The 144,179-nt window shown below is 41.9% G+C and overlaps 2 protein-coding genes across 6 annotated transcripts in view; one reads left to right on the plus strand and one right to left on the minus strand.

Moving 5' to 3' along the window:
- Positions 1–649, plus strand: part of SHISA3 (shisa family member 3) — a gene marked incomplete at its 5' end in the record, with an annotated part of 6,090 nt that extends 5,441 nt beyond the window's left edge. Inside the window, one exon of the mRNA XM_082238297.1 lies at positions 359–649. The remainder of the gene's footprint in view (positions 1–358) is intronic.
- An 8,595-nt stretch (positions 650–9,244) lies between these two features.
- ATP8A1 (ATPase phospholipid transporting 8A1) lies at positions 9,245–92,333 on the minus strand. 5 transcript variants are annotated; one of them, XM_082238067.1, is made up of 37 exons: positions 91,705–92,333; positions 77,453–77,567; positions 73,895–73,994; positions 71,492–71,590; positions 70,388–70,433; positions 69,501–69,541; positions 65,422–65,495; positions 63,346–63,415; positions 60,688–60,815; positions 58,823–58,934; positions 57,898–58,063; positions 57,123–57,250; positions 54,987–55,064; positions 53,163–53,251; positions 50,765–50,809; positions 49,365–49,437; positions 48,075–48,180; positions 46,819–46,901; positions 46,645–46,694; positions 40,157–40,226; positions 37,945–38,029; positions 36,485–36,624; positions 35,282–35,420; positions 32,684–32,748; positions 30,915–31,087; positions 30,041–30,224; positions 29,834–29,944; positions 25,969–26,043; positions 25,755–25,877; positions 23,107–23,185; positions 20,410–20,471; positions 19,738–19,794; positions 19,236–19,343; positions 16,818–16,906; positions 16,089–16,181; positions 15,402–15,493; positions 9,245–13,948 (listed from the first exon to the last, which is right to left on the minus strand). In XM_082238067.1, exons 1-37 carry the CDS (start codon positions 91,751–91,753, stop codon positions 13,851–13,853), a joined length of 3,495 nt encoding a protein of 1,164 aa, XP_082094193.1. In that variant the 5' UTR covers positions 91,754–92,333; the 3' UTR covers positions 9,245–13,850. The 5 variants fall into 5 exon arrangements, with proteins under 5 accessions (XP_082094193.1, XP_082094194.1, XP_082094195.1 ...); XM_082238068.1 differs by lacking the exon at positions 65,422–65,495 and adding an exon at positions 68,006–68,075 and having other exon boundaries at positions 69,497–69,541; XM_082238069.1 differs by lacking the exon at positions 50,765–50,809.
- Between the last annotated feature and the right edge of the window lie 51,846 nt (positions 92,334–144,179).

Genomic DNA, 144,179 nt, shown 5'->3' on the forward strand with positions numbered 1-144,179 from the left:
AATTCCCAAAAGCCTTTCACCTTTTTACATGTCCACCATAAATGATATAGGTCACCCTCCACCTCGCCATATTTCCAGCATCTCTTATCTTTTAATCTATACATTTTGGCCAATTTCACAGGAGTGTGGTACCATCTATATAGCATTTTCCAGATGTTTTCTCTCAATGCCATACATGCTGTGAACTTTATGTTACAATTCCAAACTTCTATCCACCTTTCAAAATCAATATTATAACCAAAGTCAATTGCCCATTTAATCATTGCCTCCTTCACCTCCTCATCTTTTGTGTACCACTCTAGTAATATATCATAAATTCTAGACAGGGTTTTATTATTGCCTTCTATTACTTCTATATTAAGAAGCACAATGGACTCCTGTGTTACGTGGTTTTCATTGTGGTGTTCTCTGCTTACGGAACTGAAAATAACATGAATGGGTGAGTTACCCTTTAGAAAAAGTGTCAATTGTTGCAGGAATTTTCGTTTGGTACTAGGACTTGCTGATCAGAAGGTCGGCGGTTCGAATCCCCGCGACAGGGTGAGCTCCCGTTGCTCAGTCCCTGCTCCTGCCAACCTAGCAGTTCGAAAGCATGTCAAAGTGCAAGTAGATAAATAGGTACTGCTCTGGCGGGAAGGTAAACGGCGTTTCCGTGCGCTGCTCTGGTTCGCCAGAAGCAGCTTAGTCATGGTGGCCGGCTCCCTCAGCCAATAAAGCGAGATGAGCACCACAACCCCAGAGTCGGCCATGACTGGTCCTAATGGTCAGGGGTCCCTTTACCTTTACTGGTCTAAAACATGTTGGACTTGTTGGAATAAAATGCACATTCTCAACTGATGTCAATTTGGAGCATATCTGCATTCAGAAAGTGTCACCTGAGCAATGTGTGTCATTGTGTGAGTAAAGCTGCACATTCCTGCCATGCAAGGTGGTGGATTAGATGATCCTCAAGGTCCCTTCCAACTCTACAATTCTATGATTTTGGTGATCTAATATGAGCAGAGTTCTGGCAGATACAAGGAAAACAAGACATTAAACAACCACATTGTTTGGATAATTTATTTAGGCAATGGGTAGCATTAGTGATGGTTTCGATATAAACTTTAAACATATCAGTTCCAGATAGTGGGATATCTGACTGGATCATACCCTGCATTTTGTGTGTGTTTTAAATATAGGCTTACCTTAAAAAAAATAAATCACCAGAATTAGTTTCACTTATTATAAAGGGAATAGTTTTATTCATAGATATTGGAAGATCATGTCACTAAAAGAACAATAATAAAATGAAAGAAAATTAATGGTTATAAGCCCCATTTTTTATTTTATTTTTAAAAAGGGTATCTTAACACTGAATTAAAGACACTAACCAATGCCAACATTTGTTGGGCCAGGAAAAAAGTGATGCACTGTTTTGAATGTGTGATAGCATAGACCGTTGTGCTAGGACAGTTTTACATGTGACAAGATTGCTGGGTATTTCACTAATAAGCACACTTTAACTAAGAGTTTGTACAAAATTTCTCACAGTCAGGAGAATAAGTTGTAATAACATCTAAAAGCTATACAGTAATTTCACAGATGTGCAGTGTATAAAACATTAAAATGCCGAAGTAGCCTTGTGTATTTATTGAGTTTTTGTCCTGTGACTTGGAAGACAAAGCTGGGTACATAAAAGTTTTATTTTGTAAAATCCGCACTATCTAAAATAATGTTTAAGAACTGTAACTTAAAATGTATTGACAAGCTTGACAGTGTTTTGTAGTCAGTTTTTCTCCCAATAAAACGCTCCACGACTGAAACAATATTTTGGTTGTCCAATATGTTTATGTTTTGAATTAATGGAAACATGGGGTGGAATTCAGAGTCTCACTAGGGAGATGCTTCCTCTGATGGAGCAATGTCCCCTCTCCTCCCCTTGTGACCTGTTTTGGGGGTTCTCCTGACCCCCACAGAGCTGTTTAGGGAGCTTGTGGGGAGGAGGGAAACCCCCATTGCGCTAGTGGCTCCCACTAGCATAACTAGTTTACTTTCCTACAATTGCTTATATTTCTGAATTGGCAAAATGGCCTGTAAGACTGCTGAATTTATTGGCCTGCTGAGAGTACATGAAAACTTTTGCATAACTTAAAATGGTCAAAATTAACAGGTGTGTAAACTATTTACACTGGGGGTGGCTGACCTTTGCATCCCCAAAGTTCCTAGACTGCAGCTCCCATCATCCCTGACCACTGGCCAGGCCGGCTGGGGCTTATGGGACTTGGAGTTGAACAACAGCTGGAGAACGGCAGGTTTCCCATCTCTTGTGCTGCATCTTAATTTTAAGAAATTGTTATTTTAAAATTTTCTATCCTGCCTTTTCTTCCCAAAGGAGCCCAGGTAAAGCAGTGTGTTTTTAATTTAAGAATATATGTAGAAGCAAGCTCCGTTATAACAAATGTGACGGAGTTTTGGCCAACTGCAGTTGTGTTCTGTTGTGTTTTTGAATACACCTCTGAATCTGTTGAGTAGCCAATTAAAGCAACAATTTCCAGTTTTTAATGACAACAACAACAACAACAATTTATTTATACCCTGCCCATGTGACTAGGTTTCCCCAGCCACTCTGGGCGGTTCCCAACAGAATATGAAAAACACAATAAAACACCAGACATTAAAAACTTCCCTAAACAGGCTTGCCTTCAGATGTCTTCTAAAAGTCAGATAGTTGTTTATTTCCTTGACATCTGGTGAGAGGGCGTTCCACAGGGCGGGTGCCACTACCGAGAAGGCCCTCTGCCTGATTCCCTGTAACCTCACTTCTTGCAGTAAGGGAACCGCCAGAAGGCCCTCAGTGCTGGACCTCAGTGTCCTGGCTGAACGATGGGGGTGGAGACACAGAAATATAGGGTGGTTTTCCTCAAAGTAGACCCATTGAAATAAATGAACATGACTAAGCTAGGCCTGTTAATCTCCGTAGGTCTGCTGTGAGTAAAGCATAGTTGAATACCTCTCATAACAAGGAAATGGGTGAAACATACCCACATTTCTGCACTGATAACGATTTTTCAATTTTTTTTATTCTAGCTACTTAAATTCAGTGTGCCTGAAGTAGTTTGGCATTTCCATTTCCCCGTGTGTAAATATAGGGCTGAGCATGACCTGGATGTGGGGTTATCCATGTTGTTTGTGCAGTTGGTTTTTTCTCCCCTTTGGGAAACGTGCTATGATGCAGACCCCTGCAGCCAGCAGGATTGAACCCATTGCTCATCAGCTAGTGATGAGAGGACTCAATCCTGCTGGGTGCTGCTTCGAAGGGAATGCACTGTCAAAGCAGACCCTCCCCACCCCACCCTCAGGTTAAGTTTGATAGATGGGCAGGACCTTCCATTTAACAGCCACCTCATATCATCATGACACCAGGTGATGGAAAAGTATCAGAGCTGGCCTGTGGGTTTTGGAGGGATTTAAAGGTGAGGCCTTCTGGGCCAAGAAACTTCCCCATCCCTGGCTTAACCAACCAACCAACCAACCAACCAACCAACCAACCAACCAACCAACCAACCAATATGTCTCATTACCTTTATCCCTCAGTCTGATCAAGAATAAATACACACCACTGTAGATCTGGGGAACCCAGTGCCCCAAGTGGATTTCTACAGCCTTTCCTTCCTCCGGCAGTTCCTGATATCACCTGCAAAGTTGTCCCCGAGTGTCAGGTGACCCTTCAAAGCGACATGTCAAGAGGTGAAGGTAGATGCTGCTGTTTGGGGGGCTGGAACAGAAGCTGGAGAACATCCTTCAGAAGTGTCTTGCATGCTTCTTCCACAAGGTTCCTCTGGATTTTTACTTGCATTTCCGATAAGCTTCTGTGTCTGACATGCAAAGGAAGAGCTTTAGTTTGACCCAGGATTCAGCTCTAGATCTTTTTCAATACCAGTTTTGGAAGGTAAACACCTGTGAACAAAGGGAAATGCCATCAGCACTGATCAAGCACGGTTCTTCTTGCACAGATGGCATTAGCAACAGGACTTTCCACTCAAGAATCTGGATTTGAGCACTGACACTTCTCTCCCCCCATTTTTATTTATTTTTATTTATTTATTTATTATTATTATTATTATTATTATTATTATTATTATTATTATTATATTGATTTTCAACAAATATAAACACAACAAAGAAGTGCCCCTTCTGCCTTCTTCCCGGAAGAGGTGATCAATTTATAAAGTCCCGCCCAAACCTTGTTTGTAAACTCATTGGATGCCAGTCCATGGATGGATGTTCATTAGATAATTTCAGAAAGGTATAGTGAATTGCAACGAAGTCCTCCACATCACATTTGCTGTTCAGAGCATGCCACCGCTAAAAAAAAAAGGTTCCTTGTATCGTAAATTGAGCTGGTCTTCTTTGAATATTGTCTATAAACACAGATTTGGATTACACTGGAAATGTTGGTTTGTAATATTGCTTGCTTCTGCAGATACTCTGTCCCAGAATGACCGCGCATGTTCACATAACCACATGTGGAATGTTCTGCCAACTGTGTTACACCCTCTCCAACACATTGGCGAGGATGTTTTGTTAATGTACCTGTATCTTAACAGTGTTAAATGCCATCTATATATTAACTTATAAGAATTCTCCCTTATACGGGTAGACACTGATCTTAGAGCTTTGACACTTCTCTGAGAAACTAATCTCAACTACCCAGTCCTATACCAGAACTGGACAAATAGTTGTTACAACAGGGTGAACTTAATGCTATACCACTGAATCCTCACAAGCCGTGTCTTAATAGTTTAGGATTGCAGTTGCTGAGTGACAATCATTAAACAAATCCTGAAGTTCTCAATGAGTTGTTCACCTGTGGACTTGGCCATAGAAGATGCTTGAGAGCCATAGAAGATACCTGAGAGGATTTTCTTTTTACTTTTGAGTAAAAGCAAATAAAAAACCAAGCTGTTGTTATTTGAGAGCATTTTGCTGCTGCTATATAACTAGTTGCATGTCTAGACCCCGCAACCACCCCTCGTTGAGGAATAAAACACACCAGGACACAGATATTAGGTTAATGTTATTGGGCAAATTTTGGCCACAACTTTATTGATTACAGAATGTGAGCAGTATTGGCTTAGGCATTGAATGGACCTGACTATATCTGACTCCTGCCCGTTGCGCAGGGAGTCTGGTAAGGGTAAACCACCAGAAGGGGGAGCCCCGTCGATGAAGACCAACTCGAGCTCCCCCAGGTGTTCCCACAATGGGGTTGTGTCATGGTCCTAGCCCCGCCCTGGACTTCGGACAAGATCCACATCCCCAGATTCCTTTAATGGAATACCCTTAAGCTTGGAGGGGCAGGTGATGGCCACACCTCACCTCCCCCATCATAAGGTCAAACAACGCCTAACCGCAAAACCTTACAAAGTTGTGACGATTGCTATGAGGTAGGCAAAAACCAACTGGCTCGTGCCAATTTGCCAAGTGAAAAAATTCCTACCAGGCCCCTTAACGGCGACCAACCAAGGTCCATAGCAAGGCCAAAGAAGAAAAAACCTGTAAAATAAGGAGGGAGGGAGGGAGATTGAAGACGCGAACCAGGAGGAAGCCCTCCGGCTCGCGCCTCCGATTAAATGGTCCCGGCCACGCCCCCACCAGCCAGCGGATTGGCTGGCTGATTGTTGATGTGGCCGTGATCCCCCGGGCAACGCGGCACTTCATCTCCTGTCCCTGGGGGAGAGTGGGTGGCCAGGTGGTCCACCGCAACTCCTCCCCAATAGGAAGTGGAACGGACCTTTGGATTTTAGCAGATTTAGACTAAAGCAATGCTCAGTTGATGACATTCCCAATATTGGGTGACAGATGTCAGATAACAGATGGACAAAGAGAGCAGTTTTATAACCTGGCAGCCATCTCCTCTCCATATCTGGCTCAAATTCAGACTCGGAGGCCTGTGCAGACCCACCTTTTTTGCTTCTTCGTTTCTGCCTGAAGGAGAGAGAGGTTTTGGGCCCTGTGCCATTGGGACTGGCCTGAGGGACCACAGATGCCAACCTGAATAAAATATGCAGGGGGGGGGAGGTAAGCCTTGCCCCACATAACTGATCACATGACACAGCACACACACACCATTTGAATGGCAATGACCATCAACTTGGGGAGAGGGGCTCAAATCTTTTATTGGGGGGCTGAAGGGACCTTGGCCCTTAGGAGTTGGCTCCTATGTGGGGGCAATGGACCTACTTCGCTCATGCCCAGGGTCCTTGAGGTTCTTCCTGGCTCTGTGGGAATATTTGTTGTTTAGTCATGTCCGACTCTTCGTGACCCCATGGACCAGAGCACGCCAGGCACTCCTGTCTTTCACTGCCTCCTGCAGCTTGGTCAAACTCATGCTGGTAGCTTTGAGAACACTGTCCAACCATCTTGTCCTCTGTTGTCCCCTTCTCCTTGTGCCCTCCATCTTTCCCAACATCAGGGTCTTTTACAGGGAGTCTTCTCTTCTCATGAGGTGGCCAAAGTATTGGAGCCTCAGCTTCACGATCTGTCCTTCCAGTGAGCACTCAGGGCTGATTTCCTTCAGAATGGAGAGGTTTGATCTTCTTGCAGTCCATGGGACTCTCAAGAGTCTCCTCCAGCACCATAATTCAAAAGCATCAATTCTTCGGCGTTCAGCCTTCTTTATGGTCCAGCTCTCACTTCCATACATCACTACTGGGAAAACCATAGCTTTAACTAGACGGACCTTTGTTGGCAAGGTGATGTCTCTGCTTTTTAAGAAGCTGTCCATCATGTGGCTTCATCATGGCCTGCACTTCCTCCCAGGGCTCCTCAGAGGAGTGGCTGGGATGAGGGGGTGATGAAGACGAAGATGAGCTGAACCACCCCACCCACTTTATCCCTGATTGGAGCGGCAGGTTAGATCCCTAACTACCTCCTCATTCAGCTGCTTAAGGAACTTGGGGTAAGGCTGCTCATCTCCAGAGAAACCAGGCAGGGCATTTCAGAGCTGGGCATGATGTAGGTGCTCTCCTCAGCAGATCTCTTGAGACAAATCAAAGATGGCAGCCAGAGAGGCCTCCAGGGCGGGTTCCACTCATGAACTCCCTTCCTTTCCCTCAGTGAGGGATACAATACAGACGCTGGGCCAGGAGATCTTCCACCTTCCATGTGCCCCAAGGTAAAAGACTTCTGGGAAAGGATTTATAATGAATTGAAAAAAGTGTTGAAAAACACATTTACTAAAAAACCAGAAGCCTTTTTACTTGGTATAGTGTGTGTGTGTGTGTGTGTGTGTGTGTGTGTGAAATCCCCAAAAAGGATGTTCCTTTTTTTCTATATGCCACAACAGCTGCGAGAATATTGTTAGCGAAGAATTGGAAGAAACAAGCTTTACCAACTATCGAAGAATGGCAGATGAAGATGATGGACTATATGGAACTTGCCAAACTGACTGGGAGACTCCGAGACCAGAGAGAAGAGATGGTGGAAGAAGACTGGAAGAAGTTTAAGGAATAGTTGAAAAAATATGTTAATATTTAAACCTTAGAATAGCTCTGGAAGTGGATATAGGCTGTAGGGTTAGAAGTAGAAGATAGGGTATTTTAAAATAGTATTATTTGTAAGTGATAAAATGTGAAGTTATTTTAAGTATAATTAAAAAAAATGATGGCTAGAAATTATGATACAGTGGTACCTCGGGTTACATACGCTTCAGGTTACATATGCTTCAGGTTACAGACCCTGCTAACCCAGAAATAGTGCTCCAGGTTAAGAACTTTGCTTCAGGATAAGAATAGAAATCGTGCTCCGGCGGCAGCAGGAGGCCCCATTACCTAAAGTGGTGCTTCAGGTTAAGGACAGTTTCAGGTTATGAACGGACCTCCGGAACAAATTAAGTACTTAACCTGAGGTACCACTGAATATGTAAACTGCTAAAGATGAAGTAAAATGAAAATCAGATAGGTGGGCCTTGGGGAAACCAACTTAACAATGGTTAGAAAAATAAGGATATGACAAGAATTTGTTCGTATTGTTTGTCCTTTCTGTCTGTTTTTTATTTGTGTTATAAAAATAATAATTTTTTTTTTGGAAAAAAAGGAGACTTACCACATTCCTTCCGACCAGGAAGTTGATGTTTAATTTGTTCCTTGTTGGACAGCCAAACAACTGTTGCGTTCTCTGCTCATTTCAGCAGCCACACTCTTTTAAAATAGCTGTGGTACCCAGAGCACAGCATGAAGTGGGCAAATGGAGAATTCCCTGCGAGCCCAGATAATAGGGCTCGGCTTCCAAGAGCAATGACTTGGGGTGGAGCGGGCTTGGGACACTGGCCAAACATTGCAATTCTTTAAGCACATGTGAATAATAATAAAACAAATCTCAACAGAACCCCAGCTAAATCACTTGTAACTTCCAGGGTGCGTTAGACCTGTCAGGCAAAAGCAAGTTGCGGTTACCAGTCAATTGTAGTAAGTGGTTTGCGGTTTCCAGTGGGGCTTGTACTGCATACTGGTAGAATTTGGAATTAGTACTTTGATGATCAGCTTATTCAAGAATGCAGGAAAGCCAGGAATGGCTCCGACGGATAATTTTGTTCAAACTTGGTACCTGTTTATCTGTTGTGCAGCTCCAGTAATAACTTTCTTTCTGGAGGGGCACTTTCATTGTCAGGATAAGCTCCAGTGTTTACATTGTATTGCACAAATGTAGGACTGTGGAGACATTGTAGTTCATTTTTTTTTTTTTTTGCTTACATTTTCTTCATTGCCTAAAGGAAATCCTTAAGGAATATGCATACTATTTTTATTTAGAAGATATATCCATTTGTATTTTACTTTTATAGCAGGCACTGACTTTTTAATGCTGTAGCTTGTTTTCTTCTTGTTGGTTTCTGATTGTTTTACACTGGTATGTTCATGTTGCATGCTTTTAAAAGTCTACATATTCTTAGGCAAATAGTGTTCCTGTGTAATAAATCATCCTTTGGCTATCAAGCTGTGTTATATTTTAAAATTTTGTCTTCATTATACCGACTTACACTCTTCTATGAATGCCTTCACTGAATAATGTTTTTGATAAAGCATTCTTACTGCCCATGCTATCTCAGGTTTCTAATTATTTAGTAAAAATTGCACAATATCACGTTAGTTAACTAGAGACATCAAAACTAAGCTTTTATCGAGAGGATTTTAATTCCTCAAAATCAGACTAATAGAGTGTGCTTCTGGGAGAGGGTTGCGTTTAAGATGCGGACAACGCTTCAGAGTTTATTTAATGGCAAGGTTTATTTTTTAACAATTAGAAGACAAAACATTTAAAATTTGCAGTTCAAAACATGCACATTCACAAAAGGCCAATGACATGTAACACTGCATAGAACTGAATATATTACTAAAATTTAATAACGTTATAAAACAGTGCATTTGACATCCATTTAAAACGAAACCTGAGAAAAACTACCATAAACACGGAGTCAAAATCTCTTCACTCATGCAGCTTCACAAATTCCACAGCAGTTTCAGCAGTAATGGTTCAGTGGAGCTGGCAAGTCGTACTTTGCTTTGAATGCAGTCTTTTGATACAGTGCCTTTCAAGACAGCATGAAAATCAAGTTGCAGTAGAAAACTAATATTCATGTATTATGGCTTCGATTGTAGAACAAGAAAAAACACGGAAACATGATTTTGCTTTTACACATTCGGGCCACAGTTTCGTAGTTACAAAATATTTGAAGGGATGCAAAAGTCTGTGTTGGAACAACCTATAAAACGCAAAGTGACTCGATTGCCTCTTTTTACTGTTCTCTTACTGTTTGAGTAGTCCAATTAGTTCAGTGGGCTGTGCACAAATTTTGGAATGCGACCCTTGGTCAACTTGTGTATGATTTTCCGAGTTCACATTCAGTACTAATAGAGAGAAGTTGTTAATTCAGTTGTTGATCCAACACTTGCTTTTGCTTACCAATACACACGTGGTCTGATGCATGTTTGAACCGAAGGAAAAAGAAATCATGAGCTTTACAGCACAGACATGCACCAGCTCAGATTCACACTGTGACGTTTTAACTCATGCAGACAGATTGATAAAACTTACTAGAACGACACCTGCTTTTTGCACAATACATAAATGGGCAGAAAAAGAGGGGAGCTAAATACATGGTCCAAGACTCTAAGCAAACAATTCATAATTAATTAATTGATGAAAACAGATGTTTTCCCATGTGAGACAGTGCAATCTTTCACCATTGCATTTGTTTAAATATTTCCTCTATTTTTATACAACTAGAAAGTTGCTTATAAATTTGTCAAAATTCTCTGCAAAAATAAATCTAATACTAAGAAAAAACAAGTCCACTTATGGCTTCTCAAAGTGATTCCAATTAGCTGATGTTCTGGTTACTACATTCTCACAAGTAATTAAAATAATACCTATATGTAGGCGTTGATCTCTGAATGGCACCTTTTCATTCAATTAATGATTTTTTTTAAAAAAATTAGCGTGAAATTGTTGCACAATACACCTAATACATACAAAACATACAACTTCCTTTCTGGATTTAATTAAGAGAAATGTAAAAGTTTAGAATTTCAAAACAAGTACATTATAGGAAAGTACTGTAACTTGAGTAGAGTAATTGTTTACTAAACCATTTTGCTTACCAACCAGTAGTCCCAAATATATATATATTATAATATATTCCTATATTATAATGTAATAAACCACTTATATAGCCTTTTGTTATGAAATGTGTTTGTTTGCAAAAAACATATGCATTATATGTCCTGACTTTTGTTTAAATTGGGTGTTATGCTCTTTAGGAATTCCAAGTTTTTATTTAGATTTTAATATCGGGGGGGGGGGGAGCAAACTATTAAAGACAGAACAAACACACAATCTTCGGGTATTGTGATAATGACTGCCATTAGAAAAATGACATCCAGTGTGTGAGAAATAGTATTTTTTAAAAGTTAAATGACATCAGAACAAAGATTAATTCAGAAGGGCAAAAATGAAAAATTAAGATGTGGAGCACTTATTCAGAATAGCCAAGATAAGCTGAATAAGCCTACATCTTCTTTAGAAAATTAAACATTTTTTTTTAAAAAAATAATAGATGTAACATAATCACGGAGAGTTTAAAATCCCATGATGAAGAAAATGTGCTAAGAACAGTCTACTTTTAGGCAGCAATGACAGCCAAAATGAGTACCTATTGTGTCTATTGTTTTGCAAATAAGGGTGGTAATAGAGTTTCCTGACCTATCGCTAATGTGATACCTATGCCTTCACCTTGATCCAGCAAGGGAGATCTGTTTGAGGTAACTGGATTGCGTGTGTGTTGAAATAGGTATCTGCATGCAGATCATTCTCCTGCGTCATTTGCATGCAAACTGCCATTTCATGCTTCAGGGAGGAGGAAGGGGACACACCTGCATCCAGCGTCCGCGACTTACATGGTGCATGTCAATTCTGGCTGCTTAGCTGGGGTGTGGGAAATGAATGGAGAAGACACTCTTTTCTGATTACTGCTTTCAGATGCCCTAAGAGGCTGCATGGGGCTAGAAGCAAAGAACAGGTTATATGAATGAGCACATCGTTTCTGCTGAATCATGACGGATCGACTTCATTCATTGATTCTAAAAGGAAATATGCACTGCTTAGAATTGTACTTAAGTATTCTAAAAAGATTATCATTTTCAATCGTTCACTTGGGAAATCTGTTGAAGGAGACGTCTCACTGAGAAAGGACAAGCCCCAAATTTTTGTGTGTGCTCCAGGTCAAGTGATTTGGCCCTCCTTGCCGATTCATTCATTATCTATGCCTGAAGTAGCTTTTCTGAAGGCAATTTTGGGCTGCAAGATGGGAAGCAAGGCTGTTTTCAGCAAGGGTTTTTCTCTTTTGGACTCCTTTTTTCTTCAGTTTTATTTTCTGTTTAAATGTCACTTGTGAAAAAGAACAGTGTCCTTGCCATTATGAATGAGTGCAACTGTGTATCACAAGTATATAAAATGTTCTACGTCATTTAAGAAATACAATGTTCCTATTAAACTTTGCTTTTCAAAAGTTGGACCATCGCATACAAATATTTCATTTATAAGAATATTTATATTTGTCTTTCTACAGGTAGAACAGTTGTACAGTGCACTCAAATCAGAGGTGAAACCTACTATATAAAATATGTATTTTAAATTAGACATACTGAAACGGCTTTTAAATGGCTTCACAGCAGAGCATATATTAATTTGCAGTATTGTATCAGATTCTGTTTCTCATCCTGATTAGATGAACTTATTTAAAAATACTGAATTACAATATTTTGGGGGGTGAGAAGTTGAAATCTCACATTCCTGATTAGAGTATGAAACCTTTTTTGTTAGTTTACTTTCCTTGCTTTCATTAGCAGTTTTAAATCTTATGCCTTTCAAGATCTACACCTAAAAGAAGAAATATTGGTTAAAATCCTCAAACTTCAGCATAGTCTACTTTAAATCAAATTTGGGACTGTACACATATATTTGACAGCAAGACTAAATAACTGTCTTGTAGTGCAAACAGAAAGCAGTGCAATGCTGATGACTCTGGTTCCTCGTTCTTGTGAAACCCACCGAAATAAATCACTTTGTTTGTAGCAAGTTGCTCTGGCAACTTAAGTATGAATTAAAACCAGCACTTTCAAGTACACTACCGCTCCAATAAAGTAAGAGCAAGCATTTGCATGTGTGCATGATACAACATTTTGATTTGGGTCCTATAAACACAAAAGAAGCTTGGGAAGAAAACTCACATGGGATTCATACATGGTGCTCCGGCACTAGGTGTGAACAATGAGCAACATGGCTGGTTCTTTCCTATCTGTTTGTCAGAAAGGAAACTGCAGTCAAGTCACCACCTTTTCCTTTCTGTCTGGCCTTACAGGTAACCAGTGCCATTAAAATGAAAGTGTGCTATGTTGGGGATGGTGGCAAAGAAACACAACACTTTTGCAAACAGCCCGTTTCTGTGTACAGGTTTCCCTGGATCAGGTCCTTAGGAAGGGATATAAGGCAGACCAGCATTTGTCTATAATTCAAAGACACATGCCCCTTACATAGAAAATGGCTGCTGTGTTAAATGTACACATTTCTGTTAAATAAACATGAATGAAAGGCTTGTATAAGGCCAAAGGTGAAAGTGACCGCAGATCTGAAAAATCAATGCAATACAAAGCAAACAGTATCAAGTTCACATTATTGTAAAACTTTTCAAGTACAGAGTTTCAAGCATGCAATTCTTATATCACACTTGATGTTGCCACCCTTTAAAATTTCTCCGCAAATGATTACTAAGATGAGAAATATGGAAATTCTTTGGCAAACTTTTTAGGCTAGTTTGACACGTGTACCTTTAAATGTCTTGCTTTGAAATCTTACTTCAACACATAAATGAATATTTAAAAATTGTTATTTAGCACTTGTTGAAATCAAAGGCTAGGTACTTTAAATAATTCACCGCTCGCAAACCTTTGCAAAGGCGATGGTTGTCAATGTATGCTATGTCGAGTAATCTGGCTGTTCATTATGTCCTGGATATACATATAGGAACGTTACGTATTCAGCATCACTGTAAATAAGTAGATGGCAAAGGCTGAAAGCTATTTTCAATCTCTGCTTACAAAATCCAAGTAACACTTGTTGAAAAATTTGGAGATGGTGTATTACAGTATAGTTGCACAGTGCTTATATCTACTCAGTATGTGAACTCAAACTTCAGGGAATAAGAGTAACAACACACATCTTCCTCTAATCTGTTGCTGGACCTTGCTAGCAGACCCAGGAAATATATATTACTTTGCCATACTATGGCAAGTATTAGGGCTCAGTGTCATAGTCCTTCACCACTCATCAGGTCTTTGCTTTGTAGTATCGTAGGCTCTTATTACTTCCGATTGTGATACAATCCCATTTTCGTCTTGAGAGAAGGCATAACCATCTGCAATTATAAAGGCAAACAGGAATGAGGAACAAGGACTACAGTTCTAGCTCGGCTGAAATATTTTCAAAAAGAATCACTCAGTTTAAATGCTAACGTGCTAAGAAGCCTATTGCTAAGCACAGCCCTGACATATTACAGAGAAGCCCTGTTCTGGGTTTGTCAATTGTGAGGGAGCTTTTTAGCATGTTCATTCATTCTTAGAAGCCCCCTTCAGATTCTTCAGGAAAGTTTGGGAAAGGAACAAGCTTGGATGCTGTGCGCAGGGATGTTGGAAGAGGGAACCAGCAGTTCCTGCTCTACTGACTGAGCTGATAAATTTAAGCCTTCTTGCATTTGGCTGAACACCAAGAGGGCTACAGTCATTGATGGATATGATTAATGGTATAGCCAGTGCTTTCCCCGCCTAGAAATAGAGGTGGAGGAATTCTTCTTCTAGGGGTGAGCCAAGGTTCTTGAGGTTTTTTTGGGTGGAGACTGTACCACAACCTCTGACACAAAGCCACAAGCAACATGCAGCCCCCACACAGCTCTGGGCTGTTGGAATGCTACAAAGAGGAGCTGGAACGCACCGAAGAGGTGGTGGAACTCAGTTCTGGCTGAAAAAAAGCCCTGTGTATATAACATTGGTGTTGTTTTTATTTGGCTTTTAATTTATTTTACTTGTTTACATTTTAGCTTGTTAAGTTGCTTCGAGACTTTTTTTTTACATAAAACAACTAAATACACAATAAAGAAATAAAACAAAAACAAAATTAATAGAACTATTGGTGCAATACTATACATATCTATTAAAATTCATCAGAGTGCAACAGTGCTTATTTTTGGGAAGGTTGGTATACGATTGCAACCTAAAATAACTGATATATGTTCTCTATTCTAAAGCAATGTTGCAAGAATGAATTCAAATCCTATTACTCATTTAAAATTATCAGTTGGAGCCACATGGGACTCTCTGAATGGGGTGTGGGGCATTTAGTGGGAGGGGAGAAATGGGACAATTCAGAGCAGCTACCTTGTGCTAGGAGACCTGCCTTTCCACTGTGCAAGGCATTTTTGGATTCAACCTTATGGTTCCAGTTATGGTCCTCTCTTGCTTTCCTATTTACTCTCTTTCATGTGATGAAATCTTGAGCAAGGGGAGCCAAGCACGCAGGATCTATTATTAATAGCCTTCTAAAACCCATCTTGGCATATTTTTTTGGAAACACTTGTATCCCTCTTTTTCATTTTGAAGTCTTCAAAGCATCTCACAGTAAGAACCAATAAGATAACAATAATAAGCCAACGTTAAAAATCATGGTGCGTGTGACTAAAGCTATGCAATAAGAAATGTAATTTAACGGGGCCAAACATAAATATGAAAGCAGAACCAAGTGTATTCATGCTCTGTGATTCTGCTATTTCTGTCTTTTGGATTTGTACTTATTTCTGTCAAATCTTGAATACTTACGAAGCAAGTTTTGTTGCAGAGACTCAGAGCGGTACAAGTTGACATGGTTTTTCTTGAAGACATTTTTCAGTAGCTGAGCTGTTTCAGTTAAGCTAAAAAATAAAATAAAATGTCAACCCACTAATATCTGAAATAATGACCCAGTGCTGTGAAACAATATTCAGTGTTCAGCAGGGGCTATCAAGCAGGGTATGAAAAGTTAACTAAAAGCACAGTGAGTTCACTGAATCCTACTCTGAGATTAGTGGATATAACCACTTTTGTCTAGGGTTGCAGCCCTATACCTACTTTCCTGGGAGTAAGTCTCACAGAGCTCAGTGGGACTTTCTTCTGAATATGCATGAATATGCCTGCACTGTAAAATAGATTATTTATTGGCAATTGCAATTCTTCATCATAAACTCTTTAAATTCTTACTCATGGGAGAACCTAAGGCACAGCAATGAATGCAGAGAACCATCAGACATGCCAGTAACCTCTGCTTTTCGAATGGGATCTCCACAGTGACATTTATGACTTGAATGCTTCACAATTAAGAAAGAGGAGAGTATCTTAAAGGAAACAATGAAAGTCAAGATTTTGCTGGCAAGTGTGGATCAGCCCTAAGGTATTGCAATGCTTCATAACAACATTACAATGGGGTTCTACTTCTGCAATGATGTGGATTATTTACAGGTATTATAGTACCTTTTCCCATGAACAACTGCTCCTGGATCTTGAGATTTTGCTTCCAACTCCTGAACTTCATCTACCAGTGTTTTAAATGCTGCTCTTTTCACTCTGCAATGAAAAATGCTTTTGGGTAACTCATACCGAAGCTGAAATTTGAGAGAAACTAAAACAGAAATCTTCAGTATAAAAATCTATTTTATACACCAATATAAAGTTAAGCTTCAAAGTAATGCTACATAAGAATGCACATACATGTTACACTTCAGTAGCTTACACAGAGTACAGACTGTAAATAAATTTTTAGAATTAACGGTTGGAGAGAGATTATAAAAATAAGCATTCAGTTCACAGGTGTATACTTCAGAAACCACGTCTGCTCTGTTTTAGCATTTTATATTAACTATCAGATTATAATTTATATGAAAAACAATTATTTTACAGAATTAACATCTGCACAAATTTGCATTAATGGGTCTATAAGCCTTCTATAAAGGTGAATCATAATTTAGTAGGAAAAGGCTGCAATCCTATACCCATTTACATGGGAATGAAGACACTGATGTTAATGGGTCTTACTTCTGAGTAGACATGTACAGCATTGTGCTGTCGGGCTACAACCCTATCCGCACTTACTTGACTGTAAGCCCCATGTACAGGATAGCATTCTAAATACAACTTTGGGTTATTAAGACATGGATGCGTTAATTTCTTTTAAAAAACATATATAAAGAGTTTTATACTTACACTTTATATGCTACATCGAAGATCAAAGCTGTCAGCGGAATGCTTAGTAAGCCCATCCAGAAAACACCAGAACTGAACATCATAACTGCCTACATGGATTTAAACAACGGCGTTATTTATAGAAAAGAAATACAAAACTTTTCAGATGAAGCTAGGTAATATGGTGAAAAAAATAGTAACCTATTGAAAAATTCAGCCACTGGGAATGTGTTCAGTAAGGGGTGTCAATGAGGGAATGTTGGTATTCCTTATAGACTTATGTAGAAAAAGCATTGCCAGCAGCTGTCTATCACTATTCATCCCCCAATGCACACGAGAGCAGGAGAAACTGGTTTGAGATTTTTCCTTACAATCAAACCGCATGTAAATTTTACGAAATAAGCAAATAATAAATAAAGGCACTACCGGTTTTGGATTGACTGGCACTTATCAATTTAAATTTCACAATTCCCTCTTCACCTTCAGCTGTAGGAAAAGGCCAATTAAAGAGCGATGTCCTCATTTCAAGGGAGATGTTTTACAAAAATCTCCTCCCCAGAAACTTTGAGAATTCAAGGGGTCTTGGGGCCAGTGATCAGAACTGCTAACCCTATTAATTGTGACTAGGGCGGAAAACAGGTACCTGTAGTCACTTGCAATTTGGCTGCGTTTGAAACAGATATATAAATCGCTTAACCTACAGTTCCAAACACAGGAGAATGACAATCAAGAGATGTGCATAAGAAATTCATATTAAACTCTTTTGCAGGCAATAGCAGAAGCATCTTCCATGCACTAAGCATTTGGATCTAAATCAATGTTTATTAGTGTGTATCTGAAGAAGTGTGCATGCACACGAAAGCTCATACCAAGAACTAACTTAGTTGGTCTTTAAGGTGCTACTGGAAAGAATTTTTTTATTTTATCTATTAGACTTATTGCTCAGAGCCTTGTTCCTAGCGCTCAGGGAAAATACCAATATGCTGATTATTCTACTCAAATGCCATCTGATATAAAGAGCAGCTTATGATTCTTTCAGGAGGGAGGTTATTAGGCAATTAACCCCCACCCTCCGCCAAAAAAAGGCCAAGTTTGTATGTAATGCTTTAACAAGCACCTGTGTGCAAGGAAGATCGCAGCATTAAGACAATAATATATAAAAGTAAAGCAGGATTAATTTAATGTCACAAGCGCTAAAGTGAAAATTTAAATAAAGCAATTTCAAAAACTGTTTCAATACTAAAAATCAGTTTTAAGGAAAAGTGGATTTACAAGCAAGATAAAGAACATAATTTAACTTATAAACAATGTTATAATGGAAAATGTGACTTTTGTCATGTTAGACAACATAGCCAATTCTTAAAGCCACCACTCCCAAGCAAACACTGTGAGGTAAAGTTTTATAGATTGCAATAAACAGAAAGTCCTGAATAAGAAAACAGGAGGCAAAAATGGATCTAGATGCGATTTAAACAACATACTTTTATTTTTAAATTAATGACTTTTTAAGATTAGGGTAACAGAGCAAAGAGCTATCGTTCTGTAAGCCACCCGCTATTAAACGTTCCTTGGTGAAACAGCAGAAGTGATAATGTAGGTCTTAGGATGTTAATTCTTACCATTGTAATGCTAACTATGAAAGAAGGAACAAACTGGCGCCTACCATTCAGTCAATCCAGCCTTTGGCTTTACAAACGAAGAACATGAATTGAAGGGGGAAAAAGTTTTTCTGCGTCATATTTGAAAGCCTGTCACATTTTTTTCTTTTGCAGAGTTAATCCAAAACTAAAAGATTTAAAGCCGACATTCGCATTAAAGACAGAAGGCCTCTTTGTATATTTGGATGAAGAGGGAGAAAAAATAAAATCCCACCGAGGTATTTCCTTCCTTTCTGTACAAGAAAGCTCCCTCCTTGATCAGTAGACGCATTTTTGTCTCAAACTTTTCACATCTCTCTGCACATAGGCAGGTCAGCTGGGAAATGGCAAACTGATCCATTTTAGACAATGGCGCTAACAGGGGCAGCCTGTTCTGAGGACGGATTCTGTTTTCTTCAGTTGGTGGTTTACAAATTTATACTAATGTATGAGAGTCGTGGTTTATGCCAAGTCTCTTCTGGTTATAACCCTTCCCTTTTGGTCTTATGAAACCAAATGGAATCTGATGCAAACTTGGCTCCCGGGGATATATAGCCAACAATTTTAAATGCAAATTACAATTAACTGGTGTTATTGGTCACACACAAAAAAACAAAAGACTTGTCAATGCTTTTAGAACTTGTGAAAACCAGATACCTCAAAGCCAAAATGTCCAAAGTCTGCTTGTTCTGAAGAGATAATAGGCTGCACGTCATTAATCTCAGACCAATCAATTCTCAAACAAAAATAAAAGTATGGTTTTACATAGAGATTCAGAAATTAGTTAAAAGGCGAACATTACCTCCCCAGACATATCAGGGGCCATGGGAATTAGAGGCCACAAGGAAGAGTAGATTCCGAAAAATACTACCCACAGTGCAATGCTGCCCCATATTGCTATGTGGCTGAACTGGAAAAGAAAGAATAAAAATCACACAGTCAAACCTGCAAAATAGGTCAATAGGAGAAAATATGTTTCCTTTACGGTTAGAGCCAGGCTAAGGCTGCATTCTATTTAAGCCCCACTGAAATCAATAGGAATTACTTCTGGGTAGACAGGATTATAGTTCTATCCCATTCCCTCTTTTCCTTGGTTTATTGCTATCAGAATTTGCAGATTAACATGCCTATTTTGTCTATTAATATTGCCGATTTCTATGCAACTATTCTTTGAATAAACCCAACCCAGTTAACCCCTCGGCAACCTATATAGGTCAGTACTCTGTTACATAAATTACAGTAAATTTACACTTATCGCTTTACTATATATTGTAACATGAGCTATTTTAAAAATAATTTCTTACCAAAGTCCAATATGAAGTCTCTAATCCAGCTTTTAAACACACAGTTATTACTACAAACTAGAGAGAGAGAGAGAGAGAGAGAGAGAGAGAGAAATTAGCTACTTTCCCTTAACCAATATAACAGTGCTTCAACTCCAAGTGAAGTATGACATTTCAAAATTTGCTTTTGGAATGGCATGCAAAAGGTGAACAGGTTAAATCTGTCTTAAGAGGTATGGATGACTCTCCATTTGGAGAGGAATGGGTTGGCCAGGATGTAGCACATTGAACCTGATGGGTTGCTGAAGGGAGGCTACACAGGCTTCTTATGAGAAGTTGTTTTACACCCTGCTCTGATTGCCCAGGGTGCACAAATTTAAGTTTTCTGATTTTATAGTTTTATAGATTTTAATTAACTTTATGTATTGTATTGGAGTGGTTTTTTTGTTTTGTTAACCTTATTGTACACTGCTTAGAGACTGTGCTTATACCTTGTTAAATGGTATATAAATTGGTTAAATCAATCCATCATTCAACCAACCAACCAACCAACCAACCAACCAACCAACCAACCAACCAACCCACAGGCTAAAATAATAATATTAAGATTGGAATAAAGAATCTCCCAGTATCAAATTTCTAGCATGCTCTTCTGCCTAGGACACAAGTTACATGCACATTAGCAATACTTACGGTATATACTGTGTTTCCCAAAAGCAAATAGTCTGAAGTTTTACCACTGGCAAATACAGTATCTGTAAGATAACAACATCGGAAATATTAAAATGGGGGTTATTTATGGAAATGATTCTATAATATAAATTTCTGCTTAAATTGCCAAAGAACTGTTTCCCTTGAGTTTCTTTCCATGGACAAAACAATTTTAATTTGAGGCAGAATATGGACGGTTTGTTGTCCCCATCAAAGAAGACCTAAGTAACTACTGACCGGTCAGCTTGGCATCAATACTATGTAAGGTCCTAGATCAGATAATTAAATGGTTGGTCTATGAGCACTTAGAAAAGGATGCTGTGGGTTTCTCAAAAACAAGTCATGCCTGATGAATCTCATTTCTGTTTTTGTTTTTACTACAAGCTGAGTAAATAAGGGGAATCCTGTGGACTTAGTGTATCTTGATTTCAGTAAGGCTTTTGTATGATATTCTTGCAGAGAAGCTGGTAAAATGTGCGCTGGATGAGGTAACTGTTAGGTGGTTTGACTGACTGAACCCAAAGAGTTCCCATCATCCTGGAAAAAAAGCGGTAGGTCAGATGCCACAAGGTTCTTTCCTGAGTCTGTTGTCGTTCAACATCTTTATAAATGACTTGGACAATGGAATTGAGGCTATGCTCATCCAATTTGCAGATGACACCAAACTCAAGAGGGGTAGCCAATGCCACAGAAGACAGAATCTGGATTTAAGATGACCTTAATGGATTGGAGAACTGGGCTCAAACAACCAAAAGCATTTAAGTAGGGACAAATATAAGGTTCTGCACTTATGCAGGAAGAAAAACTGCACAAATGTAAGAGGGGGACGCCTTGTTTGCCAGTAGCACATGTGAAAAGGTTCTAGGGGTGTTTGTTTGAATACAAGCTTAACCCAAGTCAGTAGTGTGATGCAGCAATAAAAAAAGCTAATGTTATTCTAGGCCGCATCAATGGAAGTATAGCGTCCAGATAAAAGGAAGTAATAGTACTGCTCTTTTCTGCCTTGGTCAAACCACACTTGGAGTACTGTGTCCAGTTCTGGGTGCCACCATTTAAGAAGGATATTGACAAGTTGAAGGAGGGCAGCCAAGATGATCAAGGGTCTGGAAACCAAGCCTTATGCAGAATGATTTAAGGAGCTGGGTATGTTTAGCTCTGAGACCGGCTTCGGCTGGGGAGGGCGGGATATAAATAAAATTTTATTATTATTATTAAAAGAGGAGACTGAGAGGAAATATTACAGCCATCCTCAAATATCTAAAGGGCTATCATGCGGAAGACAGAGCAAGCTTGTTTTTTCCCCTGCTCCGGAGGCTAGGACCCGAACCAATGGTTTCAAGTTACAAGAAAGGAGATTTTGACAAAGTATCAGGAAAAACTTTCTGATGGTGAGAGTAGTTCCAACAGTGGAACAGGCTCCCTCAGAAGGTGCTGGACTCTTATTCATTGGAGGTTTTTAAGCAGAGGTTGAATGGTTATCTGTCATGTATGATCTAGCTGAGTTCCCAGAATCGCAGGGGACTAGACTATATTACCCTTGGGGTATCTTTCAACTCTAGAATCTGATGATTCTATGAAGTGCCTTGTACAAATGGTGAAGTTCATTGGGCAAAAATGTGTTGGTCACTGCACTTCTCCTGTTAGACTCTATGGCTGTGTTTGGTGGTAATAATCAAATATGGTTTATCGTTATTGGAATAAGTCTTAGGTGGCTGTGCAGATGATATTGAAAGCTTTCACTTCCATTTTTTAACTAACTGCAGATTAGTGTTATTTCCAAACCAGAACAAACGGTGGTTAACCTTAACTATGTTTTCCAGGGAATAAAACATTCAAACCATAGTGTATGGTTTGTTTCAATAAGTTTATAGCTTGTTTCAACACACCACAGTTAAGATTAACCACAGTTTAGGATTCAACATTAAACTGTAGCAAAATCTTCCTATCTCCTCCTTGAAGCTGTGCTAGAGAACAGAGGAGAGGGGAGCATGTGAACCCAAGGCTCATTCCTGTAACAATAAACCAGTTTATTGTTATTTCCAAAGACATCTTATGGCTTAGATCCAAGAGTTCTTTTCCTCTGACAGGAGACCATTACTGCTGGAAGAAGTTAATTCCATTCACTGAAGAAAACAATTGCATCAAACTCAATGGTTTTTATTCTGCCAGAATAATTTCTTTTAATTTACCAACCACTAGTCTGATATAAAGCTGAGGTTTTTGGTTTATAACTTATTGATCTACTTAGTTTATCTCCTTTGGCTTATAACTAATTTAAACTTGGGAAGATACATACTTGTATTTGGAAACACACTTCCAAATTAACCTATACAAGTTGAATAAACTCCCAGTTCTCCAGCAACACAGTTTGGAAAAAGACCCTCTATGCAGCTTGAAAGAAGACAGATCCGAAAAGAACTTCTATCGATATGTATTAAAATAAGACTAGTGCAACATTGTTGCATTATTACATAACAATTATACCTCAAATCACATGACACTAGCAATTTAAAAAGATGTTTTAGCTCCCCAAACTGAAAAAGGGACAATACTGTATAATGATCAACTGTTAGAAGACCACATTTAAGATCACATTACAGAATTTGCTTTAGTGTAACCCTAGATATTGCCATTTTAAATGCATACAGTATTTTCAAATTCTGTATTTCATTTACTTACCATACTGGATGGCTTTTAGTGGAAACCAAAACAGAATTACTGAGTGGAAGAGGCCATTTAAACAATGAACCCAGAAAACCTAAGGGAAAACAAACATTCCTGAGAACCATTTGAGGTAAAACTAATTGTGTGAACTCTGACCTTCTTTTTATCTTTTAGTTAGATTCAGAAAATGTGTTTTTCAAACTGCTAAGAACCACCACTAAGAACTAATATAACTGATGCATTTTCTGCCTCACAGCCCTTCATGGGTCATTTATTTATGTTTATGTTTCTCGAAAGATGTTCACTATCTTTCACTTTTAATTTTTTAGTTTTTAAAGAAATGAATGCCTTCTATAGAAAAACCAAAGCCAAATTGTAAAACCATCTTTGTTCTACTAACTTATTATGCACTAAATTAGCATTAAGCATTAAGTGTTTGTGGTTTCATTCTATATCCTATCAGTATAACATGAGGACAGATGATAAAACAACAATTTCAAAATATAGAGTGAAAAGAAAAAAGAGAGAAACGAATTAGTTGTTGGTACACACAAACACGCAGACGTTTTCTTCATTACACAATTGTTTCTATAATTGTTTCTTTTTACTATATGCATGTTAGAAACACCTGCTAAAATGTGGCAAGTCTAGTCAAACACAGGAACCCAGCATTTTGTACATTATAGAAAAACGAAGTAAGAAGAGCGCTTATGGTAAATTCTTTCATATAATAGATACCCATGTTTTATAATTAGATATACTTTCCCAAAACATAATCTTTATTGTGTTTAACAGAAGGGCATTAATAGTTTTAAGTTGCTCAAACAACAGAAATTGAGTTGCCTGCCGCAAAAAATGTTCCACCATGTCTCCAACCTCTTTGTTACTTTCCCCAAGTAGGTAAGGTTCTATGATCCAATTTACGCCACAATACTTTAGCACATTTGAACTTGTGTTGTTCATTAACCTTTCTCTCTCCTCCTTGCTATGCCATTGCCACAAGTTTTATTTGACAGAAGGCACAGGTGGATGCCAGAAAATTAGGCCTACTTTTCCATTTTCCTGACCAGTACTTATTGTTACATGCTAATCCTTTAACCTCAGTCGTGGCTCCACAAACTCTGACCCTTTTTAACATAACAAACCCACGCAACAAATGATTCCAGATCCTCTGCACATCAAGCCTGAATCAACCATTCTGTCTCCGCAGGTAGCTTGTAAGTGTTTATTCAGAAAACTTACTCAAAATAAACCCAGCAAAATCAAAAGCTTTCTAAAACTAACAAAGAATTAAAACCATCACAACGGAGAGACTTGCACAACTAAAAAGAATCTTTAAATATTCTGCAAAAACACTGATTATCATATGAATATGAGAACCTAATCCGAATTTGCTAAAAGTTTGGAAAAGTTTATTTAGCTTTCACATTATTTGTTGCACTACTTGGGGCATGTTTAGTCTATATGGTTATTCTCCCATCATAAATACTAACCAAGACTGACTATGAGCAACTGACTATTGACCCACAACAAAATAAATGCAAAGAACAAAAACATACTCTATGAATAAAAAACCAAGTTTGCCTTTTTTGTTTTTGTTTTATGCTCTGTACTGATTGTGTAAGTCACTTCCACATACTTTGTAAAAAGCAATTTTAAAAAGCTTTAAAATATGGAAGTTTAGGCTGCCCGGATACTGTTAACCCAAAGGTGGAAAGAGGAAGCAGTCCTGACCAAAGAAGACTGGCAAACCAAATCAATGGACTACGCTGAAATGGCGAAATTAACTGGAAAGCTCAGAAATGAAGATGACAAGAAATTGAAAAAAGAATGGGAAATGTTTATTATGTACTTACAAAAGTATTGTAAACAGGCTAATACATTGGCAGGATTTTAAGAACACTTGTAATTTTAGAAATAATGTAAGAAATTTGAGGTAGAATTTGGAGTAGAAATGATATACAGTTGAAAAAGAAAATTAAGGAACCGGGAGGGCGAGTTTCAGAGAATCCCATTTTATGGATTGGATATTGCTTCTCTCTATATTAAAAATATTTAAAATAAAATATGGAAGTTTAAAATTCAAACATTTAAAATCCAAAATACCATAGAATAAATGGGAATAAAACACAAAAAAGATTAAAATATGGTATCAAACATTTTAAAGAAAAAAATCCAATACCACGAATGACAAATATGAAAACGTGTCATTTTCATTCTAAATATGGTATTCAATACTGTCCTTCCCACTGACAGACAGAATCCATCCGGCAGCAAAAGAAAGGAATTTGAAGTCTACTTCACCCAGTCTTGTGGTCAAGCTGCAGGTTTACCTGGCCTCCAGGACACTGCATAGTCTAGTGTCCTTGTGGCTGCAATCAGCCCTGGCACAAAATTCATGTATGCTACCAGGTCCAGAGTTAAGGCGTGTTTGAGGCTTGCTGGGTCTCTACTATTTATGCAGTCGTTAAGATGGAGGGAAAAATTAGTGCGGAATAGCAATTTGTGGATTGCATTTTTGTGAATTTGATTCAATTATTTTACAGCCTGGTGGTGATGTAAAATATATTTATCATATATTTAATCCTTTTTAATCATGCAGAACTGAAATAGGATGTACATTCATATGATGCTATTCTAAAGATAACTAAACTATTTTCTACCTTAGAGTTGAAATCCAGGGCATTTTGAGAAGTCTTGTATAATTCGGGGTATTTTAGCATATTTTCTTTTCGACAGGATCTCTCAAATATTCCAAGAGTCAGTGGGGGCATGGCTGTAAACATCTAACATATAAACAAAACACACCATGGGATCAATTTGTTAAGAAATCAGTGTATTTTAACAGTAATTCAAATGTCAGAATAAATATCTTACCACATTGTAAAGTCCTATGCACCATCTTTCAAACAGTATTTGTCCAGAAAATCCATTAACAAATGCAAACCATATCTGAGGAAGAGAATTTTGAAGCTAGTTAGTCTTATTTTGACACATTGGGTGTTGTTTGATCTGAGCAAAGTTTCAATTTCAGCAAGAAAAACAGGGTGGGGGAATAACAGTTTAGTATTTAATTAGACCATACAATAAAACACAATTGAGGAGTCAATTCTACATCCATTTAAACTAAATTTTTAATGTGTAACAAATCACACTCACTTTAAGTGAAAAAAGCACTAAAATCCTTATAAATTTAAAATATAACAATAGTAATGGCTCACAAAGAGACAACTCCACTCAGATGTATACCTTACCATTGTCCATTTTCTCTCTCATTTGAATACAAAATATATTATATTGATTTAAAATATTTCACAGTACAAATATTGATATATGTTTAAAAAGAGCAAGTTAGTAAAATGAAATTAGCAATCAGTGTGACACAGACTTAGTCAGGGTCCACGTTTTGTTTAACGTCACAGCTGTATGAATTGTTATAAATTCTCTGTTTATAAGGATGTGACTGGTTTTTGTGAACAATTTAGTCTTTTAACAGACAATATTTTGGGGGGCCCACAAGGCTACCTGGTTCAAATTTTATTTTTAAAATAGTACATTTCTAATCCTCATGGACGCTGAACAGACACGTAGGAATTCAAATTGCTAAAGAATTGACAGAATGTAAGGATTACTTGATTTAAATAGGCAAGGGCCTATTAAAGCTTTTCATATACGGCGGTACCTTGGAAGTCGAACGGAATCGGTTCCAGAAGTCTGTTTGACTTCCAAAACGTTCAGAAACCAAGGCGTGGCTTCCGATTGGAAGCCCCATCGGACATTTGGGTTCCAAAGAACGTTTGCAAACCGAACACTCACTTCTGGGTTTGCAGCATTTGGGAGCCAAAACGTTCGACTCACAAGGCATTTGGGATCCAAGGTACATCTGTGGATGACACCTTGCTCAGAGTAGTGGGATGGAAGGAGACAAAGAAGGTCTCAGTGAGACGGTGTGGTTTGGTTCTAACTATGCTCTTTTTAAAGGCATGTCAACTGATAGCCAGGCCTTTTCCATGAGGTAGGTCAGGCATAGGCAAACTTTGCCCTCCAGATGTTTTGGGACTACAACTCCCATCATCCCTAGCTAACTGGACCAGTGGTCAGGGATGATGGGAGTCGTAGTCCCAAAACATCTGGAGGGCAAAGTTTGCCTATGCCTGAGGTAGGTGGACAGAATGAAGGCACCACAATTCCCATATTGATCCCACATTTGTGAAAAATGTGTCCTGCTGGAGATGAAAATTAACTGATTTCCTGCTCAAGTGGCTCATGATCTTTAGAAGATGAAGCACAGTGTGTATATATTTATTTTTATTCATTTTAATTATGTTATTATGATGTGCCTTAGACACAACGTACCACAAAACAAATATGTAAACATGTGTGCTGCTTTCATATTAGCAACCAGTAATTAGTATTTCTATTTTGAACTGGGTTTTACATATCAAAATAGAATATATATATATATATATATATATGCAGGTTTTGGTGTCTTCGGGTGTCTTCCCGTGTAAGAGTCGGGGTGTCTGTGCGACGTTTCGACGAGGTCTCACTCGTCATCTTCAGGCTGGTGCTTTCGGCTTCTTGTTACTGGAACAACACGTACTTCATCCACAATGGACAAAGATACAAACAGATAGAAGGAGCACCTATGGGATCACCCCTCTCACCGGTCATCGCAAATTTGTACATGGAACACTTTGAAACCAATGCTTTAGACAAGTCAGAACACAAACCCAAACTTTGGCTCAGATATGTTGACGACACCTTTGTAATTTGGCCACACGGGAAAGAAAAACTAGATAGCTTCCTCACACATCTCAACAGCCTACACCCCAAAATACAATTCACTATGGAAATAGAAGACAACAACCAACTCCCCTTTCTTGACGTCCTAATCTACAAAAAACCTGATGGCTCCCTAGGACACACTATCTACCGGAAAAAAACACACACCAACCGCTACTTACATGCACAATCACACCACCACCCTGCACAAATAAACTCCGTAGCCAAGACTCTCATCTCCAGAACCAAACGCCTGGCTGACAAAGACCACTTGACAACTGAGTTACAGAATCTCTCAAATGTGTTAATCGCCAATGGATACCAGAAAAACAGGGTTACGAAGCTAATCCAAAAAGAAACACCCCCCAAAAACCAAGACACAGAAGAAAACAATGGCATGGCCCTCCTTCCTTATATCAAGGGCACTACAGACAAAATCAGCAAAATCCTCCATAAACACAATATCAAAACAGCCTTCTGCACCAACCAAAAAATAGCCAATATCCTCAGAAACCCAAAAGACAAAATCCAGCTGGAAAACCAAGGGGTCTATGAAATACCCTGCAAAGTCTGCCCAGCCACGTACATTGGACAAACAAACAGACGAATAAATGCACGTATCGCAGAACACAAGAATGCCGTCAAAAAAGAAGAAAAAACTTCCTCTCTTTTCCAACACATGAAAGAAACAGGACACGAAATTAATTTTGCAGATTCCAAATTGCTCTTTAACATGGAACATCACCACAAGAGAATAATCATGGAAGCCATCGAGATAGAGAAACACCCTCACAACATGAACAAGCGTGACGACACGTCCCGCCTGCCAGACATCTGGAAATTAGCCCTCCCCACAAAAACCGACACCAGAACCAGAGGCACACAGAACGCCGTCACCAATCAACCACACCAGACCCAAACCCAGACCCTCTCCACAGACATATTACAGACTCCATCCAGTAGCCAAACTATAGTGGCACCTCCGGATGCTGCACCCCCCTGCAATCCCTACACAGATCTGGCTGGCACAAGGCACAAACCCACAGCTCGCCCCTATACACGAAGCCAAGCCAGAGCACAACTAAATGCAGCACAGCCATCTTCTCAGAAAAACTCTTCACAAGCTCAAGAGGTCAAGACACGAAAGCTTTAGCAACTAATCTACACTTAATGACCCACCCAGTGGTATTCAGAATATCACTCATGAAATCACCCAAGATATCCCTCAAGTAATTAAGGAACAAAAGAAGAAAAGGCACACTAATCTAGGAACTTCCTCTCTGCCCAGAACGTTGGAGGCTATACACCACACCCCTCAACAGTATTTATAGGAACTCAAACACCAGACTCTGCTCTGTTCCAGTAACAAGAAGCCGAAAGCACCAGCCTGAAGATGACGAGTGAGACCTCGTCGAAACGTCGCACAGACACCCCGACTCTTACACGGGAAGACACCCGAAGACACCAAAACCTGCATTCCTGTACCCGTGAAAATCTACGAAAGCAAATATATATATATATATATATATGCTTTCGTATATATATATATGGGTTGCCAATCTTCACGGACCAGTCAGTACATGTAGAATTTTGAGAAAGTGCCGTGGGCAGCAGTCATAAAATGGCTGCCATGGGGTGTGGCATAACATAAGATGGCTGCTATGGGGGCATGTAGGAGAGGCTAAGTCAGTGCAAACAGGAGCAGAGCAGGAAGAGCAAGCAGCCTCACGCATTGTGGATTTTTGAGCAGATTTACTGAGACTATTCACAGTTGGCTAGGTATGGCAAGAGGAAATACTTGTGAGCACAGTGAGTACATTGGAGCCTGCAAACACTGTAAGATGCACAAAAATAAATGCACACAGAATAATTCTACACTTCATAGATGGGTTTTTTAAAAGTTCACAGATTGCTCCAATTTGAAAAGAAACATTCTGGCATAGGATGCCATAATTACCTCAATAATATAAAGGACAATATTCTTGTAGAAGCAGTACAGGATGCATTTAGCAATTCTGCTATAATTCCAGGCACCATGGACCAATAGTAAGTTCTTCAAGTACTTGAACTATAAATGATAATGGAAATAAGTTTAGGTATATGCACACAGCATCTATCACTTGAAACAACTGTCTTTTAAAAGTTAACTTATCAGTGGATTTACCTGAGCTATTGAATAATCTGAAGAATTAGCTGCTTGTAGCCCTTCATTGCCACTAATGCCAACACCAACATGTGCTGTTTGTATCATGCTAACATCATTTGCTCCATCTCCAATTGCCAGTGTTACCACTTTTACCTGCTTTTTGACCATTTCTACAACTTCAGATTTCTGAAGAGGTGAAACTCTATAAAAGAAATGTGTTGAGAAATTCCGTTTTACCATTTTATTTTTCTAAATGTAAGGCAGCAAAGAAAATCACAATTGCTAATGCATGCTTTTTATGTAACTTCTATGATTTCACATTACACTGGAAGCCATTGTTTTTTCATGTAGATTTTTATTTTTTTTAAGATTCACAAACTGAAAAAGAAATGGAGGAAACTGATTGGAAAACGGAGAAGCCAAGAGAAACCAAAATCAGTAAATTATGGTAGTCTGGCACCAGCGTGAACTGAGGCCATTCTCCAAATTAGTTGGCAGGCTTTAGGAAATTTAGGAAATATGGTATTGCTAAGAAATTATGATTGTCGATCATATCACGTGCAATACAAAAGAACAAATGTTTCATATAACTATATTTTTAAGTGTAGGGTTGCCATATTTTGAAAACCAAAATGGCCATTAAAAGCAAATAAATGCAGTTTGTCCCAAATTTTACCCTGAAAAAGAGGTCGTGTCCTGAAAAAAGAGGACACAAGGCATTGTAGCAGACTGTTAAAATTATGCCTCCCCCCCATATTGTACTTTTAAAAAAAATTCCACTCCAAAAACTACTTAATAACCTAAATTATTCGAAAGATAGAAAACACTTTTTGAGGAGCTATACATCTCAAAATTGTATGAATGCTTTGTTTTCAAGAAGAAAAAGTTTTACCTGCAACAAATAACAGCTTTACACGACAGAGCCAAATCGAGGAAATATTGCCTTACACCAAATGTCAATGCATACTTCAGTGTTTTACCATCAATAATAAGAGCAAAATCATTTTCTTTCCTCAAAGCATCACCAAGAGTGCTGCAATGATTGCTTAATGTCTCTCTTGTTGCCTGTAAAAAAAATCACCACCAAAAATATGAATCACTTCAATTCTGTTGAACAGTTTTATACTTTTGATATACATTTATCAATTAACTATGAAACTATTATATTCTGCCTTGATGTAACTAATACATCAGTAGCTTTTAAAACAACAAAGATGAATAAGGACCACATCAGTATTGCCACAGGGAAAATAGCCAGGGAAAATAAAAATCCCACTGTAAAATCCAGGAGACCCTCTTGGGGTGATATTTAGTGGATGACTTTTTTACTACGTACACAGGTATACTGCTATCAAGTTCACTGGGATTACATTGATGTAATCTGTTGCCTTTTATTACAGATTAATTAGCTAGGAGTATTATTACCAGTGCCTACTGACCTAGAAAGCCTCGTGACCACTGACCTACAGAAATGTAAATTCCATGATTTATAACATTTGTAGTTCTTTCATTTCCCCCCTCAGCTGAATGGCATTTACTATTTTTGCCATGAACCGTATGGCTGCAAACTATCTTAAAATCAGATTCTCAACATTCATTGGTGCTCTCTGTTTTCAGGAACTGATCAAATTATGCCATTTCAGTATAATGGGACCCACAGCAAGGAATTCAGTTATTAAGCACATCCTACTACTAAGAAGAATAATGTTATGGAAATCCACAGAATTCCCAAGCATTAACTTACTTCTTCTTTTTTGCATTTTCACATTATTGTACAACATTAACATTTTGCAATTTTTGGAGAGCATTTCAAGCTTTCAAAGCATGTCACTTAAAACATCTTCAACACCCATGTAAGGTAAGCTATTAATATTATCCCTATATTGCAGATGGGATTAAAGAGATGAAGCTAATAGAGTAATAGCTTGCCTAAGGCCACCTATAAAGTTTATTATGGAGGTGAGATTTGAATGGATGCATAGCTCTTACTCTTAGCCAATATACTGTATCAGTACTTCAATTTGTATCACTTATCACTTGCTATTTTTACATATTGTCATTGTCTTACTGTTCTTTTTGCATGTCATTTAAGTTCAGTAACTCAATACCACCCTCTGGTGGCATATAAAGAGTCAGCTACATTGACTCTCAAATTAGGAAGCATCTGAAGTAAGAAGAGACGAGTCAGGGATTGGCTCGACTTTACAAGGATGCATCGCTGTCACTGATCCATATTTCTCTCTCTGATAAAAGCTAGTAAAATAAACACGTGACACACCATCATTGCCTTCAGTGTTATCCTGCCCCCTCCAAGCAGAAGAACAAGAACTGGAGCAGCAGCAAGAAAAAGCTGAATTCTTTTATTAGATGCTACCAGGGGATGTGTCAGCCACATACATGCTTTCCTGCACATTGTATATTTTTAGTAATTTATATATATATAAATTTTTATTAGTTTTTTAACGTATCATTTTCAACAGTAATTAAACATACTTTTACATCATATTCAATTTTTTTTTTTACTTCCATCAGTCCTGTCTGAATTTTTTTTTTTGGTAATTTGATCCAAACACGTACTGATGGTTTAAAGGTTTTCCAGAGACCCATGCATTGTAAATGGTAGCACATAGGCATTAGCACGCTTTTTTCAATTATACCTACATCGAGAGAGCCTTCGTTTATGACAAGTAGCCCCATGTTCTTTCTCAAGAGTTTACAAGAGTGCCCTATTAGAAAGAAATACAATATTTTATTAAGAGAAATTAGAGCTGGTGTTTGACTTTTATGCCTGGATTTATGGGATTATCTGCCCTCTGACCTATCCCTGCCAGCAGTGCCAGCCACCTGCACCATTGGATCTTCAATGATATTCATTTGTGCAAGCTTGATAAGAATATGGGGAGTTCCCACTGCAGGGGGAGGGGAAAAGCATCTGTTTGTGAGGCTCTGGGTGAGGGAGACAGTACAGTCCAATCTCTCTCTTTCTGTCATGCTGTAATGTGGTGAGTCAGCAGGGAGAACAGCTATATGCTTTGCAGACCAAAAAAGGCACAAAACTGACAGAGCCATGCTCCTCTCTGAGCTAGAATCAGAGAACGCACCTCTCCAATCCCTGTCACAAATGTGATCCTGTATTCCAGAGAAGAAGAAGAAGAGGAGTTTGGATTTGATATCCCGCCTTATCACTACCCTAAGGAGTCTCAAAGCGGCTAACATTCTCCTTTCCCTTCCTCCCCCACAACAAACACTCTGTGAGGTGAGTGAGGCTGAGAGACTTCAAAGAAGTGTGACTAGCCCAAGGTCACCCAGCAGCTGCATGTGGAGGAGCGGAGACATGAACCCGGTTCTCCAGATTATGAGACTACCACTCTTAACCACTACACCACAAGTACAGGAATTGTGAAAAACGTGTCTCTTAATACAGACTTGCCCTGTATTGCAAGTATCGCAGCGTAAGCTGAGCATATCTCTGGTCTGATCACAGTTCTGGCCCCAAAGGGCACAAGGCGAACCCCACTGACCAAACCTACCCCATAAAGTAACCAGCAACCTGATCTCCCAAACCCACAGAAGCAAAAGGGGAGAGGGAAACAGTGACAAAAGGGGAAAAAAACCCACAGACACACCAGATGGAGTGGGCAAGCAAGGAGAGAGAAATACAGTGGTGCCCCGCAAGACGAATGCCTCGCAAGACGGAAAACTCGCTAGACGAAAGGGTTTTCTGTTTTTTGAGCTGCTTCGCAAGTCGAATTTCCCAATGGGCTTGCATCGCAAGACGAAAAACGAAAACGTCTTGCAAGTTTGTTTCCTTTTTCTTAACACCGTTAATACAGTTGCGACTTGACTTCGAGGTGTGGTAGCCTTTTTTGAGGTTTTTGGTGATTTTTGAAGCTTTTCCAAAACTTCTTTTAAACTTTTAAAACTTTTTGGGGTTTTTTTTGGATTTTGGGTTGGGGTGTTTGTAATTCAAGGACTTGGTGTTGGGGAGGGGTTTGCAAGAATCTGGAAGCTTGTGTGGTTTTTTTCTGCATTTTTATGATTTTCTGTGACCATTGGGCCACTCTGCTGTTTTTTTTTAAAAAAATCTGGATTTGAATTTCTGTGTGGTGGGTGGCTGGGGGAACAGTTGAGGAGGGGTTTGCAAGAATCTGGGAGCTTGTGTGGGTTTTTTTTTTGAATTTTTATGATTTTCTGTGACCATTGGGCCATTTTTTTTTAAAAAAAAGCTTTTCTGTCATGTTTAGAAACTTAATTTATTGTTCCTTCAATTTTTGAAATGCTCTTTACAGTATGTGTGACTTTAAAGAGCACTTAATAAACTCTTGTTGTACCAAATTTGGCTTTGTTTGCACTTTTTTTGATCATAGGAACGCATTAATTGAATTTCAATGCATTCCTATGGGATTTTGTGCTTCGCAAGACGAAAAATTCGCTAGACGAAAAAACTCGCGGAACGAATTAATTTCGTCTTGCGAGGCACCACTGTAGGTAAAGGAAGGGATCTGAAACAAATGTGCATACCCACCTAACATAAGAACCAACAACAAGAGGAGAGGACAGAGGGAGATGAAACTCATGAAAAGGGCAGAGGAAAACATAGGGCACCTGAGGACCTGAAAGACCCCAACTATCTTTGACCATGGGGAGGGTCACACTGGGGGGCGGAGCAACTCCTTCTCCTGGGGAGGAGAAGAAAGGCATTCTGAACCTGGACCCTGTGAATGAATGTCCACCGCTACCAACAGGCAAAAGATGGTTTGATACTTGTAGTCAGGCTCTCTGGATCATGCCTTCCCCAGGCAGGGGAGAGAGGGAGGGGCAGTGTGAATAGTGTCTTGCTTGCTCCTCTTTATGGTGAAGTGGCAAGAGAAAAAGCCACTTTGGGGTTTAGTTTGTGCCTTAGCAATGAGTCTACCTCAGTGGGGGGGGGGGAGTGTAAGGGGGAGAGGAGAGGCAGCACGGTGAATGGTATTATTTCTTCTTTCTCAAGCCAGAAATATCCTGTTGCCTTCTAGCTTGGCAAGGGCACTCTGTCTCTCATCTTTGCGTCCTAGCCTGTAGCTAAGAGGAAGCGCTTTCTCATAAGTGACACCTGCATCTCTGGGCACCTTTAGGGTAAATGCAGGTCTAGGTCAGAAAGAGCAGAATTCACTTGTTTCCAGTACACAAATGCCTATTTCTTTCCATTATTATTATTTTACTATTATTTAAAGACGTAAAAGAACAATGTAGCATGAAGACTGAAGTCTTACACATTACCAATGTTAATAGCAGTCTCTTGCTTATCTCCAGTAAGGATCCAAATTTTAATATCTGCTTTCATTAGAGTTTCTATTGTTTCAGGCACTTGGTCTTGTAACTTATCTTCTATGGCTGTAGCTCCAAGTAGCTGAAGATTCTTTGAAAAGAGCATATCAGAGAGATTTTTAAACAACAACCACCACAAATACAGTTTTGAATGTAAAAAAAATTAAATACAGAATCAGGGACTCTGGGCAAATAAGCATGATCTAAAGAAGCATTTACTTTGAAATATTTCAGTGACACTTATTTTCAATGTTTGCTTAGAATTGGGCTGAATGCCTTAATGTAAATTTGCAACTCTTTGCTTTTCATGTCTATTTTGATTTGTTCTTATATTCATTCTTTCTGGGAACAGCAATAGCAGCAGGAGGAAATCATCTGGATCTTTCTGGCCTCCTTACCATTTTTTAGAAGTGATCATTCATTTTGAGACAATTCATTCTCTTTCCTGCTACTCTGGAAAGCCATGGGACATTAGGCATTTTATCAGTAGTAGTATTTTTGAGGACATGGGCAAGACATTTGGGAAGGGATGGCCTTAGCGGGGGAAAGCTTTCTTGTATATAACTGGCTAGGCCAAAGTACATAGGTCCAGTAACCCAAGGCATAAAAAGCTTTATTTGATGAAGCTTAACAAATTAAATTAAAAAGGCTTTGTTTCAAATCGGTATGTTGGCCATATTTTGGGTTTTCCAAAATAGACTTATGGCACAATTCAAACCACTTCCACTCCCTTCCCTGCATCTTTAGTAGAAGGTGGAGAGGCTGGATCTGGACTGATCTCTGCGCCAGCTCAAGGCTAGCACAGTATGTCCAAATCAGGTCTGATTCGCAAGATCCAGACTGGCTCAGTTCTGCTGCCTTCCCACCCATGGAACACCCTATTTGGGGGCTTTATGCTGGCTACCGATGACGGGCAACTCACTGATCAAACTCCTGATCATTTGTTCCCCAGCCTCAACCAAGAGAGCTGGACTCAGGGATGCCTCCACATAATTCACCACCTGTCAGCTCAGTATAAGGGGGCTTTGGACTCCTTTTTAAATTGTTTGAGCAAACTGAAATGCAATAAAATTCTAAACATGATCAGCATTAGCTTCAAAAGATGCAAGATATGCCAGATACAAGTAACATATTCAGGCAACACACAACACCTACTTTTTCAATTAGTTCATAACTCTCTTCAAGTTTCAGCGCTCTATTTTGTACAGCAGTTGCAGCTCTTTGATAGATGTTTAGCCACTCTCGGTAGTCATTTTCTGAAATCTCAGCAACGGCAAAACAAAGTGTTCTCAAGCCTAAGGAAATAAAATGGTCATACAAGGTTCAATAATTATTCATTTCTTTATCATTTGACAATATTGGTTTCATATGGTACCTCGCATCACAAATATCCTTTATCATCTAAGTTTGTAGTAGAGTTTAGTATCTGGAAACAAAAAAATGCTTCCTGAATATATAAAATAGCCACAGAAGTCACAGAACCAATTTTATCTTACACTGATATCCAGACAGAAGCAACATCTACACCTCATAGGATGCACTCCCTACTTCTTCTAAAAAACAGCATATCATAACTCCAGATTCTTCCAGTATATAGTAGCTTCACGTTAGTGTTACAATCAAAATGTTCACAGGTATTCAGGTACACCAGAAACAATGGGAACTACCATAACTTTCAAACCACCCCACCTATACAATATTGCAACTCAAGTCAAGGAAAGATGTTCAGAACACCAAAGCACAAACTATTATTCTGAAAACAAAAATAAATATTTAGGAAAGCAGACTAAGACATAAAAGTAAATCATACAAAATAAACACAAAAGTATTGCGCTAATTTGATTAATACACCAACATATGGAAATGAGAAATGATGTTGCGTCTGGATAATTAGTTATAATGAATCCAAAAGAATGTGACCACTCCATTACATAGATAGTATTCCTCTCAGAGGACAGCCAGCTTGTATGTGAGCATCTGACAACATAATTGCAAACATTTGCCACCAATCTGCTACTCTTCCATGAAAAATCACCACCTCCTTTATAAGAGAAGTGCTCCTGGTTTGGGGTATAGGTAATTTCTAAATGTATCAGATGTTTTTGAACCAATCAAAATTTTAAATTTCAAGATGGGTAATTGCTAAATGTATCAGATGCTTTTGATCCAATCAAAAACTTAAATTTCAAGATGAACTAAAATTTTGTATTTGTTTGCACAAGCTCTTTTTCCTTTGATAACTGTTGCATCGTATTGCTACTTACATGTGTGAACGGACCAATATGAGCATAATACCCTCAGACAGACCTTTCACATTCCCTCATATTATCTCAAACACTGTGCTTCTCAATGAGATCATTTCACACATTCATCTACCAAACTAATGTACGTAATCAAAGGCAGAGAAATCAACGGAAGAGGAATCAAGTTATGTACAGGTGTAAAGGCATCTCTCAGTCATGATGAAAAAGGAAGAACCACTACACTACATTGCACTAACTTTAATGAACAAAGTGAGGGCTCTTTTACAATAACCACCAATTGTTACAAAATCATAGTACTGTTATTACATTAATGGTTTTATACATAACCAACTAATATGCAAATAATAATACCTTCTGTAGCAAACAGCTCTAAATGTTTCAGGGTAATTTCCTTGTATCTTGAATTTTCAGCCAGGCGATCATAAATTACTGTGTCCTATAATGGCACAAAACAAATCGAAGCAAGATTTCTTTTACAAAGCAATGGGAAAAAAAAATAAAAGAGGAAATGCATTTCCATACTAACTACAGTCCGACTGTTAGTCATCATACTGTTATTAATTTATTTATTTATCCAGAATATTTCTATAATGCTTTTCAACAAAAAGTCACACAGAAATGTTTTTTAAGGTTATGACTGAATAGCAGATTTTTGATCCCTGTTACTCAACAAATTCTGTAGCAGTTTTATTTGCACCAGTGCAATACACACAATATACAGACAATATTCACAGCCTTTTCTGTAGTATGTGGGTCAGTTGCACATTTGATATGTAACTGATTTATGGGATCTGTACTGCAAATGTTTGCTGCTTATGTCACTGCTGGATTGTCCAAGGCTATATTAAATAGGTACAGTCTACAGGACTCTTTAACCCACAGTAGTGCCCCTAATTGACATACACCCTAAACCTGCCATTTAGCTGTCATTTATGCCATTTGCCTTCCATTTATACCTTTTCTTCTCATATATTTGATGATTTATGCAACTGGTCTGATATTTCACCAGTACACAATATTGCATTTCTTTTTAAAGTGGTGGTTGACAGACAAGCAAATCCTAGCCGTAACTTAGTGCAGGATAGGCAAAAGAACCAAACCAAACCAAACCAAACTAAAAAGCTTAAGATTCCAGAAAAGGGAAAGGACCATACCATGCAAAGCACATGTGTAATTCAACCTTAGCATACAAACATAACCTGAGCATCCTGCAAAACACAGATAATACACACTTATCCCCATTATGGTAGCATGGATGGGGAACCTTTGGTCCTCAATATATTGTGGGACTACAACTCCCATCAGCCCCAGTTAGAGCATGGCCAAAGGCTGGGAATGATTGGAGTTGTGGTCCAATAGGCCAAAAGTTTCCCAGTCCTGCTTTAGGTGTTTATGTGTGCTCACTGCTGCTGCAGTCTACAGCTCGGAGCACATAGGAAACTAGGAAACAGGATGAAGACTTAGAAGGGCTTGGGCCAAGGTAGACAGACAGATGGAGAGATCAAGGAATAGGGAGGCAACAATATACTATTTTTAAAAAGCCTTTAAAAACACAGGCTCTACAAAATGGGGAATGTACTAGAATAAGAAAAATACAGTAGAAGGATGCTGAGGTTGGTTAACACCAGGACCAAGAGCGAGGGAACTCACATGGAGGAGAAACATTTAAACCACAGTCACCAAGACAGGACCAAAGGAAAACAGAGACAATGACGAATGCCACAAAATAACAGAAAATTGAAACAATAAAACATAATTACGCACACTACACTACAGTGGTACCTCGGGTTACATTCGCTTCAGGTTACATATGCTTCAGGTTACAGACTCCGCTAACCCAGAAATAGTACCTCCGGTTAAGAACTTTGCTTCAGGATGAGAACAGAAATCGTGCTCCGGCGGCACGGCAGCAGCAGGAGACCCCATTAGCTAAAGTGGTGCTTCAGGTTAAGAACAGTTTCAGGTTACTGTTACACTGTTAAGAACAGACCTCCAGAACGAATTAAGTACTTAACCTGAGGTACCACTGTATTCAGGCCTGAGCTACAGAAGACAAGACTGAGAGTGTACCCAGCACCTGCTTCATGCAAAGACAGGAATGAATGAATGATTCAGAACCTCTCTCGGTGTTCCTGCCTCCATCCACGAGGGGAAGCTCATTCCAACTGAGAACATCTTACATGCATGGGAGTATGGGACTGACTTTCTGTGATTCAGATTTCAGTGAGAAATCAAGTTCAGAGTGCTGATTGAAATGTAGGCCCCACGGACCACCATCTCAGTGTTGCTGGAATGCACTAGGGGTGCTGGAATGTAGTCTCTAAAACTGTATTATGAGAATCTGTAGTTCAAAGGAATTCTCTTCCCCACTTAATGTCACCTGCCATGTATTAATAATACAAATAACCACCACTGTAAATGTGGGGACGTCTTTCCACTCCATAAAACGGTAATCTCTATTGGGCCTACGTCTAACATAACGCTTCACAGCCAATCCTTGATAGCAAATAGTGCAAAGAAATGGAAAATGAAAACAACAACAATAACAACGCCAACAACTTACAGCCCCTTTGCAGTAAAGTCTTAATTTTCCTGTAGGTGTGCGGACAATCACAGACATTCTTTTCCTAGAACTGAATGAAAGGCATGTTCCATTTCAAACAGGTTTTAAGCAACTTAGTAGGGTGTGATAGACTTATACAATAAACATATATAAGATGGAGCATAAGCATTGATTCCACATATCTTGAAATGAGAAAATGTTTACCGGAGAGAAAAAATAAATATCCTCTAAAATATAAGGCCTACCCCCTCCCCGCTGTCAGGGAACGGACATCAGAGGGAAAGGAGGTGATAGGGCTCCCAGAGACTGGGAGAGACTCAACAGCCAAAGCAGGGACCAGCAGGGGGAGCGCGGGGTCTCTGGAGGAGGATCTCAGGGATACTGAGAGAGATGCAGCAGCGCAGGCAGGAAGCAGGGGGGAGAAAGGGGTGAGAGACACGTCCAGTGAAAATAGTGGGGAGGTGTCAGAAGCAATTGCAGGGAGACCCATGCTTCGTCGGAAGCTGTCACGTCGTGAGTCCAGGAGACGTGTTTCCGTTAAGGAACTTCTTTGTTGGAGGCGTTTCCGCAAACAGCCACTGTCGGACTCTAACAGTGACTAGAGCAGACATGTCTGAGGAGCTCTGTCACACACAGAGGTTTGTGGGGCCGCACAAACTCTGAAGGGGCACCATTTTAAGCACAAGCAGCTAATCATCCCCTAATAGCAGTCCGACAGTCTCTGTACGCTGCCTGTGCAGGAGAAAGCATCATGAGCGACCCAGCCGGAGCCGGAGGAGCAGGGGGAGGAGCTGATCCAAGCTTGGAAGAAAGATGCCGAGCATTGGAGGTCCAACTGGCGCTGCAGACGGCGAGGCTCGAGGAGAGGAGGGCTCAAGATGCAGACAAGAAGGGGAGAACCACTCAGTTCCCCAGAAAGGTACCAGGATTGGTGCAGAAGTTTGGGGGGGACCCCAAGGATTACCATGCCTTTAGGACTGAAATGCAATATGCCCTGAATGTCCAGTTTGATGAGTTCCCTGATGAGGAATCTCGAGTTGCTTTTGTAATTGGGCATCTTGAGAAGGGCGCGCGAGACTGGGTTCGACCCCTGATGGCAACGCACAACGATATCCTAAAGGACACTATGAAATTTTTTCGTGCAATGGATATCATGTTTTCCAGCGACATTGAGGAAGGGGTGGTGCGCAGACAGTTAATGGCTTGCAAGCAGGGAAGCAGATCTGTCCGTGAGTACTGGACTGAATTTACCATGCTGATTCACAGATTGGGGTGGGATTTATCGGCAGCACCCATTCAGATGCTATTTGAAGAAGGTCTTTCTTCAGCTGTGAAAGACGAGCTGGCCAGGAGCCCCAGGGCGGTGTCTATGGATCAGCTGACCAAATCTGCGCTGACCATTGGAGCGCGCCAGGAGGCAAGAGCCTTGGAGAGGCGGGAAGGGAGAGGGGAACGTTGGAAGGAGTTACGCATTCCAGACATTCCTGAGCCAGCTTTCCCGCCGGCAGAGCCGATGGAAATCGGAACAGCCCGCGCGCGCGCAGTTTCAAAGCCCAGTGAGGGGACGAAGAAGGAGGGAAAGGGAGCCCGGAAATGCTATCTCTGCCAACAGCCAGGCCACTTTGCCAGAGTCTGCCCCCAGAGGAAGGAATGGCAAGGAATGGTGGGGGCTGTTGAGGGGGAAGAGCAGGGAGAAACGGAGCAGGTAAAAGCCAACGCCTGGTTGCCATCAGGGCACTGCAGCCAGGCCAAAGAGCAGTGAAAGTGCCCCTTCCCCAAGTGCCAGTGCCAGAAGCTCCTCGACCGGCTCTAGTGATTGAAGTGTCGCTAGAGCTGCAAAATGGACACCCCCTAAAAATAAAGGCACTGTTGGACTCAGGCAGCTCCTGCAATTTTATGAGCAAGGAGTTTGCTGCTGAACACCAGATACAGACTATCCCTTTAAGCAACCCCCTGCAGGTGACCACGATCGATGGCAGGGAACTGTTGGGAGGAGGAGTCAGCTTGCAGACCATCCCAATGATAATGAGGGTGGCAAGGCACACAGAACTGATAGCGTTTAATGTGGCCACCTTGGGAGGTGCTCCCATTATTTTGGGAATGAGCTGGCTAGCCCTACATGATCCGCTGGTGGGCTGGCATCAAAGAGTGGTTTCCTTCGGTTCCGCACATTGCTTAGAACACTGCAGGGGGGAAAAGGGGTCAGCAGGGGCCCAAGCCACCCTGGCAGGGACTGAAGTAGTGGAGAAGGGGAAGGTGCCACCACAGTATGCTGATCTCAGCGACGTGTTCAGCGAGAAGGAAGCTGACCAACTACCTCCGCATAGACCCTTTGATTGCCAGATCAATTTACTCCCTGGAGCACAGCTTCCTGTAGGCAAGTTGTATGCCATGTCAGACAGGGAAATGCAGGAGTTGCGAGCGTTCATTGACAAGAACCTGAAGAGGGGCTTCATCAGAGAGTCCAAGGCAGCGGGGGGTAGCCCAGTGTTTTTTGTGGACAAAAAAAACACGGACAAGCCGAGGCTGGTATGTGACTTTCGGGCCTTAAATGCAGTGACAGAGCCGGCGGCTTTTCCTATGCCCAGGATTGATGATATTTTGACCAGGGTGCGGAAGGGAAAGATTTTTACAAAGCTGGACCTAAGGGGGGCGTACAACCTGATACGTATAAGGAAAGGGGATGAATGGAAGACCACCATGTTCACCCCTTTGGGGGCATTTGAATACTTAGTTATGCCTTTTGGATTACAAACAGGCTCCGCGTGTTTTCAAGCTTTCATGAACCACGTACTGGGGCCTTTGCTCTACAAGAATTGCGTGGCCTTCTTAGATGACGTGTTGGTGTATTCGGAGAATGAGGAGCAACATGTGAGAGACGTCAGAGAAGTGTTGAGCAGGCTGCAAGCCAACCGACTGTGGGTGAAACTGGAGAAGTGTCAGTTTCATACCAAGGAGGTGGAATTCCTGGGGTACCGCTTGTCAGACAAAGGGTTGGCCATGGACCCCGGCAAGGTTCAAGCGGTGCTGGAATGGAAAACACCCAAGACCAAGAAGGATGTGCAGAGGTTCCTAGGGTTTGGAAACTTTTATCGTAAGTTCATCCGCAACTTCGCCCACCTGACGGCGCCCATCACGGACTGTCTCAGCAGCAAAAAGAAGTTTGTTTGGACGGGGGAGGCGGAGCGAGCGTTTGAGGAACTGAAAAGGGCCTTCGCCTCTGACGAACAACTTCTACATGTGGATTTACAAAAAAAGCTGAGGGTCGAAACAGACGCGTCGGACAGAGCCATAGGGGCGGTGCTTCTTCTGCAGCCGGGGAAGGAGGGGTCTGAGTGGCGACCGTGTGCCTTCTTTTCGCGGAAGCTGAACAAGTCTGAGAGGAACTACACGGTGTACGACCGGGAACTTCTTGCAATTTATGAGGCCTTCCGGAGATGGAGGCACCTACTAATTGGTGCACAACAGAAGGTGCAAGTGTGCACGGACCATAAGAATCTAGAGTATTGGAGAACTGCGCGAGTGCTCAACCAACGGCAGTTGAGATGGGCCCAGGAGTTCTCCAAATTTAACTTTGAGATTTGTTACGTACCAGGCCCGGAGAACGTTAGGGCGGACGCTCTCTCACGCAAACCTGAATATTTGGAGGGAGAGGGTGTACCCGAAGAGACCCATGTCATTCCCGAGGACCGCTGGGTGTGTGGGGCGGCATTGGTGGGGCAAAGGGAACTGGTAGAGGGAACGGGGCAGGATGTATACGCCCAGGACAAACTCAGGAGTCTTAGGAGGGAGGGAGACAAACCCGGGGGTTTTGAGGAGAGAAATGGGGCGTTGTACTACAAGGGAGCGTTATACATACCTGAAGGGGAATTGAGGGAAAAGGTACTCAAGCAACTGCACGATAACCCCACAGCAGGGCATTTTGGGCAACACAAAACCATGTGGCTGGTTACCAGGGAATTCTGGTGGCCCAAGGTCAGGGAAGATGTGCGTGAATATGTGAGAGGGTGTGACCGATGCCAACGAGCCAAGGGGGAGAGGCGGGCACCGGCAGGTTTATTAGAACCACTACCCACGCCGGAAAGACCGTGGGAGGCAGTGGCAATAGATTTTATGACTGATCTGCCCAGGTCCAAAGGGAAAACAGCCATTATGGTGGTGGTAGATCTGTTAACCAAGATGGCCCACTTTATAGCCTGCTCACATGCGGTCACAGCAGAAGAAACCGCCAAATTGTTTGTGGAAAATGTGTTTAGGTTGCATGGCGCCCCCTTGAGGGTGGTTTCGGACCGAGGGAAACAATTTACTTCCAGGTTCTGGAGGAAGCTCATGAGCTTACTGCATGTAGAGGTTAATTTCTCTACTGCCCGTCATCCAGAAACCAACGGGCAGGCGGAAAGAGCTAATGGTGTCCTCCAGCAATATTTGAGGTGTTATGTTAATGACAGAGAGAATGATTGGGTGGAGAAGCTGGCGTTGGCAGAATTTGCTTACAACAATGCAGAGAACGTGTCCACGGGGATGAGCCCTTTTTTGGCCAATCACGGGTGTCATCCCCGAGCCTTCCCAGGGGGGGAGGGGGAGAACTGGAGCGTTCCAGCAGCAGAACAGTTCGTTGAAGAAATGGAAGCGATCCATCGCCAACTCCAACTTAATTTAAACCGGGCGAAGGAGGAATATAAGAGGCAGGCAGACAAAACCAGAAGGGAAGGGGAAAGCATTAGGGTGGGAGACCAGGTGTGGCTGTCCACCCAAGGGTTACCATTTAAAGGAGGTTGTAAGAAGTTAAGACCCAAAAGACTGGGCCCATTTGAAGTCACGCAACAGGTCAACCCAGTGGCTTTCAGACTCCGGTTACCGAACCACATGAAGTTGCACCCAGTGTTCCACAGATCGTTGCTGTCACCGTATATAGGGGACAGAGAGGGGAGGGTCAATAGGGGACCAGCGATGGAGGAAAAAGAACACAGCTACCATGCAGCGGAGATCCTAGATTCCAGGTGGAAAGGAGAGCAAGTAGAGTATTTGGTAATGTGGGAAGGGGAACCGGAGTCGGAAAACACCTGGGTCAGGGCAGAGGATGTAGATGACGAGGTTCTAATTGAAACTTTTCATCAGAGATTCCCTCGAAAACCCCAGCCAGTGGCGAGGTTCCGGAGGGAATACTTCGCCACCACAGACGAAGAAGAGGAGTTGGAGGGGTTCTCTGATTCCGAGGTGGAGGAGGATTCAGCGAGTCGGAACAAAGACCGATGGAGGGAGATGTTCGAGACGTCGGAAGATGAAGAGGATTCGTTTCGGGGTTTCAGCTCCTCACCGCCCAGAGGAGAGGGAGGGGGCGGGGGGGAAGGGGGCCCTGGAGGGGAGGTGGATGTCAGGGAACGGACATCAGAGGGAAAGGAGGTGATAGGGCTCCCAGAGACTGGGAGAGACTCAACAGCCAAAGCAGGGACCAGCAGGGGGAGCGCGGGGTCTCTGGAGGAGGATCTCAGGGATACTGAGAGAGATGCAGCAGCGCAGGCAGGAAGCAGGGGGGAGAAAGGGGTGAGAGACACGTCCAGTGAAAATAGTGGGGAGGTGTCAGAAGCAATTGCAGGGAGACCCATGCTTCGTCGGAAGCTGTCACGTCGTGAGTCCAGGAGACGTGTTTCCGTTAAGGAACTTCTTTGTTGGAGGCGTTTCCGCAAACAGCCACTGTCGGACTCTAACAGTGACTAGAGCAGACATGTCTGAGGAGCTCTGTCACACACAGAGGTTTGTGGGGCCGCACAAACTCTGAAGGGGCACCATTTTAAGCACAAGCAGCTAATCATCCCCTAATACCCGCCCTACAAATGTTTGCAAAATATTCCATCTATGAAACAATGTAAGTTTTGATAAAATAAGAGTGGTCTTTTCACACATAGGTTTTCTGTTTTAAAAAATGAGGGGCAGAACTCCCCCCCCCAACATTAAAAGACCTGGGGGAAATGGTATATGACAATAGAATTATAATTTATTTGTAAATTATGTACTATAAGAAACACTGGGAAGGGTGAGTAACTAAAAAGATTCAATATAATGCTGTTTTAAATTTATGTTGTTGCAATGAGAAAATTAGTAGTATGAGGTGTTAAGGGTTATTTAATAATTAATAAATGATAAATAGGATGGACTTTACAGCTGTACTATTTCTGTGGACAATGAATTGCATATTTTCATGTTTTTGTTCTTTTAATTTCTTTGTGCTTTCATCAGTCTCTTTAAAAATCTTATTTTGTACTTTATCGCTATATTACACTCTTTCTCTCTCACACAATGTCCTACTCTAGTTTTCTAGCTTATTTTGTTGTGCTTAAAAGCCCAAATATAGGATGGCTCATGAATTAAATTACGCTTTGAATGTCCATTTTCTCAAACTTTTCCTTTTCAAAAAGAGACTTCCTTTATCTAAGAAAAAACTGTTTCTTAAATACTAAACAAGAAATAAATCACAGGTGTTTAATTACCTTGTAAATTCTAGCACATTTAGCATTTCATATCTTTCTTCCTGTCCAAGCTAGGGGGAAAAAATGAAATCATGATTAATTCAGTCTTTTAAAAACGTTTTCCAAAAGTTTTTTCTGTACTAATAAAACTATTAGCAACAACAGTTAAATCTTTGCTATTTTAGATGTACTTACAGATTCTATAATCACAGAGTCTGGTGTTCTTCCAGTGAAAACAAAATGGAGGTGCTTGGCCGCTCTAACCAATGCTCCTTCATCTGTAACAAACCATTCCCTGTTATTTGACTAGCAAATTGATAAAAGTGAAAACACTGACATCTCAATTTTTATATACTCTGCAGTTCATGTCTTAAATATTGGGAAGAAAAATGACACATTTAAAGTTTCCTGGTGTATTTACTCTTTAATGCGTGTGATTAATGTTCCTGGTAAAGCCTTTCAGCTTCTTCCTACCTCTGTTACTCAGTTTCCCCTTTGTCTTCTGTATGTGAAAGAAATTCCTTATCTGGCATATCTAAACTAGGATATTTCAGTTCTAAACTGAAAGTGAGTCAATGGCTTTTAAATCAAAGGCTGTTCCAGCAAGTAAGGGTGTTTCCTGCACATGAAGCACTGCTTAGGAAGTGATCCATACTTTTAACCCCGCTTCCACATCCCCCACAAGAACGGAGAATACATAGGGTGAAAGGCTGTTAACACGTGTTTTGTAAACTTGCTGTTGGTGGCATAGAGTGGGTTGCCAGGGTCCAGGGTAAAGAAAGCATTGCACTCCCTAACAGGTGCCTCCAGGTGGCAGTGCTGCTGTGGGACGGAGCTGTGGAGCAGTGGTGTGACATTTGTGTGTGGCACCTCGGGCTGGGGTGCCACCACTGCCGCTGGTTGTGCTGTCTGCTCGCTTCCCCTGTTGGCGGGGGATGCCGTACGGCTGAGAGATGCAAGGACCCGTCCTCCCCCAGCTACTGCATGGCGGGCTGCTCAGGTGAGGCAGGCGGGCAGCGCCTGCAGGCAGAGCAGCACAAAAACTATTTTTTTTTGTGCTCAGGGTGATAGCCCTGGCAGCCCCCCCTTACACTATGCTTCTGCTTGCAGTTGTGCTAACTTGACGCAATCTAGTTGTAATTAGCAGTGCTTCTTTTCTGGGGGTATTCAAGGGTAAGCAGTACTGGCACCTTTTCCTAGAAGAAAAGCACTGGTAATAAGTACCTAAGAAAATCCTTTAGTCTAGTGATTTACCAGGTGAGTCACCACTATGATCTTATGTGTTTACAACAGAGATGCATTATGATCAATAGAGGAGCGTAACCTGCTCATTAATAATATGCTGACTTTATGTCACTTTAAAAAAAAAATAACTTTTTTTGGGGGGGAATCAACTTAGTCAATCCGCTCAACAAGGGTATAACGTTCTTCACAGGTTTCAATGACCTTACCTGGAGATGCTGCTTGATAAATGATCTTATCATCCTCTCTTTCTGGAACTGCTGTATGACACACTGCCATCATAGTTAGAAACTCACAAATTATAGGTGCAGTTGGCTAAAACAGACACACATAAAACAATACAAATTAATTATGCCTCATTTCAAAATTTAAAGCTATAAGCATATAAGAATAGTTCAAACTGTAGCTGTGGAGAGTATATTATTTTTTTATCAGACTCAAGGCTTGCTTTATTTTCAGTCAACTACAAGGAGACATGGGAAGGTATTAGTGGGACACAGACTTGTCTTAAACAGTATATTGTCTTAAACAGTATATTCTCAGGGCATGTATTTCTGCTATTCAAGGAAAACAGAGAGTCAAGCAAGCTAATACAGGGGACTAGTGCTCCCAAGATGCACCAGTTAAAGGATTCCTACTGGAATAATTATAATAGATTGAATGCGAACATAAATTGGATTAAACATAATAAACCCCTAAGCAGGCTTAAATCTAAGAAAGACAAGGAACAGGAAAGGGACACAAACGAAAGGAAAGGAAAAAAGATAAGGGAAGTTCAGGTTTTAAGAAATTGAGAAAAGACATACTTTAAAACACCATTTAAATATTTGCAAGGGAAGATGTCTGGATGTGCAAGGAGTTAAATAAAAGTGGACAGCAGGAGAGAAAGGATCAAGGTAATAAAACAGAAGGGTCAAAATACATTTTATGTTGGTGACATGTTTTGTCTTTAAGTTCAAGACACTTTTTCACAAAGAGCCAGTGTAATGGAGCCCCTGAACCTGCTACATGTGTGTGTGTAAAGGTAAAGGGACCCCTGACAATTAGGTCTAGTCGTGACCGACTCTGGGGTTGCGGCGCTCATCTGGGTGGGGGGAAATATCCTGCTGGAGTGAAGGGAAGGAGAACTTTCCTCCATGAAAATAACAGGCAGGCATTGGAGCCTAATCCAGATTGTATGGGTAGATGGGCACCTAAAGTCGTGAAGGGAATAGGGTTTTGTAGTAGAAAAGGCTACCCCTCTGGTCACTGGTTCTTTGCTCCAAACCACATCCTCCTCTTACAAAAGTGGCCACCAGCGTTTTACACACATTTACTTGGAACTTTTAGTTAGACCTTTATGAAAGTAAATCTTATTTAAATTGATGTGGGTTTAATGAAAGTACATGTATAGATGACTGGAATACGAATTAAGTTTCCTGTTTATGATAGGCTCCTTTTGCTTTGCTGAATTTCCGTTTTTTCTTCATATAAACGTAGTATTTATTTCTATATCTTACATGTTTGTTTTGGAGGTTTTCCAGTAGTGATGAATCGCTAAACATTTTTTCATCTCCAGGTTGTGAGCTCTGCCTAAAAGAAATAAAAGAAAAATGAAAGCATACAAACATTTAATTTATCTCTTAATAATACACATCCTAGGACCACAGGCTATAGAGCAGACACAGGGCTTGATTACACTGTGTTAGTATTAACTAATATAGTATTAACTAATATGGGAATGCAATCTGTATTTATTAAGGAATCCTGAAATTTTAATTACTCTTCGTTTGAGTGATTGTTTGCGTAGTTCAGCTAACTTCAACAAAAGAAATCATAGAATCATAGAATCATAGAATCATAGAGTTGGAAGAGACCACAAGGGCCATCGAGTCCAACCCCCTGCCAAGCAGGAAACACCATCAGAGCACTCCTGACATATGGTTGTCAAGCCTCTGCTTAAAGACCTCCAAAGTAGGAGACTCCACCACACTCCTAGGCAGCAAATTCCACTGTCGAACAGCTCTTACTGTCAGGAAGTTCTTCCTAATGTTTAGGTGGAATCTTCTTTCTTGTAGTTTGGATCCATTGCTCCGTGTCCGCTTCTCCGGAGCAGCAGAAAACAACCTTTCTCCCTCCTCTATGTGACATCCTTTTATATATTTGAACATGGCTATCATATCACCCCTTAACCTCCTCTTCTCCAGGCTAAACATGCCCAGCTCCCTTAGCCGTTCCTCATAAGGCATCGTTTCCAGGCCTTTGACCATTTTGGTTGCCCTCCTCTGGACACGTTCCAGTTTGTCAGTGTCCTTCTTAAATTGTGGTGCCCAGAACTGGACACAGTACTCCAGGTGTGGTCTGACCAGAGCAGAAATGCCCATATGCGGGTTCCAGATAGGATCTTGATATACAAAGACACATAATAAACAAATTACAACTTTGCTAGTTTACCCATGCATATTAATAACTTGACAACTACAACATCAAATCATGACTTGCATGTGTAAGTTGCAAAGCAACTTCTGCTATTACCAGGTTTTCTATCAGGCAAGAATTTCACTTTGTTGGACTCTGGCATTTATGAATGTTTTGCTAACAAGGGAACTCTAAGCTCAGGATATTTATGTGTTTAGAAATTTAACAGGTTTAGAGAAAAATACACATTTTACTGTGTAACCAATACCTGCGTGACCAGTAAAGCTTCCAATGCCTATATCCTCAACAGGGAGATACCTCTGGCTACCTGTGGTATTCAAACTTTGACATTGCATTTAGAGGTACTCTCCTTCCGAGTCAGGAGCTGTGCCACTGATGTACACTATCAATTTCTCTATGTGGCTGGGGGAGTCACAAAATACTGACATTCTGCATTCGCCCAAGCAAAAACAACCAATGCTAGAAGGAGGTTAGTGCTTACCACTCATCTGTAGCATAGCCATATTCCTCTGATTCAGGAGAATGGCTGTGTGGAAAGAAAGGAGGTAAAGAAATAGGAAATAGCTCTGAAAGGCGTCAAGTTCAGGTAGCACATAAAGGAGAATTTAATGAAAAGGAAATGAAAATAAAATGAATACAGAAAACAAAAAGGATTGTGATATGAAACACACTGTGGAAGTCTGCAGAGAGCTAGTTAGTTCCGTGAACAAAGTTTAAAATGCCAGGTAAGGTATGATGTCTTAAGGTGTGAAGACGCTGTAGGGCAGGGTGGGGATATGCAGGCCTGCAGACCAAATGAGGACCCTCCAGGCTTCTCTATGTGGCCCTCAGAATTTCCAGGCTGTACCCCTCACTGGCCAAACTTCATATTCTGAACGTCTTTTCTGGGTTGAAATGTATCCTGGAACTCTGATAATGCCTCTTGCTTGCTGGCATGGAGGACAGAGATGTGTGCATGTGTAGAAATCAGCCTATGCATGACACCAGAAATAAATTTACATTGACTGTTCCACTTAGTGTTGCCCCTGAGCCTGCCCACTGCTGGCATGTGGCCCTCGGATGGCTGCCCAGAATAAAAAGTGGTCCTTCACCTGGAAATGATTCCCAACCCTTGCTGTAGGGAGTGTGGAGGATGAGAGAATTCTTTCAATCAACCTGTCCACCCTTTCCCCTGTAGGCCTAAAAGCATTTGCTTAGCCAAAATATATAGCTAATTAAAATAACTTAGCTCCAATAGCGTTTTTCATTTCACTCAGTTATTCAGTAATCAGTTGCAATTATATACAGTGGTACCTTGGTTTTCCAACAGCTTAGTTCATGAACAACTTGGAACCTGAAGGCTGCAAAACTGGAAGCAGGTGTTCCGGTTTTCAACCTTTTTTTTCGGAAGCTGAATGTGCTCTGTTTTGAGTCCCCCCGTGTTTCCTCTTGCACTGCTAATTTGCATCCCCCCATTGTAATTCAAGCCTTCTGTTTCTGATTGAAGTGTTCGGAGGTGATATTTTGGAGCTTATATTTGGTGCTTTTGTTTTTGCTATTTATTTTGCGTTTTTTGTTTTGAGGCTTTTTCAGTTCATTTGTTTTTGTGACTGTATGGAACCCAGTGCAGCCACTGATTGATAGACTGATTGCGTGACTGCGGAAATGGATAAAAGCCCCCCATCCAAACAATGACTATCATCAGTGCAGGTAAGTAAAAGTTTTAATTTTAATTTTTATCTACAATAGTGTTTTATTTATTTTATAGTACAGTACATTGTTTATTTTCATTTTATGGATTAATTGTCTCGTAAGATAGTAAAACTGATGTTAAATTGCTATTTTAGGGGTTATTTCTAAAGTCTGCAATGGATTAATCTGTTTTGCATTACTTTTTATGGGAAAGTGCGCCTAGGTTTTGGAATGCTTTGGTTTTGAAACAGACTTCTGGAACGGATTACGTTTGAGAACCAAATTACCACTGTACTCAACTCATCAAGACAGAAATATCTGTGTATTCCAGCTATAGCAGTGATTGGAGATGGAGTGGCTTGTCCTATGCCATCTAACTCTCCAACTTTGTATCCTTATGTAACCAAAATGGTTTGGAAAACAACAACAAAGAAATATTTAGGGAAGAAAAGAAACTCCTGAGGGACACAAACACATGAAATAGTTCAATGAGGAAGGATCATGTTCAGGAGACACGGATGAGGGGAGAGAGCAGAATAAATAGAGGACAAGGGGCCGATGAGAAGAAATGGAAGAAAATATATTGGAAGAGAGCATCGCTTGCGGGCTGGCTTGAACCCGAAATAAGAGCATTCAACATTGCAACATTTCACTGCAGATCTCAATGGCCAGGTTTCCTAAATTGAAAATATTCCACTTTGCTTGAAAAGCCTAAAGGTACTTTCACAAGAAGCATCAAGGACTTACACAGTCCTCAATTATGCAACAACAATTCATTTTAGCAGTTAAATAGGAAATATTTTAAAATCAAAAGACCCTTTTTATTTTACTTTTCTGAACTAGGACTTCTAAAGATACTTATTAGTCTTATGGTTACTATGAGGTGTCTTAACCCGACTGCTCAAAGCCTCAATTATAATTTCTGCATAGGTATAATATGTATATATGAAACATCCAGATGTCTGTTCATGTGCTATAAAGTGAAGGTATTATTAAATTGCTTAAGAATCAGTAAAATATTGCTGAAATCATAATAATTCATAGGTTTCTGGCCTTTTTAATTGCATTTTGCTTTTAACTGCTAAAGATATATTCCAATTTGAATTGATGTTTTAAATTCTGACTTGACTGAAACCCCAAATAATAAAAACTATTTTCACTAAAGCAGCAAAGGGTACAAATGCAACTATATTTATGGAAAAACTTACCCATAAGCGATTCCTGCAATAGTACACTTCTTAAACTGCATTACGTTGCATGTCAGCGTGCCAGTTTTGTCAGAAAATATGTATTTGACCTAAACAAATGATAAGGCTGATTAAGACTTCTCATTAAGCCTACATTCCTATTATTGATGTCTCAACTGTTAAAAACTCTTCATGTTTTAACATGCTGTATAAATAATAAATGTTGAAAATGCTAAACAACCTTAGCAAAAAGAAGTATTACTGGCTGGTTTGGATGGAATGTTTGTCATTTGTTCCTCTAATCACTGTGTCCCCTCAGAACTCCTGTTTCACCTCCAATGCTACCAGTTGTTCAGTATGGATGTAACTTTCTGCAGCAGCCTAAATGCCTACAAGCTCAGACTACCCAATGGATTTCCAATCATATGTGATAGAAAACACATAACTCTCCTTTTAATCCAGCTCTGTTCTACCATAAAGACAAGAGTTAATGTTTTTAAACAAGTGACATGCCCCCCCCCCCCATGCTCAGACGGAGGTCTTTCCAGAGCTTTTATCACCATATTTAAACTGCATGTAGGAAGATTCAGAAGGGATACAGCATGGGTAGGCAAACTAAGGCCCGGGGGCCAGATCCAGCCCAATCACCTTCTCAATCTGGCCCACGGACGGTCCGGGAATCAGTGTGTTTTTACATGAGTAGAATGTGTCCTTTTATTTAAAATGCATCTCTGGGTTACTTGTGGGGTCTGCCTGGTGTTTTTACATGAGTAGAATGTGTCCTTTTATTTAAAATGCATCTCTGGGTTATTTGTGGGGCATAGGAATTCATTCACCCCCCCCCAAAAAAAATAGTCCGGCTCCCCCACAAGGTCTGAGGGACAGTGGACAGGCCTCCTGCTGAAAAAGTTTGCTGATCCCTGGGATAGAGTTCTCTGCATCCTAGTCTAGGAGTGAAGTAGCTCCCAATCCTTTTTTCCCAGCTAAAAAGAGCTTGTTTTGTTTTTCTTGTTCTTTCATGCCCTCTAGTGGATACCACTGGATTGCTGCAATTCCAAGCCCTTTTATAGCAGAGAGCGAGGCTTCTTACTGTTGGGGATTATGTAGCCCTTGCCTGCCCTCACAAAAAAATGGGAGACCGAATGTTTATTTTTTGTCTTGCTCATTGTTGATGTCTCTTCATGAGATGTGAAGAAAGGCCTGCATCCAGCTGATAAACAGGGCGTCTCCCCTTCTCAGCCATGCCACAACAGATTGCTGGGTTTTCGTGTGGAATTTGCACTTCACTAAATATCTATTGACATAAGTGTTGGAAAAGCCCTACCCTCTATCAAAAGAGTTCTCCATTCTCTTAGGAGGGCATAGAGATGTCTAATCAGGACAGGGATGGGGTGAAGTGTCTCTTTTGGGCCACGCCTTCAGATGAAGTGTCTCTAATCTTTAGGACCAGGGCAAATATTGGTACTGCTTTACCAACACATGCAGTGGTGGTGGGGAGACACAGCTCTTTACCCTGGTTTTTGCCATGTGATATGTTTATTTTTAGGACCCACCTTATGTTTGTAATTGTAAGTAGTTTTAAACTGTTTTTAACGTTGTGTTTTAATGGTTGTAACCTGCCCTGGGACTTTAAGAGTGAAAGGTGGGTAATCATTATTATTAATAATAAATATAGGCGATGTAAGAAACCAGAGGAATGTTTCAGGGTGTTTCGAAGCAAAATAGAGCAAAAAATTTCTAAGGAAAAATATTGAAATCTAGGAACCTATTAATTTTTCATGGAAACTTTTAATAACCAATTTCCATGAATTTCAAAACCATTAAGTGTTAGGAGGGACAACATACCTGCCCAAGTTCTTCATTGAGATTGGATGTGCGAGCCATGGCAGAAGTGTCTGTAGGTTCATAGTGCATGTCAATATCCTATCAAAAGGAAAAGGCAACATTTAAAAAGCTGATAACCCACCATTTCATGTTGTTATATGAAAATAATGTTTCTTGTTGTCAGTGTGGCGTATTTCATGTAGATACAGTTATCCAGAATTCCGTATGTATGCTGATCTCAGCAAAAAAAATCTACTGGACATGCATAAGAAATAGAGTAGCCAACAGTTGCAGGGGGGGGGGGGAGTCAGGCTGGCTAAAGCTCAGAATGAGCTCAGGCTTGCAAGAGAGGTTAATAATAATAATGAAAGTTTCTTCAGCTATGTCCTAAGTAAGAGAAAGAACAAGCAAGTGGTAGGTCCTCTGCATGGGGAACATGGAGAAATGCTATTGGGTGACCAAGAAAAGGCGGAACTACTCAACACCTACTTTGTCTCTGTCATCACACAAAAGGAAAGCGATGTCCACCCTGATAACAGAATGATGTAAGGAGGGAGCTGCAGCCCAAGATAGGAAAAGAGGTAGTAAGGGAACACTTTAAATGAATTCAAATCTCCAGGGCCTGATGAGCTGCATCCCAGGGTACTAAAGGAGCTTGAGGATGTAATTTCAGAGCCTTTCTCTATTATCTTTAAGAATTCTTGGAGGACAGGTGAGGTCCCGACAGACTGGAGGAGGGCAAATGTCCCCATCTTCAAAAAGGGGGGAAAGGAAGACCCAGGTAACTACCGACTAGTGAGCTTGACGTCGAAACCAGGGAAGATCCTAGAACATATAATTCAACAGTTGGTCTGTAAGCATTTAGAAAAGTATGCTTTGATTACTAAGAACCAGCATGGGTTTCTCAAAAATAAGTCACAAAATGAATTTCAACAGGTACAAATGTAAGGTTCTGCACTTAGGCAGGAAGAACCAGATGCACAAATATAGGGTGGGGGCCCCTGATTTGCCAGTAGCACATGTGAAAAGGACATGTGGTAGACCACAAGTTTAACATGGAACTGGCTATGTTAAGCCCAGAGAAGAGGAGAATGAGAGGAGATATGATAACCACCTTCAAATATCTTAAGGAGGAGGGAACATGCTTGTTTTCTCCTGCCCTGGAGGGTAGGACTCGAACCAACGGCTTCAAGTTGCAAGAAAAGAGTCCCTGAGTGTCAAAGCTAGCTCTCTGGATCCCTTGTTAATTCCCCCCCTTCAAGTGACATAATGTCTTGCTCAATTAGAAACTGCTTTGAACCTCCATTCTGTTTAGAAAGGCAAATCCAAACACCCTTGGGCATGTGAAAGTAGATGCCTGTTTATTTGGATCTAAGTCTTATTGTAGATGCAGTATACTGCATAGTGTTACTCACTTATCAGCTGTGCTCAGCATGTAAGGGCTGTTCTCAAGTCTCCTGCCCATCTCCCACACTGCATATAGCAAATGAAGGAGGAAGTGGAACTGCCCCTGCTGGTCCCGCCTCTGACATCATCTGCCCCTGACATCATCATGTTCCCAGGTAGGCCACCAAACCTTGTGGGTTTAGTTGAATGCTGGCATATAGCTCTTATCAACATACCACTCAATGAACTAATGTTGGGGCCAGGGACGAGTTAAGGGCAGGAGGAGGGCACAGTTTTCCTTCCACGCGTTCAGTATATGTGTAGAGGAATTATCTGAATGCCATTACTATTGCACTTGTTTCTGAAGTTTCTATGGGCAAAATAAAATCTCACAGGTGGACCCTGGGGCAGCATGTGCTTCCTTTGCACAAAATGCACAATCTGGCCTCAGATTCCATATTAGTATGGTGTATCAGGTGGTACTAGGACTATGCAAGTTCCTTTAGGCTGCAAACTCAGAAAACTGATTCACAATGCTGGGTTGAAAGGGATTTCAACAATCCATAGAATTTAAAGCCTATGAAATTATATATGAAAAGGTGCATGATGTTGCAAACTTTAAATTTTATAAAAAACATTTAATCTTGTAATTAAGTTTGCATTACTTTAATAAAGCCTCCCTTTCATAGCAAAGGGAAGACATATGTAACATTTATTATTGAAAGCACTTATCAAAGCTCTGCAAATAGCACAAAAATTGCTTGTATTTACCCAGTTTATGAAATATGCTTGAATAAATTTAACCACTTCTAGTGTAACTAACAGGCTAATTGGAATGAGATTGTTGAAAAGAATGATAAAGGTCAGGAAATTCAGTCCAAAATTATTAGCGCCACCATCTGTTTAAAAAGAAAGAAAGAAAGATAATAAGAATATGTTTATACTTTAGGAAATTAACAGCAGTAATGCCAAAAGTTCATTTCTTAGGTGGCATTTTGAAAGTTTAAGGTTTGAAAAGAAAAAAACGATAAACCAAGTTCAACCTGTGGTATCTATAGTCCCAACAAAATCATCCCTGTTATATTCTCTGGGAGGAAATCAGCTCAGGGGTAAAGGGGAAGAGACAAACTGCCTCAGGCACCCCACATGGCTGCCAAGCAATAGTCCCTAAGGTTAGTGTGACAAACAAGGTTGCACCTGGAAGTATTCTCTGAGTCTTCCCTCCAACAGCAAATAGCTTGGGGACACACCTTTCACAAGGACCATGGCATGAGTGTAAAGGAATAAAGCTTCTCCTCCATGCCTGCTGCTTTTTAACCCCAAAGAAAACAGATACATGAAATGTAATCAGACATTTCCCGTATCATAATTTGGTCCTGAACAAAACTTTTCTCTTGTTAATTTCTAGCAGTGAGTGCAAGTATATTTTATATACACATTTTGATGTAAAAACCCTTATTCGATATGAACAAAACTGTACCTTAACGATATAACACATTTATCTCATTTTATGAACACAAGCTAATTTAACTATCACTGTACTCACAGTTTAAATTGATATACCAGTCCCTCTCCTCATGCTTTTTATTCCATATAGCTGAACCAATGGAACAAACCAAAGACATTGCAATGAGAATGCAGAACAGAAACAGAATTTGAATATTTGTAATTCTTTCAACATTGGATAGTTTAAGAGGAGGGCTTGTTGAGTTCTGTGGATGGAATAAAAAGAGTTCATAAATAAGAGAAGACGTATGCATGTGATTTCCCCCCACTAGATAGTATTGGAAATCAAAGACAATCATATGTGTTGCCCATCCCATAAGTGTGATTACCAGTTTTTACACCATGAAACAACATTTTGCCTAGGCCCTATACAGTACTTTCTAATGAAGGCATACAAGAACAGAAAAGCAGATTTTTTTGCTATGACACACATGAAGTACATTTAACCATTAATTTATAACTAGCAAATAAAGAACTCCTTTCACATGTTTTAATTAATGCAATTACCGCATTTTTCCGTCTATGAGATGCCCCCATGTATAAGATGCCCCCTATTTTTGGGGACTCCAATTTAAGAAAATGGGGGGAGGAGATCTATCCGCGTATAAGACGCACCCAAATTTTGGACATTATTTTTAAAGGAAAAAAACCTAGTCTTATACACAGAAAAATACGGTGTATTTGCCAAATAGGATTGGTGACCAACACTATAAAGTCTACAACATTAGCTTGTACCACAGTTCTACATATACAACTCCTGTGATTTGTGATGGATTGGTCTTTAGTTTACTGAGCTTCAACAGCACTGCACTATAGGCAGTAATTACATTTTAGGTATAACCCTATGCTACAGGACCATGGTTTAGCTTTCTCATAAATGTACAGTTTGAAATTGGTACAGGTAGTACCCATGAATTAGAATATCCAAACCAAAAATAAATATTATTCATAATTATAAGACAAACCTGCATGAGTTTGGTATCGTGCCCTGTATAGACAACTATACCATGAACCCATTGTGTATTTCTTAGCTGAGCTCCACGCAGAAGAATTTGATCAGGACCCAGTGGAACAGTGCTAAAAATAATAAAATAAACATTGACTTAGGTTGAGTTTTAAATAAAATACCCACTTGGGGAAATACCAACTAATGTCTATTTTATTTCAATTTCTGACATTATCAACCTGAGACATCACAATATAGTAATGGAAAAATAAGGAGTTAGAAAGAAATTATATGTTCCCTCTCCATAGGTTTGAAAAAGCATTCTACGCTGGAGAACGCTTAGATGAAAAGTGTAAAAAGAAAAAGACAACACACTTCAAGGAATCCACATCTAAGTAACATGCAATTTTATACTGGGTTTCCTTCTATTATTGGATCATCTTGATTTGAACAATCTATATTTAATGGGGTGGGGAAGGGTGGCTGCTAGTTGGATGAAGAGAACATTGTGCGGATGACACACACACACACACACACACACACACACACACACACAAACACAACACACACGAGGCACAAGCAGCTTCATAGCCACACTAAACTCTTAGGAGCACAAAGTTGCAGTCTAACTTCCACTGCAAGGTAAAACCATCTTCCAGTTCTCCAAAAAACCTACACAACGCAAACCTCTCCAAGCAGAGATCTGCTGCGCTGCTGGAAGATGCTAAGTAAATAACTCTAATCAACATAAGGCAGCCTGCTAGCCAAGAAAAAGATCACAAGGAAAGGCATTGAGTACTCTACGGGTACTAGCTTGGACCATTTTATCCAACATTCCCTCTCGCGGCAACTTTCATATCCTAGTTTTTCTAAATGGTTTAGAGGTTTTATTATGATCAAGCAGCATATAAATGCTGTGAAATAGAAAAGAGCTGATAAGGTAAAAGAAGATGCTCTTCACAGGTGAGACAAGGAAAAGAAGCTGGAAAAGGAATCTGCCTAGCATACAGTTTCTCAGAATGTGTCTCAGACTCTCCTAGAATCACTTATTATTATTTTTTAAAAGTTTGAAACAAAGCACTGAGTTCTGCAGAAAACATCCCTCTCTGTCTCAGGTAGGAAGATAATCTGCAAGGCTGGTAGGTAGCTTATAGCCAGCAGGAAGTAACGTTTTCAGCCCTGCTTTCCCAGCCCTGAAGTTGGAGCCTAAATGATTTAAGAGAGATCCTTTGGCTAAAGTTTATAAAGGGGAACCAGAATATTTATTTTACTTCAAAGGGTTTGCAATTCACCTGCATATGGTAAGCAGCTTGTTCTCCATGAAAGCGCAAAGCCTTGTGAAGACTCATACCTCTTCTATGTATTCATAAGGTATATATAACTTAACACTTGATGTTTGCTTATTATCTGTACAAAATTCACTAATAATAGTAATAATAATAATAATAATTTATTATTTATACCCCCGCCCATCTGGCTGAGTTTCCCCAGCCACTCTGGGCGGCTCCCAATCGAGTGTTAAAAACAATACAGTATTAAATATTAAAAACTTCCCTAAACAGGGCTGCCTTCAGATGTCTTTTAGAAATAGGATAGCTGCTTATTTCCTTGACATCTGATGAGAGGGCGTTCCACAGGGCGGGTGCCACTACCGAGAAGGCCCTCTGCCTGGTTCCCTGTAACCTCACTTCTCGCAATGAGGGAACCGCCAGAAGGCCCTCGGCGCTGGATCTCAGTGGCTGGTCTGAATGATGGGGGTGGTATATCATTTATATTCTTATATCATTTATATTCTCATATCATTTATACATTTATACTTATATCATTTATATCCTCTACAGGTTTTTAATGGCATGATGAAAAGATACTTAGATGGTTACATACCCATGCTCATCTAATCTGATATTTCCCACAAAGTCATAAAGATGTCTGTTAGGACTTTCACATTCAATTCTTCCTGAAAGTCTCATCAAGCTGTCAATGTCCTTGATATCCGATGTCAATGGCAAACCCTGAATCAACAAATTTTTATGGAACACTATAACCAAATCAATACAGGAAACATTCAACACAGCAATATTTGCTTTCTCAGTCTGGGACAACTTCCTATATCAACACAGAACAACCTTACTGCCCCACTCACTTATTTTAGTAGCATGACTAGAGAATGCATGAAGAGCTATATTTGCTGTTATAGCTAACCAAGAAAAACAATGGCTTGTCTTTGTTCCTCCAAACCAGGATTACAAATCAGATTCAAAATACTGTTTGCAAACCAGAGTTTACAATCTCTGATATAACAAGAACCTATGCTTTGCTGCAAACAAAGAAAGGAAGTTACTGTGGATGCACAGAGTTCATTCCTATAGCATTAATCCACCATTTGCCAGAACAGATGGCTTCCAATCTTATTTTTATTGTTGAAGTGCTCTTGAAATATTAAAATTTAAGTTGCCAGCTATAAAAGTTGTGGCTAAATTGTGCCCAAATAATTTGAACATTGTTACCTTGAACATTTCTTACAGTTTTCAGTAATTTGGCTCAAATGAAACTGTTTTTGGTTTAACAGCAAGTTCTTTAGAGAGCATACAGAGTTAAATTCTATTAATACAATCTATTAATGTATTCAGTAATATGATATGTTACTGAACCAGAGTTGCTCACACCACTATGTTTTCCTACTTGCATTCTGAAAAAAGCTGTCACAAGTGCCTCTCTAAATATTCACAAATGGGACTATTTAGATACAAGCCTGAGACAATAAGATTTCTTGGGTGAACACCAAAACATTCCTAAATTAAACAGTGACAGCAACTATGGTAGCTTTCTGGCAACCTTTCTTCATGCTTTTTGAAAAACATGTCATCAGCATCAGGTTCCCCAGAAATGCTAACCTCAATCTGGAGATGTAACAAGTTACTTATTTCTCAGAGTACAGTGGTACCTCGGGTTACATATGCTTCAGGTTACATACGCTTCAGGTTACAGACTCCGCTAACCCAGAAATAGTGTTCCAGGTTAAGAACTTTGCTTCAGGATGAGAACAGAAATCGTGCTCCGGCGGCGAAACATCAGCAGGAGGCCCCATTAGCTAAAGTGGTGCTTCAGGTTAAGAACAGTTTCAGATTAAGTATGGACCTCCGGAACGAATTAAGTACTTAACCCGAGGTACCACTGTATGTGTGTATGCGTGTGTGCCCTGGAGTTACAATTGCTGGTTTGTGTGACTGTTACTCCTTCTCACACTGATTACTGTATTTTTCGTCCCATAGGACGCACCTAGGTTTTTTGGGGGGAAATAAAGGAAATTTCCCCCCTTTATTTCCCCCCCCCAAACCAGGTCGGGGAAACCGAACCAGGTCGAGGAACAGCAGGATGGCGGCGCTGCGCCTCCCTGCTGCCCCCCGAGCTTGTGGGGCTGGCCAATGTCTGCCCGGCGCGAGGGGCGCTCTGCTTCAGGGTGCCCCTCACGCCGGGCGGCAGGCTGCTATCCACAGGGTGGGGAGCCCTGTGGGGAACTCCTGCAGGGCCCCCACGCTGCGGATGTCTTCCTGGCGCGAGGGGCGCTCTGCCTCAGGGCGTCCCTTGCGCCGGGCGGCAGGCTGCTATCCGCAGTGTGGGGAGCCCTGCGGGGAACTACCGCAGGGCTGCCTAGGCTGCAGATGTGTTCCCGAAGCGCCGGGCGCTCTGCTTTCAGCGCACCCGGCGCTCCGGGAAGCAAGCTGCTATCCGCAGCCTAGACAGCCCTGCGGGAACTCCCGCAGGGCTGCCCAGGCTGCAGATGTCTTCCTGAAGCCTGGAGAGCGAGAGGGGTCGGTGCACACCGACCCCTCTTGCTCTCCAAGCTTCAGCGAAAGCCTGCATTCACCCCATAGGACGCACCCAGATTTCCCCTTCATTTTTGGAGGGGAAAAAGTGCGTCCTATAGGGCGAAAAATACGGTACTAACAGTGAGTGACACAAATATTGCCGTAAAAGACTTCTGTTTGCAGGTGTGCTGCTCACCTGCAAAAGCACCCGGGCAGCTGGGAAGAGCTCACACCCCAAAGCTTCCAAAGACGCAAACTTTATATTGAAACCCAACTTCTGCTTAACACACATTTATGTGTTAACCTTTCATTACTAAAATATGAACAAGTTACAACCCAACTTGCAAAGGAGTGGCATGGTTTAAAATATGGGATTGAAAGTGACAATCCTTTACCACACTGTCAACAACTGGTGGATAAACTATAAGTGCCTTATAGCTGGGGGTACATGTGCTGTTCCACAATACAATTTTCCCAGTCCCAGTTTTTGTGGCGTAGATAATTGGAGGGTGCCACTGAAATCTGCCCCCCTATTTTGCTCAAATGGAGACAACAAGAACCCTTGATACCCAATCATTTGGCATTATGCAGTCCAGAAGAATTGTATGCACACCTCTGGTCCTGAATGGCAGTTTGTTCATATATCTTATCTCCCATTCATTATCCATTAGTGACAACAGAAGCAACACTTTATGGCAACCTAAACATTTTTAATTGATAGGCAGCAACTTACCTGTCGTATTTTTAGATTGGTTTCGCCATCTAAATTTGATGTTTCAATGTAGCACATAGCTTGTGGTTCACTTAGAGGGGGGGAAAAGATTCATTTTTGTGAGTTGATCACTTTAAAAGTTAGATCCATTCTTTAGTATGTTATTTTCAAAAATAAATTATATTTATAATCAGCCATTCACATTTGTAGAACATGATTATCCAAATATGACCTTTGATGCTAGTCCATATAGTAAGCCACACAAAGTTGATCAGTTGATCATACTGCCTTATACTTTAAGTAGAGAAAATATTCCAGATCTTAAGAGATTCTCAGAAAAATATTAAGCAAAGAATGCTAGCCAAATAAACATATTTGACAACATGCTAACACTACAATCTGCAGAATCACATACCACAAAACAATAAAGCACTCTGCAGAGATAGCCAAACTTTTGCACTTTGAATTTATGCAACATGAAGTACATATGGAAAAGAACTGACAGAAGCAGAACCATTATTCCAGATGCACTGCCTATTCTATGCTTTCAATGTATGCTGAAGACCTTCAGTTCCCCAAAGCATTTCCTGACTATAGGGTGTATATTGCTGGTAACTGTGGAAATTGTATTTTATTTTGTTTCCAATTTACTATTATATTTACTATTATTGTATAAATTTACTATATAGCACACCACTTTGTAATTCCTAAATGTTAAGCGGTTTAGAAGTCTTTTAAAATCAACCAGTTAATAAAGAAATATTCTTATTAATCTGATTCTGAAAGACTTAAGCTTCAAACGGCTTGGGGCCCAATTACTTGAATGAACCTATACTAGCCTGGCCATATCTTAAGCTGCTCCAATGGGGCTCTTCTCTATGCCTCATCATTAAAGGAAGTGAATTATATGGTGACACCGAAGAGGGTCTTTTGTGGAATATCCTCTTTAGCAGTGTGATTGGTGCCAACCTTTAGTTGAATTACAAAATGTTTCCACGCCACATTTCTCAATTTGATATTGAGCTATCTTCTGACCTTCTTTTCTTTAAGTGTAAATGACTGAATACTGATTAGAATTTAGACTATTTCACTATACTAATTAGTTGATACATATTTACATTCAGTCGTACTTCATGTATTTTTATAAATACAAAGTAAGGCTGTAATCCTAATCACAGAGTAAGTCCCATGGATGTCAGTGGGCTTACTTCTGAGTTAACATGCATAACATGGGGCTGCATATTTTGTATGGACTTTGAAAATAAACAAGGCAGCACAAACATTAAAAAGAAAGGACACATGCTCCACTAGAGACATCAGATTGGATTTTGATTAGTGAAATCAAAATATGCAATCACAGCACAAAGACTGAAGTATATCTGAAGTATACCAAGTATCGTGCAATATTTCTGCAAAGAAAAATATGACTATTTGCTAACTGCATGCAGTACAAAAATGTGCAACATTTACGTTTGTATTGAGGGTCCACTATAAAAGCTCAAGTACAATAATTGCTAATTTTTGAGTGTTATATAAAGTTACTGAAAGCAGGTTCTTTAGAATACAAATATGGACATTAGTTAAAACTTTAAATAGAATATATTTAATAATGTAAAGATTTAACTAATTTCAATACAGGCAGCTGCACATCTACGCCAGCCTGCTGCACATTGAACCATTTCAAAGAAACAGTTTCTTTTATAATATAGCATTATTAAGTATGGTGTAATTACATACGTAACAGGAAGGCAAGAAAAGCAAATTCTGGATGTTCAAATATGCTTGCATTTGTGTTTGTTACTGAAATCCTATGCATGTTAACTCAGAAGTATGTCCCATTTATTTAAATGGGGTATATACCACAGTAAACATGGAAAGGATTGCAGTCTTAATAGTCTTTAAGAACTCAAGGTGAAATAGTCCTATTACTTAAGCCCAGGTAAACCTCTCTTGCTCTCCTATTTTATACGAATGCTGCATTATTTCTAGAATTCAATTTCTGTACACAATTAATATGTAAATGGTTGATGGCAGAAACACTGCTTTGGCCTAAGAGGACCCACATACACATTTGTTCTGAAACTGGTTCATTCTAACCTTGAAGACAGACTGATGAGATCAGCTGGGAGGTGTTCCCCATTGGTCACTTTCACTATTTCCCCTACTGCAACCTACATGTCCCAATTTAAAATTTTTAAAATGATTATAACACAACAAGTAAAGGGCAGGAAATCAAACGGACAAAAGACAAAAAGAGACAAAAAGTTGGAAATTACTATACAAAGTATGTTAATAAATGCTTGATGGCTTTTTTTCAAAATCTATTTTAATAGGATCCAGGAAAATATGGTAATGATATAGACATATCAGAATTAAAATATTATTTAATAAATACATATATTTAGGTACAAACTCCTAAGGGAAAAACAACAACCCTTAGAATAGTTAAAATGTAAGCACCTGGTTATTTAAGATATGCAGTGGCAAAGTCATGATACTGTAGCAATTAGAATTATATTGAGTTATGGGGAAAGGCTATGGATGCTTCTGGAGTCACTTCTGGAGGATTCCTTCCTAGATAAAGAATTCCAGTACAGTGGATCCATTAACAGCACATAACCATTACTACTGCAATCCATGTTTCTCCAAGGTTCCCAGAAAAGTATTCCCATATTTTCTCAAGAAATTAAAATGAACACTAAATGTAAAAATAACAACCCCCGCTTGATGTCTCCTAAGAATTGATTTTATTTTGAAATTAACACCTTATTTTAGCAATGGAATAGGACATGAGGAGAATAATAATAATAATAATAATAATAATAATAAGAAGAAGAAAAAGAAGAAGAAGAAGAAGAATGTTGTCAAAATTCTGGACATCGGCTTTTTAAAACTGAGCAGGATTCATGTTCAATTAAAGCAAACATGCTTCCAGTTTAGAATGGTCCCTGAAGTAGTTATTTCCTCTCCAGCTTTTTTCTTTAAAAATATCCATTCTGCTGGACTATGAATGGAAGGGTAAAGGAACAAAACAAAACATAAAGCAATTCTTCTATTGCATGAGATGTGGGATGTGTACCAGAAGAACCTCTTCTCTATTTATTGGGCTAGTTGGCAAGGCCAATCAATAAAAGCTATCTCCTAACACCAGCATCAAATAGAACAATGGTGGAACAATGACTGTCCACTTACTAAAGGATAGTAAATCCAAAATTGGTTGTCTGGTAGGCACAGTCCGGCCCCAGAATTGATTAAAAAATAATAATTAAAAACAACAATAAATTGAAACCAGATTAAAACACATGACAGCTTCTATATGTCTGGATAGGCTTGGCTAAACAAAAGTGTTTTTAGCGTATAATACAGTGAAGCTAAGGGACGTGGGTGGCGCTGTGGGTTAAACCACAGAGCCCAGGACTTGCCAATCAGAAGGTCAGCGGTTCGAATCCCCGGGACAGGGTGAGCTCCCGTTGCTCTGTCCCTGCTCCTGCCAACCTAACAGTTCGAAAGCACGTCAAAGTGTAAGTAGATAAATAGATACCACTGCGGCAGGAAGGTAAACGGCGTTTCTGTGTGCTGCTCTGATTCACCACAAGCGGCTTAGTCATGCTGGCCACATGACCCGCCGGCTCCCTCGGCCAATAAAGCGAGATGAGCGCTGCAACCTCAGAGTCGGCCATGACTGGACCTAATGGTCAGGGGTCCCTTTATCTTTACCTTTTACAGTGAAGCTGCCTGCCTGATGCCAGTAGCCAGGGAGTTACAAAGTAAGGGTGGCTGTCTGAGTCTAGACTTTTCTCTTCACTTTCCCTCATTCTAGAATTACTGGGAGAGGAAAAAATCCAGCAAATGGACGTTCTCACTTCCATCCTGCCAGTGAGAACACAGCAGGGCTCTGGATGAGGCCTTTGATTCCTTTGCCCCGCACCTTAGAACTGCAGCCCCCAAACCCTGAGACTTGGATTGAAAAGAGAATGCCCATTAAGACAGTAAGCCAAGCAAATATGGTAATATATATATTGGCCTTACAAGCCAATTCATACTGCGAAGTATAAATAATAGATGCTTCATTTTAACAAAAACAACATTTTAGCAAACAACAAGTAAACATTATGACAAATTGTTCACTTAACATCTTCAAAAATCTTCTTTTAAGGTTATTAAAAGTCCATATAATGATATGGTCTAATAGATTTTGAAAAAAGTGCATCCTCTAAATATTTGGTCTGGACTTGTAAATAAAGTTGTGCAAGGAAATAAAGATAAACAACCTCCATGATTAAATCTTTCAAATATTAAATGTAATATTTGGCATGCTGACGTTATGAAGAAACTGGATGTTTTTTCATGTGTGAAAACAGTCGCCTCAGAATACCCCCAATGGCATGCTTTCTAGTCTTCTAAATAACTTTAAGTATTAAAATACTTTTTGTGTAAACAGCATCAGACAGATTGGAAGCCTCTGTCCTATAAGGCCTTTATCCAGACATAGTAAGTTAATTTTGTTTAGCTTGTAAATTAATAATTTCAGTAATGCAGTATTTCAGTACTTTGAGCCAAACTGGGAATAGAGGTAAAAGGTGCTTCTGTTTATTCTTTATTTCCTTGAAGCATTTATAAAGGCATTGCAAGGGTAGAGAAACCAGCCTCTACACCAGAAGCGTTGATGGGTATTCTCTACCTTGATGAGAGTAGTACAGTATCAGCAGGTATATATTCTGTGCCTTTAATTAAAACTATATCTCCAACATCTACCTGAAAGAAAACTAGGATTTGGTTAATAATCTGAGACTAACAAACAGCTCTTAATCTTTTTCCTATATTTAAATATGTGTTGCCTAATAAAACTGGCAAACTACTTAAACTGGAACTTGCAAAGGTGTTCCAAAAATACCAGAGTTCCACTGCAATAAATTGGAAGTGAAATCTCATCTGTCTATATTCTTTCTCTACTTAACAGATTGGTTTTCCTCTGCATGGCACAGGGAGGAGCAAAATGATTACACCTTTGGTCTGTTTAGACTAGTATTGTCTACTTCAACTAGCATTTGTTCTACAAAGCCTCAAACAGATATTATTTCCCAGCAGTAATACTTCGGATCATATTAATGATAGGATTGAATCTGAGACCTTCTGCATGCAAACCATGTGATCTACAATCACTGAGCTATGGGCTCTTCCAAGCAAAATTACTGTATTGGAGTCCCAGCAGGATAATTATGATAATGGTTAGGAAGATCTTTCCTGGTCAAAGCATATAATGGAGAAAGCCCAGCTGAAACTTCTGAAGGAGAGATCAATCACTCTTGTGATTATGTAAACTTGATTAAATCATATTTAGTGAAATTAAAAAATACGTAACCCTTTTTAATTTTATTCCAGCATTCCATTTCTTAGTCTTCCCTAAATATATCTTGCAGTCAGGTTACATGACTCATTTAATGGACAACAGAATTGGCTTGTACCAGAATAGTTAAGCAAGTGAGGCAATAAATTCATTATTGTGGTGTTTCATTAGCACAAAGTTGCATTGACACTAAGGGGAGGAGGCCACTTTGACCAACTTTGGAATGAGACAAGGAACCGTTGGAAAACCATTACCTCCCTCAACGACCTTTGGTGGCAGAGCAACATTGCAGTAGGGTTTCTTTGAATGCTCACAGTGTTAATTACTACTGCTGTTCCAACACAGGGAATAGGTCCAACTCACAGCACCATGAAAGGCACAAGTTATCTTTTTAAAGAGGCACTGGGATGCATTTGTGTCAGATTCAGTACTAAACTGCCTCTATGTGGAAATGCATGAAAATCTACATATTTCACATATTAAGCCATACAGAAATGGTCTTAAATAAAGAAATAAAATTCACATTTAAAAGTAGCTTTTCTTTTCTAATTTACTTTATTTCTATTGTTGGTGCCTTTCTTTGTGCAGAAGTTGTATTCTGCATGTATCAGAGTTGTTGCACAAGAAGACTGAAATGAAATCCTAAGATGTTCTTCCCTTTGCACAAAAGCTTGTGTAAGCTCCTGCATAAGACTAGAACTTCAAACAACCTCCCTAGTACTATGCCTAAACTGGTAGAACAGCACCATCAGGTATTTTCCATCTCTTCTATTTTTGGATCAAATCCAGTATTTACACTTTTATGCTGAACACTAAAGAGATCACCTACCTTTTCCCAGTGCACAATTTCCCAAGCTCCATTTCTCAGTACTAAAAAAATTAAAAACCAGTGAAAACACAAATGTTGATATTAAATAAAACCAAACTATAGGCACGGTTTAACAAAACAATTTATAAATAACTACAAAAATGCATCACATTATCAATAAAAGCAGTCCTATACTTAACATGTGTCAACATAGAGACCATGCTTATTGACTAGAAAATGTTTGTGGTTCACCTATTTTTATTTTATTTTCGCACAAAATTCTCTCTTTCAAGAATGGAGCAAAGAGCAATCCTAAATCACAGGTTGGCTGGAGGGGGTTAGGGTTTTATGGAATTGTCCTGCTGTCAGCAGTGAAAATGCTCCCTGGTGGGTGGGTGATCACGTTCGCTGTAGAGGCCTACATTATGCCCAAGAAAAGCCCCGCAGACATAGATCTATCATCAGTGGTGTTCCTGCTGGCAATAGCCAGGGTTAGGTCTTTCTAGGAATGGAATGGGGACCCTTCATTAGACAATGAGGCCCCAGGAGCAGGCTGCCCATCTACACCAGCCTGAAGGTGGTGTAACCAATTGTCCAATGGATTCGGGGGTGGGGTGGGGACACTTCCTGACCTGGCTGGTAGATTTCCCATCATTTCATTCCCTCTCCTTCCCCCTTAGGACTGCACTCTTCTCAACAACACAGATGCTTTTATCCACAACCACATTTGAGAGATGAGAAATGAGGCTTAAAGTAGCCAACTTTCTAGGTAGAGCACAGTTCATATTATTCCTGTATCTATACCTGCTTTTCAAAGTAGTCATAGTAACAATGGAAGCCAAATTAATTCATATGACTTCAATTTTCTTCACTGTACATTTTTAAAAATTGCTGTGGCATGTCTTTACCTTGAATTTTCTTCTTGTTCACAGCATTATCAGCTTTATGCCTTTTCTGAAACAAAATTGGACAATGTTAGAAGCTACTGTACTGAAATACCAGAATGCTGCGCTATTTTGGGGGGTGGGGATGGGTAGAAACTAAAAGTGAAAGCCGTTTGTTTAGGAATCTGTGTCTGGGAGTGGGGGATTGGGGTTCTTGTCACACAATGGTTCATTTGCAGCACTGCCACTAGATTCTTGCCCTAAGCCAAGATGGGGAGCAAAAATATAAGCTCTGCAATCACTCTCCACTGCCTAGACAAAGGGCCAAATGCATCCTTCCAGGACAGTAGAGAATGATTGCAAAGCTTATATTTCTGCTGCCCATCCTGTCCAGCTGGGAATAAGGTACTCATTCTGGAAGAGGTTACCCACCACTGGCTTTCCTTGATTCCCAACTAACAATCCAATGCAACAATGAAAACCTGATGGTGCAACTTCACATCAAACTACATCTTGTCATCCTCTCCTAGTTGACTGCATAGGAACAAATATACCCAGATCCATCGTATTCACACACACACACATACCACAAACAAGGCAGTCAATGGATCCATAATTCTAACAACCTTTTTGTTTTTTCAATAGCAGCTTTTGACCCTAGGATGGGGACACCCACAAAAGTCCCACTTACTTCCAAGTAAATATGTACTGTAGCTTGTCACGCTTAAGATCAATTTAATCTAATTGGTCTTAGCACATACAATATTATATCTAGGATTGCAGCTTTAAGAATTGATAGCATTTATTAACACCTTCGTTTCTAGAAATTTTATCAATATCAATATAAAAACAAAGCAGCATCCCAGGCATAAAAGAGTTACAGGTCTTTTCAAGTGAAAAAAAAATTTTTAATATATCAGAAAAGAAAGGATATTAGAAGGGCATGAGAAATGTATTTTGAAACAGCTATTACAAGATGGCGGCATCATTTTTAAAAACTTGTAGGTTGGATCCAAATATAACCTTCTGCACAAGGGTACCTTTGGATTCTACTCAACGTAATTTACAGAATATACATTATTTAAAGATAAATACAAGGATTTAATGTTACTTGGAAAAAATACTTACAATATCTTCTATTATTTCTTTTACAGCTGCTACAATTAAAATAAATAAGAGCGGAACCAATGTTGTATAACGTCCAGTTGGAGAAACATCGGGAATTTGCTAAAGAAAAAGAGAGGATGGAAATGTAGACTTCATTGAGAAAAATATTATTTAGTTGTTATAAGCAGAAATAAATAACAATACAAAACCTACAGTTTAATACAAAAACCCACTTTTAAATGTAAAATGAAAATTCTCAAATACATGTTGAAAGTTTGAATGAAGCAACAGGCATTTCACTTTTAAATGGGAAACCCTGGGATAATGTTGCTATTGTTCCTAACTGCTCAATACTCAGCTTTTTCCACTTGCTACTATATTGGCCCGAATATAAGCTGCACCCGAATATAAGCCGCACCTTTAAAATTGGAGGGGCGGGGAATAAAAAAATTAAAAATACCCGAATATAAGCCCATCCATTCCTCACTGCTCCTGGCTGCATACCGGGGGGGGGGGGGCCTGCGCTGCATTGCCATTGGCCTTTCCCCTTCCTCATTCCTCACCACAAGCGGCTTAGTCATGCTGGCCACATGACCCAGAAGCTGTATGCCGGCTCCCTCAGCCAATAAAGTGAGATGAGCGCTGCAACCCCAGAGTCGGCCACAACTGGACCTAATGGTCAGGAGTCCCTTTACCTTTACCAGTGAAGCTGCCTGCCTGATGCCAGTAGCCAGGGAGTTACAAAGTAAGGGTGGCTGTCTGAGTCTAGACTTTTCTCTTCACTTTCCCTCATTCTAGAATTACTGGGAGAGGATAAAATCCAGCAAATGGACGTTCTCACTTCCATCCTGCCAGTGAGAACACAGCAGGGCTCTGGATGAGGCCTTTGGTTCCTTTGCCCCGAACCTTAGAACTGCAGCCCCCAAACCCTGAGACTTGTATTGAAAAGAGAACGCCTATTAAGACAGTAAGCCGAGCAAATATGGTAATATATATATTGGGCTTACAAGCCACTTCATACTGCAAAGTATAAATAATAGATGCTTCATTTTAACAAAAACAACAACAAAAAACCAAGCAAACATTATGACAAATTGTTCACTTAACATCTTCAAAAATCTTCTTCCAAATACTGCTTCCAAATACTCCTGTCACCCTACTCTTCTGCTCTCCCAATAACCCATATCTGAGGAGCAGTTTGCCAGCCTACTTTCCCAGACACAGGGGCGGAGGAAGGGTGGTGCGGTGGGGACGGTCCGCCCCAGGTGTCACCACTGAAGGGGGACACACAAACTGCTAGGCGGCACTCACAGCGTGGCCTGCAGAGTGCCCGAGCCACACATCTCTCCAGGGAGTGAAACGGTGGCTTGCGCACCCGCAGGCTCTGTGCTACCCCAAACGGTCCGCCCACTGCCTCCTCCTTAGCTGTAGGGTGGCTGAGTGGGAGGAGGCAGGCAGACTCCTTGGGGCCCCCCGCAGAGTGTCCTGCGCCAGCTTGCTCCACCCTGTGGGACGGTTGGCTCCACTCCCAGATACAGGGGACAAGCGCCACTCCAGATGCCTGATCGGCTTGCTCCGCAGCTGCCCAGACACTGTCTTATTCCCCTCTGTCCCCAGGTACCCAATTATTTTAGTGCAACTCCTTGCAAAAGAAGCAACTGCAGTGAGAAGCGGTTTGTAGAAAAAAAGAATTCTAGGTACTATGGCAAAGTCCTTAAACAGTGTGATGAATAGACACACAAATTTCCTTTTCTGTTAGTAATTCTTAATTTTGGGTCAAGTGTGAAAAATACAACTGTTAAAGTGAGTGTACAGTAAGCTTCTATTACAACAACGTGACTGCATCAGTAAGAACATTAAACCGTGGTTTAGTCTTATGTAGATAAGCTGCAGTGAGCCAAAGCAAAGAGTTGGGCTTGTATGCTCCCCGCTCCCCTTTCCTCTTCCCATGTGGCAGAAAAAGGACTTTGGCAAAGATCAGTTTCACTTTCAGAGAGTGTCAGCTTGTTCTGTCATATGCACCAGGTTTTAAAACATAACAGTTTGTTGTGAGCCAGGATTCCATGATCATATGACACAACAAGCCAACATTCTTTGGAAGTGACAGTAAATTTGTGGGAGGGGAGTGGGAGAGCACATGAGCCCAATGCTATACTTAAGTCTTCTGCAGCTCACCTATATAGTTGGCTCAGCATTACATGTGAACACAGACATTATGCATTTGTAAAAGCATCACAGTTTATAAACACGACAATTCTCCAGTGTTAAAACAATGCATTTCAAAGACATTTCCCATGAAGTAGTACCACACCACACAAATCGAATGGATGAGGACCTGGCATTTCAGGGACATTCAAAGCAATTTTATTTTTGACATAGAACAATTGAATATTATTAAATATATATTTACCTCGTCTAGCTTACCTGAAGCAATGCAATGAAAAGAAAAAAGGCATTAGCAGCTCTTCTGAACTGGGAATAGAGGAACCTCGGCAGGAATGTGATTAAGTTGTATTTTGCAGTGCTAAGAAACAGAGATTAAAACTGTATGTAGTTAAGAGATAAAGATAAAAATCACACAGCACCCTGTATTCAGAATGCACTAATCCATAAGATACCTTTCAGTACTGTGGAGACAGTATTATGGAACAGTCACTGCTCACAATGTATAAATATTTATTTTTCCTTTTTGTGGTCTGCTTAAAACTATTTTGCAGTTTCTCACAGTGGTTCAAATTGTATCCAAGAAAACTCAAAATGAGCCCCAGAATACAGCCATTTTCAGTGCCATATACATGCATAAGTTTTGCCCCTGCTCACTCTACTCACCAACCACACCATCATTCCTCCACTTTAAGCTCCTAGAGTTTGCCCTTCTCACCCCATATAACTACCAAGTTCACTTTTCAACTTCCCAACCCCATTTTTGAAGCCACTTCTCCCTGCTATTCTGCAGACCTACCTTATTTTTTGCCCCATAGGAAACACCTAGTTTTTTTGGGGGGGGGAATAAAGGAAAAAAAATACCCCCCCCCGGTGCGGGGCTGGGGCGGGGGAAGCCCGAGCTGAAAAGGCTGCTATCCGTTAGCGGCTCTCCCACGGCTGAGCTCAGCGCACCCCAAGCTTCTGGGTGCAGGCAAGCTCTCCGCTAGCCGTGGGAGAGCTGCGTCTCCCACAGCTAGCGGATAGCTTCCTGAAGCCTGCATTCACCCCATAAGACGCACACACATTTCCCCTTCATTTTTGGAGGGGAAAAAGTGCGTCCTATAGGGCGAAAAATACGGTACTTTGCAACATATTCCCACCTCCTTATTGCCCTCCTGTTGTTCTACCCCCTTTTGCACACAGACCACTCCCATGGTAATCTCCTGCATCCTTCTGCACATAGTACTCTTTTCACCTTCTGCCCAATTATGAAGCCACAATCCCCTCCTATTTGTCAGACCCTTTCATGCCTCTGCTTTTGTCTTCAACCAGTTCCCATGCCTCCTACTCCCTGCTTTTTTGCAACCACTTTTGCACATTCATTCCCTTCTCCCCCACTCCACTTTCCTCCTCTCTTTTCTCAACTCTCCCTTACGCGCACACACCACCTCCATTTCCATGACTCCTCCTCTCTCCTATTCTGCAGCCACAAGTTTTAGCAAGGATATGTACCCAGGGGAGGTCTGTCCCATTCCACTGCTTGGGGCAAAGTGGGAAGGTGCTCCTGCTGCAAAGCCTTGGTTACTGGGGTTGTGTGGCTATGGAGGCTTTCGATGAGATTTTGCAAAACTTTGAGGAACTCTCGCACTGCCTTGTAGGATCCTGCCACCATAGGTGGCTGCTTCAGCCCCCTTCATGTGCAGGCTGGCCCTTGTTGTACCCATTTCTGCTATAACAAACAAGCTAACACCAAAAGGCCTTTCAACAGGGCCTTTCCTAACTCCCTTCTCATTTTACTCAAACTTATATTTTAAACTGCCACCCCATGCTTGCTGTATCCAAATTTCTGCCTCCTCCATTCCTCAGTTGCTTCATGTGAGAGAGATCAAGGATGCAGAGCCATCAAATATTCCAAAGTATTCTACGCAAATCTCTGCAGTAATTTAAAACCACTGTTTTCCTCGCAGTTTCCTCCATCCCTAATCAAGCTGTTGTGTTGTTTTAAACCAGCACTTTCTCCCTCTCAGTGCTTCTCCCTTCTCACTCCTATTGCCATGTTTGTGCAATCTACCTTCTCTTCTGTTTCCCTCCCATGCCCTGACTTCATGCAAATCCAGGATCATGATGCAGCAAATCAAATCCTTCCATGGGAACTGTGTGATGACAGCCTTATGCTTTTATGTATATATGGAGGAAGAAATCCAGAATGTATTTCAAAATAAACTACACACAGTTGTTTAATCATGTGATATAATGTCATAACAACTTGTGCACATGTAATTCAAATTGTTCTATGTGTTTATACTGAGGCCTCAAGGTGTTGTTGCTTCAGATAATGCTACTCTGCAATGTCCCAAGCTCTCATCTGAAGTAATTTTGCATAAGTAAGTCTATTGTACTTTCTCTCCATGGCTCTTCATCAAATGTTTGTTCTTAAATCTTTCATTCTATTTCCTTCAATATCCAGTAGATGGCGTTAGCATATTAGACACTACACTTTTGTTGGATGAAAAAAATGGAATATTGTCCTCTCTCCTTTGAGCAGGTGTCCACAATATAACTTGCCAGCATGCCAGGAGCAAGTGTCCCAGCAGCCTTTCCTTCCCTTTTCCAAAGCGCATCTTTCTTCCAAGTCCTCTGCGCTTACCAAAGAACTCGACACAGTCTCGTCTCTTATGTGGATATGTGAAGTACATGTGAAATAGTGGGCGAATCCCCTGCTGTTTCTAACCTTCTCCAAACTGCTGCATAAGTGAGACAGGTCTTTGCTTCTTCCAGTTGCATGCCTAATGATACGAAGCTGGCACCCCCTACAATAAGTTTTAAGTACCAACTTAAGCCTTGGTTATTTCAGCAAGCCTTCCTAGGAAAATGATTTATTTTTATAACCTTCTTGTTGAATGAATGAATAAATGATCTGACCAGTTTCACTAATACACCGCTGACTTTGGAAGCAGCTGCAATTAGAAAAAGCAGCACACCATTTCCTTCTACAACAGAGTTCTGCCCATCTCCATTGCATTTGTAGCTACTGTATAAAGCTACTGTTAGGGTTTGATCTATCCCACCTGAGGCCCAGGGAGCATGCACTCTCAATATCCTCCCATTGAGGATATTCCCCACTAGGGAAGCTATTAATAAATTAGCTGCACAAAATGCTCATCCCTCCCGCCCCAAAGCTACAATGAATGTTTGTGTTTTGAGAACAAGAAAGAGATGAAGGCATATCCAACAACAGGTCGGATCCGAAGCTTTGGCAATTTGAGCTCCATTTGCACAATATGCCTCTGATTTGGAGATATTCTCCTACCCCATTGCATCTCCCTGAGCTAACACATTCTTCAGGTTCCTCTGATCCTCCAGAGAAACTTGGGAGAGGACATGGAGGTTGCAGGGAGGAACAGAGAATAGGAAAGATTCTTATAGGAATGGCTTTCTGGATCCCATACAATATTTTTAAAATGAATAATAACCGTTTCAGTTTAGCACTGGTGCCTGGGTACTAAAAACAAAAAATAGCAACATCAATCTCAAACACTCTAGAATTTATTGTAGCTTTGTTTGGAAAACATTAGGAATGTTCTTCTTTCAGGCATCAATTATTATTAACTTCCAGTTAACTGATTTAACTGCTAACATGAATCTCTTTTTACAAGTCCTCATTCAGAGTGAATTAACTTTTTCTAAGAGTAGGTAACATGTCCTGCCAGATTTTTCTTAACACTCCCATTTCTTTAAAACTGTACATAAATCGTGACAATATAAAATTGTAACTTAATAAAAACAAAATTAACAACTGCAAATTATAAAGAGGTTATAAGAGTTAGTTATAAATACCTGACGTGATTGTTACAAAATTTAGAGAATTGTGGTTGATTGATAAATATAGTTCTCACTTCTTCCTGATCAGCTAGTGAGGTCTTCTCTGAAACATCATCTGTCTTCTCATAGCCTGTAAAATATTAGCCACTTAATATACAATTAAACATATTTATAGCACAATGACCTACATAAAAACCACTGGGAGAACTAATCCAGAGGTTTGGGTTGCACCACCATTTATTTACATGCAAATGACATGCAGCTCTGCCTTATATCCCAGGAAGCTTTGGATTTAATGAACTGGTATCTGAAGGTAGTTTTGTTCTGGGTGAGAGAAAATAAGCTTATGATAATCCAGACAAGCCGATAGCACTATGGGCAAGAATCCTGATGTATCTGGATGAATGTGTGCTACCAGTCTTGGCACTATCTGTGAAAGCATTACCGAGGAGTGCATTTTACCATATTGCAACCCTATCTAGAGAAGGAAGATCTAAACTGGGGGCTCATCCACATTTCCATTTGTCACATACTTTCAACTCACGGGTTGAGAGGTGGTGGGGTGTTTTTTTTGTCCTGTTGCAAAGCCACTGCTGAATCTGAACAAACATCAATCAGGGTGTATGCAGATTAATGTCTGCTCAGATTCAGCAGTAAACAATGGGTTTTCCTAGGAAAAGTGGCAGGACAAAAGAACCTCTTGGACCCATGTCTTGAAATCATGAGACAAACGGAAGTGTGGCTATGCCCTTGGTTACCCATGCACTAGTGACATCCAGACTAGACTACTGTAATGTGTTTTATTAGACTAATGTGATCTGCATTTTAAAAGGGTCCAGAAATGTTAACTGGAACAAAATGTGGCTGCTCAGATGTTGGTGGAGCAGGGCAGTCACAGCATGTGATGTGGCTCTTACATAAATAGCACTAGTTGACAGTATGCTTTTGAAGTGTGATACAACTTTAAAACAGGGTTGGCAACCCTTTTTAAATGTTGAGAGCCACATGTTCTCAATCAATTGTTAAGTAACCTGAATTTCTCCCGCCCCCCCATCCTAACCCAGCCCACCTCTGGTTTCAGCTTCACCCAGATTCTTGCCTTGCCATTTCCAAGACATTACCCAAAGACTCCCCTAATTTTTATTTGGGATATCTCAATGATTTCCCCTCCCACATTCCAGATTACTGCATCATTTATACTTAATCATTAAAAGCTCACAAATCAAGTTCTGAGAGCATTATTTAAGCTTTCACTCCCTACTTGTCAGCATCCAGAGGCATCTGGCTGGCAATGGTTGGAAAAAGAATGAAGGAGATTTGATCAAATGGAGAAATTCTGGTATTTATATCCCTTCTTATGGCCTGCCTCATTCTTTAACTTTTAAAATGCTACCAGACTACAACTTCCACTATTATCAATGGGAAACACATTCCGTTATTTTCAATGGAAAATACAAACACTCACCAAGATGGATCCATAGATCAGATTTGGTATAGGAAAACCAGTTACATAAGTGAGTCACCCTCACATAACCTCAATGATGCCAATGATATCACATAACCTCAATGATGCCATCAGGCACATATCGAACAGTACTTTCTTTTCCCCTAGGAAAAAGGTTGCTGGTACTCATCATGATCCTCTTCCCACTCTTTTCTCTCTCTCACACACACTTTCTCCTGTTCCCCCTCAATTAATTAAAGCCCCACTTTGCACACCCCTTCCCCTTCCTCTCCAACTTGACCCATCTGCTCTTCAAACCCACCCAGCATCCCGCCCTCCCTTCTCCTTCCTTCCACTCCTCCCAGCCACCAGCCACACCATTTGTGCTCTCTCCTATGACTTGCCTATGACAGCATGGAGGACAGCAAGCTAGCAACAGAGGCTGCTGCCTCCTCCCCTTTCTTTCTTTCTTTCTTTCTTTCTTTCTTTCTTTCCCTCCCCTCCCTCCCTCTTGCAGTCATGGAAAGAGCAGAGACAAAAGGCAAGCAGACCGTGTGCTCACCCAGCCACTTGTGGCGCAGTGAGGCAGCAGCATAGCAGCACCTTCAGGGGGAGAGCATGCATTGTGGGGCAGCCGAGGAGGAACGGTGCAACCTGTTGACTGAGAGTGTCAACTGCAGCACCGAACAAGGGCATCCTTTTCCTCACTGCTGCCTCAGCCTCCTGATTTTCACAATCTCCCTCTTAGCCACAGTTGCTTGCATGTTCTCTCCACCGTCCAATTATCTTATTGCAAGATTTGCTGGGGGGTGGGGAATTGTGCTGGTACTGTGATACCATTGAGTATCACTAGAAAAAAGCACTGAACACACAGAGGTTTCTGAGAGTGCTTCACGGTCCATTCCTACTGCCCCCACCATCCTACGGTCATTTATGGGGTTTGGAGGACATCTTCCACACCAGCATAGAGGCAACAGGTACACAGACCTCAGTTTCTGAGCATGCACCAGCTAAAAAGCCTCAGGAAAGTCTAGGGTTCTTTTGGACCTTTTCAACACCCTTATGCACTGGTTTTAACTCTATGTCTAAAACAGGATCAAAAGAAGGAATCTCCCCAATCTACTAAAAAATACAGGAGGGAAATGGAATTCATCTACAGCTGTAGCAGGGAATTAAAACCCCAATTTGAACTAAGGGCACGTGGGCCTTGCAGATTTATGTAAGAATTCCAATAATAAAGTACTATTCCCTCTCAAAGTTAGTCCCAAGATGCTGCTTTAGCAGAAAGATTTCAAGGACAAGCCTTCCAGGAAATTCTTGGTATCAGTATCCCTCTCCCCTAAGAAATTAAGCAGTGGTTTGGTTCATTGTCATTCTTTATCAACTGAACAATTATACAGATTGAAATGTTTGGCATCAAGAGACAGTTAAGAGGGTTTATCTAACTGAGTAAACGTTTGAAGATTTTCTCCTTTAAAGATACTGCCATTGTCATATAAGGACTTAAGAAATACTAGAAATATTTTGTAGTTCTAATGAGTAAATCCAAATAAGGGAAGGGGTGGTGGGGTGGTGAAGAGTAAAGTTCAATATTGTTATTATTCCATGGTCCGTTTTTTAAACAATGTAGAGACACTGTATATATAGCTTGTTTGGTCACAAATCACAAAGCCATAGTCTTGTAAAAGTAACATTTGTTTCAATGAAACTAATACACATTGCATCTTTCTGTTATTAATATATGTAGGGTTCTGCCAAGTATCAGTTCTACAAGAGTAGTCTCATTTAAAAAAATGTAAACTTATTTAAGTCATTTTAATTCTCCTTTGAAACATGAGTATTGTTCATTCTAATCATTTATATTCTGTTTTAAGCATGTTTCTTGAAAATATGGGGTAGATTATGTTGATAAAGTTATTGAGGCTCAGTTCCAGGTTTAGCTTCTGCAACAGAAAAATATACATTTGGCCTCTGCAATACAATACTATTTACAAAGCTTTTCTGCATTAATTTTTCCTCATTGTTCCTCACATTACAAATTGCATTCTTTGACTGACTCTATGCACATAAAGGCCTTGTAAGCCTCTAACAAGTAAGTTATAGTAATCAGAATAAAATTACTAAAATAAAGTATTATCTGTCTTAATTCTGTACAAAATTAGACGAGGGAAGAAAAGTACAGTAGTTGTTAACTGCAGCTAGATCAGTTTCTTTACGTATCTGTAGAAATTCTTTCTCTATCCAGGTTAATGTTTGAAATGGTAATATTTTGAAGATATCATGACATATTATTTATAATTTATCACAGCTTCAAATGTAAAATATATAAGCTCTGATCCACTTAGTTGCCAGACGTATAGGGAACCTTTTTTCCATGCATGTATGTATCCCTAGCAGCAACAAGAACAGTGTGTGCTAATAGGCAATGTACTTGGGTTTCTACTTTCCAATGCAATTACCGGCACACACAGAACCCTCTTTAAAAATCAGTAGCCATATCTATCAGCTGTTAGGGAGAGGGAGTTGGATTTAATTCTGCCAACTCATCAGCATGATTACTATTTTTTTTGTAGAGGGTTCCAGGCACGCTGCACATGCGCTGTTATAGACTGCAGCCAATCAGCAACCTTATGTAAGATATCTGTTGCTGAACCATAACATTTTTGACAACAGGTTTATAGTAAAATGAGCTTTCTGCACATATAAAAGTAGTGATCTTGAGATGCAGAATGAAGTCAACGAGGTGTTGAGAGTAATGGGAGATTTCAATTACCTTTACACAGATTTGAGTAAATGCATATTATAGTCGTGACAAAGAGGTAAAATTTCTAGGGACTCAAAATCAAGGGTGGAAAACCTGTGGCTCTTCAGATGTTGCTGAACTCCCAACTTCCATCAGCTTCAATCAGCATATCCAGTGCTAGGGGGTGATGTGAGTTGTAGTCCAGCAACAGGGCATAGGTTCCCCATATGTTTCTTAAATGACTAAACCCTGGATTTGTTGCTCATGGAACTGACCACAGGGATACAGACCCTGGACTTAATCCTAAATGGCACAAATTAGAAAGTGACTACAGTGGTATCAAATTTAACTTATAGTAAAGTGGGAAGAAGTAAGGGGATTGGCGAAAAGGAAGCTGAAAAGGAAATTGAACATACTTATTTAGATATTATTTATTTAAATCTCTCTAGAACACTTGCAGTTACTCAAAACCACCTTATTAGATGCTCTGCTAAAATGTACATCACAGATCGTGACAGGTCCCATCAAGTCAAGGAGGTTCCCATCTCATCTCCTTGCTTAACAAGCCTAAATGATTGCCCAATTGAGGAAAACAAAAAGGAACGCAAATTTGTGTTAAAGAAATGCAAGAAGGCAATGATGAAGGCAAATATATATATATATGAATGAAGAGCATATTGCTAAAGACCAACAATTTTAAAAAATCTTAATACATCAGATGCAGGAAACTGGATAAGGAAGCAGTTGAACCCAAAGGGTGTGAAAATTGTTCTAAAGGAGATTAGAGAGATTACATCAGTCCTCAATGCAGAAAATGTAGGGCAGATACTCATGCAGGAATGGACATTTTCAGGAAGGAAGGAACTGAAGAAGTACAAGCAGGAGAGTGTCATTGTGCTTATGTTCTGCTTGTGGGCTTCCTGTAGGCATCTGAGTGGAAACAGAACAGTGAATTAGATGGGTCTAACAGGGCTGCTCTTACGTTCTTATGACACACCTACCTATTAGCTATTAAACAACATAAAAAGTCTCATGATTCACTAGTACTCTAGATAAGAAAACGTACATAAGAACATAATTCAAGGTCCATCATTCTGTTTCCAACTCAGCCAAAAAAGCTAACAAGCAGGAAATAAAAATGGTAGTTATGTTCTACTGTTCATTTCCAGCATCTGCTAGGAGGCTCAGGTTAGCTGTTATGGATAAAAACAGCTGACAGACCCAACAGGAAGGTCAGCAATATTACACATTCCAGTCAATAGATAAGCAATTTTACATTCTTCGTGAATCCAATTGTGCCCTGGTGACTTGTTAGTTTTTAAAATTGTTAACTGGTTCTAAAATTTCACCATTTGTCACTTGTCTTTGGTGTAGCCCTTAAACAGCACTCTCTGAAAAAATATTTTTAGATTTTGGCACATTTTCAGGAAAATAATTTAGTTTCACTCCCATTTCCCTTCAGCACCCCCTTTCATCTGCACCATTCAGTAAGCCTCTAGATTTTTGTTTTTAAGTATTTAAATGCTTAGTAACTTTTATGTTTTCAGAAATTTGCTCATTTCCTTATTGTCAATTTACATTTGTTTTTCTGAATTTTGTACCCTTTTTATTTGGAAACTTTGTTGCCCCTCAATTCTGCTATGTAGCCATGCTGGAATATTTTCTCTAACCTGTGAAACTATATAGGAATATAAAATAAAGTCGATTTTATATTCCTAGATCTCACTGCCACTCATGATAGCAGTTACCATCATTGCTTTAGACTATTTTATTTGCCTCCATATTTACCTGTATCTTGGAAATTACGTTGTTCCCTGTTTCAGTTGTTACTATCGTTCTGCTAATTCACAATCACTTCGTGTATCTAATAAAATAGGTTCTAGCCATTTAAACCACATTAATATATTGGTCTTTAAGGTGGTACAAGTTCTGTGTTGGCATTGGTACAACTAGAAATAATCATTAAAGCTTTCCCAACACCAGACTTCCTCAAATTTGAAAAAAGGGAAGACAAGATTGAACACGTAACTTCTGGGGATTCAATTCAAATGTAGGTAAATTCTCTGTGCAAAATATTCTTGTTAACATTGTATGGCTTAGCCACCATTAAAACTTTTTAAACCCTTATTTATATAACTTCACAAGACATTGTCAATAAATAATTTATCTTATAGAGTCTTGGTTTCCCTAATGTTTTAGTAACAATCTAACACAATAGCTGCATTCAGGCATAATGCCAAAGCATACGTGCACATGTAGCAAATTATGATCTGCTCACACCATAATTTGCCAGCAAAACAAGATCAAACCCTATTTTATAAACAAACCATGGTTTGCTATCTTTCCATGCAAGGGAAAACTGACGGTTTCCTGAAAAATGTTAAGTTCTTCAGAAAATCACACCATAGGAGGAAAAGAGCGGGGGGGGGGAGGGGAGGAAGCCCAAGACTTATCACTGCTCATTCATATAACACCAAACAGTGGTTTGGAATAACATCTTAATGCAGCTAGTATTAGGTGCACTTAAGTTAACTGCAACCAATGAGGTTCAATATAAATTGCTGGAGTATGGATTTGCATTGCTTTGCTAGCTAGCTACTGTATTTTTCACCCTATAGGACGCACTTTTCCCCCTCCAAAAATGAAGGGGAAATGTGTGCGCAGCCGATGGGGTGAATGCAGGCTTTCGCTGAAGCCTGGAGAGCGAGAGGCTTCGGTGCGCACCGACCCCTCTCGGTCTCCAGGCTTCAGGAAGCTGTCCGCAAGCCTTGTGCGCCCGGCGGGAGTTCCCGCCGGGCGCGCAAGGCTTGTGGGCAGCAGCCTGAAACCCGAAGCACGGGGCGCACTCCGGAGCTCGTCCCATGCTTCGGGCAGATGTCCACAAGCCTTGCGCACCCAGAGGGAGTTCCCATGGGCTCACAAGGCTTGCGGGCAGCAGCCTGCAACCTGAAGCATGGGGCGCGCTCCGGAGCTCGCCCCGTGCTTCGGGTAGATGTCTGCAAGCCTTGTGCGCCCGGCGGGAGTTCCTGCCGGGCGGGCAAGGCTTGTGGATAGCAGCCTGTTCTGGGGGCTGTGGAAATATTTTTATTTATTTATTTCCCCCCAAAAAACGAGGTGCGCCCTATGGGCCAGTGTGCCCTATAGGGCGAAAAATACGGTATATTGAAACACTTTCATGCAAACAAATGAAATACTTAATATTAACCATGTGTAGTCTCCAGACCTGACTGTCTTAAGACTCATTCAAAGCCAGATGTTTCTGGTCTTACTTGCTGAAAAAATTACAGCATGTTTGAGTCTATAAAACACACATAGTTTATTTGTAACAATCAAATATTATTTTAGTTGAGAATATATTATTCCATATGGTCTTGCAAAAGCTACTGTTGTGAAAAATACTGTGTTTCTTGAATGTATGGATCTTGGATGAAGAAAAAATTATGAAGAACAAGAAATACATCCTAGTATATTTAACTTACATCTTCACAATGGCAGGATTGTGGTGACCTCAGTACAGGAGTGAACATTACAAGGCATACAAAATTCTGAATATATCTGATTATAAGAGATAAAAATGTTCTATTATTTCATCATTTAAATACTATTCTCCCTAACAAATGAAAACCACAACTCAACATAGAGGTCGTTTTGTTGGAAAAGGAGTATAGGAATATGATCTCTTATAACCCAGGGATCCTCAGACTGTCCAACTCACATCCCAGGCCTTCCTTACGCAAGTGTTTACATGCAAATAGGCATAAAGCCCGAGACTATGTGTTAAAATAAAGACTGGTCAACTTTATTCAGGGAGCTGAATAGAAAAATAAAGATCAGCCATTTTTTACAGACATATATATGAAATGACAAAATCACACAAGTCAGCTTTCCAAGTTACAAATTAAAATTACAAATGTGAGCTTGCAGGAAACTACTCTGAACATTTTCTGCTGACTAGCATCATTACATATTAACACGAGGAAGTGGTCAGAGCGTTCATAGCTCTATCGTTAGGGAAACAGTTAAAGTTTTAGGAACCAGTTCAATTTCTATCCCAAATATATATAAGCTTTTTGTTTTCACCAATTACTGAATGGAAAAGGGTATGAGGCTGATATCAGGTAGCTACTGTATTTTTTGCACCATAACACTCACTTTTTTCCTCCTAGAAAGTAAGGGGAAATGTCTGTGCGTGTTATGGAGGGTATGCCTACGGGTGGCATGCCTACGGATTTTCCTCCTCTAAAAACTATGTGTGTGTTATGGTCGGGTGCGTGTTATAGAGCGAAAAATACGGGTATGTTATTTGCTTCATTGCTTCGTTTGAAAAACTCAAAAGAACATATAAGGTGGTTTCATAGTTTTGTCATTCATGCACTGACAAGGTCCAATCTTTCTTAGTTTTATCACTGTAACAGGATTAGGAATTCCAAGGCCAATCATTAGCCCTGCAGGGAACACAAAGCTGTGCAAAATACTGAAACTGAACCATCTGAATATTAGACTCCTGATTACTCTTCCTATAGATTCTGAGATTTTACCAGACATACTCTATGTTTTAAGTCAAAGTTTATTTCCATAGTTATAAGAATAAAACCCTTTTGTTTTTTAAAGTGGTTTTTTAAATATCTCTGAGTATAAAGAACATAAAAACCAATAAAGATGTTATATAACGTTGTCTGCCCGCCCTTACTTTTCAACATTTACATTAATAATGTAGTCAAATAATTCTGCAATCCTGATTTCACACATACACTCCCCAATTCAGATTTATAAAGTACTGATTGTTCTATATGTTGATAATAGGGCAGTATTCTGTTACTTTTGTTAGAAAAAAGAATATTGAAAAGGTTTTAGGAGTACTATTTACAACTGACATATTATAAATTATTGCAAAACTAAAGTTCTGTGTTTTGGCAGGCACTCAAAAACAACATTTGAAAAAAGCAAATTTAACCCACCCTTTACTGTTAATATATTGATATTTGTTTTAGCCAATCCATCTTACTGAAAATAGATTTTGTTTCCTCAAAACTGTATGATGCGGGGTTCTTAGGCCATAATATAAAGACAGAAGAGTCTGGTTGGTTTGAATATTTTTGGAAGAACACTTCTGACTATATGCAACAGAGGTTTGTGGCTTGGGAGGCAATAAAATTTTGGAAATGTTACAAAATCATTTCCCAATAGCCTTGTTAGCCCTGTCTCCAATGACTCCAAAGCACACCCACACCCACCCTCACCCCACAAACCTTACTGGCTTGAATTTTGTTTTAGAAACAGTTTTACTGTAACAAACAAAAAGCTTTCAGAACAACAACAGAAAGTTCTAGCATCTCATGGCTCACTCACATAGCACCTTGTTTTTACCAGGGGTTAGCTGCATAACTGATATCTGTGAAAATTCAAAGACTAGGGACAAGATATACCATTTATGGAAAGAAACACTTTCAGATTATTTCTTGTCCCACCCTAAACTTCTACTATTGGAATTATGCTTAGTCATGCTCTCTTGGCTGAAAACAATCTGCCTGAGTAACTTCTGTGATCCTCCTTTGATGTGGATGGCAGAAAATTATTCTATTCCATTTGAGAGCACACTTTTATTTCCCATTCCTTCCAATGAGCATGAGTAATTCAAGTGATTGATAAGTTTAGGAGAAAGCAGACTTTGTGGGTCTCATTGCTGGAGAGTGAAATAATTACAAGGAAAGAAATAGGATCCTTGGGGAGGAAGGACAGGATATAAATATAATAATAAATACCTAATTTTATTTTTTGCTTCCAAAATAGAATTCTTAAAACTGAGAAATTAAAATTGTTGTTGTTTAATTGGGACCTTAGCTTCCTTTCACTGATGAATGGCCAAGTCAAGGCAATATATTATTTGTGAATACGGTTTCTAAATATGTCATCCAATCATGCTTGCAAAAATGAAAGGGAAAGCTGGCAGTCATTCATTCAAATTTATATCTTCCAGTGTTATTATTACAGTCATACCTCGGGTTGAAGTAGCTTTGGGTTGAGCGTTTTTGGGTTGCTCTCCGTGGTGACCCGGAAGTAACGGAACACATAACTTCCGGATTTTGCCGCTTGCGCATGCTCTCAAAATGATGTCACACGCATGCGTGGAAGCGGCAAATCGCGACCCGCACGGGTTGCGCTCGCTTCAGGATGCGAACAGGGCTCCGGAACGGATCCTGTTCGCATCCAGAGGTACCACTGTATTTCAAAAAAATTATACACTGCTTGATTGTAAAAAAAATAATCAAAGGGGTTAACAAAAAGAGAAAACTATAACATCAGGAGAAATTTACAGTACATTAAAACATACATATTAAAATTCACATCAGCTTTTCTAAAATAGCTCCCACTGGCATTATTATTATTATTATTATTATTATTTCTTCTATATCTTACCCTTTATCTGTTAAGTCCATATAAACTAACATGGGGATACTAACTACATTTAGTAATATAAAGCAATTATTATAGCTACTGCGGAAATTGTTTTGATATTCATATAACTGCCAAATAATGTGTTAGTTTTTACATTAAGTCCAGTAAACCAATGCTCCTCTATTGTACCAATTGTACTCCAATACACTGGTTCATTATTCATCTTATCAAGTGGCTCATGAATCCCAACAGATCTTCAAATATTAATGTCCAAAATTTTCAGCCAAGTTTCTTACTTCATATTTCCCCATCCATTTTATAAACTGATTCACATCGTTCCCAATATGAAAAGTTAAGCAATACTGCTTGTGCCTGCTTTTATCTGATTAGTGCTAACAAGTATACAATTCTTCTATGCAAAAATGTGAGACAACTTGTACTGAAACAGAGCATGACATAAGCCTTCGTGCCAATATTGTGTAAGCATTCAAGATATGGAAATACGATACAAAAGTTGTGGAACTATGAGTAATGCTATACTAAAGATGTAAACACATCATTGAATGAATGACTGCCAGGGCTCCCTTTTATTTTTGTGTCTGTAACTGCATGCAAGAGTACAAACAAAGCAAAAATCCAAGCAAACAAAAAAATTACTTTCATTTACAGGTTTCAGTTTATTATTTTTGTTACCAAACACTGAGACTTAATGTGTGAAGTTTTGTCTCTCTTGCTACATATTAAATAAAAATAAATAAGCAAATGAATGAAACCTTAAAATCATCTACAAAAATTAGACTAGATTGCATGCTGAATTAGAGAGGAGACATGATTTGAACATTTTGAAATAACTTTAGTTGCTATTATTATGGAACTTATGGGTAAAATGTGAATCTAAATCCTATAAAGTAGGATGTCCAATTTATGGGCCAATGAGGAACTATGGGATAGGTTAAATTATTGAGAAATCATCCCCATAGTGCAATGGTATGAGACTTCTGAGCTTCAGGGCAAGATGAGTAGCTTCCTTTGCATCTAGCTCTGAGCTTCAGCAGTTTGGTGCTGTAATGCAACTGCCCTATAGTACTGACTGAGGTTTAGGAATAGATGAGCAGAAAGCTCCACATCTACCCCAAAGCTAACTGAACGGAAGCAGGTGTTTTTCCTCCCCGCCTTCCTCTGCTGTACTAAAGAGCTGGTGAAGGAGAGTTGGGGTTGAGAGGTGTAACCTCAGTGCACACATCCCTATTTTTACAAGACACTTTAAGCAGTTAGGAGTTCTGCCTCCAAGTCTATAAAATCAGCCTCCTTGTACTCTATTAACTTCAAAAGGATCAGTGTCTTTAAAAACTCATACTGGTAAGGAGAGGGAATCATGGCTGAGTGATGCTCTTTGTGAGATATACATTCCAAAACTCACCCTGCTTCAGGATATTACAGGAAACTATGAAGGGTTTGAGCAGGCCAACCCCCCCCCCCGCCCCGTTGCTCAACTGCCACCAACATTTTGCAGCCCCTGAAGGTCAATGAGCACACCCAGTTCTCTTTGGATTCCCCCCCCCCTTTTTAAAAACAAAACAAAACACTAATGCATTTTTCCCTGCATTGCTTGGAAATCCCGGAATATGTAGAAATGTCATCTTTGTCTGTGGATTTCATGGACCATCAACAGTTGACTGTAAGGTTGCGTAATGACAGGGGTGCCAACTTGAATAAAATATTGGAGGGGCAGGTAAGTCCCACACCACATAATCAATCACATGACACAGCACACAGACATCATTTGAATGGTAATGCCCATTAATTTGGGGGTGAGTGGGCTGCCCCCTAAAACATTGATTGGGGGAGGGGGCAAAGGGACCTCAGTCCCTAGAGTTGGCTCCTAAGTGTATTGATGAGAATGATTTTATTATTTCTATCCCTGCCACAGTAGGAACATGAAATAGCAATTCTCTCCTCCCTCAGCCTGATGATCACAAAACATACAGCAAACAACAAAAGCTGTGGAATATCCACTGTCTATGCTTCCATTGTGTCAGGTATGCTGACTATTTTCTGGATTTTTTTTGGGGGGGGTGAGGGGAGGACAGTCAAACGACAGTCAGATGAACGCAAGCGAGATGCAGAGGAACAGACTCGGAGATGGGGAGGATGGTCCAGACTGTATACCTCGAACAAAGGAGAGTGCATGCTGCTAGCACAGTTGGAAATGGGGCAGCATCTCAGCTGGTAGAGTACAAGACTCTTAATCTCAGGGTCGTGGGTTCAAACCCCCCCCCCCAATTGCAGGAGGTTGGACTAGATGACCCTCAGGGCTCCCTTCCAACTCTACAATACTGTGATGCTATGGTTCTATGCGGAGTGGCTGTGTTGTTGTTGTTGTTGTTTAGTCGTTTAGTCGTGTCCGACTCTTCGTGACCCCCTGGACCAGAGCACACCAGGCACTCCTGTCTTCCGCTGCCTCCCGCAGTTTGGTCAAACTCATGCTGGTAGCTTTGAGAACACTGTCCAACCATCTCGTCCTCTGTCGTCCCCTTCTCCTTGTGCCCTCCATCTTTCCCAACATCAGGGTCTTTTCCAGAGAGTCTTCTCTTCTCATGAGGTGGCCAAAGTATTGGAGCCTCAGCTTCGGGATCTGTCCTTCCAGTGAGCACTCAGGGCTGATTTCCTTCAGAATGGATCGGTTTGCTCTTCTTGCAGTCCATGGGACTCTCAAGAGTCTCCTCCAGCACCATAATTCAAAAGCATCGATTCTTCGGCGATCAGCCTTCTTTATGGTCCAGCTCTCACTTCCATACATCACTACTGGGAAAACCATAGCTTTAACTATACGGACCTTTGTTGGCAAGGTGATGTGGCTGTAGTTCTAGAATTAAACTGGTTTGTGTGGGTGTGGGTTGGGGTGCTAGATAAAAAAGGCTCTTCTCTTTCCCTCTCATAGGAGCCAACTCCTAGGGGCCGGGGTCCCTTCAGCCCTTCCCGCAATAAAACATTTGATGGGGGTTGGGCCCCCTCAAAGTTGGTGGACACTGTCATTCAAATGGTGTGTGAGTGAGATTGATTATGTGGGGCGGAGCTTACCTTTGCCCCCACCCCCTATATTTTATTCAAGTTGGCACCCCTTGCTCCCTTTCTAAAACATTTCTTTCTACTGACAGGAATGGGGTGAAATATATGGGGGTAAAACCAGAAAGGAGCAGGTGAGGCAGTGTTGGGGGGGGGGTTACGTCTTTGGCTACCTGCTTGCTCGCCCAGGCGCCACCGTGAGGAGCGCTTCTGGGGAAGGCAGGGAAACACAGAGAGCGCCTTCCTCCGAAAACGGAAGAAAAGAGCAGCAAAAAGGGGGGCGTGGGACTAGGGGCTGCCTAGGAATCAGTGGCGTAGCGTGGGGGGTGCAGGGGGGCCGGGCGCACCGGGCGCAACATCTGGGGGTTAGGGTTAGGGGGCGCAAATTACTTGCCTTGCCCCGGGTGCTGACAACCCACGCTACGCCACTGCTAGGAATCCCTTCCCCATGAGCACGAAATGCTCCCTTATTGAATGTACTCGGGATGTTTGGGTCTGCAAAATGACAAGGTAGCAGCCAAGGGTCGGGGGGGGGGGGCCACGAGGACTCCCTCCCTCCCTACCGCTTCCCTTCCCTCCTCACACGCAGAAAAAAGCCGCCGGAGCAGCCCCACTCACCCTCCGCCCGGAACCGCAGCTCGGACACGGTTTTCTGCACGACGGGCATCGCGCCTCAGCCGTCCTCTCAGGGCGAGCCGACAACCCTGCCCGCCTGCCTGCCTCCGACTCGGGTCTTCCTCTTTCTTCTCCCTCACAAAAGCTCCCTCACGGTTCCCTCCTTTCGCCTTGCTCAAAAAAAAAAAAAAGAAGCGAGAGGGGGAAAAACAAAGCAAAACACCACCGTTTGGGGGGAATTAAAAAACGGGAGATATTGGGGGTAGGGGGGAGGAGATCTCCTGTGACACCAGAGCGACGCCTGCAGTCGCGAGAGCTCCACCAACATGCGCGGCGACACCCCTCTCGCGCCCGCCGCTCGGGCCAACTGACAGCGGGCGCGCGACGCTCACTCTCTCGCTGCTGCTGCTCCTCCCCCCCCCCAGTCGCCCTGGAACGTACCAACTGGCGTTCCGCGGGGGGTGTCGCTTGTTCATCCCCCCCCCGTCCTGACAACACCAGGCCCGCGTCAGGCGCCGCTTCATCCACGGATGAAGGCCTGCCTTCCATTCCCGGCAGATCGAAACGGGGTGGGGGCGGCTTGCCTCGTTCGCGCCTTTCGTGCCAGCCTCTCTCTGATCGACCCCCCAAAAACTGGGTAAGAATGGAACGAGCCGCGTCTTGAGGCGGACCTCTTCGCTTGACAATAGGAGGAGAGGAAAGGGGGGGTGGTTGTGGGTTTCAGTGCAGGAAGCATCTGTCCAATTTAGGATTCGAACCCACGACCCTGAGATTTAAGCGTCTCGTGCTCTGCCGACTGAGCACAGGTCCTGTCCACTTTTGAGACCATAACCATCTGTCATGGGTTTAGGCGGGGGGGGGGCGGGCATCTGCCCCCCCCCCAAGGAAATAAAAAGTAGAAATCGTAGAAGGATATTTGACCTATGTTAAATTTTTAAATCCGCATTAAAGCAATACTGTGCCTATGTCAGGGGAGAAAATAAAATATTGCAGGTAGTAAAGCCATCTCTGTGTGCCTCTCGTCAGTTTTAAGATAGAGTGAGAGATGAAGCAGACTTTTAAATGAGGCTATGTTGGGTGCTATTTACTATCAGCTCTTGGAAAGCTGAAACGTAAAAACACATAATAGCTGTTGTCCTTTCTATGCAAATATAGAAACCAGTCATTGCCCAGGAGTTTAGGAGAAACGCCCAGGTTTCTTTGGAGATTGACAAAATGAAAACAGAGAAACCAAGTAGCCCTTGAGGCAACACAGACAAGAGATTAAATTTAGGTGGAGTGCTTGGTAGAAATGTCAGTATAAACCACACTGGGTGGTTTACTTAGCAGTTTTATGGAATGTTCCATTAAAGTCTGATCTTCAGGTGATACAAGATAGTCTTCCTTCAGATCAGGATTCTGAAGCTGAATGCCTAAAATCAACACTTTCCAAATCACACGAAAATGGAAAAACAGCTGTGTTGGCCCAGGAGAGAAATTCAGCAAGCAAACAAAACAAAACGTTAAGACAATACCTTTATTTGGTCAGCCAAGATGTGGAAAAACTGCAAGCTTTTGAGTTATTCAGAGCTCTTAATCATGAGCAAACAAAGCAAATAAAAAACAAGGTAGGGGAAGAGATCACTCACAAACGTACACATGCACACAACTAGTGGTGAACATGGGAACTCAAAAGCTTGTACTCAGACCACAGTAACATAGCTGCTGCTGAAAATAATTTCTGTGTAGCTGGTACTTCACATAGCTTCAGCAATAGTTGATTTACTTCACATGTTACCAGAGCTTTTTTTTTCCCCTAGAAAAAGAGGTAAGTTGTTGAGCTTTGTTTAGGGGGAGCAGCCAGCCATAGCTGTTGAGTTTTGCTTTTTTTGGGCAAGGACTTCTCTTCTTTGCCGTGCTGCCTGCCTCCAACACGCAGCCCCAAATGGCACCTCAGCAGTTCAGAGGGGCAGGAACACACAAAAAAGGTGCTGGAACCCAGTTCCAATGAGTTCTGGCTGAAAAAAAGCCCTGCATGTTACTTTGGCATGGTTATGTATGTGGAAACATGCCTTGAAGGGCACTGAGGTAAAGAGTCAGACGCATGCAACTAGATCCTTGTTTGAGAGTTGCCACCATCATTTGCTTAAAGCATAGCTGTCAAGTATCCCTTATTTGGCGGGACAGTCCCTTATCCCAACGCTATGTCCCGCTGCTGTCCCTTATTGATGAGGCTTCATTTGACTGCTGGCTGGGCTTTCTGCCTTTGGCTCAGAGGGGCTCAGAAGTTGAACATACCTGTGCCCAGAAAATCCCTTATTTTGGCTGCTGATCCCTTATTTTCAAGTCTGCTGGTCCCTTATTTTCAAATCTGTAAGTTGACAGCTATGGCCTAAAGTAATATTTGAGGTTCTTCTTTAGACAGACAGAACATCTGAAGAATTTCAGAAGCAAAAGACTTTCTATACTGTTGAATTCCCCCCCCCCATTCTTTCCTGTTTCTCTCTGCCCCTCCCCGACTTTATTATTTAAAAGCACCTTGTGGTGAACTTACACTATTTTGTTCAATCAACCAATCCTTTATTAGACATAGCGAACCACACATTATAAAACAAACACCATATAAAGATTGTGGAAAATACGAATTTGGCATAACAATTTGCATAAATAATACAGTATAACACTACCACACCACCGACCAATCAAGAACCACTAAATCTCTCTATAACGGCCCAGTCTTTCCACATGGACAGCACTCAAAAATTTAGCCACTATTAAAGTAATTTGATCATTCCTGTCCGAGAGCAGGTCCTGAACCATTGGCGGCATAGAACCGAGCCTGTTAAGTTGTAAGGCCTCTAACAATTGTCTTCTGGCATAAATGCCAAAATCACATGAAAAGAAAATATGCTCCAATGTATCAGGTTCCTGCCTACCACATTTGCAGAGACGCTGTGCTTCTGGGAGAGCTAAATATCTTTCTATTAACCCTATTTTGTTGTTTCTGTTCGTTTTTCCTCTAGGACACATCACAGCCAACCTTAAACCCCTAATTCAAATGTCTGCTCTCTGAAACTGGTCCTGTATGCAGGTGCGCAACTGTAATAGCACCTCTAACTTCTGCCCATGGAGCCTGTTCAGAAGGAAAGCATCAAAAGCTGCTGGTAAAGGAAAATTAGTGGGGTTGCACACCCCTTGTTCTCCTTCCAACACAGCTACTCAACCAAAGTGACCAAAACTACATCTGCAGCCAAATTGAAATGGGTCTGGATAACCAGCTTAATCCAAGCATGCCTGAAGCTAAATGGCTGTCACCTCTTATTACATTAGCCAACTATTTTGAACACTTATGATTGGTAGCTTCGCATGCTACTCCGTTGAGTCCTCTGCATCTATTTGGTTCAGCACTTGCAGTTGGAACTAGTCTAGGGTAATTATTTATAGTTACCATACAGTATAACTGAGCAGATGCTGAATCACAGGCTCTTCTCAGAGAAACTATGTTTGTGTTATGTTCTGAAATTGGGTTGAATAAGCTTACACTAATCTTTGTGGTTTGACTAAGCTTGTGGTTGAATTAACTAATTTACCCACTACTTATCCCGCCTCTTATTAATGCATAAATCTGTAGTGATGGATCAAGTTTGTTTAACAAAGTTTCTAAGTTGGGGGGGGCAATGGGTGCTTATATATAAATACAGTGGTACCTTGGGTTAAGAACTTAATTCATTCTGGAGGTCCGTTCTTAACTTGAAACAGTTCTTAAGCTGAAGCACCACTTTAGCTAATGGGGCCTCCTGCTGCCGCTGCACAATTTCTGTTCTAATCCTGAAGCAAAGTTCTTAACCCGAGGTACTATTTCTGGGTTAGCGGAGTCTGTAACCTGAAGCGTATGTAACCTGAAGCATCTCTAACCCGAGGTACCACTGTACTTTATTGATCTTCCACACATTGTTTCTTGCTGATTGGACCACTGACATCTGTTTTCTAGTAGCTGCATACAACACCTGACTTTGTTTTTAATATTTGTTTTAAAAACTTATTTGGTCAATTATCCCCTCTCCCTCATGCCATGTATCATTTATGGAACTTAATGGGCAGCGTTCAACTGAGTTTTACTCAGAATAGACCCATTGGATGATATTCATCCAAGTTTTACTCAGAGTAAACCTATTGAAATGGGTTCAGAAACCTCCAACAAAACAAATGAGCAAAATTTAAATTACTTTTATGACCATTTTTAAGTCAACCTGGTTTGTGAGTTGATTTGTAATTTCGATTCTTTAACACAATGTTAAACTGAGTTTCTTAAAAAAAAAAGACACAACCATTTAAATCTCCCCCAACACATAGTGTTGACCACTAGTCATTGTGAGAGCTCGGCTAACAGAAGGCTTTTAAACAATTACTCTGAGCATTATGTTTATGGAAATAAGTCTTTCTTCAGCACTTTGTTTCATCCAGACTTTTCAACCACAGAGCTGTTAGATAACATCCAGATTGCCACACATAGACAAATCTACACCAGTGTGAAATCAAGCCCTCTTCCCCTACAAGATAAGAAAAAGAAGGAAGATCAAGCTATAGTTTCCTCTGGGGGAGAAACATCAGCAGCATTTTGCTTTCTGACTTATTTTGACACTAGCTCTGACAATTTGCACAATGGTTAACAGGGAAAGAAAAGCCGATTCACAATGTCAGAGGCGTAAAATAAAACATTTCTAATTTAAGCGTGGAGGGCTCTGGTAGGGTTTTTAAAAGAAATGCCGCTACAGAATTTTCATTCTGCAGGGGTTCTTGATTCTACAGTGTTTGGCGGTTATACCATTAAAACGCAAACGATTGCCTGCCAAACTGAAGTGGAATAAATAAAAACAAATATAACCGCTATTGTTCTGAGAAGGTCATCACACTCAGATGTGCCTTACAAAGGCTAACATTGTGACCTTCACAAATCAAACTTGAATGTCTTGCATTTTCTCTAAATGGAAGGAAATGTTTTTCTTAGCAGAATATGCTAAGCACACCATATGACAGAATCTCAGTGGCAGTACTAGATATGAGAGATATATCTTTGCATGTTCAGCGGTGAAGGGAAATAGTTATGCAAACTGACGTGACATTCTGTGCCAGGTGAAAGATTACGCACAGAGACTGGGGTGGTTTTGCAGACCTTGGGTTTGTTTCAAAAATAATCCCCAGTTATCACGAAAGGAGAAGTTGTGTGCTACACGATGTGAAATGTAGGTTTGCGGTTTAGAAAGGTAAGTGAATTCCACCCAGGCCTTGCGCCAGAAAACCTGCTAGTAGCAGCCTGCTGCCGGAAAATAATAGGTTATTCTCTGCATCATTAGGCTGCGGTATTCTCAGCTCGGCTGTGCTTCTGTGTCTAGCCACTCCACAGATGTTAGCATTGTGTGTGATTATTTGTTACAGTCCCTAGCAGGAAATAGGAAAAAGGTACCTGGGAGGTAAGGAGACTAAATCAATGTGACATATATTTGTTTTTCATGTAAGGGGAGAAGTGGGGCCGGTAACAAAATGTTGCCAAGTATCTTCACCTCCCTGCTGTAATGCTCCTATTTAAGAGTTCCTGCCAGATCGTTCTTAGAGGATGCTATAATCTAGAAGGAACTCAAGCTGGGCATCCCATTTCTTCTCTTTGTTTTCTGTTTCCTTTTTTAAAACCAAACAATACTCAATATTCTGTGGCTCCTGGACACGCTCAAACCTCACGGGGCTGCTGTTGTTTCCCCTACATTATGTATTCTCACATCATTATTTTTTTATATTTCTGCAAACCATGTTAATCAGCGGCTCCATCTGGACTCCATTTCTGCCGGCGCTCACCCCCGAAGATCACTATGAGAATGAGTGATACTACAGTGGTACCTCGGGTTAAGTACTTAATTTGTTCCGGAGGTCCGTTCTTAACCTGACACTGTACTTAAGCTGAAGCACCACTTTAGCTAATGGGGCCTCCCGCTGCTGCTACGCCACCAGAGCACGATTTCTGTTCTCATCCTGAAGCAAAGTTCTTCACCTGAGGTACTATTTCTGGGTTAGTGGAGTCTGTAACCTGAAGCGTATGGAACCTGAAGCGTATGAAACCCGAGGTACCACTGTATATCTGCTGCAGATATTCAAAATTTGGGGAATGTTGACATTCACATGTGAGTCCCAACACTCCCAAATTAATTTTGTGAAAAAGATGTATTTGTCCATTTTTCAGATATATGTGCACATGAATGTTGCATGTAGGTGACTGTCAACATTCACTGGTGTATCTCTTGACAATATTCATCACACATGAATATCAACACTCATCGATTTCCTGGCAACTAGGATGACTGCGATCTATTTATTTATTTACTTCACAAAACTGCAGCTTGCTTGGTTGTAATACCAGTAAAGAAAAGTTAAGAAAAGCTGTAGTTAAAATATTCAAAAAACAATTAAAATCTGCTTAAGATCCATGTCAACATTCTACATGTCTGGAGAGGCTTGCCTAAACAAAAATGTTTTAGCGTATGTTGTAAAGACTTTTTTGATGTCCAAAGTGTGGCTCGCCCTTTTAGCACCTATGCTTAGCACCCATGTAGTTATACGGTACATTTTGAGCTGGTTCAGATTTCTCAAAGAAATGCAAGCAATTATTGCTTCTTCTTCCCTTCTACTTTAATATTCAAGAGAGGCTCATAGATCTCAGCATGATTAAGATCTACAGGTCATACTTTGCTTATTAGAAGGGAGGTGAGGAGAACAATGATTGTAAAATGTTACCTGTCCGATCTGTGGAGGGCAGTGGCGGTGATGGACGTGCTTTGTGACGGGGATCAAACTAAACAGCCTTCTAGTTCAATCTAGCGCTCTGATTCCATCATCCAAAGACTACCTGGTGCATTCTCAGACTGTGTCTCTGAGCAGCAGCTGGGCCACACTCAGAGGAGAGCATTTGTCATGTCTAAATTTAAAACCCTGCCAGTGGCAGCTGTTTAGAGTAACCACTGAACTGGCAAATTTCCCACTTGAGCTAAGGTAAATCCTTTTCCTGCGGATAAGGTGGTTTGAACAATACAATGGTTTATTATTGCTACAAGAATGCAAAGGGTTAATTTGCTCGTATGCGTCCTCTAGTAAGCATGTGCTTTTGATCAGCATCTTGGTTTCTTCCAATAATTTAATCAGAGGAATACCATGAATCATGTATATGCCAAAATAAAATTTTATTTCCATGTTTAATGGCAAAACAGGAAATCTAATTTGGGAGTATATTGAATTTTTTTAAAAAAACAACAACCATGCATTCTAGAGTACCATGAGACCTTGTAATTTGTGTTCATATATATATTACATGTTTAAGCATAAACAATTCTATGAAATTCACATTTAAGCAACTTTCTCTAGTTTGCTTGTTTACACCAGGACCAAAGTCTTCTCTCGATGTAAAAACCGATATATTATGCACATTATGATCTGTTGGAAAATGGGACCTTTGCTTTAATCTGTTGTCATAGTTTCTTGCTTAAGGGGAAGTGTGAAGCAGAGATGTCAAACTAATTAAACAGAATAAACTAAATTGATTTCAACCTCAGACTGTTTTTGCAAGTTTATGTGGCTTTTGTGTGCTGCAGTAAGTATGTTATGCCACTTTCTTGGAGATAAGATGAGACCCCCTAGCTTGTGATTAACTGCTTTCTGATGACTCACGTTCAAAGACGGGAGGAATATAAATAAATCAGTGTTATACAAGCCGCTACATCGTCCCACCAACTTACTTTCAGAGGTGAAAGAACTGCTGTATCTTCAAAGATAAGTCACGGCCTTTCTGCTTTCCTTTCTGTGACATCTGACAACTCTAATAGATCTAACTGAGTAGATGCATAAGCCTGGTAGGCATCTACAGTAGCCTGGTAAAACAAAAAATAGTATTGTTTGATGGCATGACTGATGAGTAGATGCGTGCTCATCATTGATACACTAACATGTCACTTTCCAGCATTTGATGGTTCTTGCTTTTAAGGAAGAGGGAGAGATATGAACACAATCAGTTTCTCCCATCTGGTGCTCTGACAAAATGGCACACGCAAATATGATGAGCAGTTTTGGGTAGTGCAAAACCCAGGCTGGATCTAGACACATCAAGGAAGTTAAACGTGTTGCAAAACTTTGCATGAGAAATCGGGTAAGCAAAAAACGAAACTCCACGGCACCATCTGGTGTTGCAGTGTTAGAATGCATAATCAACGCATATAAAGCGTTTTTTCTTTGCCAATGTAGCTGAGTCCTCAGTCTTTTATCTGTTTAGAAAGGTTATAGGTTCTAGTGTCCCATTCCGTGGTGCTGGAACAGAGGACAAAATGTATACCTGACTCCCTTTCCACTTTACAGTGGTACCTCGGGTTACATACGCTTCAGGTTACATACGCTTAAGGTTACAGACTCCGCTAACCCAGAAATAGTGCTTCAGGTTAAGAAGTTTGCTTCAGGATGAGAACAGAAATCGTGCTCTGGCAGTGCAGCAGCAGCAGGAGGCCCCATTAGCTAAAGTGGTGCTTCAGGTTAAGAACAGTTTCAGGTTAAGTACGGACCTCCAGAATGAATTAAGTACTTAACCCGAGGTACTACTGTAGTTCATATATCTGTATTGCAGTGAAAGACACTGTCTGCCTAGCCAGTCACACAATTAATTCATTAGCTACATCATCACCTAATGATTTTCAATGATACCTTGCAACAATCAAATGCTTCATAATCAGTTTTGTAGAGTTCTGTTCTCCCTTACTTCATTTACAAAACATGTTCCTTCTAGCATTTCTTTCTTAGGCCTGGTTCATATTGGCCAGTAGCCAGTGCTATTTTCTTGCAAAAGAGGTGGCTGAGCTCACCACGAACGCCTCCCTTGTTCTCTTATAATGGCAATGGCACCCACCTGAGAGGTGCCAGAGCTACATCCTGGTGAGTTCTGGAACATCTTTTGGAAGGGAGGGCGCCACTACAACTAATCCAGAATGTGGCAGCTAGACTGGTGACTGGGAGTGGCCGCTGAGACCATATAACACCAGTCCTGAAAGACCTACATTGGCTCCCAGTATGTTTCTGAGCACAGTTCAAAGTGTTGGTGCTGACCTTTAAAGCCCTAAACGGCCTTGGGTCAGTATACCTGAAGGAGCATCTCCACTTCCATTGTTCAGCCTGGACACTGAGGTCCAGCGCCGAGGGCCTTCTGGCGGTTCCCTCACTGCGAGAAGTGAGGTTATAGGGAACCAGGCAGAGGGCCTTCTCAGTAGTGGCGCCTCCCCTGTGGAACACCCTCCCACCAGATGTCAAGGAAATAAACAACTACAGTGGTATCTCTGGATGTGAACAGGATCCGTTCCGGAGCCCCGTTCACATCCTGAGCAGAACGCAATGTGCGTCTGTGTGTGTGCTGGTTGTGATTTGCCGATTCTGTGCATGCGTGTAATGTCATTTTGAGTATGCGTGAGTGGCGAAACCCGGAACTTACCTATTCCGTTACTTCCGGGTCGCCATGGAACACAACCTGAAAATGTTCAATCTGAAGCATATTTAACCCGAGGTATGACTGTACCTGACTTTTAGAAGCCACCTGAAGGCAGTCCTGTTTAGGGAAGCTTTTAATGTTTGATGTTTTATCATGTTTTTAAAATTCTATTGGGAGGCACCCAGAGTGACTAGGGAAACCCAGTCAGATGGGCAGGGTAATAATAATAATAATAATAATTACCGAGAAGGCCCTCTGCCTAGTCCAATTCCATCAGTCACAACTGGCTGTAGTGACTGGGAGAGTTGTAGATTGGTGAAGGCTGGCTTAAACCAACTAGCCATGTCATTGGCTGCAGGTTTCTAGTCTGTGTTTTTATTCAGGGCTCTAGCATAGGAGCATAGCTGTCAACTTACAGATTTGAAAATAAGGGACCAGCAGCCTTGAAAATAAGGGATCAGCAGCCAAAATAAGGGATTCTGCTATTGTAAAGAGTTACACACATTGGTAGGATTGACAGATGCTGTCAATCCGGCATGAGGTGATTGCGGCGCGGCGGCGGCCGCTGAAGCTCCGCCCTTCTGCGTTCCTCCCCATCCCCTCCTCTTCCTCCTTCCTCAGGCCGCCTCCTCAGCTGCCACCACCGCTGCCGTCTCCAGGCTCCCGGGCGGCATGGGCGAGAGTCTCTCTCCCTCCCCCCCCCTTGGGCGGGAAGGGCCGATGGAACTCCTTGCGCCAAGACGACGGTGCCAGTGCATGCTCTCTCTTGCGGCGGAGGACCACGAGCCACTGCTTCCCTCCCGAGCTGGGTGAGCATGAAACCTGGGAAATGTAAGGGACATCATCAATAAGGGACAGCAGCGGGACACGGCGCTGGGATAAGGGACTGTCCCGCCAAATAAGGGACAGTTGACAGCTATGCATAGGAGCCAACTCTTAGGGGCTGAGGGGGTCTTTGCCCCCCCTAAAATATTTGAGGGGGTAGGTCCCCCCCAAAGTTGATGGGCATTGCCATTCAAATGGTGTGTGTGGGCCTCATCATGTGATTGATTATGCAGGGCGGGGCTTACCTAACCCCACCATATTTTATTCATGTTGGCGCCCCGGGCGCTAGAGTTTGTCACAAATCTAAAGAGATAAAATGCATTGTCCTAGTGAACAGAATGCCAGACTCATGGCAGCAGCTGCCGCTGCTATTCTTTGAGCAGAAAAGTGACTACGCTCTTTCAGAAGCAATTCATTGGCTGTTTCCCCTCTGACTTGTTTTCACCCTAGACAGATAGCAGTTCCACCAGTCATGCTTCAGCAGTAATGGATTTCTTCTTTTGGAAAGGGAGAAGACAGAGCCTCTGTGTCTTTGCAAGTAATCTTTGTGTTCTGGAAACATCATGGCTGCTCTTTATTCAGATAATACGGACGCCGCCCAGCGTTAGGCTGATGCCGTTTGTCAAATCTATCTGCAGAGTCAAGTGTCATTATCCTATATCTACAATGGCGTTGTTTTTGCTTAGGTGACTTTTTGAAAATTGAATTAAATACCTCCTGCAGAGGTCAGCATCATAGCCGCTATTGATCTCTTAGTGTCCTGTCCCCTACACTACCTCAATTAACATGCACTGAGAAATACTTTTATATAATACTCCGTTGATACAGCAATGGGTCTTTCCCATTTACATCTTGGTTCTCCCAGTCTTGTCTTTTCTTTCAAGGTCAACATTTCTCAGAAGACATTTTTGTTCTGAGAAAAATTCGGACCCCCCACCCTTTTTCCTCTCCTAGAAAAGGAAGGCAACTGCTGAATTTTCTCTGACTATTCTCCACCCATACCCTGGAACAAAATTAGTTCTGTGGCATTGCGGAGGATGTGAATGGTTGCCAGGCTGCCACACAGTAGCTTCTCTGTGGCAACCACAACAAAAAACCTGTGCTATTGTTATTGTTAATGCCAAGCCACACCCTCCTCCCCATGGAGAGATTTGCTGAAGTGGTCCCCCAATTCCTCTGTCCACAAATAGGGTGGACAATTTCAAGCGGCCATTGGCACAAAGCTCTACCTTTTCAACACTTCTTCTTTAGTGACAGCTTATTGTCATGACAGCTGTCTACCAGCTCCACCTGGTATGCAGGCTAAGACCCTACCTGCCCGCGGACTGTCTCACCAGAGTGGTGCATGCTCTAGTTATCTCCCGCTTGGACTACTGCAATGCACTCTACGTGGGGCTACCTTTGAAGGTGACCCGGAAACTGCAATTAATCCAGAATGTGGCAGCAAGACTGGTGACTGGGAGTGGCCGCCATGACCACATAACACCGGTCTTGAGAGATCTGCATTGGCTCCCAGTACGTTTCCGAGCACAATTCAAAGTGTTGGTGCTGACCTTTAAAGCCCTAAACGGCCTTGGCCCAGTATACCCCCATTGTTCAGCCCAGACACTGAGATCCAGCGCCGAGGGCCTTCCAGCAGTTCCCTCATTGCGAGAAGTGAGATTACAGGGAAGCAGGTAGAGGGCCTTCTCGGTAGTGGCACCTGCCCTGTGGAATGCCCTCCCACCAGATGTGAAGGAAATAAGCAGCTATCCTATCTTTAAAAGACATCTGAAGGCAGCCCTGTTTAGGGAAGTTTTTAATATTAACGCTGTATTGTTTTTAACACTTGATTGGGAGCCGCCCAGAGTGGCTGGGGAAACTCAGCCAGATGGGTGGAGTATAAATATATTATTATTATTATTATTATTATTATTATTATTATTATTATTATTACTGTTGAATTGTTTTGCATTAAGACAACGGGATTCCACTGACAAACCATTCATGAATGAGTTCTCTGTTATATAATGTCTCTTCTCTCCTGTTGCAGCTGGAATTATGGAGAGAGTTCTATTGGGAGAGGAGAATAATGTGTCGTTGTAATAGGAATCTGCCAGAGTACAAATGAGCAAAGGGAGAGAACAAAGATTTCAGTGATCTAGGGACAGATTCTTATCCCTGATCAGGCCTCCGCATACCGTTCTGCTCTTGTGCAGTGTGTTTCAAGATAACCATGCCTTCTCATTGCCTTTGCCGAGAATGTCGATGGCATGAGGAAACATATTTAAAGTATGCCAGATCTTAAAAACGAGTGTCTCAGAACTGGATGGAAACAGCAACATTTGGAGCGTTGCAAGTTGATGGTTGGAACGTGTTTGTGAATTTGTGATGTATTGTTCTATTGTTTTTTTGTTTGTAAGAGATGTATCGAGCTTCTTTTGTTTCATTTTATGAGCTGATTCAAAGTATTGGTGCTGACCTTTAAAGCCTTAAATGACCTCGGCCCTGTATACCTGAAGGAGCGTCTCCATCCCCATCATTCAGCCCAGACACTGAGGTCCAGTTTTGAGGGTCTTCTGGCAGTTCCCTCACTGTGAGAATCGAGGTTACAGGGAACCAGGCAGAGAGCCTTCTCGGTAGTGGCACCTGCTCTGTGGAATGCCCTCCCATCAGATGTCAAGGCAATAAACAACTATCCAACTTTTAGAAGACATCTGAAGGCAAGCCCTGTTTAGGGAAGTTTTTAATGTTTGAAGTTTTATTCTGCTTTTAATGTTCTGTTGAAAGCTGCCCAGAGTGGCTGGGAAAACCCAGCCAGATGGATGGGGTAGAAATAATTAAGTATTATTATTATTATTATTATTATTATTATTATTAACCAATAAAGATTACTTTTTTAAAAAAGGAAACAGAAACATTTGTGATCTGGAAAATATGAGTATGTGAGCTGTCACTATAATTCATGTCCATATATGCATGCCAGCACATCGTGGTATCTAGGCTTTAAAAAGTTTTCAGGATGCAAATTCAGAGCCTGCACATGCCATTTTGTTGCCCAAGCTGAAAGAAGGAGACACACCTCCTATTCCACTTACAAAAGCTGACTGGCCTCAGGACTGAATCTTCCTTCAGTGGTAGTGATGGGGACAAAGGATAAATCTTGGGGTTCACGCAACTCTGTCCCCTCAGGATCTAGTCACTGCTCTTTGCCCTCCAGTATCTACTGCCTAATGATACAACCACGCCTTGGATGCAATCCAAGATAAACTTACCTGGAAATAAGTCCAAATGAGAATGATCAGGGTTATTATGGCTAGGATCAGGCTGAACATCGCTGAATTATTGCATAAGTTCTAACGTGAGCTCAACGTGTTTGAAATCGTCTTTTAAATAAGCTTCATGCAGGGCAGACCAAATTTATATTGTACATACATAAAAGATGAAAGCACTTTTCTTCTGGGGTGACATATATAGCTTTTGCCAGTTATGAAAAAATATGTTTGAAAAGAAACGTTCCGTCAAATGCATTGAGTAAGGACCCTCCAAAGTGATTTATGGTGCCTATAAGTTATTGGTATCACCTGTCTAACCGAGTAGTTGCAATACGATTTGAAATGTAACGTAAATCTAACATTTTAGGGAGGGAGGAATAGAGCACTGTAGAGGGTATGAAAATAGACTTTGTTGTCCTGGGCTACATGTATGGACTGCTACATATTACAGTACAGTGGTACCTCAGGTTACATACGCTTCAGGTTACATACGCTTCAGGTTACAGACTCCGCTAACTCAGAAATATTACCTCGGGTTAAGAACTTTGCTTCAGAATGAGAACAGAAATCGTGCTCCGGCGGCACGGTGGCAGCAGGAGACCCCATTAGCTAAAGTGGTGCTTTAGGTTAAGAACACTTTCAGGTTAAGTACGGACCACCGGAATGAATTAAGTACTTAACCTGAGGTACTACTGTACATGCAAAACATGTACTACAGAGGGGGTACACTCTGTGTTATCCGGGAAGTGGCTGTCTCACTGGAATGCTTGTGATTAATCCTAAAAAAATGTTATGATTTTAAACATCTCGAAACCTCCCTGACAATCAGAAGCTTGGTTAACACTTGGAAAATGCTGGCATTTATTTATTACACATTCATAAAATACATCAAGGCAGTTTCCAAGGTACAAAGTACATAATAATAATAATCCATAAACGCATAATTAAAAACTTGAATATGAAGACGTTTTAGAGATCTATTTGAAGCATATCAGGAATAGGCACACACAAATTTGTTGCTGTCTGCCTCTTGTCCCTATGCATGTTGTCTACTCAAAAGTAAGTCCTGTTGTTTTCAGTGGTGTTTACTCCCAGGTAAGTGGGTACAGGATTGCAGCCGTAATTTTACAAACTAGGTTATGTGAGAAACATCCCCTGCTTTGACACAATTACACAAATAAGCTTTAGAGACAAAAACTGCCGTCCTAAAAATCTCAGACTGGTTGCATATGCGGTGTTTTCAACTGCAGGCAAGTCTGGTGTGCCTAGACAGATGAAAACTTACTCATTCTTCTGCAGTGTGTGCCTCCACGGGCTTGGAAATGACACCAATCTTGTAAAATGGCTTGTGCAGACTATTTTCTGTCTGGCCGATTCATCTACACACTATACCTCCTCATTTCTTTAGCGGGAGTGATTTCCCCGGTCTTGGAAATTATTGGCGCTGTGCTACGTGCCAGAATCCACTAATACAAAAATCCCTCTGAGTCATAGGCTAATAACGTTACAAAGACTGCAACAGATGCTGCAGAGATATATCTGTGGAACATTTCAAAGGCTTACGATGGACACCTTTGCAGGGTTCCCTTCTGCTCCAATTCACAACAACAACAACAACCTAAATCTGCACAGAGGAGCAGAGAAACAGTGGGCGGCTTGCTGAGAAATCCATGGGGGGGGGCACGGAAATCTTAATAACCAGTGCATTTTGACATTACAGCAATTAACAGTGCAACCCTATATGCATCTATTGAAATGTAAACCTCATTAAGCTCAGTGGGACTTACTCCCAGGTATATGAATAGAGAGTTGCAGCTTAAGCAAATTTCTGAAGTCCCTACCACCCATTAGGCAAAGGTAAAGGGACCCCTGACCATTAGGTCCACTTGTGACCGACTCTGGAGTTGCGGTGCTCATCTCCGGGCTTCCGGGTCATGTGGCCAGCATGACTAAGCCGCTTCTGGCGAACCAGAGCAGTGCACGGAAACGCCGTTTGCATTCCCGCCGGAGCAGTTTCTATTTAGCTACTTGCACTTTGACGTGCTTTCGAACTGCTAGGTTGGCAGAAGCAGGGACCGAGCAACGGGAGCTCACCCCGTCGTGGGGATTCGAACCGCCAACCTTCTGATCGACAAGTCCTAGGCTCTGTGGTTTAACCCACAGCGCCACCCGCGTCCCTAACCTTAGCTTAAGATGGCATAAATGTGTTTTCCCCTCTCCATTTTATCCTCACAGCAACCTGTGAGGTAGCTTAGGCTAAGAGGTCCACAATCCTTTGAGAGTAATATGTCCTAGGCTCTGTGATTTAACCCACAGCGCCACCCGCCTCCCGCGTCCACCCGTTACCTGGGAGCAAATCTCACTGATTTCAGTGAGACTTCCTTCTGAGCAAACATTGTGCATGCACACGAAAGCTCATACCAACTTAGTTGGTCTCTAAGGTGCTACTGGAAGGATTTTTTTTATTTTGTTTTGACTACGGCAGACCAACACGGCTACCTACCTGTGACATAAAGGCAATTACTGTAATCTGCATAGTGTGTAGCATATAGCTGGTGCTAAAAAGTTGAGGTTTTTTTAAAAAAAGAATTGCAATCATGTATGATGCTTTACAAAGGGACGTGGGTGGTGCTGTGGGTTAAACCACAGAGCCTAGGACTTGTGGATCAGAAGGTCAGCGGTTCGAATCCCCGCCACGGGGTGAGCTCCCATTGCTCGGTCCCTGCTCCTGCCAACCTAGCAGTTCGAAAGCATGTCAAAGTGCAAGTAGATAAATAGGTACCGCTCTGGCGGGAAGGTAAACGGCGTTTCTGTGCGCTGCTCTGGTTCGCCAGAAGCGGCTTAGTCATGCTGGCCACATGACCCGAAAGCTGTACGCCGGCTCCCTTGGCCAATAAAGCGAGATGAGCGCCACAACCCCAGAGTCGGCCACGACTGGACCTAATGGTCAGGGGTCCCTTTACCTTTACCTTACTATGATACTTTACAGAGTTAAAGATGAAAGGTTCCTACCCCCAAGGGGCTTCAGTCTATAAATTGACACAGAAGAATGGAAGGAAAGTGAAGAGAGGAAGCATGCAAAATCAGCACCCCACCTGCACTATATGTTTAAAGTAGAATCATAGAACTGAAGAGTTGGAAGGCACTAAAAGGACCATCTATTCTAATTCCCTGCAATGCGGGAATCTGTTGCCCAAACTGGGACTCGAACCCACAACCTGAGCTTAATAATCTCATGCTGTACCAGCTGAGCTACTACCTTGACAAGTAGTATCATGCCACTGTTTTCACCTGGTTGGAATAAGAATAAGAATAAGAATAAGAATAAGAATAAGAATAATAAAATTTTATTTATATCCCGCTGTCAGGGCTGCCTCAGGTCTCAGCTCACAAAAGACCAACGCCAAGCGCTTCTTATATACAAGGATGTTTATTGCAGTTCATTATTGGTTCCACAACCGAGGCGTGCAGCCCCGTGTCTCTTTCCCCTAGACATTTGAAGTCCCCTCTGAATCGGTCCCTCCCCTACACCAGTTTAATAAGCTAACGCTGCTCCACCTTTTTCTCTCTTTCCTTTTCCGCAGGGTCTTTCTGCCCGCTGGGGTTCCCCCCCTCCTGCTTTCTCCTGAAGCGGAGTCTCCAGACTGCTCCTGCCCCCTCCTGCGGGCTTTGGGTCCTGGCCCCTCCTCCTCCGGGCTCCCTGTTCTCCCGCGCGCCTCCTCATTTGAACTTGGCGCGCGCGCCCAACTTCTGACCTTCCTTTTGACAGTTATGCTACTCTGCTCACTGCCTTCCTCCCCTTCCGGGAGAACGGCTTGCTCTGATCCCTCCCCTTTCTCTGTCGCCGGAGCTGCTCCCTCTGACACACTGGAACCTCCCCCTCCCTCGCTGCGCTCTGGTGGGGAGGCTGGCCCTGATTCCCAGCTGCCGCTTTGGGGTCCCCTGCTGGCCCCCCGCTCCTGACACTTTCCACCCGGGGCTCCCCTTGCCCTTACCACAGGCGCCCCTTTCTGGGAATCCTCTGATTCGCTGGAGAGACTCATGGAATCCCCTGCGTCATTGCTATCCTCTTCCTCACTGTCCTGGGATTCCTCTCCATCGCTCTCCATTTCCTGCCTTCCCTGTGCCTCTGTCCCTGTACCCCTGACACCCGCCCTCCCCAGCTGAAGCCAGGCTCAGAGCGGCTAACAACCATAAAAGTAACACAGCGTTCTAAAATCAATTCATTCTAAAATCAATTCAAAATCAAATTAAAGGCAACCATTGGGCTAGAACACGTCCTTGAGCTCCGATAATGCTCCTTGCTCATCTGGATGGAGGTGGGGGCAGTGCTGGATTTATGTACAATGGTACCTCGGGTTACATACGCTTCAGGTTACAGACTCCACTAACCCAGAAATATTACCTCGGTTTAAGAACTTTGTTTCAGGATGAGAACAGAAATCGTGTTCTAGCGGCGTGGTGGCAGTGGGAGGCCCCATTAACTAAAGTGGTGCTTCAAGTTAAGAACAGTTTCAGGTTAAGAACGGAACTCCGGAACGAATTAAGTACTTAACCCGAGGTACCACTGTATAGGCTAAGTAGGCTGAAGCCTACGGCCTCTCAAACTAGGGGGCCTCGCCAGCCCTCCCACTCCCCATCGGGCAGTCTCCCCTCTCCCAAAATTGTAAACCCAAGACTTTATGTGAGGGCAGGGCAACTCATGGCTTCTGTAATTCCAGGATGTCCTGGTCAGATTCAGACAGTTGACAGGTATCCATCAAGCTTGACTAGTGATCTACCAAGCTGAATAAAGTCCACAAGCCTTGGATCGTAGCCTGTCAGGTGCATGGCAGTCCTCCAGTCCTAGGCAAGTGTTAAGTTGTGGGTGAATATATCAGACGACACAGCGATTCTTCAAACAGCTCTTGCTTATTCACAGGCCAGAACAGAACTGAACTGAAGGGTTCAGCCAGCCTGCTTATATAGAGCTCCACTACAACGCAACAGTAACAACTTTCTGTAACTATTCAATCACTGAACGTCACTTTCAATTCCTTATTTGCATATGTGGACCTGAGTGAAAACTATCTACAGTATTCCCCTGCTGGCCCAGGGTGAGAACTTCAGTACATAACAGCAAGCAAGGTTAATCAAGGTGCTGGTTGCTCCCATTTATAGCCAGTGGAACTGCGTGTCACTTGCTGAGTTGTGCAGGGATGATTCAAAATATATGGTAAATGCATGTTACATTTACAGTATGTGAAAGGGGAAAAAAGAGGAGCACATCTGCTGCTAGTAGTTTCATCAAGTTTACATCATGTGTTTTTAAACTAAACTTTTTAGAACAACACTATAGTGCTGCCAAACATACCCAGAGCCACTGTTTTTATACACTGTTGCTTCCCTTTCCCTTATAATACGTCAGAAATAAACCTTCCTTTTTGCACAAGTAAAGAGCTTAATGAAAAGCGACAGTTATAGCAATGATTATGTGCTATCGTGAATATTTCTTACAATGCCACTAGCACTGCTACGCAGGCAGCGCTCTGTCTGTACCCACGTAAGGTTTGAAATACATTTTACAGGATGTTTATAACCCAAAGGGCACAGTGATCTGGAACTAAATGGAACACTTTAGAACACACACTCTGTGCAGAGTGGATTTTAATGGAAGATCTTGATTTGCATTTAGTGAAAAGGGAATAATCAAAGAGCGTATCATCTCTATGGGATGCGGATCAGAGGAAAAGGAGCTTGAATAAATGCCTTTTGATGGGTACAAGTTCTATAAGACAGGGAAACAAGACCTCTCTTTTTATAAAAAAAGTTATAAACCCTCCCCCCAAAAGAGATTACCAGCCTTCAACCAGCCTTACTGAACTCAGTTGGGCTTTCTTCAAGGTGAGTAGATTGCAGATACAGTGGTACCTCGGGTTAAGTACTTAATTCGTTCCGGAGGTTCGTACTTAACCTGAAACTGTTCTTTAGCTAATGGGGCCTCCTGCTGCTGCTGCGCCACCGGAGCACAATTTCTGTTCTCATCCTGAAGCAAAGTTCTTAACCCGAGGTACTATTTCTGGGTTAGCGGAGTCTGTAACCTGAAGCATATGTAACCTGAAGTGTATGTAACCTGAGGTACCACTGTACAGAAGAGTGTTGTTACCCTCATTCCTACTTATGGGCATCTGATTAGTCACCAGGAGAACAGAATGCTGGACTAGATGGGTTTTTGGTCTGATCAAGCTGGTTTCTTTGTAAGTTCTTAGTGCATGCCAAGAAAAGGCCAATATCTATTGTGATAATGACTTGGTGGAAGTTATTCTCATACCATTTGTCCTGCTTCACAGAGCTGTTGGGCAAAAATGGCAAGGCACTTTGAACACCCTTAAGTGCAACAGAAACGCCTGCAAACAATAATACACTCCAGAAATCTTGCATTATCACAAGGCTTATTACAGACTGTATGCTTGCAACGAAATGTTTGACAGCACTTCTGCAAATGTCATTTTCCATTTACAGTTTTTGTATCCCATAAAAAGGATTCTAAGATCATTCCAAAGGCGCATCCTTATACTTCTACACCACAATCCTATAAATGCATACAGGCAGCCCCCTGTTTTGAGGAAATGCATGTGTCTGTGAAATCACATATAATTGAAACCCAGTGAAAAAGCCTGCAAGCACCCCTACTTCTGACTTTTCGGTGACATTTTATGGTGTTTCTTGGTCATTGGTTTCCTGGGTTCGGTGGAATGCGTGCGTATACATTGTTGTGCACATATCAAACGTGTGTAAATGGTGAAAACTTGCTGCCTGTATTCTGAAATAAGGGCCAGGGACTAACTTTGAAGTAAATGCTTTTAGGGTTATAGCCTGAGATAATTACAGAATCGTTGTACTTCTGTTTTCTTTTCCACTTGGTAAATTACCATTAGTCTTACATGCATATTGCTTTACACTAAGCATTTGCAAAGTCAAACCATTACTCACCACCTACTGATCAAACATTATGAGCTCAAAAATAATTTTCAAACCAAAGCAGTGACTCAGTAGTCAGCATACAATCTCACTCTCATTTTCCTCTCCCACACGGTGTGAAAGCAATGGAAACATTTGTTTTCCATGAACTACTACTAACTTCACCTGATTGGCCACACAAAACGAAGCACTGGGTAGATTTGCCTAATTTGTCCCTTCTTAAGTTCACGATTGTTTATGTGCATGTTTCTAACGTAACTCCATTCAACTGGTGAGAATTCAGTTGGGCAGAATATTCGGGGCACAATTCTACATTTCTTCTACTTTATTTATTTCTTATATTTCTATACCACCCTTATATTTCTATACTGCCCTTTCTCCCAAAGGAGCCCAGTGAAGAAGAAGAGAAGAAGAGTTTGGATTTGATATCCCGCTTTATCACTACCCAAAGGAGTCTCAAAGCGACTAACATTCTCCTTTCCCTTCCCCTCCCACAACAAACACTCTGTGCGGTGAGTGGGGCTGAGAGACTTCAGAGAAGTGTGACTAGCCCAAGGTCACCCAGCAGCTGCATGTGGAGGAGCGGAGATGCGAACCTGGTTCCCCAGATTACAAGAATACTGCTCTTAACCACTACACCACACTGGCTCTCAATAAGTGAAGAAATAATAAAAATATCTTACAAGCAATTCCAATACAGACACAGACTTGACCCTCACACTAATTTTCAAATGGGCCATGAAGGACTGTAAAGGAGCAAGTACAGTGGTACCTCGGGTTACAGATGCTTCAGGTTACAGACGCTTCAGGTTACAGACTCCACTAACCCAGAAATAGTACCTCGGGTTAAGAACTTTGCTTCAGGATGAGAACAGAAATCGAGTGGCGGTGGCGCGGCAGCAGCAGGAGGCCCCATTAGCTAAAGTGGTACCTCAGGTTAAGAACAGTTTCAGGTTAAGAACAGACCTCCGGAACAAATTAAGTTCTTAAACTGAGGTATCACTGTACATAGCTTGGGGGCGCTCCTGGATCCACTTCTGTCACTTGAAGCCCAGGTGGCCTTGGTGGCACAGAATGCCTTCTATCAGCTTCAGCAGGTGGCCCAGCTGTGCCACATCTGGGCAGGGATAGCCTGACTTCTGTAGCCTACGTTCTGGTAACCTCAAGGGTGGATTGCTGCCTTGTGTTATACGTGGGGCTGTCTCTGAAGATGGTTCGGAAACTTCAGCTGGTGCAAAATGCAATGGCCAGATTGCTCACCAGAACAAGGCAGTTTGAGCACGTAACACCACTCCTGTCACAACTGCACTGGCTGCTAATTAGTTTCTGGGCCCAATTCAAAGTTCTGGTGTTGATCTGTAAAGCCTTACATGGCTCTGAACCTCAATACCTTAAGGATCGCCTCTCCCAGTTCTTTTTTGGCGATCACTCGTAGCCGAGTAAGATTGTCTTCCATAAACACAGTTTTAAAAGTGAGTCTGTAAGTGACTGTGGAGGCCAATTCTGGATCCACACGTCCTTCCACAATGGGGACATAGGTTTCCAGGCGGGAGTTGATCACAGTGAGGCTTTGCCAAACGTGCCTTCCTCTTAGCATGTTTCTCCATTTTGTCCTGAGTTCGAGCGTCTTCAAAATCCACGACACCTTTGGTAAAGGCTGTTCTCCAACTGGAGCGCTCGCAAGCCAGTGTTTCCCAGTTGTCGGTGTTTATACTACCTTTTTAAAGATTTGCCTTGAGAGAGTCATTGAACCTTTTTTGTTGACCACCAGCATTATGCTCACCATTTTAAAGTTCAGAATAGAGTCATGTTGTGCGGGTGCCTGATTATCGTTTCCCAAAGCAACTACTCTACCCCTCTCCCAGTATAAACTGACCCAGACTCTGTTCTTATCATCTGAGACCTTTCTCTGAGATGCTCAGAGGGTGGCAACAAGAGAACAGGCCTTTTCTGCGGTGGCTCCCTGATTGTGGAATGTCCTCCCCAGAGAGGCTCGCCTGGCGCCATTATGTCTTGATATTGCATTTTCTAGCACAACTAGATTGTGATGAAGAGGAGATGATCCCGCTGAAGCCGGCCTAGTTTGTTGTGTGAAAAAATGAACAGTGTCAGATGAGAAAAGGTGCCTTTCTTGATACAGTATATAGGGAGAAGGACCTAGAGCAAGGAAAAAGTTGACATGAAAGGACAGATTTTAGGAGGAGCCTTCTGAGCTTCTCATTAAAAAATACGGTCAGTTGATTAACCAAATAGCTGCCTCACATGGAACGGCCTGGGGCAATATGTTAACCTGACTATTCTTGAGCACATCTTCCTGCAGATTCTATCTGTGGTTGCTGCATTGTTTGTTTATGGGTCAACCATAGGATTTATGGCTGCGTTGCCTCTGGTTGCCCTGGAAACATGCTGTCATCAATGGAGACTTATGAAAAGGCCCATGACCCAAATAGAGAGAGCTGTGCAAATACCACAGGAACTATGGAATTAACACAGAGGTGTTAGGAGATGATTTGTTTCATCTGGACGTTGATTTCTGCTACTATCTGAAAGCACCCAGGGAGCGATAGCAATGGGTGTTAGTTGTGCTATGAAAACTTCATGCTAGGCATGAATTTTCACCATTTTAAACTTGTTTCAACCTATTAAGACTTTCCTCTCCACGCCCCCCTACATACAACTGATAGAATGAGCATAAGAGAAGCTCATTGTAAGGTATGGCGAAGTGCAATTTGTCTCCCCAAATTCTCTACTTTATTTGCAGGCGTCAAAATGGTGGGTGGGTGTGTTGCCAGCTATTTCTAAGGAGGGAACAAATGTCTCCAGCAGTATTTTGCTCATTGTATTTTGAATTAAGCTGATTGGTTAGTTCACATTGGTCCAAAATTCATAGATGGATTCACCAGACATTCTCCATGCAAGAACCAAATGTCTACAACTGTTCATGAGGAGCTTGAGAGAATGAAAAAATAAATACCGTATTTTTCGCTCGATAACACGCACCTGACCATAACACGCACATAGTTTTTAGAGGAGGAAAACAAGAAAAAAAATTCTGAATGAAACAGTGGATGTATCATTTTTGTGCTTCATGCTGTGGCCACAGACATGTGATTTAATGGTGAGTTTGGGGTAGCCCAATGCAAAAATCCTGAGAATCCATGTGGATCTGTGCTTTGTAACCACGTTTTTGCACCATTGTGGCCCCAGGCAACAGTGGGTGCACAATTTTTTTGTTGCAGGCTGTAGCCATGGGCATGCTATGTGATCTGATGGTGAATTTGGGGTGACCCAATGCAAAGATCCTGAGGATCCATGTGGATCCATGCTTTGTAACCACGTTTTTGCACCATTGCAGCCCAAGGCAACAGTGGGTGCGTGATTTTTTTGGTGCAGGCTGTAGCCATGGACATGCTATGTGATCTGATGGTGAATTTGGGGTGACCCAATGCATATATCCTGAGGATCCACGTGGATCCATGCTTTGTAACCACGTTTTAAGTGGGGAGGGAAGGAAAAACACAGAAGGGACAAGGAGCACGAGAGGGGTGTGCGGAGAAGCAGCTGGCTAACAATGCAGGAGAGGGGTTTAACGGGAGGGAGGAAAGGAAGGCAAAAGTTTTCCCCCACTCACCCAAGCCAGCCCCCCCTCTCTTTCTCTCTCTCTCCCACCTGCATTTTCCAGCTGCCTGCGATGCTGGACGCAGCAGCAGCAGCAGCGGAGCATGGAGAGGAGGAGGTGGTGGCTGTCAGCTGCGCTCATAGCGAAAACAGCGGGCAGTAAGACCCTGAGGCAGAATGCAGGAAAGCAGCAACCTCCTCTTTTTAGCCTTCCCTCCTCCACGATCTGATTTTTGCCCTTGTACTTGGGCCAGTCGGCTCCAGGGACCACACATTCGCTCAATAACACACACAGACATTTCCCCTTACTTTTTAGGAGAAAAAATGTGAGTGTTATAGAGAGAAAAATATGGTAAATCCAATAGTTCTTATAGAAAAGCACCACTAATAAATTGGCCATCTCTCTCCATTTCACTGGGGAGAACTTCCAGCTGGTTTTGAGCAAGATTCAAAGGCCACATCTTTTGGTTATAGTCAAGGTTTTATCACAAGGAAGAACATTTACCTGAGGACCCTGCTGACCTGATAAATAGTGTATAGAAAACAGAATTGTGATTATTACAATTTCCCCGTTATTCTTAACTTTTCCTTCCATTTTAATTTTAATTTCCTTCAATAAATTCAATTTTATTTTAAAATTGCATTCTGTGCCTTATGGGGTCACACCCTGCCCACCTATACTAGTGCTTTGGCTAATGTTACCAGATAGATGTCCAGGCTTTTTTTTTTTTTAAAAAAAAGAAGTTTTGATGAAGCAGTCATTACCTATTCAAATACTAGCTTTATGGCCACTGATGTACTCCATCACATAAAGTAACCATTAGGGACGGATATGCTCTGCCATTTGGGAAAGATGTGGTGGGAAGATAAGGTGTTTTGAGAAATAGTGAACAGGGGCAGGGGAGCCATGCAAACTGTGTGCTGAAAATTGGGTCCTCCAGCTGGACTATGATTTTCCTGAATAATAGAACACTGTGTAACAGTGCTTAAAGCGGAGAGCTCTCATGATAAGCATTATATGAGCCCAAAGTAGGGCAGACATACTGTGTGAGAATAGCATTCACCCTATTATTATTCAGGAGAATGGTCTCTCTAATTAAAGTTACTAATTATATTTACAAGGACTAATTTAGAAACTCTGTTCACAAACATCATGAACACCAAGGCCCACAAAACATGCAAGCAACCTTTGAGCATATCTTTATCCCAGCAGATAAAAAAACTAAACTAAACCCCCCCAAAAAACCTTGCTCAAGCAGCAAATGAATGTAACATTTCTGGTTATTTGAACTTGTTTTGTCCTAATCTCTTTCAAGTTATTTAGGGGAAGGCTGCAAAATCAGCACTATCATATGAGTGAGAATCTCGCTACTCAAATAAAAGTCTGTGTACAAACAGTGGCAGAGCTTCATGTTCCGGCACCAGGGGGCGGAGAGCAGGCAGGGGCGGGGCTAGTGTGAGTCCTGGGGGTGGGGCGCGCTGCCAGTAGGGGCGTGGTGCGCCGCCCGTAGGGGTATGGCGCCCAGCACGAGCGGGGGGGGGAGCTGTGATGGCACCCTGCTGGGATCGCGCTGCCAGGGGCGGTGTGCTCCCCCCACACGCCTCTTCCTCCACCAGTGTGTCCAAATAATTTCTGCTTGAATTGACCTAATTTAGTCATGCCCATTAATTAATTCTCCACCCCCATCGTTCTGCCCGGACACTGAGGTCCAGCGCCAAGGGCCTTCTGGCAGTTCCCTCATTGTGAGAAGCAAAACTACAGGGAACCAGGCAGAGGGCCTTCTCGGTAGTGGCGCCTGCCCTGTGGAACGCCCTCCCACCAGATGTCAAAGATATAAACAACTACCTGACATTTAGAAGACATCTGAAGGCAGCCCTGTTCAGGGAAGTTTTTAATGTGTGACGTTTTAATGTATTTTTAATCTTTGTTGGAAGCCGCCCAGAGTGGCTGGGGAGACCCAGCCAGATGGGCGGGGTACAAATAAATTGTTGTTGTTGTTGTTGTTGTTGTTGTTGTTGTCATGTTCTCCCTCCACAGCTGGAGGCAGTAATGCTCTCAAATACCAGTTGCTGGAGACCATAGGATGGGAGAGTGCTCTTGCGTTCGAATCCTGCTCGAGTGTTTCCACAGACATTGGCTGACCACTGGGAAAACAGGATTCTGGATTAGATGAGCCATTTCCTGATCTAGCAGACTCTTCGTACATTCTTATTATCTTTTCTGGGTGTGACTAATGTTGGCTACAACTGAAAGCATTATTATTATTACAGCTGTAACTTGGTTCTCGAACGCCTTGTGACTCGAACGTTTTGGCTCCTGGACGCCACAAACCCGGAAGTGAGTGTTCTGGTTTGCGAACATTCTTTGGAACCCAAACGTCCGACGCAGCTTCCTTGGCTTTCAACTGAGTGCAGTAAGCTCCTACAGCCCATCGGAAACCAAGCCTTGGTCTTCAACAGACTTCTGGGATGGATTCCCTTCAAGAACCAAGGTACGACTGCCTTATTGTTAAAATAATAATACCCGCAGGTCTCAGGGCAGTTCAAAAGATAAAATCACAATATGAAAATACATAATAAAATATACATAATAAAAACAAAAACAAGAACAACCTAATAATGCCCCCTCCCCAACACATTCTAAAAGAGCACCAGATGTCCATCAGCCAAAGGCCTAGTTAAAGAGGAACATTTTTGCCTGGCACCTAAAGGTGTATAATGAAGGTGCCAGCCGAATTTCCCTGGGGAGAGCATTCCACAAATGAGGAGTCACCTGCAGAAAAGGCCCATTCTCAAGTTGCTACCCTCTGGACCTCTCGTGCAGGAGGCACATGAAGAAGAACCTCAGAAGTTGTTCTCAGGGTTTGGTTAGGTTCAGAAAGAGATGGTCCTTCAGGTACTTATATACAGTGGTACTCACAAAGCCTAGGACTTGCCAATCAGAAGGTCGGCGATTCATATCCCCGCAACGGGGTGAGCTCCGGTTGCTTGGTCCCTGCTCCTGCCAACCTAGCAGTTTGAAAGCATGTCAAAGTGCAAGTAGATAAATAGGTACCGCTCTGGTGGGAAGGTAAACGGCGTTTCCGTGCGCTGCTCTGGTTCGCCAGAAGCGGCTTAGTCATGCTGGCCACATGACCCGGAAGCTGTACGCCGGCTCCCTCGACCAATAAAGCGAGATGAGCGCCGCAACCCCAGAGTCGGTTATGACTTGACCTAATGGTCAGGGGTCCCTTTACCTTTACCTTGGTTTACAAACTTAATCCATTCCGGAAGTTCCTTCTTAAACCAAAGTGTTCTTAAACCAAGGCGTGCTTTCCCATAGCAACGGGGCACTCAATTTACAAATGGAACACACTCAACAGGAAGTGAAACATGTTCTTATTCCAAGGCAAAGTTCACAAATTAAAACACCTACTTCCGGGTTTGCAGCGTTCATAATCCAAGTTGTTCACAAACTAAGCTGTTCTTAAACCAAGGTACCACTGTACATAGAAAACTGGGATGTCAGAAGGCTAGAGTGAACACTTCAGCCAGACATGACTCATATTTTTTGTGTCCAAAGCTCGAAGCACTATATTACAAGGGGTTTCACAAATCACTATCCTAAGGGTCACTAGGTGGGCTTTGAGCAAGTCACTGCCTCTCAACTGAAACTGCTTCACAACATTGTTGTGAGGATCAAATAGGGCAAGCCCATGAAAGTAGCCCCAAGGGAGGTGAGATAGGATTGTGATAAATAAACTTGCGCACCCAACCCCCATGAGTTTTAAACCACAATGACAAACTAAGGTTTCAGCCTAGTTTTTCCTTTTTTGCATTTGTGGTCCTGTGTGGAACGCAGCATTCGAAGTGACAGCTTTCTTAATGAAACGCTGAAATCAATGAACGTTTTGATTAACTGCTTGAAAGTGAAGACAACATGAACCTGATATGTCAGAGTTATTTTCTTTTAAAAGATTGATTGTTTTTGTGGGCTTATTGGTTTTTCTCTACATAAAATAATATGCATCACACTTGCTTTGGAGCACAGAATAGAACTAGATTAGACTTCAGATGCACATCTCTCTGTTTCTGGGTAAAGGTAAAGGACCCCTGGATGGTTAAGTCAAGTGAAAGGCGACTCTGGGGTTGCGGCGCTCATCTCACTTTCAGGCTGAGGGAGCTGGTGTTTGTCCACAGACAGATTTCCAAGCCATGTGGCCAGCATGTGTAAAAGGCTTCTGGCATAGCGGAACACCATGATGGAAACCAGAGTGCACAGAAATGCCGTTTACCTTTCCGCCGATCGGAATCCCCGTGATGGGTTCAGCTCCCGTTGCTCTGTCCCAGCTCCTGCCAACCTAGCAGTTCAAAAGCACACCAATGCAAGTAGATAAATAGGTACTCATGCGGCGGGAAGGTAAATGGCGTTTCCGTGCACTCTGGTTTCCGTCATGGTGTTCCGCTGTGCCCGAAGCAGTTTAGTCATGCTGGCCACATGACCTGGAAAACTCTGTGGACAAACGCCGGCTCCCTCGGCCTGAAAGCGAGATGAGTGCTGCAACCAGAAAGGTGGTTTGTCCTGGATCTTCAACAAGTAAAATCACATTTTGGGGAAGGGATTGTCCCCCCTAAACTCAACAACTTTCAGCAACCCTATAATGGAGCTTTCAATGCTATCACACTGGCAATCTGCTTTTGGTTTTTGATGATGTTACTGCAGTTAATGCAAAAAGATGGTGATGCAATGGGTGCATATTTTCACAAATAGATTTCTAATTGCTTCCAGCTTCTAGGTGGTGATTTCATTTTATGTACTGCAGATTATAAGAATTCCCTATCAGTGTCATTATACAATCTCCACTCTTCTAAGCACTGTGGGTATTGGAAATTTTGTCCCTGTTTTATAAAATGTGTACAATCTTCATTGAGAAATTATCTTTCACAGCTTGCAAAATGAAAGCATTGAGATATTTAGAGAAGCTAGATGATGAAGCCTCTAAGAATGCTTTTCTATTGCAGCTGAAAGCATACATCAGTTTGCAATTATTCATACTATCCAAGAAAAGCTTAATATGGCTTACTGCATTTAAACAATACTCTGAAAACAAGGCTAGAATAAAACCCAACCCATTTAAGTCATAAATCCATAGAATCAAGCACCATTGAGGCTCCACAAATAACCTCTACTGTGATTGGCCAGCATAATGGTGGAGAAGGATGTTGGAGAGAGTTCCTTCCCAGTGTTTAGCTCATCCTGCCAGCTACTGATATAAGCAATGAAAGGGAATGGGTCAACTATCCAGAAGATCTTCCTAGCGATTCTATAAGGTAGGAGTGCGGAACTAGATGTTGTGGGACTACAACTCCCATCAGCCCCAGCTGGGAAGGCCAGTGGTCAGGAATGATGGGAGTTGTAGGTCAGCAACATCCGGAAGGCCACAGGTCCCTTCCCCCCCAAAACCCCACAGACTTCTTTTTATTGTTGAATAGTGATAGACTTGTTAGACCTGCTGTTTTAACACAGAACTCAAGTCCTGAGTACAAACATAACTAAAAGTAAGTACTGAGACCACTATTTTAACAACACTAAACATTCTGGATTGGTTGCCATTGAAACAACAACAACAACAACAACAACAACAGGTAAAGGACCCCTGAACAGTTAAGTCCCGTCAAAGGCAACTATGGGGTTGCGGTGCTCATCTCACTTCAGGCTGAGGGTCATGTGGCCAGCATAACTAAACTGCTTCTGGTGCAACAGAACACCATGACAGAAACCAGAGCGCATGGAAATGCCATTCATTTCCTGCCACAGCGGTACCTATTTATCTACTTTGCTGCTGTGCTTTCGAACTGCTAGATTGGCAGGAGCTGAGACAGAGCAACGGGAGCTCACCCCATCGTGCCGATTTGAACCACCAACCTTCTGATCAGCAAGCCCAAGAGGCTCAGTGGTTTAGACTACAGAGCCTCCCGTCCAACAACAACAACGTTCGCACCTTTCTCTGGAAGTTTAAGAGATCAATTCCTGAAGGACAGGCCTGTCAATTGCTATTAGGCATTGAAACCTCAGTGGGGCTTCCATGTTCAGATGCAGTATACCCTGGACTATCAGGTGGTTGGGATCCAAAATGGAGCAGGATTATTATATTGTTGCCCTGCTTGTAGATTTCCCAGAGGCATCCAGTTGAAGTCAGAATGTTGAGCTAGTCAGAATGGGAGCCAGTGTGGTGTAGTGGTTAAGAGCAGTAGTCACGTAATCTGGGGAACCGGGTTCACGTCTCCGCTCCTCCACATGCAGCTGCTGGGTGACCTTGGGCCAGTCACACTTCTTTGAAGTCTCTCAGCCCCACTCACCTCACAGAGTGTTTGTTGTGGGGGAGGAAGGGAAAGGAGATTGTTAGCCGCTTTGAGACTCCTGAAGGGGAGAGAAAGGCAGGATATCAAATCCAAGCTCTTCTCTTCTTCTTCTAGTAGACCATCCCAACCACAGTCAGCCAGATACTTCAGCAAAGTCCACAAGTAGGGCTGGAAGGCAACACTTTCCAAGACTGTTCGCCTCTCCTAGCAACTGGTATTCAGGCTATTCTCATTTAGCTTTCATCGCTAATGGCCATTGATGGACTAATCCACCATAGCTCCCCCCCCCAGTTCCCTTTTAAAGCCATTAAAGGCAGCGGCCGTCACAAGATCTTTTAGCAGCAAATTCCATAAGTTAATTAGCCTTTGTGTGAAGAGCTGTTTTCTGCCCTCTTCTACCCGTTTTCTCTGCACCACTCGGTCTTGCCGTCTATCCACCCTCGGAACGTCTGCCGATTGAAATAAATGGGAGGCACACACTCAAGACAAGCGCTCTGGCAGGCTTTAGAACAGCAGTCGCATTCAACAGACAGAAGGCTGCCGACTGCTCTGCACAACCCAGTCCAAATTCTATCCAGTTTTCCTGTTTCAGTTTGACAAAATGGAGAACGGTTGCATCAGAATGCCAAGATCAAAAGGGGCTCAGTGAGGATGTGCACATCTTTAACAGACAAACCTGTGTTGGCCAGCGCAACTTGTTATGCATTAGGTTGAATGTAGGCTGTCATCAGGTATGTTCTGTGGTCTGCTAGGTCTTTGATAATCCCTCTGTTTTGGCAGTTGGCGGCAGCCAAAAAAAAAGAGAAAAAAGAGAGATGAGAGCCAGCATGGAATCAGGGGCAGACTTTGATCTTTCAAATTTCTGCAGCACCCTATGTGAGGCAAAAATATGGCTACTCCACCTCTCACCTTCCGTTCTGCTCAGTTCACTATGTCACAGTTGTGGGGGGTCTGATGCGTCTCCTAGGAGCAACACCAGTGAGGTGGAACCAGTTGCACTGCCCTAAAGTGGCTGGAGAAACCCAGCCAGATGGGGGCAGGGTATAAATTATTATTATTATTATTATTATTATTATTATTATTATTATTATTATTACGCCTCTGATGGAATGGCAGATATAGGTTTTGGACCAGGGAGACATGAAGCCAAATAAGCATTCAGCCATTAAGTTCACTGGCTGCTTGAAGTTCCCTACCTCACAAAACACTGTGAGGATATAATTGAGTGTGTGAGAATTATTAATGCATTCAACATTATTCAGCTAAAGTTTTAGTTTTCTGTGATGGGATGGATCCCACAATAATTCCTATGATGGAATTCCTTCCCAATGCACTGTGGGAATGATTTGGAGCAAAACAAACAAACAAACAAACAAACAAACAAACAAACCCTGATGGCAATAATTCGGGATTGGGGAACCTTAGGCCCTGGGAGCCAAATGCACCCCTCCAAGCTTCTCTATGGAGACCCCTGGACTCTCCTAGGCCATGTCCCTGCTCAAGCTCTCACGAATCCTGCTCCATGTCCTCCTTGCATGTTTTGTGCTGTGGGCCCTGAAGCACTGACAGGAATAGCTTCTGTTGACAGGCCCTGTGCCAGGGACTGGACAGAGGAGAAATGGTGGAGACTGCCCTCCCATCCTGACCCTTCCAGGGAGGAGGAAGACAGTTTAGATTTACAACAGTGGTTTGCAGGAGGTCACAGCTCAAAGGCAGATGAGGGGAAAGTTGGGAAATGATGGGAGAGGAGGCATCCCAGTCTCTCCATCTCCCAGAACCTGGCGAGCCTTAAAAGTAGGAGAACAAAGAGCTCAAAGGCAGTGGGTATGTAGCAGCATCTGCAGAAGTGACGAATGAGGAAGTGGGAGAGATGGAGTGTGTGTGTGGAGATTCACTTGGGACAACGCCATTATCCAAGAGGCTGGGTTCTATAGCCTCTTTCTGTGAAGACTGAAATAAAAAAGGACCGTAATAACCTTTTCCCTGTCTTTATAATTTCCTGGGCAACCAGCTGGGAGCCACAGACAGTATCCTGACACCCTGACAGAGGAAGAAACAGAGCAGGAGTTGAATGGTGAGAATTGGGGTTGCAGGACAGGGACTCTCCTCAGCTGCTTTGGAAGGGGAGCAGGGTTACCAGCGCCTACCCCTGACCTCCTGGCAGAGCAGAGGTTCTTAGTGGAGGCTGGAGAGTGCTGTGGGCAGCCAAGGAGAAAGGCAGCCCAGGATGCAGCCCACCACCTCCGCAGCTGAGAGCAGACCCCCTACTCCTGGAGGAGTGAGGGTGCATTTACAACCCAGCCTTTCCCACAAAGCGAGCGAATCTCCTGAGCGAGCGTGTCACACCTTGTCTTTAAAAGCTCGGCGGGCAGGGCATGGAAGCTGTTGGGACGTCTCTGTTTCTTCTGTATTGCCTGATTCCTGAATCATGGCTCCTGATATCTGTGCCTGCCACCAAGCCTGTGCCGTTGCTTGCTTGAATAAAGCTCTTTTTAAAGGTCTGCGTGGTTTGGGTATGAGGCAAAGCACTTTGACTGGCTAAATGTGCCATTGAAGTGTGCCAATGTGTCTTGCTTGCCTGGAAAGGCGTGTGTGTGTGTGTGTGAATAAATCTTCGATTTATAACTGCAAAAAGGTAAGAATCAGATGACAACCCATTGCTTCATTTGCCTCTGGTCCCACCCACACTGGCATGTGCCCCCCCCCCCAGATTTCCTAGTAAGCAATGTGGTTTTTATACTGAGAAACCATGCAACAATTCAGATTTTTAGTTTCTGTTACACTTCCTGAGAAAGTGAAATGGGGGAGGATATGTTTTCCTTCATTTGCTTCTGTAGTCATCACAAAGTGTCATAATAAGAAAGGCTTTGTATTGATTTTGTGTGCTGCATCAGTTAGCTATTTCAGCCACATATTTACTCATCTTTATTTCCATGTTACTTTATTTCTTTCTCTCTCTCTGAAACATCAGCCTCCACATCTCTTTATTTACTTATAGGGGCTTGCAACCTCCCTACCCATCAAGAGTGGAATGGGAGCTGGGAGGGCAATACCACTTGGCTGTACTTTCAGGCAGCTCTGGATCTTTGAAGCTTTCCTGAGGACATCCAGATTTGCTCCAAAGTGCTTCCCTTGGTTGTAGAACTCAGCCTGTTTTTGTTGCCCTTTGGTGCAATGAGCATTTTTCTCAAGCCCTGAGTTTTGCTCTTCTCGATTCTCCATATCCATGAGTAGTGATGGGAAGAACCTAATACACACATTGATACCAATCAACCTTCCTTAATATAATGCAGTTTTGTATGTTACTTTCACTAATAGGTGCATTTTTTATGCACACTTTGCCTCAATATATGCATTTTTGTACACATTGCATGGCATTGCAAAATTCGCAAAAGTGCCAATTCTGTAGGATGGCTGTGTTTTGCTTTCTGTATCATTTCCGAGAGTTCTTTGTAATTCTAAATGCAAATGGAATTGAATTTCTTCCCCATCCCTACCAACTGGACTGATAGGCACAGGGTGTTTCCTTGCCAAAAAGGGGAAGAGACTCACACCTAGCTGTGCACATATCTAACCAGCAGCAAGCTGGGGATTTCATTTTGCATTTTTTAAAATGATTTTATCATCATGCTGTGTAGCCAGGCCTTTGAGACCACACGCAATGTCTCATATAACGCTGCTATGGTTTCACGATGACAATGCAATGTAATAATTCAGAATAGATAAAGTGGTGGTTCTCCTACTCTGCTTAATATTCCACTCCAAGCTCTGGGTAAATATTGCAAAGAGCCTGACAATATCTTACAACTGTTTCCTGCTGAAACTTCAGGAAATTGCATGCCTGCTCTTCATTAGGAAGAAACATGCCCAAGGCAAAGCTCTGTTTATCTCTTGTGTATCTCCTCCTCCTCGGTCTGACTGTTTAATGGTTTTTCTCTTTCTGGTGCATGGGTGTTGTTTGCGCTAATACTTGAAATGGAATCTGGATGATTTATTGTTGATCAGCTTCTGAACGAATAGGCTCGTGGCTTTTATTTAAAAGCTAATGCCTCATCGCTAAGTCAATATGATACCCGAGCAGCATGCATATAACACCTGAAGATGCTTCTCTGAATTGATGTTAGACACAAAAGACTATGTTGATCTCTCAGTGACCTGCCTCAGGGAGCTCAGTTCAGCAGCCCATATATCCAGTCTTTTGCCCATCAACAAAGCTCAGTCAAATGGCTTCTCAAGACTGTTCACGACTGTTCCCTTTGTTTGCTCCTTCAAACAAAGGGATTGGTGCTGGCCGCACTATTAGGCAGAGTGAAGCAGCTGCCTGAGGCCGAACTGTTAGAATGGGCCAGCGTGTTAGAAGAAAGAGCCACATGCCTTGTGTTCCCTACTCTCAATAACATCCCATGAGCAGGTTGGGGCCCACAGAATGCTGGCTGAGGACTCCTATTTGACATTATATGCTTTTGAATAAAGAAAGCACCACTTCCTCAAGTACGGCATGCAAGTCTCTATGCATAGCTGTCAACTGTTCCTTATTTGGCGGGAAACTCCCTTATCCCAGTGCCGTGTCCCGCGGCTTTCCCTTACTCAGGCGGGGAAGGGCCGATGGAACTCCTTGCACCAGGACAACGGCAGCCCCAATGTGCTGCTTAGCAAACCCTCCAACCAGTGCAGCATCTTAATGTAGTGATTTCCCCCTCTGCATCCCTTTCATAACTCTATTTTTATAAATCATTTGTCCATCCATAGTTCAAATGTTTACTACAAGTTTTCTGTCAATCCTACCAATGTATGTAACTCTTGACAATAGCTTTTCAAATAAATTATAAACTTTCCCCATTCTTTATTAAAGAGGTCCTCTTCCTGGTTTCTAATTCTGCCTGTAAACTTTGCCATCTGGACGTCATTCATCAGTTTTGTCTGCCACTCTTCTTTGGTGGGAGTTGTAGACCCTTAGGGTCATCTATTCCAACCCCCTGCAAAACACAGTCAGCCGCAGCAAAAGCAACATGGCTTCATCAGTGCCGGATTTCTGTATAAATGAAGCAAAATCCTTTATTTTGGCTGCTGATCCCTTATTTTCGAGGCTGCTGGTCCCTTATTTTCAAATCTGTAAGTTGACAGCTATGTCTCTATGTCCTCTTTTGTATTGCCCTTTCAAAGAAGAAAAGAAGAAACAATCATCTGTTCTAGTCTGGAGAATGTACTGGGAGGTGGGGAGGAATAGAATAAATTATATTATTTGTGTGTGTTAAATTCTGAGACGGGGGAATAGGAGATGCAGGCATTTAGGAGTAATCAAGATCCTCTGATCATAGCTAGTTGGTCTGCCTTTTGGCATTGCTTGACTTCATTGCTATAGGCATAATATTCTCTCCTTCCTTGCAGATTGGCTGTGCTGGCTCTGTTTCTCTAAAGCTGTTCTCCACTAATACTGCACTGCAGTTCTGGCCAGATGGCATTTGTCTTTGCTACAAATGGAGCTCTTTGGAGACGCCCATTCTAAGCCAATGCCAGGAGTATTCCTCCCCCGGGCTGAAAAATAAAGTGAGAGCTTTTTCGTTTCAGCCTTTATAAAAAGGGAACGCTCTCAAGATGAATGACGTTGTAAATAAGGTTGTTTTTTTTATTTTAAAAAAATTCTTTTCTTCTCGTTCCCAATTGGTTTGAAAGATTGCTAGTTAGGGAAAGAGCTTCTTGGGCTAAGTTCTTAATAAAGCAATTCAGTGCGCCTTAGTTATTATTTAGTGTAATGAGCCGTAAACCGTTTTTGTTTTCTAGAAAACAAAATTTCATTATAATTCACAATGTAATAGCAATAACACAATAACTGTACACGTTAAAAAAATAAATTTGGAGAGATGGCTGTATCTACTTTAAGATCATTTCATTGTGAATTAGATTTGTGGTTTGCAGACCCAACTATACTAGGCTGCATTTCTGTGTAAAGCTATTTGTTCCTGAACCCATTTGTCGCAGCAGCCCTAGGCGTGGCAAACTTTGCGTAAGCCTGGGCTTTAAAAGATTAAGAAAAGAACAAGAGACCAAGAGTTGTTTATCTGTGATAAGGGTTGGAGCTATACTGCAATTCTGGTAGAGCACAAAAAGGCCAAGAAATGTGATATTGGGTGCAGAATTCAGCTTCTGGGAAACCTTAGCCTTCATTTTAAAAAGAGCCAGATTCTAGTCCTTATGAAGATTCTAAATGCAAAGCAAAATCTCAGCGGCCATGTGAGTTGCTGAATAAGATTTCAAGTATCAGGATTAGGGTCTTAGTGTCCTATATAACAAGACAAATTATGTCAAATGGTAACAATGCAAACTAAATTATGCAAAATAAGATGAACTCATGATTGTTTATTTCATACCCTCCAACATTTATCCAATGAAAATAGGGACGTCCTAATAATAATAATAATAAGCCAAGGAATGTGACCTCTGAGCCAAGGAAATAAGTAACTATACAAACTCTGGAAGACATCTGAAGGCAGCCCTGCATAGGAAAGTTTTTTAATGTTTAATGTTTTATTATGTTGTTATATATGTTGGGAGCTGCCCAGAGTGGCTGGGGAAACTTAGGTGAGTGGGGTATAAATAATAATAATAATAATAATAATAATGTTTATAACCCGTCCATCTGACTGGGTTGCCCCAGCCACTCCGAGTAGCTTCCAACATTTACAAAAACACAATACAAAATTAAACTTTTAAAAAACTTCCCTATACCGGGCTGCCTTCAGATGTCTTCGAAAGGTTGTATAGTTACTTATCTCCTTGGCTCAGAGGTCGCATAACTCCGTACCCTCCAACATTTTCCTGATGAAAATAGGGACGTCCTAAGGAAAAGTAGGGACACAGGTGGCGCTGTGGGTTAAACCACTGAGCCTAGGACTTGCCGATCAGAAGGTCGGCGGTTCGAATCCCTGCGACGGGGTGAGCTCCCGTTGCTCGGTCCCAACTCCTGCCAACCTAGCATTTCGAAAGCACGTCAAAGTGCAACTAGATAAATAGGTACCACTCCAGCGGGAAGGTAAATGGTGTTTCCGTGCACTGCTCTGGTTTGCCAGAAGTGGCTTAGTCATGCTGGCCACATGATCCAGAAGCTGTACGCCAGCTCCCTCAGCCAATAAAGCGAGATGAGCGCCGCAACCCCAGTCGGCCACGACTGGACCTAATGGTCAGGGGTCCTTTTACCTTTAAGGAAAAGTGGGACATTCTGGGATCAAATCAGAAACTGGGATGGCTTCTGTAAACCCAGGACTGTCCCTGGAAAACAGGGGCACTTGGAGGGTCTGTTATTTTGCACAATTTATTCAGGTCACAATCCAGTTTTTCTGGTGGTATAATTATGATTATATGGGCACACAGCCCTACTGATGATCCTCCCTATTTTATTTGCTTTATGATGTACTGCATTATGATACCACCTCCCCACCACCTTCAATCTTTTCTCATATCTCTCCAAATCTTATTGCAGCACCTTATCACAGCAATTCCTTTTTCTAATGTATCTCCTTATCACGGTTAAGTGCCTCCTCCCACACAATTCACAATGCTTAGTCTCTTAACCAGGCAGAATGTGGTTTGTTTTTATGATTGCCTTTTGTAAAAAAAAGAGAGGGAGAGAGACCCAGGTAGTAGAAATGCGTTAGTCCTTTCCTGCTCGAGGCACATATTGAATCACCAGATGTCTTACTAAATCAACGGAATTGGGGCACGTAAAGCTGGGTGAGGACAGGATACCTACCTGATGAAACTGGATTGGATAATGGGATAGTAAGTGGCAGACACCCCAAATTATGAGGGAAGCATGTTTGGCAGAAAGAACTCATTGTTTTCTAGTTAGTCAGATTTATTTCTAGTCAAGTGAAAAGAACTGAAATCCCAAAGTAATTTAAACACTTGGAGTTTTTTTGGGTTCTGTTTCTGTAAGCTCACGAAAACCTGAGCTTTCGATCTTGCAGCTGATCCCATTAATTTTTTTAATGTCTTTTTTTCCAGTACAGTGGTTTTTACAGTACTTTTGCACTTTATTCAGCACAGTGACCGTGTCTCTAATTTAAATACCTATGGGGGCTGGAAATGTAAGAGCTGCCTTTGAAGCTTAATTCGTAAATGCAGCCGTACCTTGGTTGTCGAATGCCCTGGAACTTGTACGTTTCGGCTCCCAAATGCTGCAAACCCCAAAAGTGATTGTTCCGGTTTGCGAATGTTCTTTTGGAACCCGAATGTCCGATGGGGCTTCCACGGTTTCTGATTGGCTGCAGGAGCTTCCTGCAGCCAATCAGAAGCCGTGATTTGGTTTTTGAATGTTTTGGAAGTCAAACAGATTCCGTTCAACTTCCAAGGTATGACTCTGTGTGTGTGTGTGTGTGTGTCTGTGTATGTACGGGGGGGACGGGACCTGTGGTCCTTTAGATGTTTCTGGACTCCAGGTCTCATCAGTCTCAGCTGCATGGCCAGTGGAAAGGGATGATGGGAGTTGGAGTCCTACACATCTGCAGGGCCACACCTTTCCCCTCACTAATAATTTTCCTTTTTCTGAACGTACAAACTGCTGTTTATTGTCAAAGAGACAGAAAATAAAACAAGCACTGAATGTATCTCTTGACTAAAAACAAAACTGAGGAAAATGAAACACCAAAGTGTTTCAGAGATCTCTTGTTTGTCGAAACTTAGTAATGGACCAAGAAGGAGCCCAGGACTTGCCGATCAGAAGGTTGGCGGTTCAAATCCCCACGATGGGGTGAGCTCCCATTGCTTGGTCCCTGCTCCTGCCAACCTAGCAGTTCGAAAGCACATCAAAGTGCAAGTAGATAAATAGGTACCGCTCCAGCGGGAAGGTAAACGGCGTTTCCGTGCACTGCTAAGCCAGAAGCGGCTTAGTCATGCTGGCCACATGACCCGGAAGCTGTATGTCGGCTCCCTTGGCCAATAAAACGAGATGAGCGCCATGACCCCAGAGTCGGACACGACTGGACCTAATAGTCAGGGGTCCATTTACTTTTACCTAAGAAGGAGTAAAGAGTTCATAAAAAGCTTTTGGTATACCGGAGGCATTTTGTTATTTTATGCCTGGTGTAGGGAACTTTGTGTGGATATGGGCTGTTTCAGATGGCTATGACACTGTGCAGAAGAAACAGGAAGCACAGTTTATTTGTGCTTCCTGTTCCCCATGATCCTCTGGTTGGTTCCACATCAATCTCTTTTAGTGGTGGAAACGGCCAAGATAAATACTGGATGCCTCTGAGGGATGTTGAAAACATGAAGTGCAAGACAGTTGCACATCTTGTTCCCATCTTGCCACATGCAAAGTGGCCGTAAGAAACAAGATGTGCTACACGGTGCATAGAAGAAAATAACTCAGATGGAAGCAGGCAATAATTATTTATTACACAACCATATCATTTTGTACATAAAATGACTCTTGATCATGGGACGTATCTTGGCTTAAAAGTTATGTGCCTTGAAATCTCCATTTCTTTTTTTTTTTTTGTAAATAAAATTTTATTAATTCCCCCCCCCCAAAATAATAATCACTAAAATAAGGATACAAAAATCAAACCACCATCTAACATTTATACTAATAAAAAAATCCTACTATTTTAGAAACCTTCTTTTGAGTTTCTTTAATCAAGACTTCCTTCCACCCCCTTCTACTGGTTCTTTACATCTTACACCATTCTCTGTGTTTTGTTATCATTTTTATCCACTTGTTACACCTTTACATTCTCTAATTCTTTACTACTGACATGTGCTTAATCTAAACCTGCCAATGTACCAACTTGTGTACAGTATTTCTGCACATACACAATAAATTTTCCCCATTCTTTTTTTAAACATGTCATTGTCTGAGTCTCTTGAGTTTTGCCTTCAGTTTTGACATTTCTGCATAGTCTGTTAGTTTTATTTGCCATTCTTCTATTGTTTGCAACTGTTCTTCTTTCCTAAACGGCCCTAAATTGCCTCGGCCCAGTATACCTGAAGGAGCGTCTCCACCCGCATCGTTCTGCCTGGACGCTGAGGTCCAGCACTGAGGGCCTTCTGGCGGTTCCCTCATTACGAGAAGCAAAGCTACAGGGAACCAGGCAGAGGGTCTTCTTGGTAGTGGCGCCCGCCCTGTGGAACACCCTCCTGTCAGATGTCAATGACCGCTTCCCGCTTAAAACGGGGGGCGCCCTTTGCGTGGGCGCGTGCAGCCCCTAGATCTGGAGCGGCCCCAACAGCATAGGCTTGGCTTTGCCTTCCCTCAGGTGGGATACCGGGAGGTCTCCGCCTACCTCAGTCAGTTGTCCAATCCCACCTGGGGGAAGCGTTGCCAAGGAGACCAGGCCAGGTAGGGGAGGGACTACCTGCCCACACAATAGAGGGAGGATCTTACCTGGGAATCCTCACTTGACTCCAGAGCTTCTCCCACCCTACCCACCCTCAGTTAATGTCTTCTTTTGCAGGTTAACTTTTCTTCACAGGTATGCGGGCGCTGCTACGTTAAGGTCGCTGTTAAAGGGCCGGAAAGGAATTTCCCTGCATTGGCAGGTTTCGCCTTTGCCATAGCAAAACGTCACAACTTTGGCGATATCAGGCCTTGGGCGGAATCCTTTAGTCCATCTTCCTCTTTGCGGCGGCGATACCAGGGTTCCCCGTTAAAGGGGTTTTCTGAAGGGAGGCTATGGCCGTACACCGAAAGGTCGTCATTGCTCTCTCCTGCAGCGGCGGTGTTACGGGGGCGGCCATCTCTGCTTGAACATATGTTCTCCAGAGCCGGCCCATCCCCCCCCCCCCCACACACGGGATAACCCTGATGCTCCCTAGGTCCCCGGCTGGGGACTGGGGAGGGAGAACGCCCAATGCCTGAGCCAAGGTCTACCCACATTTGAAAGTTAATAAAGTTGTGGCCAATTTAATCCCATAGCACATTGTCTTGAGTCGTTATTCCACATGACGGGGGGACCGTGCAGGATCTGGGGACTCCGCCTGTCCACACAAAGAAATAAATAACTACCTGACATTTAGAAGACATCTGAAGGCAGCCCTGTTCAGGAAAGTTTTTAATGTATAACATATTAGTGTATTTTTGGTCTTTGTGGAAGCCGCCCAGAGTGGCTGGGGAAACCCAGCCAGATGGGCGGGGTACAAATAATAAATTATTATTATTATTATTTCCATCTTTGGGCTAACAGGACCCAGGCTGCTCCATTTCAATGCCTCTTAATGAACTATATAGTATATATCCCTCTTCAGGTGCATATTGCAGGTGCACAGACTGAACTGTTCCTACCTCCAGCTGTGTAGAATGTGGGGACCCTACATGGGCTGAAGCACCCACAGATTTGGACTGGAAATTCTGAAACAGCACTCCCAATTTCCCCAAATGAGGATGGTCTAAGTGGAAGCCCTTCAAATTCACTTTAGTGCAAAAGTCTCATGGGCTCTCAAGGCATTCTTTCCCATCCTAGAGATATATAAATGTGCTCTCCCCTTCCAGGGTAGACCTTGAGAACTTTCCAAATTTTCTGATGCTGCTATGGCAACAAAACGATCCCTCTTCACACTTCAGCACATTCTAATGTGTTTGAACTTCATTATGAAACTCTAGTAAAACTTATCATCTTGTCTTAATGCAGTGTTATATAACCTTTCTCTACAGCAGAGGCAAATATAGCCAGTTCCTCGTATCTATAATGATCGTGCTTTCTGTGCATGAGTTTAACTTGGGATATTTGGGATAGCAGTTCTTATGAAAGAGGTGGAAAGGAACTTGCATATTCATATGTTTTAGGTCAGTGGTGTCAAACCTGTGGTCTCCCTCAGATGTTGCTGGACTACAACGTCCACCTCTGCCCATTGGCCATGAAAGTGGGGATGATGGGAGTTGGAGTAGAACAAGGTGTCAATCTGGGATAGCAAAGTCCATAGAGCCTGAAACCCGTAATCTCAAGGTTATGAGTTCGACTCCCACCTTGGGCAAAATATTCCTACATTGCAGGGATTTTGACTAGATGACGCTTGTTGTCCCTTCCAATTCTACAACTCTGTGATTTTATGATTCTGCATCTGAAGAACCACTCATTCACCACCACTTTCCTGGGTCCTATTCTTAGGTTATGGAAGCTACCTCATGACTCTACCTTTTATAGAAACCACAAGAGAGGCAAGGTATTGTGCGAGAAGGCCCATGTTGTTGCTGCATCCTGATCCATTTTCTGATGTTAGTATGGTTTTCACCACACCATTCCACATTACAGTGGTACCTCGGGTTAAGAACTTAATTCGTTCTGGAGGTCCGTCCTTAACCTGATACTGTTCTTAACCTGAAGCACCACTTTAGCTAATGGGGCCTCCCACTGCCGCCGCGCCGCCGCTGCGCAATTTCTGTTCTCATCCTGAAGCAAAGTTCTTAACCCGAGGTAATATTTCTGGGTTAGTGGAATCTGTAACCTGAAGCGTCTGTAACCCGAGGTACCACTGTATTTCTAATATTACTGAGCACTGGAGAGCCACAAAGGGGGATTCTTAGATGCAGGGAATGTAATTTATGCCTATTGTGCTAACAGGCATGAGAAGCAGGAAACTTTCTGTGACATTTGCTTGATGCAACGTCGTCTAATCTCCCCACAGACAAGTTAGGCTAAACACTCAGCAAACAGGTTGCCTAGAATGTTGCACAGCAGATATGGTACAGTCCTACTTCTGCCAAAGGCTGTGTCCAGCTGCAGCAGATGTCTTTCATTCCTGCTGGTGGGAGAGAAGATGTGATGGTTTACAGTGAGTTGTTGTCGTTGTTTAGTCGTGTCCGACTCTTCATAACCCCATGGACCAGAGCACGCCAAGCACTCCTGTCTTCCACTGCCTCCCGCAGGTTGGTCAAACTCATGCTGGTAGCTTCGAGAATACTGTCCAACCATCTCATCCTCTGTCGTCCCCTTCTCCTTGTGCCCTCCATCTTTCCCAGCATCAGGGTCTTTTCCAGGGAGTCTTCTCTTCTCAGGAGGTGGTCAAAGTATTGGAGCCTCAACTTCAGGATCTGTCCTTCCAGTGAGCACTCAGGGCTGATTTCCTTCAGAATGGATAAGTTTGATCTTCTTGCAGTCCATGGGACTCTCAAGAGTCTCCTCCAGCACCATAATTCAAAAGCATCAGCAAAAGCCAGGAGAGAAATCTATCACACGGAGGGTTCACAGCCCACCAGAGCTCATCCTGGTGAAGGTTTCATAGGACTGGGCCAAGACTAAGATGTTGCTTTTGTGCTGAAAGCCACTGAGATGGAGTGGGTTCTTGGTCATGGTCTCAATTCACTCTGAGACTTGGACTTTAGGAGAGACAATATGATCCTCCAATTTGGGATTCAGCCACATGCTGTGCTCAACCTTTTTGCTTGCACCTGGCTGAACTTAGCAAGCTACATAAGCTTCCTTTTCAACAAGGGTTACTCTAAGGGCAGAACATTTCGTTATAAGCAAGGCATCTGAATTTGTGTTTTAGATGCCAGTTCCATCGACTATGGCTGTTTATGTTCCCTCTGATAAGAAGATTTCACCTCTGCAGCTTCAGGGCATTCTTCCTCTGACAGAGCCATCTAGGTCACTAAAAGCCACATGCGTTGTATTCTGTAATGAGCAAGCTAGACTGGGATTGCATGTCACATATAGCATAGCAGAACAGACCTTTTGTCTCTTTGCATTGTGCAAGAGACTTGCTGAAACGACATTCGTGTGTGATGCTGTGCACGCATTCCTTAGGCAGTTTCAGCCTCTGGACAATGTAATCTAGTGGACAGAACCTAGGGAAACCGGGGTTCAAATCTTGCCTCAGCCACAAAGCTCATTGGAGGATTCAAGGCTTGCTACTCTCTCAGACTAAGCTACTAGGGTTGTTGGGAGAGACTAAGCTACTAAGCTGCCTCAATGGGTTGTTGGGAGGACCTAGGTGTGATTTCCTGTAGTCCTAGGGTCACATTGTGGTAGGGCAAAGGCTCCAGTTATTTTGGGCTCCAGTCCCACCCACTGCTAGTATGGAGCCTCTGACATATCACTTTCAAAGGATTGTGAACCTCTTTGCCTAAGCTACCTCATAGGTTGTTGTGCGGATAAAATGGAGAGGAGGAAACACATTTATGCCATCTTAAGCTAAAGTTAGGGACGCGGGTGGCACTGTGGGTTAAACCACAGAGCCTAGGACTTGCCGATCAGAAGGTCGGCGGTTCGAATCCCCGCAACGGAGTGAGCTCCCGTTGCTCGGTCCCTGCTCCTGCCCACCTACCAGTTCGAAAGCACCTCAAAGTGCAAGTAGATAAATAGGTACCGCTCCAGCGGGAAGGTAAACGGCGTTTCCGTGTACTGCTCTGGTTCGCCAGAAGCGGCTTAGTCATGCTGGCCACATGACCCGGAAGCTGTACGCCGGCTCCCTCGGCCAATAAAGTGAGATGAGCGCCGCAACCCCAGAGTCGGTCACGACTGGACCTAATAGTCAGGGGTCCCCCCATTTAAGCTACGGTTACCAGATTTTTTCCAAGGAATCTGGGGACACTTTAATCAATTAAATAAATACTACATGTTGATGCTGCAGTGATGGCAGTGGCAGAGGGGCGGCTGCCGCCTTGACCTCAACCGCCACGTTTCTCCTTCCTCCGAGGCTTCTGTCTCCTTTCTCCATGAGCCTGGGCAGCCCCTGAGTTGTTGGTTCTTCAGTGGTGGTGGTGGTGGGGAAGTGGTGCTCAGTGGGTCAGGCATGGAAGTGTCGGAATTTCCGCTACAACCGAGCTACTCCTCCTCCGGTCGAGTCCTTCAGAATCGCCTCCGACAATAATTAATGACCTGAGCCTTTGATAAGGCTCCAGGCACATTCCCCATTACGCAGAGTATCAAAGCAGCACAGTGGCAACACAGAGAAACTAACAGGAAGGTGGAGAAGGAGGGCCGAGAGTGGCGGCGGCGGCGGCCGTGAGGCTCGGGCAGTGCGATGCCTCCCTTCCCATTGGAGCAGCTCCAATCCCATTCCTACTTGTGTGCAAGCAGGAGCAGGGGGAGATCTCTCAGCTGTGAAGGGAGGCTTCATGCTGCCTATCAGAGCTTGTGTGCAAGCAGGAGGGGGCAGGGATCTCTCAGGCAACGGGAAGCCTCCCTTCCCAGCTGAGGGATCCCCTTAGTTGCTGGGGTCAGGGAAGGTGGAGGCGTCCTGGAAGCTGCATCTTTGAGCCCCTGCACCACCATCATATGGGGACTTCTGAGCAGCTCCTGAAGCCAGCCAGAGCCAACTGCTCCGGGCTGCTGCGACTGCCGCTGCTGCATTTCCCGGGGACATGAGATGAAATCCAGGGACACCTGGGGATGGAATTTGTCCGGGGACTTATTCGCAAATCCGGGGACTGTCCCTGGGTAATGGGGACATCTGGTAACTCTATCTTAAGCTCCTGGGAGGAAAGGTGGGGCACAATACAATACAATACAATATCCTCAGCTCTGCCTTAAGTGGAAGGGCAGGCAGGATGCAGCTTAGAGAGAAAGATAAATAATGACTCAGGATGACTCCTTTATTTTTGGAGCTCAGCCATCTAGCACAGCTGATTTCTGATTTCTTGGAGGGCAGACAAATGGGTCCAAGTGCTGTTTTACGCACCAAGTCCCCATCTCTTGAAGCAGAGAGTTGTCTTTTACATTTTACTTCATTAAAATCTCTGTTCATTGTAGGAGCTGTGCAGACTTTGATGCAGAGACTCTGTTTTCTAATATTAGATCTTTAGCTAAAGTAATCTAATAAAATTACATTGTACAAGTGCAAGATTAGACTTTCAATGCTAACAATTTACTTTGTCACAATATTGCAGCTTCACCATTTAGCACATTGTACATTTCTGTTTCAGAACCACAGAAGTGAGTCACGGATATTTTTAAAATGATAAACCTAGTTCTAATCAAACATGGCAATCTTCTAAGTAGGGGATTTAGGCTGCTCTGTGTTGTGTTGTTCAGCTAGCTCTCAACGTCCAGTCACTGTGGACTTGGCTATAGCTGCAAATGAAACATTTCAAGTGTGTTGTAAAGTGCAATATACAAATGTGACTCTAGATGGTGACGGTGAGCTATGGCAAATTCAAAAATAATAATAATTCAAAACATTTTTTTAAAAAGCATTTTCACATCATTTTTTAATGTGTGCGTAGATTCCACCTGTGTTACTCTTTCAGCCAGTATGCTGAAGAGAGCGAGCAGGTGGATGCGTTGTGTTATTATTGCCCATCTTGGCTGGGGGTGATGGTTGTTCAGATTGGCCACCCCAAGTTTAGAGGGTAGACCCAGCCTAGTTGTTATTGCCACAGAGTCTCAGTATTTAGCCTTCTGTTTTTGCTGGGTGAAGAAAACAGTAGAAATATTTAGAAAATTCTGTGATGCATAAATAGGAATTCCAGGAGTCATGGCTGATGGCTTTGCAGAGAGCTAAGTACAAAGGCAGGCCGGAAGGTTTGATGGGGAGGACGTCCAAGAGATCCGCTCCACTTCCCAGTGGGGAGGAGTTGTGGTGGACCGCGTGGCCACCCACTCCCCACCGGGGGTGGGGGACTTTGTCTCCCATTGCCCGGGGATCCCGGCCACGTCAGAGCCCGGCCAGCCAATGCGCTGGCCAGGGTGTGGGTGGCCGGGACAGTTTAAACCGAGGAGCGAGCCAGAGGGCTTCCTCTTTGGCTCACTTCCTCAATCACCCGCCCTCCCTCTCTATTTGCAAGTTAGGCGCTGGCCTTGCTATGGACCTCGGTTGGTCCCCTTGGTTGTCCAAAGGGCCTGGTAGGAATTTTTCCACTTGGCAAATTGGCACTGGCCACTTGGTTTTTGCCTACCTCGTAGCAATCGTCACAACTTTGTTAGGGTTGCGGTTAGGCATTGTTTGACCTTGTACGGGGGAGGTGAGGTGTGGCCATCACCTGCCCCTCCAAGCTTAAGGGTATTCCGTTAAAGGAATCCGGGGGTATTGATATTGTCCGAAGCCCAGTCGGGGGCTAGGGCCATGACATGACCCCGACGGAAACACCAGGGGGAGCTTGACAGGGTTTACCCTGCATCGACAGGGTTTACCCTTACCGGACTTCCTGCGCAGCGGGCAGAAGTCAGATATACTCAGGTCCAATCAATGCCTAAGCCAATACCGCTCATATTCTGTAATTCAATAAAGTTGTGGCCAAATTTGCCCAGTAACATAACCTAATATCTGTATCCTTGTGTGAGATATTTCCCAACGAGGGGGTGGCTACAGGGTCTTGACACGCAACAGCTACCTTGCTCCACAGATAAGAGATAATTCTTAATTCTGTCCCCACTGTATGAAATAACCACCTTTGCTGTTCCAATCTTGCACACCGTGAGGGCTACTGCAGAACACTTTGGAGACTAGAGATAGTCTTAATAGGATGACTCACGTCCTTGTTCGCCTTTAGAAGGGAAATTCAGGCAATCACAAGGTGATAGTACAAATAAAAATCTAATGCCAGAGGACCCAAAGCTAGAAAAACAGGAGGTAATTCTATTCAAACCTCCATCACTTTGTTTACTTACATAAACCAGACTACAGTATTTTATAAACAGATAGCAAAAGTGAACATAGTGCTGCCAGGGGTGATATCCAATGTTAATCATACTCCCTGAAACAATAGATGTTGATTGATTTGGAGGCATACAATTTGGACAAGAAAATTAGCTTCCAGGTGGAAAAATCAAAATTAGAAATAGAACTGTTAGAACCCAAAACTAAGATTTTGTCAAAGATGTATAACTTGCTGTTGAAATGGAATACACAGGATGAAACGGTGTAATCTGCTATGATTAAATGGGCATAAGATGTTGGACATAACATAATGATGGCTGACTGGGAACAGTTATGGACCACAGGTATGAAGTTTACGGCATGCAATGCCTTAAGAGAGAATATTATGAAAATGATATACAGGTGGTACATGACCCCAGTCAAGCTTGCAAAAATTTATCATTTGCCCGATAATAAATGTTGGAAATGCAAAAAAAATGAAGGTACATTCTTTCACCTTTGGTGGACGTGCCCAAGGATTAAGGCTTTCTGGGAGATGATCTATAATGAAATGAAAAAGGTATTTAAATATACCTTCCTGAAGAAACCAGAGGCCTTTCTCCTGGGCATTGTCGGCCAATTGGTGCCAAAGAAGGATAGAATTTTCTTTATGTATGCCACAACAGCTGCAAGAATTCTCATTGCAAAGTATTGGAAGACACAAGATCCAGCCACCCTGGAAGAATGGCAGATGAAGGTGATGGACTATATGGAACTGGTGGAAATGACTGGCAGAATCCGAGACCAGGGAGAAGAGTCGGTGGAAGAAGATTGGAAGAAATTTAAAGACTATTTACAGAAATATTGTAAAATTAATGAATGTTAGAATGAGGTTAGAATGAAATTAAGTGGTTCCAGCAGCAATGTCATAAAGGTGTATGAAAAAATGGCCGGTTAATAGGTGTGAATCTAAAGCTATAAAATATTAAGTTAAAGGACTAAGACAAAAACAAAGAGGGAAAGGAACTGCTGAATTAACCAATTGAACTGGAATAGAAAAAAGGGAGGTGAGAGGTGGTCAGGGAAGCAAGGAAATGAAATGTAAGATACGGAAGGATTAATCTGTTTTTAAGTGTTTTTTTCTACCTTATCCCCCTATATTTTGTATTTTGCATGTTTTTTTTTCTTTCTATATTTTCCCTTGTCTCTTTTATTTTTAACTATGTAATTTTTTGTTTCTGAAATTTTAATAAATATCATTCAAAAAAAATAAATAGATGTTGATTGATTTAAACAGGTCAGCTTTGCATATGACTTAGTTGGATATCACTCCAGATAGCTTTGGAAAACTCAAATAAATGAACCAGGTTAAGAGGCAGAAAGGGACACGGGTGGCACTGTGGGTTCAACCACAGAGCCTAGGACTTGTGGATCAGAAGGTAGGTGGTTCGAATCCCCGCGACGGGGTGAGCTCCCATTGCTCAGTCCCTGCTCCTGCCAACCTAGCAGTTCGAAAGCACGTCAAAGTGCAAGTAGATATATAGGTACAGCTCTGGCGGAAGGTAAATGGCATTTCCGTGCACTGCTCTGGTGTGCCAGAAGCGGCTTAGTCATGCTGGCCACATGACCCGGAAGCTGTCTGTGGTCAAACGCCGGCTCCCTCGGCCAGTAAAGCCAGATGAGCGCCGCAACCCCAGAGTCGGTCACGACTGGACCTAATGGTCAGGGGTCCCTTTACCTTTACCTAAGAGGCAGATGCATAGGTGAGACCACCCAGCAAATCTATGGTTGGGCCTTGATCCAAGTCTGAAGTACCTGCCATCAGGCTATAGTGGGATCCGTTACGCTTGCCTTTTAAAAAGAAAAAAAAAATCCAATGGAATATAGTAGTTTCAGTATTAGATGCGGGGACTCAACACACAATGGTTTAGCCTGCATCTGAGCAACATGTTGCTGAAGCCGAGAAGCTGAGTCCAAGTCAGGAGCTTTACAGAGCCAAATTGGCTCTTCCTGATCCCAGCAGCATCCTACAGGGCTGGCTGAAGTCTGCAGCATGATTCATCCTCTGGTCATTTGCAGTTGTGATACTGCAGTGCAGCAGTGAGCAAGGCAACCGCGTCCACCATCGTAAGGAGTAAGGCGCTGGGCTGGGTTGGCAGAATCTTTGGTTTGATATCTCCTGTTCCATTCTCCTACATCTGTATTAAAAAGCAACACTGGCCACTATAATGCTAATGTCAGCAAAACTGTGTATTGCAGAAAGATGGGAAAATACAGATCCCCCTGCCACAACTGATTGGTTAAGGGAAACTTGGCAAATCATCTGAAAGATAAAACTTACATTCAATAGAAATGTAATACTTGATAATTAAGAAAACAAACTTATTGAGAGGTGGGCCTTGTTTTTCCATTTCTGGAATGACAAAGTAAATGATGATATTTTCCCTCTTAATATATTCATGGTATTATGGAGTTTTCTCTCTTCATGTGCCTTTTTCTTTCCATATTTTTTTTCCTTTCACTTGTTTTCTTTTTGCATGAGAAGCAAGGATGTTTGATGCATAAATGCATAATGGTTTTTTGCTACACCGTGTTACAAAAGAAAGAAAGAAACAAAAGAAGAAACAGCATCAAATCTCCATGAAATGCCAAGCGATGTTCTTCTAACTGGCTGGTTTCAGTTCTCCCAAAAGTGGCAGCTTCCACAATGTTCTGTTTAAAGATTTCCATGCCAACACTGAAAACAAAGTAGCTTTACAATCTATTATCATAAAAAAGAGTTTAAAAGCAAAACTGCTGCCTTAAACATTAAAATGAAAAGAACATTATTAAAACATTTCAAACCAACAATAAAAACAAAAGCTTTTTTTTAAAAAAAATCACAACGTCCCAAATTGCATGCAAATTAAATATTTGAAAACCAGCACACTGTCTTTAACCAACTGATTTTTTATTTTTTTTAAAAAAACATTTAGAAGCTGGTTTTAAAGCAAACAGGCAAGGAACTACAGTGTTACCTCGGGTTACAGACGCTTCAGGTTACAGACTCCGCTAACCCAGAAATAGTACCTCGGGTTAAGAACTTTGCTTCAGGATGAGAACAGAAATCGCGTAGCGGCAGCAGGAGGCCCCATTAGCTAAAGTGGTACCTCAGGTTAAGAGCAGTTTCCGGTTAAGAACGGACCCCAGAATGAATTAAGTTCTTAACCCGAGGTACCACTGTAAATGTACCTAATAAGTTAATCATGTGCATGTCTATTCAGAAGTCCGTCTCACTGAGTTCAGTGGAACATACTTGCTGGAAAAGGTGCATAGGATTGCAGCCTTATTTCTTTATTAGAATACTAAAATGGTTTGGCCTATATATCATTTATTTATTTATCTACTGCTTAAATGCCAAAATGGCTCATAAGTGGTTTGCAGCTATAAAATAAATACATAATTAAAATACACAATAACTTGTCCGTTGAGGCATTTAGGCAATAACAAGATATTCAATAATATCATTTATTTGATTCTTTTCCTCTGTTGCATCTTCTACTTGTCGTCTTAAAACATACTTGCAACACCCCTTCTCATGCCTAGCTACCCAAACTGTACAGAAACTGATTCATGTATGCTCCTACAACGGCAAGAACCTTATTTGCCCCCAAATGGAAAGAAGTAGAAGTCCCAGCAAAGGAAGAATGGATACAAAAACTGATGGAATATGCAGAAATGGCGAAACTTACTGGAAAAATAAGAAATCAAGATAACAAACTTCTTATAAAAGAATGGAAATGGTTTATTGAATATTTACAGATATATTGTAAACAGTTAAGAACGTTGGCAGGATTATTGTAATAACCTGCAGTTTCATAAGAGTATATATTTAAAGTAGTTGAATAGATGAACAAATTAAGTGAATTTGGATATGCAGAAGATACTAAAAATATTTTTAAGGATCCACAAAAAGAGGGGGAAGGAAGTCAAGTTTTGAAATTTTAAAATGACTGTAAAATTGTTGAAATGTATAAACCTGAAAATTGTAAAAATAATATTAAAAAATAGAACATACTTGCAACACCCTTTTTCATGCCTTATATTGACTGTTCAAGAAATAAAAAAGTATGCATCTCTTGCTAGTCTAACAATTATTTATGCAGTATGCAAAGGAGCAGGTATGCTGCCTCCTTTTTTTTTGCAATGGGAAGCTTAGTGGGGGAAAGGTAATGCATCATATATCTGGAAAGGCAATGAGTTTAAATAAATGCTGCATTGATTTGTTTTTCTTTTACGGACTCCTTAATGGATCTGCAGTAATGAGATTGGCTGAAAATTGATTAACTTTGTAGCTCTAATTGTGTCTTAGGCTTTCAAAAAAGTGAGTTTGCAAGTGGGATTTATTTATTTATTTATTTTAAAAAACAGCATTATTTCTCTGGAGGGTGGAAGGAATCCAATGTGTATTAAAAAGAGCAATAACACATTGCTAATAGAGAGGG

The sequence above is a fragment of the Podarcis vaucheri genome, assembly GCF_965113315.1.
Source record: "Podarcis vaucheri genome assembly, chromosome: 9".
In the NCBI taxonomy this organism is placed as follows: Eukaryota; Metazoa; Chordata; class Lepidosauria; order Squamata; family Lacertidae; genus Podarcis; species Podarcis vaucheri.

Bases quoted from the DNA above. Each gene is read 5' to 3' on its own strand.
- ATP8A1 (XM_082238067.1), bottom strand. From the start codon at position 91,753: ATGCCCGTCGTGCAGAAAACCGTGTCCGAGCTGCGGTTCCGGGCGGAG. The intron at 40,227-46,644 runs GTAATTAAACAC...CCTTTCATTCAG, and splicing joins AATGTGCTAGAATTTACAAG to TTCTAGGAAAAGAATGTCTG. The intron at 25,878-25,968 runs GTAAGATATTTA...TTTATATGTTAG, and splicing joins GCATAGGACTTTACAATGTG to ATGTTTACAGCCATGCCCCC.